Genomic DNA, 144179 nt, shown 5'->3' with positions numbered 1-144179 from the left:
AAGTGTACTATCTCTATTTTGTTCGAACTGCAAATTCTAGCTTTTTTGACCTAGATTAATTTAATTCTTGAATTTGACAGCAATACAACAAAAAACAAAATGACCTGGGATTTAGTAAGCTTAATATATATCTAAGATAGCTGCATAGTTTGATGAAAATCCAAGTTGATTTGAAAAAGTTATTAAAAAAATTAAAGTGTACTATCTCTATTTTGTCCGAATTGCAAATCCTAGCTTTTTTTACCAAGATTACTTTAATTCTTAAATTTTATAACAATACAACAAAAAACTAAATGAAATGGGATTTAGTAAGCTTGATATATATCTAAGATAGCTGCATAGTTTGATGAAAATCAAAGTTGATTTGAAAAAGTTATAAAAAGAATTAAAGTGTACTATCTCTATTTTGTCCGAATTGCAAATCCTAGCTTTTTTAAACCAAGATTACTTTAATTCTTAAATTTTACAGCAAAACAACAAAAAACAAAATGACCTGGGATTTAGTAAGCTTAATATATATCTAAGATAGCTGCATAGTTTGATGAAAATCCAAGTTGATTTGAAAAAGTTATTAAAAAAATTAAAGTGTACTATCTCTATTTTGTCTGAATTGCAAATCCTAGCTTTTTTTACCAAGATTACTTTAATTCTTAAATTTTACAGCAATACAACAAAAAACTAAATGAAATGGGATTCAGTAAGCTTGATATATATCTAAGATAGCTGCATAGTTTGATGAAAATCCAAGTTGATTTGAAAAAGTTATAAAAAAAATTAAAGATGCCTATCTGAATTTTTATATAATAATTTTTATCTTTACATATTGTATATTATACTTGTTATTTTAAGTTTTGTTATAAATGTAAGAAAAAGTAAAGCCCAAAATAATCAATGCAAGATTTAAGTTAATGATGAGTAGAAAATTGTGAGTAATGTTAATGTTCAGACAAGGATATAGCCTTTAATTTGATAGAATGAAATGATTTTGAAAACGATTCAACTAATGATATGATGAGTCGAGTCCATTGAAACAAATTGAATATTTCTTTAATTTGATAACGATAATTTCAATCTTTAAACAATGTTACTTTTCTGGTCTTCACTCGATTCTAACGTAACATTTTTGCAATTACTACTATTATTCAATAGTCCTTTCGAATATTTATCATAATGGTGTTTGTCTCTGATGCTGTTGTATCTGATTTTGATTCAGTAGCCAACACGCCATTTTTTTTAGTTGAAACACTGAATAACTCTTATTGAATTAAACATTCTATTTTGTCAAAATTAAGAGAAAACTTTAAAATAATCAAAATTTCCTCATTACTCTGTCTCTGAAAATCGATGATTTACGTTGTACAGTAACAACCTTGTGTTGACCTGTACACCTTAAAGACACATACTATAGCCTCAATGATTACTGTAATCTTATCAAAATTGTGTTATTGTTTTACGTGAGATTCATGTTGCTCAGTCCTCGGTTTTCTATGTTATGCTTTGTGTCCTGTTCTTTTTGTTTTTCTTTTTAACCATGGCATTGTCAGTTTTCTAATTGTGAGTTTTAATGTCCCTGTTTGTATCTTTCGCTTCTCTTTAACAGTAGAGCCGGTAAATCAGTGGTTGTCGTTTGTTTATGTCTAACATACTTGTTTTTCGTTCATTTTTTACATAAACAAGGCCGTTAGTTTTCTCGTTTGAATTGTTTTACATTGTCTTTTCGGGGCCTTTTATAGCTGATTATGCGGTATGGGCTTTGCTCATTGTTAAAGGCCGTACGGTGACCTATGCTTGTTAATGTCTGTGTCATTTTGGTCTTTTGTGGATAGTCGTCTCATTGGCAATCACACCACATCTTCTTTTTTATACTATCATAATTTCTTGAAAGAGGGATGGTGCTCACAAGGAAGCTATATAATCAAGAGTTCAATTTGGTGAATTTTAGAAACGCCGTTCCGAGTTGGTTGATGGATTTGGAATATCCGTTTCACGTATAATAGCGGATATATTCCTCGTGTCGTTACTACAATCCCGTATACTTTCCCTGAGTGTGACTTACCGAATTAGACCTATTACTGGGTTTTTACTAGCATGAGCTACATGACGGACGCCATATTTTGAGCAGGATAATTTAGCCTTTCAAAGCACCTGTTATCACCGCCTGTTGTAGGTTGTGTTTGTGTTTGATCAATCTTGAGTTTGAATGTCCCTTTGGCATGTATTTCAAAATATAGTCAGGCACTATTGACGTCAACAGACGTTGCCAAAGCCCGATTTTGGTAGGAATAAAGATACTGAATAACAACTGTTTGTCTTTTTGTGCCCAATTTATGGGCATTATGTTTTCTGGTCTGTGCGTCCGTCCGTCTGTCCGTTCATTATTCTGTTCGTTCGTCCGTTCGTCTGTCCCGCTTCAGGTTAACGTTTTTGGTCGGGGTAGTTTTTGATGAAGTTGAAATTCAATAAATTGAAACTTAGTGAACGTGTTCCCTATGATATGATCTTTTTTTAAATTTTAATGCCAAATTAGAGATTTTACCCCATTTGCACGTTCCACTGGACATAGAAAATAATAGTGCAGTTGGGACACATTCTTGTTTAATATTTATAATGATTGCTAACAAATAATAATATAAGTACTATAATACCAACAATCTAATATAGTTACTTCTTATGTTGTTTATCATTTTCATGCGAAATAGAGCTTACATTCGAGTAACATTTTTTCATATTGCATTTATTTAAATGATTTTATTTTTCATTCGCTTTTTCTAATTCTTTTCTTAATAAAAACTTATACTTGATTATTCGAAATATATAAATATTCCTATTCGATCGATAAAACGAGAACGTTTGATTTTTTGTTGACCCGAATCGAAGCAAACCATCCAACATACAATCATTTCTCAATGGCAATCTTAATGTACCGTCCTTTATCTCTGTCAATTTACTTTGGTAAATTGACTGAACAACGGTTTTATTATCATGTTTTCTTTTAATATTGCATGCAAAAGTCTCCATTAGACGTTTATCAAACAATTAATCCGCCTATACATATGTTGTTTTCAAAGACTTTATGTTAATTCAGCAAAATAACAAACATCAAACATGAATACTTTAGGTTTTTCATGTAACAGTCAATCTTTTTTTGACACATGGTAACTTGCAACACAAATGATGTCATATAATCGACTGCTCATATTTGTTTTGTGATGCGGTGGTTTGATATATATTGTATATTAAACTTAGAGCATTTTTCTTCGGTTTTTATCAATTATGACAAGGTTTACTAAGGTAATAAGGACGAATAGATTTTAGCATTTTAAGGGGAGTGTGGACGTATATATTTAAGTTGACATAGATATAAAAAAAAAAAACGCTCACTAAAAAATAAGCATCTTGTCATTTTGTAAGATTTAGGATGGAACAGAACATCTTTATTACTCAGCAGCAATTGGATGAACGTCCAGTGACAAATACATAAAGACATATTCAAAATGTGAACATATTTTCTTTAAAAATAGTCAACATGAAGCAAAGCTGTAATATCAAATCATTGCCGAAAAGGATGTATTTTGGATTGGGTAGAAGTTTATATAATCTTGTAACAGAACACTTACGGATTATTCATAAAGCGATCAGAAGATTAGTTCTCGTGCAAAGATCATGGTACTCTCTAAATACTACGGCTTTTCTACCTCAGGCATAGATTACCTTAGCTGTATTTGGCAATACTTTTAGGAATTTTGGTCCTCAATGCTCTTCAACTTCGTACTTTATTTGGCCTTTTTAACTTTTTTGGATTCGAGCGTCACTGATGAGTCTTTTGTAGACGAAACGCGCGTCTAGCGTATATACAAAATTTAGTCCTTGTATCTATGATGAGTGTATTTACTTTCACTGGGTCGATGCCACTGCTGGTGGAGATTTATTTCCACGAGGGTATCACATGCCCAGTAGTTAGCACTTTTGTGCTGACATGAATTATCAATGATATGGTAATATTTATAAATTTACTGTTCACACAATTTTGAACTTTTGAAATACTAAGGCTTTTCTACCTCAGGCATAGATTAATTTAGCTGTATTTGGCAAAACTTTTAGGAATTTTGGTCCTCAATGCTCTTCAACTTCGTACTTTGGCAAAACTTTTAGGAATTTTGGTCTTCAATGCTCTTCAACTTCGTACTTTATTTGGCCTTTTTAACTTTTTTGGATTCGAGCGTCACTGATGAGTCTTTTGTAGACGAAACGCGCGTCTGACGTATATACAAAATTTAGTCCTTGTATCTATGATGAGTGTATTTATTTCCAATGGGTCGATGCCACTGCTGATGGAGATTTATTTCCACGAGGGTATCACATGCCCAGTAGTTAGCACTTTTGTCCTGACATGAATTATCAATGATATGGTTATATTTATAAATCTACTGTTCACACAGTTTTGAACTTTTGAAATACTAAGGCCTTTTGTAGACGAAACGCGCGTCTGGCGTATATACAAAATTTAGTCCTTGTATCTATGATGAGTTTTTTTACTCCATACAAGTTCGTCTCTGATACAAACGGACATGTTTGCATATGTAAACAAAAATCACAACCTTCCGGTGCCCCTTTTAAGCATATACTTGTCGATTCTTTTGATGTGTTTGAGCTTTTAATATTTTATCATTTGATTAGATATTTTCCGTTTTGAATTTTCCTCGAAGTTCAGTATTTTGAGATTTTACTTTTAATTCCCCATTCAACTACTCCGAGATATCAACAGATGTTTTTGTTTTATAAATGAAATATTTTAAATTATGAATGCCAACATAGTTGTCTACCGAGAAATTGTTTTACGCCTGCGATGTGGCCCTAATCGCTGCTGGTGGGCCCTAATTATGTGTTGATTGGTTTGTTTGCTCTTAATCAGAACAGCAATACCATGACAATTGTGATGATAATATTTTACAAGAAATCTTCATAAATATTTAATGAAGAATATTGTAACTGTTGTTTGTCTTGTTGCAAAAGTCGTGCAAATTCTTCTATTGAAAGTTTTGATGGTATTTTTTTGTGCTGCTTTCGTTTTCCATTTCTTTTCATCTGCCGCATTACAATATAGTTCTTTCATTTTAGTGTAGGGCGATTCATTTATATTGCACATGCTGTTTTTTTTCTGTAGGCTGCTATTCAGTTTTATTAAACAAACTCTTAATTCATTACGCTCGCCAACAAATACAATATAGTCAGGAGGATGTTCGATGCTAATAGTTCGACAGGATTTATATGAAGCATGACCGGTAAAGATATGCTACAGCCATTTTTTTTGGCATCTTGACATCTAAAACCACAATTTATTGAAAATCTACCAATTTCAAATAATACCATAAAGATGTAATTTAGTCATCAGTCTATTGAATAAGAAATCGATATTGATATTTTTGAATATTGCCTTACATATTGGCATAGGGGCTTCACACTTTTTACATTTCTGTAGGTAGGCATAGATTAATGTGGTATGCGTGCCAATGAGACAACTTCCATTCAAGTAACAATTTATCAAAGTAAACCATTATAGGTCTCGGTACGGCTTTTAAAACGGAGCCTTGGCACACATCGAACAGCAAGCTATAAAGGGCCCCAAAAATGATTAGTGTAAAATCATTCAAACGGGAAAACCAACGTTCTAATCTTGATAAAAACAAAACGAGAAACGAGAAACACTTACAAATCACATAAACAGACGACAACCACTGAACATCATATTCCTGACTAGTTGCAAACAATTGCAGCGGGATTAAACGTATAATAAGTAATGAGCAAAACTTGAACAAAACAGACCAATTCAATTAAGAACCACTTTATAAAGGAGTATGATATATGTTTCATTAAAAAAAATCAAACGAACAGAACATAATTTAACTTAAGATCACTGATAAAAGAACAGAAAGAGCAACAATTAGCTGCTTCCCATGTCAGCGTTATACAAACATTTAGTTTAACGACCTAATATACCCTTGGATTATTAATAAAAACATACATATATCTTGGTCGAACATGTATTTTGTATTGTCAATATGTCATTGGTGTGTTAAACCATACGTTAACATGCGACAATAACGAGTGTCAAACCGTACAATAGTTATCAAAGGTACCAGGATTATAATTTAATACGCCAGACGCGCGTTTCGTCTACATAAGACTCACCAGTGACGCTCAGATCAAAACAGTAAAAATGCCAAACAAATACAAAGTTGAAGAGCATAGAGGACCCAAAAATTCCTAAAAGTTGTGCCAAATACGGCTAAGGTAATCTACTCCTGGGCGTAAGAAAATCCTTAGTTTTTCGAAAAATTTAAAGTTTTGTAAACAGAAAATTTATAGAAATGACCATATAATTGATATTCATGTCAACACCGAAGTGCTGACTACTGGAAAGATCCTGATCATAGACATATATATAAACAAAAACAAATATTTAATAGAGCACTATAGACCACGCAGAACAAAATAAGCTCCTTAATAGTCTAACTCTGTCTAGTGTCGGTATTTACTCATACACATGATGTATCGATTGAGAGTAAAGGGTAGGATCTCTTTTGTCAGAAACACTAGATACATTAAACAAAATGTCTCTGGTAATATATCAGTATATCTCAAATAAATCATCCCCTTTTTTATTATATGCACAAACATTATATAACAACATCCTAAATTTAAAAGAAATGATGTGTATATATAATAATCCGTCAATTGTGTTAGTTATTTTTCGTTAATAAACATTGGTTAATGAGTTTTACTTATTGCACATGACAGGTTACATGTAAGTGCTTAAGTTATGTGATTTATTTATAAAGATATAGATATACATATAATTATGAAAAACAAATAATTATTCAAAATAATAATGGTTTTTCGGTAAATTATTTAATGTTGAATGTTTGCGCCCAGTGCCATTTTCGGTCAACGTTAGTTTAAACAAAATTAATTCAGATAATTCATCATAAAACGATATTATACAAAGGAAATAATATTCAGGATTCAGAAACAAGCAATTTGCTGTTACAAAATCGGTCAACGTTGCAACTTTGATCCTAACGAAGCTAATTTTCACTCATCGTTGTAAATAATGGAATTTGATGCGACTGTCATACAAGTGAAAGGTTAAGTGCTATAAAAGTAGGTTCAATCCACCATTTTCAACATTTGAAAATGCCGTACCAAGTCAGGAATATGACAGTTGTCCATTCGTTTGATGTGTTTTGCTATTTGATCAGGAACGTTCTATTTTAGATTTTTCCACCGAGTTCGGTAATTTTCTGATTTTTTTACTATTTTCATATACATTTTGAACAGATATAATAAAAAAAATAAGCTATTGCTGTTTCGATATTTCGAAAAGTAATGAAGGTATTTGAAAATATCACATGAAACTAACACTTTCTTCAGGAGTAGTAAAAGTGCCATTCTATTTTCAAAATCGACAAAAATGCCAATTTATCGTAGTATATAGACAAAGGAAGGAAACAATTGGTATAATAAAAAAAAACAAAAAAAAAACAACATGATTATATTTCTAATAATACTAATGATGAAGTTCTGAATAGCACCATTTTTTTTCACGCAAATTTAAAGGAGGGACGAAAGATACTAAAGGGACAGTCACACTCATAAATCTAAAACAAACTGACAACGCCATGGTTAAAAATGAAAAAGACAAACAGACAAACAATAAGTTAAATTTATATATTACAGGATTATTGATTTCGATAACCTAGGCCTTTATTTCAAATTATTATACCTTACATATTTTACAAACAATTCTATTGGATAACACCTTATCACGTGACATGGAATCATTCAGTTAATGTTCATTTAATTGCAAGAGAGGACGAATAACCTTTAAAATTTACACCAGGGGTGATTAACCCTATTATTCACCGGCAAACAACCTTTTGAATGTCTAGATTTGCACTCGAGTTATCTCCCATGAACATGACGTCACAGACGTAAATGAACAAAATGGCAGCGTTCATGTTACACTGACAGCCCATCGAGTGACGAGGAAACAAGGCTTTAGAAATAAGTGTCAGCGGCCAATGATATCTCTTATACAGTAACGGTCCATTTCAGGGCCATCTATATTTTACAAAAAGATTCTGGCTTTGTTGTACTTTTGACCAATTTAAGAACACTAATGTATTTTCATGAGGTATTTTTAAAGCCAGCTGTTATGTAAAATATATTAGGTGTTCAAAAGGCAATTACACTGTTAGTTCGGTATAATGAAATAATTGTGGATCCTTATAATCGTTGAATATCCAAAATTATCAACCCTTAAAAGATATTTCTGCGCCTTCACTGAAATAACCTTCTCGTGTTGACAATTTTTGATATATACCTTTTCAACGATACAATTGAGAATGGAAATGGGGAATGTGTTAAAGAGACAACAACCCGACCATAGAAAAAAAAAACAACAGCATAATTGTATATTATGTGTTTATTTAGATCAAATTATAATGATTATGTGATTATACAATGTAACGTATGTTATCCGACACAGTGAAAATATTTCAATGTTTTCAATGTTAAATCTGTACTTATTCCACTCTGTTGTTAAAGGCTCAAATGGACGAATAATTTATAACAAGGTATATTGTTATGCCTATACTTTTCTACATTGGCTAGAGGTATAGGGGGAGGGTTGAGATCTCATATACATGTTTAACCCCGCTGCATTTTTGCGCCTGTCCCAAGTCAGGAGCCTCTGGCCTTTGATAGTCTTGTATTATTTTAATGTTAGTTTCTTGTGTAAAATTTGGAGTTTAGTATGGCGTTCATTATCACTGAACTAGTATATGTTTGTTTGAGGGACAGCTGAAGGACGCCTCCGGGTGTGGGAATTTCTTGCTTAATTGAAGAAATATTGTGATCTTCTGCTGTTGTTTTTTCTATAGTCGGGTTGTTGTCTCTTTAACACATTCCCCATATCCATTCTCAATTTTATCACAAGCAATAACATGTCAACTAATATCATGACATCAAATAACATAGAAATGTTTCAAGCCACGTTATACTGAGTCAAATTTTAAAGGTTATAGAATATGTTCATAACTCCCCCCACACACTCTTATCAACAACATCATCTCCGCCATATGCATTCACTACAATATAAACAGTTTATTTGTCCAATCCTATGAGCACTTATATACAGGTATTTCCCCTAATAATTTCCTACGGTAAATTATCTAGATTTCTAACATGTTATCAAGGTTATCAATAATTTATCTAACGTTTCAATATATGTACAAACATACGTGTACAGAGTTTAGGATGCTTGAGGTAAGTCGTTAAACAACTGTAATGTACAATTTATGACTCTTTATATATTTATAGTGTATTCGTGTTATATATTGCTGGATCACTGTATCATATATCAATGTAAGCGTTACAGGACTAAACCAATTATCATAAGATTTCGAAAAAAACTACCTAAAGAAGATTTCCAAGTATTTCAAAAACACCTCCTAAAAACAATTGAAATCGTTGCTATGGTTTCATCACTAGCTGTTGAAATTAAAATTATAGTTAACATTTTTATTCGTGAATTGCTCGAAAAATAATGTTAAATCCTGCCCAGGTCGTCAATTATACATATTTTTAATAGACATCAATAAGGATAACTTTATAGCCTTGTATGTCTCATGATGATTGGACTTTCCCCATTAGATAACGACTGATAAAAACCTTAATTAGGCGAGTCGTGTTTGTTCAAATCTGATAATTTTATAAATACTGATATCCGGTATTTATATATATAAATGACCTTTTTAGATTTGGTCTTTTGTATATTAATCTTGTCGAACGTTTGTGTGCTATTGTTATGCAATATATATTACTGTAGAATATTTGACAAAGTTTATACAAACTGGTAAACAGAAGAACAGAATTAGTACTGGTACATTTGTTTTAGTCTTTTTCTTATTTAACTATAAGGTTAATCGACCTTTTTCTAACATTTAGAAAACACCTAATTTGAAAGCAGTTTAAACTGTTATCTATGTAAATGGAATCTTGAAATGTTTTTGTCTAGTACACGATAAACTAAAACTTTTTAAATTAAAACTTCAGTTTAATATTCATAATACCAAGTAAGGAATATGGCAGGTGTTTTTAAATGGTATATATATTATTTCGGTGCGTTCATTATAAAATTTGCTAAATGTTATACATGTGAACTAAAATTTTGATACTTAGCTATTTGCTTACGACATTTTTTATTAAACCCAAGCGGTACTGGCATTTTTAAATGTGTGTATGACAGTCTCGTCCAATTCTGTCATATTTACAACGATGCGTGAACAAAACAGACATAATAAGTAAAATGTCAAAATATGGGTACAGCAGTCCACTAATAAGTTCTAATATTGATATAACAAAAACACCGCTATGATATTCTAAAATTATCGCACTGATATTAGAACTAATAGCATTTGTTTATTTATGAATATAAGAAAAACACAGAACTTCAAATTTTACACAGACATAAACGTTTGCTTCTGACTAACTTCTGAATGTAAATTTAGACTCAATTGTTGTTTATATTTGAACACTAAGTTTTAAAGTAAGGATTTTCTTAATGTTTCGTTCCCGAAAACATTTTCCGCATGTCTGCATATTTACAGTTGATAATATACAATACATGTATCGCTTAGTGATATAAGAAAAGTTTTTATCGATTCGCTTCTTCCATAGACTGATACCCATACATAGTGTACTGTAACGTTCCATAATTTATGTCACAATGTTAGGTTAAAGTTTATTTTGTTACTACTTGTCTTCTCTGACCGACGTTGGTTATTTCAGGAACCATTGAACAATGTTAACTTGGAAACAATTTCTTTTCCGCTGGCTATTCTAGTTATTTGATCTTGATTCGTCGATTTCTTTTTTATAGAATTATGTTTTTAAATGAGGTCGTGATAATAGCAAATGGTAATGGTTAAATGTATTTAGATATTCACAACTATAAGTTAGAGCTAGACATTATCACAAGATTTCAAGAATCGAATGGAGTGTGATCTGCTGTTTGTCTGTTTGTCTCGAGTGAATTTGGTTTTGCTTATGGAGATATCTTAGTTTCCTCGGTGATTTATATTGTTCCCGTAGTATTCCTTTCCCCCCCAAGAAACGCTTTGAAAGCACAGAGAAAGAAAAAACAACTGCACTCATGCTTTACTATCACTTAAAGGGATACCCAACACTATTGCCCCTAAACAAATTTTGGTTTTTCTTTTCTTGTTTTTCTCTCATTGATAAACTAGGCATAGCTAGACATCTTATAAAACATCCAAACGATTTCAACAATGCATTTAAAAGATTTTGCAACTCGAATATGGCATCTTTTACGTGTCAATATCGGCCAAACTTGGAAGTTTCAGGTGTAACTAAGGCAAATTTTAGTTCATTGATAACTATGCAAATTTTAGTTCACCGATTGGCTTTACTTGTATTTTTTTTTATTCTGGATTTATATGTTTGACTGAACAAAAAATAGGGGTATCTGGGACCACAAACTCGATCTAGTATTTGAAGAAGACATTTGTTTTTAAACGTTTATTCTAATTTATTTTAAAAACCCTCAAAATTTAAAGGGCAATATCAGTATGTTGTTCTTGAAAAAAAAAATTAACCGTCATATTTTTCGTATTTAAGTCTAAAATATGCTTCTACTTTCCAATTGGCTCAATAAATAAAAGAAAAATCCATCCCATAGTACATAATTGGCATACAGTTTTTGATCTATCCCTTAGATATTTGACATGTGGCTGTGTCATGAGGTTTATATATTGTCTTGTATCATGATGATCTTCATATTAACTTCAAATATGATCCCAATGTTAGCTTATTGTATTTTTGTTCAGGAAACAAAACCAGACCCTTCTTCGTCTTTTGGACACTTTACATCTTTGTCATGTGGATGTATTATCATGATGGGGTGTTCCCCCTTACAATTTTGACCCTCCCCGTGATATTCAACTTTGACCTTGGGGACGATAACTGTATTGTGGCAAGAAAAACTTGAGCAGGTCATCCCTGTTGTGTTTTGACCTAGAATTGTGATTTTAGCATGTCCATTCAATTTAATTCAATTGAAAGTTTTATTAAGAGTCAACATTTGGTTAACAGATAAATAATACACAAGCTCTAATCGACCATACAACAATATTCACACACATTTTGAAATATGAACTAATTCCATGCACGGAATACACAAAGGACTTCACTAGTCGCACGATTTCAGTCTGAAACGGTCATTTTGGTCTGATCGTATCTTAATTGACTGGATTTACCGCTAGAGGAAAACGTCAAGATTTGTCAGATCTTTGTCGTTAAGTCTCCATTCGGATCGATAGTCTCATTAGGTAAATTAGTCCGTTAAGGCATGTCAAGATATTTAAGACTGTATCTTCTAGCGAGCTGTTTAGATCCGTTAAGACCGTGTCAGACCAAAACAGACCATGGATACAAACTGACGTCAAGATGTTGTCAGGCCGTGTCCAGTCGTGTTCAGATTTTAATAATTTGGACACAAAACGAGTGAAACTTTCCCATTATTTATCAGGGGTTGCTCCCCTTTCAAGAATAAAATAAAACTGTGAAAGAAGACGATTTTTTTAACTGAAAGTCTACCACGTCCCCTTAATCATGTTATTTAAATAAAACAAATATTCAATTTGAATACTAACTTCTTCCTATTTAATTATTTAACATTGTTTTACAATTATATAAATAAAAAAAGTAGCTCAAAGTCATACTGCTGCACAAATCGCCGCGAATTGACTAAAAAAAACCAACAGATTGTCGAAATAATATTTATTTATTGAATATAAGCACCTGAACCTTTATATTTAATGGTTTACAAGTGATTGCAATACGTTGTATATGCAATTACAGACTGCCGTACGTGGTGAAGAATTTTTACACCCTTATTTAATAATAACGGATGTCGGTCGTGAACACTTGAAAACGTGATCTTAATATATTTAAATTAAATTTAAGATGTAACTATTTTTAAATATTGTAAATGAATGTATTATCATTTATCTTTTCATGTTACCTATATAAATTGCATTTGAGTAAATTTGAGGCAGGGAAAAATATATATATATAACTCTGTCTTTTATCGTTTTCCGTTTATTCCGTTTATTTTTGACAGACTCATGCGTTTGACTTTCCATCTTTATTTTTAATGTGTCTATAATTCGAGAGCCTTTTGTAAAAAAAACTACATACCAGAAGACTTCGTTAAAAAAATAAAGTTTGAATATTATAGCAGAAAAAGGCTTATAAATTCATTTGAAATAGGATAAATGATCAAGAAAATGTTTATACGTCAGACACTGTACTTAAAGTACATTTAAAGACCAGGTTACATATATATATTACATGCATACAGCATAATAAAGGTGGTTTAATTTGAATGACTATCCATTAGGGAAATTTTTCGACGATGATTAATCAAATCTGACAAGTTTAATTAAAAACGGAAAATAATTCTTCGCCCGTAAACGATTTAACGTTACTGTACCCTCTTTATTTTTGTTGCATTAATGTCGCATGTGTGTCGGCAGTGTCAGCGCTTCTAATAGCTAACTTATTTTACACAAAATCGTTGACATGGTAGAAGGAAACTATAGTACAATATAAGCTGAGCTGGAAATTGCAATTGGTGAGTAGAAATGAATATTTTAATACATGTCTATCAGAATAATCATTGATCATGGATCATCACCCAAAAGTTTGAAGGAAAAATGTTAAATTTGTGCATACAGGTATGAATCGACGTTCCAATACTCCACACTCTTGGATAGTAGCCTGTTCAAAGGCAAAGTAAGAATTTGGGCTTGTTAAAAAATTGTTCCTGTGATTGGAACCCCCCCCCCCTTTTCATGTTTTTGGAAGATCAATGACAATGCATGATTTAAAAAGTTACATATAAACTAGTGGGTGATGTACAATAATTATAATTTGTCACATATGTGTTATGAATACCTTCAACATGTTCAAGGCTTGGGTTTGTATATATGCAATAACCTCAATATTGCCCGGGGCAAAAGAGTGTATATTGATATTGTGCCCTGACATGCCTGATTCCAAATGATGAGACGGCATTGCTCCTTAACAACAATTTTTAACACTTTTCATCTTTTGTGGTAAGAAATTTAAGATTTTACCGGGTATGATTCATTATTTTGTTATAAATGATTTATTATGCTCTAAATTTTGTAGAACTTAAATATATGTTATAACAGAAAAAAAGAAATTATGTTGAAATTTTTATTTTTATCTTTTTTATATTATTCACTGTCATGACTGTCATGACTAAATAAAAATTAGATCCCACGCATGCGCGGTATAGTTAAAAAAGTGCCCGACACGTTATCATCAGTATGTTGATGGATTATAAAGAAGAAGAAGAAGAAGAAGAAGAAGAAGAATCTTATAAATACTATTTGCTTTGTCACCATGTCACGTTGGTAGTAATATTCAACAAATTCTATTTTAAAATAAAAAAAGTATTATAAATTGATCACAACAAGTATAGTGCTATAGCCTCTATTAGACAGTAACCCTTCAATGAAGTATACACCTAAGAAAACATTGATGTAGAAAGAGACAACATTTTGTTTTAGAAATAGAACCTCAAAAAAGGGTTTTATTCTTCTTCTCATAAGGGACTTATCAATTAAATTGTATAAGTCATAAATTCATTTCTTTACATCATTAAACTTTGTTGTCAAGCAAATTATGATTGCTAGTTTTTCTTGTAGATAAATACAAGTTTATATATAATAAATACTTTATTCTTAATGATATTTTTTTTGTAGATAAGATATCAAATTGGTTTGAGCATGATTCCCAGCCAGATTATGAAGCGGCATATATCATGTATATCAATGTATATATAGGAAATATATAGTGTCACTAAGTTACTCTCATATGGTACCTCATTTGTACCTGTAGCTATAAATTGTGAAATGGTGGATTCATTCATAATTTTGTGTTACTTATTGGTTTGGAAATAACGTTGATAGAGCTAACAGCATTATGTCATGATGTACAGTTGATGGGATGATCTGATTGGACAAAAAGAAAATTGTGAATTGAACAAATAGCAAACTTACAATTCATAGAAAAAGGTGTAGGAAATACAATGTACTACATTACTTGGTGACAGAGGACCTTTGATATATATATATTTGAAATAATTAATATTAACAATTTGAAATAAAGAGAATTTAAAGTTTTCTAGGAATATTAGTAGTGCATCATATCTTAATTCCAGGATTATCTTGGATAGTTATATCATTAAGAATAGAAAATTGGAATAATGGAAATTTCTAGTTTCAGTGAATATCAATCATTTTCAATACTAAAAGTGCAGCATCATGATCATACATCATCTGATTCACCTTGGATAATTATTCATTTGAAATAAGAATTTGGATATAATAAGAGTTTCTATGCTGCGATTGCTATTGTTGGCTACATGTAACACCAGGGAGTGTTAAACCTCCTTTACTTTCCATGAGGGTCTGTCACGGTCCACATTATTGGTTAGTGTCATATATATGCATGATGATGGAAGTTTTTACCAACCTAGACAAGCTTTACAGCCCTGACATGGTTGTTGGGTAGAGTCAAATGACAGCTTGCTGTATAGTTATAATAGTCTGAATGTATCTACATGTATTTTAATAATCTTCTAAATTACTGTTCATTCTGAAACTGGCATTTTATAATAGTAGTCAAACATATTAAACAATACATGTACTTCAAAGTATCATTTTATTTTGTCTCGCCTTACACAAAAGTCATGAAAGTTGGTTGTATACAAGAAATTTGTATTACAGTCTTGGGGTGATGATGTAAGCTATTTTATAGAGCTTTACATTTTAAAAGCTAAAAGAGATGGATGTTTCTTGTCTTGTATTCAGATGCTAGAAGCTAATTAATATGTTATGATGTTTCAGTTTGCCATTATATGTACATTGCACCTGACCCCATTTTCATGGTTCAATGACTGCATGTAAAATATAGCCCCAGGGGGCTTATTTTTGACCTGGGTGTGGGGAGGGGAAACAAACAATTTTTATTTTGGCCTAAGGAGATATGGTGAGACGAGTATCAACCATTTAAACCATGTAGACCAAGTGATTTACTTGTTAGTCACTATATAATAGGTCACTGCACACCCTTCAACAATGACCAAAAACTAAAACTTTATAATGAGCACCCTATAAAAGGTTCAGCCTGTAATGAGGCATCTGACACAGTTAATGTAAAGTATTCAGACGAGAAACCCAACAGTGATGACAATTTGATTTATTATACCATACCCTCCCCCCCCCCTTTTTAAAGTTAAACGTCTAATCCCTTAGTGTACTGATATGAATAGTATTTTACTGGAAATGTTTCGGAAAATAGATATTGATGCTAACGTAAATATTTTATCCAATAAAAAGACAGGAAATAAGTCGGTGAACCAAAAAGATCAAATCTAATTGAAAATTAAAGTGCCCATGAACTCACTGATCATGCACGAGTGATTCTATTCATAAAAAGTGTCCGTGTAACAACTAAGAAGAGTCTGTGTATCATCGAAAAAGAGTCTGTGTAACACTCGTTAATGTACTGTTTTTCTAAAGCTCTGCAGGGGGTCAAAGTCGTTCAAAGGTCACTGTACGGCCTTTAACAATGAGCAAAATCCATACAGCATTCTAGTACGGCATACGTTTTACCTCAGCGAACTCTCTGTCTTGGTGATGTATCAATCATTTGCTTCAGGTCGATCCATTTCGCATCTCGTCATGAATATGCGTGATATATTTGCCACTGGACATTAAGGGAGCAATCAATTTATCAGTTTCATTTAGTGATGCATGCTAATTATATAAAGTTCTCAAATGATAATTGTCTAAAACTGTTTCCATTTTTGTGTATTTTATTTTTTAGCGTAAATTTTAGAATTTCTTTCCGAATCTTTCTCTTTGCATTTATTTGTTTGTAAACATTTAATAAAGTAGTCCATGTCAGGGGTTAGATTGTATACAGCCAATCTAGGACAAGGGCAGTAGAACAGAAATTCAGGGATGATTCCAGGTGTTTTCAAATGGGTCCCTTGAATATCAAATTGGGAATTTTTATCCCAATTGGGATTTTTTTATGCATACAATCTAATACGAAACAATATCATTTTCCTGTAAAAACGGAAAATGAATATTAAGTTAATTTCACTTGTATACTGATTGAAAAAATTATTGGATTCAGACTAGGGAAGTTGTAATACATGAGAATATCATTGCATATGATGCACTATCATCTTAACTTTGGTAAACGAGGCCTATTACAAAAACATATATACCACAAGTACTAGCTAACAAAAACCTATGGCAAGCGGTTTAGCTGTTTATTCGAATTTCAAATTATCTGATAATATATAAGATATCTTATGTAATATATAAGATATCTCATGTAATATATAAGATATCTCATGTAATATATAAGATATCTCATATAATATATAAGATTTATTTAAGATATCTTAAAGTATATGAAATATCTTACAAATATGTTTTGTATAAGATATCTTATCATATACTTAGACTAAATAACATATGATTTTTACTGTATGATAATAGCATTAAATTAACGTAAATTCCATATTTTTCGAATTGGTGTTTAGCGGGCTGATATGAAAAGTGTATCACATGCTTGATTGTTATCCCATGCCTTTCCGTAATGTTATCACATGGCATTTCGGTGATACTCGGCAAATTCCGGAAAATACACCTCAATGCTACGTTTTCAGTGAAAAACATTAAGAAATAGTGTACAACACAATTATTTAGATACTGAAAAATATACTGTGTAAAATAATAACAAAAAATAAATAAAAAATAAAAAAAACAAACAAACAAATTATTGAATAAATGCATTCTTTATAAGTTTCAAACATAATTTAGAAAGTTACTTTGAAAAGGTTGACTCTTCCAAACAGTGCTCACTATGTATATTGTGATAATACATGCGATATGAAAAATGCCATGTAATAATCTGATATTATATAATTTGGATATCATATTAAGAAAATTATATGAAATATCTTATAATTTATACGATATCTTTAATAATATTTCTTATAATATATAAGATATCATAAATAATATTTGTTATAAGATATCTTATATAGAATAGATATCTTATGTAATATAGAAGATAACTTATATCGATTTTAAAATATATATATCTTACATATACTTTATATAAGATATCTTACAAATATACTTTATATAAGGTATCTTATAAATATACTTTATAAAGATATCTTACAAATTTACTTTATATAAGATATCTTATATAGTTTATAAAATATCTTATATAATTTATAAGATATCTGATAATATCAGATTATTACATGGCATTTTTCATATCGCATGTATTATCAGCCCTAGGTTCAATATCAGCCGCATGGCTCGAGGGCTGATATTGACCGAGGGCTGATAATACATGCGATACGAAAAATGACATGTTATGATCTTTTTATCATATGCTTCAACAGTAGAGAAAAATAACAGATTCATATATTGATCTTTCTACGTGGTTCCCGAAAAGAAGTTGAAAGAGTAAAAAGTTCACGGACGTCGGACCAAAAATTTGATACATTCAATATGAAATCTTTCTATCATATGCCTCAACAGAGAAAAAATCATTTAAATATTGACGAATTGACAAAAAATAATTCAACAATATGCATCATGAACATTGTTTGGAAAAGTCAACTTTTTTAAAGTAACTTTCTAATTTATGTTTCAGAAAAACTTAAAAACTGCATTTATTTAATATTTTTTTTTTAATTTAATTTAATCATTTTACACAATATACTTTCCACTATTCAAATAATTGTTTTGTATACTACTTTGTAATGTTTTTCACTGAAAACGTAGCATTGAGGTGTATTTTCCGGAATTTGCCGAGTATCACCAGAATGCCATGTGATAACGTTACGGAAAGGCATGTGATAACAATCGAAGCATGTGATAAACTTTTCATATCAGCCCGCTAAGCACCAATTCGGAAAATATGGAAAATACTTTAATTTAATGCTATTATCATACGGTAAAAATCATATGTTATTTAGTCTAAGTATATGATAATGAAAATTATATGAGATAACTTATAAACTATAAGATATCTCATAAATTATTTAAGATATCTCGTGAACTATATAAGATATCTTATAAACTTTATGAGATATCTTTCAAACTATATCAAATATCTAATGAACTATTATATAAGATATCTTATACGTTAATGAGATATCTTGAAGTTAGATTTAATAGAAAAATGGCTTGCCATATTAACCAGTGAAAAAATCACCCATTGGGTAATTTTTCAACAGATCATCTTTATTTACCTTGATTTAAATGTATTTCAAATAGAACTGGCCAATTGTTGAGTTCAGAAAAGCAATTACAAAAGTATATATATTTAATTGATAAGATATTTAAAGCAATTGAACCAGTGAACTTTAAAATTATTTGGATCATTTTCATATCTTTTGAAACAGTTCCAAAATGATGACATCGTATTTCAGGGGGGTCTCATTTCACGAATGGTCTATCTTCAACATTATTTTCAAAAACGTTCAAACTTTTGTCTTTTGCTGAAAAAAGAGCAAAATATAAAATAATTTCCTTTACAAAACAAGTTTTAATCAAATTACATAACTTGATCTGCTGGGCAATCTGCTTTTATCATTAAAGTTCCTTCATCAATGTTATATCAAAATTTGAATTTGGTCTTTGTCGAGGTCTGTTTTGACACCCATTTTGACAAAAAGCATATTTTTGATCAACCTGCTGAGCGATCTACTTTTACGAGACCGAATTTCCCATAACATTTTAACATCAATTGAATCCGGCCGCCAAAATTGTTTACCTCATGTTGACATAATTAAATTAAATCGTTGTTAATAAAATGCGATCATAGTCAGCATTCTTATCCGGATTTTACTAGGTTTTGACGACAAACTATGAAAAATTAAAGTTGCCGTAATCGGTGACGGAAACTTTTCCGGAAATACCAATTTTTGATTTATTTTCCTCAATTGGGAATCTATATTTACAAACATTTTTCTGGGGCCGCTGGCCGATTTAAGGGCCGTTAAGCGGCCCTAAACAATATAGTGGAATCATCCCTGCAGAAAACAGTCTCCATTGTATACATACATATGCATTTATGTTGAAGCGTAAAACAACGACATGTAGATGAGCTCGTTTTGGTGAAACAATTACTGTCAAATCTTTATATATATATATCTGGTAAAGTTGTCATAAAAGCAAAAACGGACGAAAAAGTTGGCAACAATTTATAATAAGACTAAACTTATTTTGGCCGTTTCGTTTCTTCTAAAGTGTTAAATTCAACCATGCGACTGGCTTACTTGGAGATTCAGGTGACCTTTTTCGTTTTTAGAAATTTCAATCGAAGTTCGTATATCCCTTCAACGATTTATTCAATTTTTTTTAACGTATAGATAGCGCGAAACTCTCACTACACCATGCATAGACTATTTTTTTTTTCGACCAAATGCGGCTGCTTATTTATACAACCGAACAACCAAACGTCCGCACCCAATTTTAGCAAATATATACTGTCGAACGGGGTAAGTCAAGAGATATGAATATTTCTATACCCAATCAATCATTTGGTTTTGAAAACAATTTTAAAGGTATACATTAATACGACATCAACCCAACGACACATATCAATCAAAACATTTAGAGTCAACACACAGATTTTTGTAATAGAAAGAAACCTATACAGAATAAAAAGCCTAAACCGCAACAAGACTAAATAATACGGGAGCTTTGATTTTTTTTAGACAAAAATGCAAGTGTTCCGTAGAAATATTTCACGTACCATTTTTTTTTTTATTTCGATCGTTGAAAATTATAGCAGGTGTGATATAAATCAGTAGATTTAGGACAAAACTATAATATGGAAATATAATATGAAAATTAAGCCTGCTTTGTATTAGACCGACACACTGAGATGGATTTTTAACGTGTAAGTTCACAAGCTAACAGTTCGAAAGAAAGCAAAACACTCTTTGTTAGACCCGTTTGGGATTAGGACTAAAGTCCTCTCGCTGTCGAGGTGAACTTAATATTCTCACGAGACCAACCAGGAGAGAGGTCGCATAGTCATACCAAAAACTCGAGCATAATAAACAATACAGTTTAACAGAATTATCACCGTTACTAATGCGATTTTAAAGTCATGATCTTATCTAAATTAAATGCCGTTATGTGATGTTGGTATCTACACGTATGAATAGAGATGGCCGACATCAGAGTAGATTGAGAGGACCACCGCTCTCTGCAGATTGAAAACTCTTCCTCAATTATGTTAGTGGTCCCACTGTAGCGAGCTGTTGCAAGGCTAAATTTCTATCCTTATTAAATCTTCTCTCATTATCCAGTGGTATTTCAAGTTTATTTTTAATCTTATTGTCGAACGACTATTTGAAGTTCTTCCTATTATATTTAAAACTTGTGTTCTCGTTATGAACACGAATGAAATATTTGCAACTGGAGGTGACTGAGGCAAACAACAATGAATCACCATCACTAAAATATAAGTATTTGTTCTCACAAAATACTTTGTAATTAATTAGAAGAATGATGACAATTTCTCATCTATTCACGTTTTGATCGAGCCGCTTCAACCTCAAATCTTGCTGCAATTGTTTCACATTTAGGCTACTAGTATTAAATACTATTGTATTCATTGAAGTTTACATGCGTAGTTTTTTTTATTCAAAAGAATAAATTAATATTTATAAATAAATTGGACTGAACAAACAACACTAATTATTTCGCATTTGCATGTAACGCAGTTTAGAAAAATAACAAAAATAGGATTTTGTTTTAGATTAGCACACATGCAACGCATCCCCACTTAGGAGTCCTCCAAAAAGGTAAAATTTACCTGTATTGGAACATGTATGTCTGGTGTATGTATATCACTCGTTCCATCTACAATATACGGAAATGACACGACCGGGTATTGTAAAGCTTTGAGGGACTTTTAATGTCAAATTCATATCCCTGGGCGAAGAAATTACCAAGTTTGGAAAACACCGTGTGTACACTGACGTATAAAACTGTTTATGTCTTTCATGCTGTCTAGTCTCAGAATAAAAGTTTGAGCAGTTTTTTAAGGTAAAAAATAAAGGTTTAATATTATTGCAAAAGTCTGTAAATTATTTAAAATAGGACGTTCCGGAAAACACAAGCCGCTATATTAAATGCTTGTAAATCTCTGTTACATGTGGTGCGCTTCTATTTAAATACCTTTCTGTTAATTAAGAAAGTGTAAAAACAGTTATTGAAATCCGGCTGAAAAAAAGGGAAAACAAATAGTGACTATCTAACTTATTTTTCAAATATCGAATACACAAATAAATCTCTAACCATCCACGCTTACAATTTGGTTTTACTGACAGGTGTCTGCTGGTATTCGATTGGATATCAGTTTTATGTAGGCGTAACAATTCATCCCATTTATCCAATCAGCTGTCTTGTGTGCGATCTCATACGGTTCACATAGTCTAGTTTTTTATAAAGATAGCGATAAAAATTATTCGTGCAGAATATACATACACTATAAAACAAAAATATCCTGTCCAAAAATGACTTACGAGACACCATATTAACCAAATAACTATTTAAAAACTAAGACAGCATACATATAAAATATTATCATTCATAACAATTACTATTTAAAAGGGAAATATTATACTATTAGTATCATGGTCCCAGCATTTTAACAAATTTATCAAAACAGGACGTTGTTGCAATGGTGTGACTGGGACTTTACGGTGCGTCTAAAAATAACCTAGGCCGCCTCGGTGCACTATAAGCTCTCGAAACTGCACTAAGACCACGATTGAACACTATAGCGAACTTTCTATACTAATGAAATGTCCATGTGTGGAAAAAAGATCTTACTATACACTGTACGGACATTTAGACTTATTCACTAGCTGTGATATACAGGAGGAGATTTAGCAAGGATAGCAAGGATACAAAAATTACGATATTAATAACGCTAAAAATTAAAAGGAAAGTGTACGCTATGTCGCTCGGAATCCGACACTGACCTAGCAAATTACGACATAATTAAACCATTAGCAACTTTGTAAAAAAATATATAGAAAAAATGTCTTTTCTTTTCCTTAAACTGGGAATATTATGATAATCAGATAAAGGTAATGTCTGTCAAAAAACGTATTTTACGAAATAATTGAAATCGGATTTAGATTAGATTTGTGATCGTTGGAATTTAAATAATCTATCTCTTTATAATTACCTTTTTTAATCAAACGGAACACATACTATCGGAGATGTGGGATATATTTCAATTTGACAGCAACCAAACGACAAAAAAAATCATAAATGAATCAAGAGCGCATGTTTATTCTTCAACAAGAAACAGGTGTCTACACAAAAGGTCTGACAGCGTGAAAGACCAAAACCACGCTATTATAAGTCATGGTATTCGAAAGCAGGAGATTAGTTATTACGTTAATTATGGATCATTGATTTTGTTACCTGTTGACCCGGTTGATTACTAGCACGTGCCATTGAACTCGACCGTTTTAACTAAAACAGATTTTATTTTAAATCAACGCCATATATATATATACAAAGTACTATATACATATTATATGGATAAGAAAATAAATATTATAAGAATATATTGTTTGAATGAAAATTTTTATACGGTGATACTTTAACACCGTCCCGACAGAGACTGAATGCAGTATATGATCAGGTTTCGGGATCCGGGAATTTTTTTTTCGAATTTCCGAATGTCGGGAATATTTTTTTCCAACTTTAATAGAGTAACTCGCACGAAAAAAAAATAAACATACCAAAAAAGCAAAAGTTTCAACGGTAAACTAGGACATATATCAACAGAAAACGAATTAAAGAAACTGTCATGCATAAAACAAAAATATGCATGACTGTGTTAATTTGCCTCCGCTGCATTTCTGTGGATTGTCTCATTGGCAATCATACCACATCTCCTTAACTTTTTTAGGTTACGTTTAGGATTTTCCGTTACTAATCTTCAAATACAAAAAACATTTTTACCGGTGTTCACAACATTTCAAGGTTAAATTTATGGCATACATTCTGGTGTGTATACAATTAACGTACGTCCTTGCATTTAATTATCAATATATATTTATATAAACTAACATTTATTAAAAAATAAACAACATATATATATATAGACGAATAATTTATTAGTTCCTCAACAAAACAAGAAAAGAAATAAAGAATTAACACAAGATTTAATCTTCTTTTAAATTAATTAATCAAAATATACTTCAAATTCTAATAATAAAATACATATATACATGTATTAATCTAAAATGCATTATCGAGTAGAAGGGGCGCAACTCGTGGTATCAAACCGGTATACTGAACGGATCTAAACAGGGTCTGAAAATTTTGAATGTTCTTTTGTATCCATGGTCTGTTTTGGTCTGACACGGTCTTATCGGGTCTAAACAACCCGCTAGACGATTCAGTCTTTACCGTCTTGAAATGCCTTAACGAACTGATTTACCTGATGAGGCTATCGATCTGAACGGCGACTCAACGATCTTAAATATCTTGACGATTTTTTCTAGCGGTAAATCCAGTCAATCAAGATGTGATCAGACCAAAATGACCGTTTCAGACTGAAATCGTGCTACTAGTGCTTGTAGTAACATAAAGTTTTAAAAAAAGGTATAGTTTCAATCAACGCCAAGTTTACGTACTTAACTACTCCACAGAATATTTTACTAAATTCCATCTACTAATTCTGCTTTCAAATGTTACAAGTAAAACATTCAAAAAGTAACCGTTTTTCGTTTTTGAGATACAATTTTAGATTCAAACGTAGGATACATAGGGGAAATCTAAAATTGGCTGATATTTTACATAATCAAGTTTTCAAATTTGTTGGTTTACAGATTTAAAAAAAAAAGAAAGAATATACGACCCAAAAACGAACAATGAATCAATTGGTGCAAAGAACCATGGCTCTTGGAAATCTGATCTAGAAGATAAAAAATAGAGCGGACCGTGCAAAATATTTGTGTATAATCAAGTAAGTAAAACATAGAATTTGATAGTATTTCTGCACAGATTATAAACATTAGATACAACTGGTGTGAAGTTTCAACCAAATCAGTTTTAAAAATGCTATCAAAATATAAGAGACTAAACTCATTTCAGCTCTCATTCCACCAAATATCAAACTGCAGTTATATGTGTCACATTGTATTTTGCCCCCCCCCCCCCCTTGTCCTGGAACCTCTGGCTTTTTATTGAAAATAAATCATGTCCTAAGATTTTCAGTTGCATAAAATAAAACATGCCAGCGTTTTACAACACACACATAAACATGTCATAAATAAGTAAGTAGTAACTTGCAATTTTACACTCTTAAGTGTATTTCATTCATAACTACGGTTTTACACAAAATATCGATATCGTTTAAACAATTCTGACTTGAAATTATTCAATCTGCTACAAAAGGAAGCATAATTGTCCTTGGTTTATTTATTTTATTATTTGATTATAATTTCATTGTTATTTTTTTTTATGCTTCCTACATTATCATATTACATGTAAAGCATAGGAAAAATTACATAAAAAGTATGTTCAGTTAACGATTTGACATCAAAATCTGACATTGTTTTCTTTTGTATTTTTTTTTATTTCCAAATTTTCCTATTTCGTCTCTTTGAATATTCATATATGGAAAATTTGTAGCTTTGATTTGATTAACATATTAAATGAATAACAATATGTTTATACCTGCTCTTAGCAACAATGTAAACATGCTGAACAAGATCTTTAAGTTCTTGCGTATTGCATATGATTTTAAAACGCTACAATGAAACAGACTGTGTGCAAGTGTTATCTTTTCTTATGTAGTCTGTACCCCCTGAAGGGAAAGCGGTACTATTTATTCTGCAAACATTGTTACTAAATATATCAATATAGGAGCAGACTTTATATGAGTTGTATGAAAATATTTGAACATCGGATAAAAATGTCCTGTTGTGTTGTCACTAGGCAACAACATTGCGGTTGCTAGGTTGCTATTTAGAGCTTTTTAAAATGATAGGTCCAACATTAATAAATATTAAAGTGTTTGGTTACACATTACGGAACCTTTCATTTTAATAGATTCAGAATTTTTTCCTAAGGCAATTGCATTACAGATGAATATTATAGTTCATTTATAAAACCCGTTGATAGGCAACCAAATAATCACATAAACTTCAAATTTCCAACATTTTTTAAAGTCACTAGGCATATACTTGCCATGAATTGAATATGAAGTAATTTGAAGAGGGGGTCAAAAATGCCCCTTATCATACCTTGTCCTTTACAACTTTTTATGATAAAAACCTGGACAAAACATTTATGTATGGTGTTAGTACTTTATAACTCTATATGAAAAATGTTCCAAACTGGTATCATGACCAACATCAAACGGAGCTTGTTTATGTTATCCATGCCTATCGTCATTTTGGTTCTCAATGCTCTTCAACTTCGTACTTTATTTTGACATTTTTACTTTTTTGGATTGGAGCGTCACTGATGAGTCTTTTGTAGAAGAAACGCGCGTCTGGCGTATATACTAAATTTATTCCTGGTATATATGATGAGTTTTACAACCACTGGGTCGATGCCACTGCTGGTGGATATTTACTTCCCCAAGGGTATCATAAGCCCAGTAGTCAGCACTTTTTGTCCTGACATGAATTGTCATTAATATGGTTATATTCATAAATTTACTGTTTACAAATTTTTGAATTTTTGGAAATACTAAGGCTTTTCTACCTCAGGCATAGATTAACTTAGCTGTATTTGGCAAAACTTTTAGGAATTTTGGTTCTCAATGCTCTTCAACTTCGTACTTTATTTGACATTTTTAACTGTTTTTGATTCGAGCGTCACTGATGAGTCTTTTGTAGACGAAACGCGCGTCTGGCGTATATACTAAATTTAGTCCTGGTATCTATGATGAGTTTATTTACACCAAGTTTTGAAATTCTAGAAGTCTTTTAGAATAATTCTCTTTAAAATATCTATGGGTTTCAACATTTATATTGCAAATATACACACTGCAGTTATTCATAGGGAAATAAAAATGTTCCCTTATAGATGTTTTTGTGTTCTGTTAAATTGTTCCTTTTAAAATTGTTAAACGATGATGACTGATGTACCCATATTTTGACTATTATATTTATTGTGTCCGTTTATTTAACGCATCAATGTAAAAATATCGGAAATTGATGAGACTGTCATTACAAAAGTGAGAGGGTTAGCGCTATAGAACCAGGTTTAATCCACCATTTTCTACATTTGAAAATGCCTGTACCAAGTCAGGAATATGACAGTTCTTGTCCATTCGTTTTTGATGCGTTTTGTTATTTGATTTTGCCATGTGATTATGGACTTTCCCAATTGATCTTCCTCTAAGTTCAGTATTTTTGTGATTTTACTTTTTACATCCAATCACCTGCCTTGGGTACAATAGAGTCCAACCTAATGCTGAGAAAATGTAATAGTACTATTTTCCCTATACTGTGGCATGAAGTTTTTAAGAGTTTTTACATCACCATTAATGTAATATTGGATTTATTGTGAAAACTTATGGCTAAAATAAATTATTGATGTCCCCATAACTTAAAGAAGTTTTGATCATTTTATGTCCCCACCCCAACATGCTGGTTTACCTCTTTCCGTACTTCTTTCATATAGGGATAAGTTTACAACCTGTATCCAATCAGATCTTATATTATGTAAAAAAAATGTAAACAGTTCCATTTAAACAGATAAAAATGACAGTTCCATTCAATTTGCATTCAATTTATTCAAAAATTACAGCATGACCACAAAGTCAAGATTTTTCATACTTATCTCCGTTCCATGCTTTAATATATGCCATATTGTTGTTCAAAATTTCAGAACTTGCTATAAAATCCTTTATTCTGTCTTGAGATGACAAAAACAAAGATATCATACACTTAAAACATTAAAAATGCAAAATACTGAGCTGTAAAGTTGTCTTTATTGCCAGTATTAATCTATGAAAAAGCTGAATTATGTCCTTTGGGAGTATTAATTTCCAACAATAGTCCTCTCGAAGCAGTAGAAAATGATAATTACATATGCTTGATGTAATAAAAGAAATAACTACAAAATGAAGCACTATTGAAATATGTGCTGCATGAATTACCAAAAATGTGAACAATTCTTTTCACAGCAGAGTAAAAATTCTATCTAAATAAAGTCTCAATTGGGCCTCTTTTTTCCTATATGGACAATTTTAACACTAAAAATGCTTCTATTAAGACAAAATATTGCCCAACTCCATAAAAAGTCATACATAACCAGACAAATTTCCAATGTCAGTTAAACATATTTGTCGCGACTTAAATTCAGGTTTTTTCAATTGAATTAGTCCATAGTAGTCATTGCAAAAGGTGAAGACAAATACATAATAACTAGAGTTTGGTGCATTTTATACAATATAGTTAATCTTAGAATAAAGTGTTATATCAGTACCCATCAATTTGACTTATTATGACGATTCAGCACTTTTCTCAACTCAGTATTTGTCTCAAAGAAAAAATTCTATTCTTGGTAATAAAAATCAAATGTTCCAGTCAAAAGTTTCAAAATAGTGTAATATAACTGAAGTCTGATTGACTTTGATATCCCTTGCTATCTCAAGTATAGGGAAATAAACTCATCATAGATACCAGGACTAAATTTTGTATATACGCCAGACGCGCATTTCGTCTACAAAAGGCTCATCAGTGGTACTATTTATTTTGCCATTTTATAATAAAAACCTGAAAAAAAACAATTAATTTGTAGGTCAACAACTTTCAAAGTAAACAAAGGCGTGGGGATACATAACTTTGGGGAAAGAAACGATTTTTTAAAATTTTTTCTGTAAAATTCTGTTTGGAGAATCTTCCTCCAATTCAGGAGCATCTCAATTGATGAGCAATTGTCGACTAAAATAAAGGTTAATGTATCAGCACACTTAAAATGTGACATTTAGTATATGATTAGTAGTCTACCATTTAAACTAAATTTTGTGTACCAACATAATCATGATAATGGTAAAAAAAAATCAAATTAAAAATGACGCATTTTGTAGTTTAAACCTTTTTATTATTGAAATTTACAAATATAATAAAATGTAGGATCTGGCAACAAGCTTCACACAGTTTACATCAACCATCTTGTTTGTTATTAGTTCCTGTATCCCTGTGATGAGGGTTGTAACTGGGAATGTAATCAATGGAAATTTAAAACTGAATAGATTTTTTAGTCCTAACTTTCTTAAGAAAAAAATAAATATCTTAGAGTACTTACTGTCTTAAAATATGGAAAATAACCCAAGCCTTCAGTTCAGTGGTACACAATTCAGATTTCCAAAAAATATTGTAGTTGTTATTGAATGACATAATTAAGTTGAATCTTAGATCATTAACTATCAACTTTAATCAGATTTACTTTAGATTTAGAAATGCAGATCTCTTCCATTGGTTCAAATTGAATCCTAAACTAAGGAAACGAACTTACATTAAACAATAATTGATTTCAATATTGTCAACCTTTCTACATGTTCTAGCTGTTCTTTTTTTTTCATTCTTTATATGAAGACTATCGAAAGATTTTCCAGGAATAGGGGGCCAAAAAGGGCCAAAAAAATAAGCATTTTTCTAGTTTCCAGACAATAACTTGTGTTCAAGTGTATGGATATTTCTATAATTGTACTGCAAGGTACCATACCACAACCAGAAAGCTGGGATTGATTTTTGGGGTAATTCTTTTAAAATTTTAGGAATTTTGGGCAAAAAAGGAACAAAAAAAAAACAAGCATTTTTCTAGTTTCAGTACAATAACTTTTGTGTAAGTGTATGGATCTTTATGAAATTGTACTACAAGGTTCCATATCACAAAGGGATAGCTTGGTTTGAGTTGGGGAACGTTTAGGAACTTTTTCATATTGAAGAATTTGCTACAAGACAACTATCTGAACACAAGAAAGACCATACCTTTCTCTTTTTTTGACTATACTGGTATTTATACATGCCTACTATATCATGGTTTTTAGACTGTACTTGACCCACCAATGCATATAAAATTTGAAATAAAATTTAAGAAAAAACAAAATGAATACTCAAGTTGGTGTTTTTGGTAAGAATATTGATTATTTGTCACACCTAATCACACAAATCCTTATCATGAAAGATAGTTTGAGAAAAAATCTACTTTTTAAACAAATTTTTAACCCAAATATAAAAATTTCAATTAACCATGCAGTGCCGCAGACAGGAAAAGAAGTATAGACTCATGAAAAATGAACATTTTTTGAAAACCAAGTTTAATCCACCATTTTCTACATTTGAAAATGCCTGTACCAAGTCAGGAATATGACAGTTCTTGTCCATTCGTTTTTGATGCGTTTTGTTTGATTTTGCCATGTGATTATGATCTTCCTCTAAGTTCAGTATTTTTGTGATTTTACTTTTCACCAAAAGTTCATTTTATAAGTATTCTACCTAAATGTCAACAATTGAGCCTATTTAACCCTAAAGAAAATTTTTACTTTTGTATGTAGCTGTCTCTTCAACTTTGCACTAATTTTCAATACAACTGTGCAATTAGAATTTTCATCACAAGAAGAAGATGTCATTGAAAAATAAATCTTTCTATGTTCTTTTAAATTGAAAATCATGTATGTAATACCATCAAAATCTCAATTTGCCTGAAACTGTTGTGCTTTATATCTATAAATACTTTTTAATAGTGTCTAGTGTAAAAAGGCATAATTATTACATAATATCAGTTTTTTCAGTGTAACTTGAAACCCCATGTTTTTTTTTCTCTTAAAAAGTCCTTAAATCATGATGTTTTATTATTCTTGGCACACAAAAGTCCACATGAGCTACTTCCTTGCAGTGAACATATGAAAAAATTACCCTATGCAGGTTGCAGTCTTGTAATTGACTGCTCCATAGGCTAACATGTAAAACAGCTGATATTTGAAAATTAAAAAATAAAAAATGCTACATATAAAAAAAATTCAAGTTTATATCATGTATGTACTAATGTGAAATTGTGATTTCATCGAAAAGAAGTGGGTCTTGCCACGAAGAAAAAAAAGTTACGTAAACCTGAAGTCAAACCATTTTTTTTCTACTCTCTGTTCGCTATTTTTACTAGGCCGCATCACTTCCAGTAAACATGATATCCTTCCACTTTCCTGGATTGATATCCCCCTAAAGATGCAAGATTTTTGTAAAGTCTATATATATGTTTCAATTCTGTTTTGGGGATATTACGTTTTTCTCGGGAAATCGTGGTACCGGTATTTGCTGATGCCGTGTAAATCTAAATGTATGTTTGCCGACTTTTTGAACTCAATATACTGTCATCAATTTAACAAGTTCGTGCTTGTGTCAATTTGTTTACTCCAGTTATATTTTAGTACCAATGTGTTCCACGATTTTTGCTCTTTGGATTTAATTCACAGTCCAAAATTCTTGCCACAAAGTCATTTTATTAATAAAGATATTAACGGTTTCCTAAGCACAGAAATGTATGTCATGCCGCGATTTGCGTTCTTGGACACAGCGTTTAACTTGTAACCCGATCATTTCATGCCATTTCGAATTCTCCGTAGATGATTTTGTCATCTTTGAGCTGCAGAGTCATTTTAGAATACTCGAAGAAATACGAAAACCGATATGTGAAACAGGAAGCTTTGAAGGAAACGAAATTGTTGACGGTTACCGGAAACGGAAATGAACAAAATCCAGAAATCGTAAATTTTCAAAAATAAAAAAAACCGGGGCGGGACGATTTCAGAGGGGCGGGCGGGGATGAAAATCTATCAACTAATTTTAGTTGGCCTAACCTTTAATTCTATATAAAACATCAATGTATGTATCAAATACAAACAGAATAACAATAATATCATAAATCCAATTACAAATTCGCATTTAATCATCCGTGAATACACGTGTCTTCTTTAAGCTATAGCGAGAGTCGATGATCAGAAGGGTGACCGCACGGGTTTTAAGTGCGGACAAATGGTCACATGTCATGAATATTCATGAACGTACGACGAACTAAATCTAATTGATATTCTCCCTCACTACGTTCGTCCGAATATAAAGTAATTATATTATATGGCCTTAACAAAGAACAAAAGACCTAATGTAGGTGAGCTACTCGCTATAACCCAAAGACAAAGGGAAAATAGTAAATTCACGTTGCTAGATATAGAACATTGGACATTAAAAAGAGATAATTGTGCGTCTTTAACAGGAAATAAGTATATTGTTAGTGTGCCGGGAACATTTAGTGCTAATTTTACCGTGATCGATATTGTGTATATATATATAGTGTATATACATGTGGTGATGGATATTATTGACATTATTGTGATGACGGATTACTGTTGTCTGTAGAAGGAAAATTGTACTCAACGTGGACGGAAAAAGAATACCAGAAGAAGACATAGTATAATTGAGCTGAATTTGTTAAAGTCAACATTACAATTTTACACTGACAGCAGCAATTGCATGCGAGACAGAGAGTACCGTTGGATACACGAATTTAATATGATACTGCTTCTGTTTGAAAACTAAGGAAAATAAACGGCTGGAATAAGTAGTGTAGGTATGTTTTGGACCATATGAGTAGTTGGACCATACGCGTATGGTCATGACTATATGGGTATATACTCATATGGTCGGGGTTATTAACACGTTTACTTTAAATACTTTTAAACTCTTTATAAGGTATGACCCTTATTAATTAAGATCAACTGACTGTGGCATCTATATTTCATGTTTATGCAGCCTTTAAATTATAAAATTTATACACATTTATGTATCCATCATTTTTTCTTTTAATATTATTGAAAAGTTTCTAATGCATATTCACAAAATACCTATATGTAGCAAATAATTATATTGTCCATCTTATGCCTTTTTCAACTTATTTTTATATTTCGTACTGTTATACTAGTGTCCCAGGTTAGCGGGAGGTTAGGATCCCGCTAACATGTTTAACCCTGCCACTTTCAGTATGTATGTGCCTGTCCAAAGTCAGGAGCCTGTAATTCAGTGGTTGTTGTTTGTTTATTTGTTACATATTTTTTTTCGTTCAGTTTTTTGTTAAAAAATAAGGACGTAGGTCTTCTCGTTTGAATTGTTTTACATTTGTCATTTCGGGCCTTTTATAGCTGACTATGCGGTATCGGCTCTGCTCATTGTTAGTGTGACCTATAATTTTAATTTCTGTGTTATTTTGGTCTCTTGTTGAGAGTTTTCTCGTCGGCAATCATACCACGTACAGTCGGACCATACGCGTATGGTTAAAGTAAATGAGTATACGCATATGGTCATGACCATACACTTATGGTCCGGAACAGGAATATCCCCCTTATGTCCGAAATATTGTTATTTTTTTAGAACTTTTCTTCTGATATTTGACTGCTGTTCCCCTTTTTTTTATACCAAAATAGTTCACAGCATCAAATCGAACTATAATTTGATCATGAACTCAATGGATAGCTTAAAACATCCGAAGCACATTAAACAAATTAAACAAATGACTGATACGGACATCGATTTTAAAATAGACCTATGTTTTTTTCAAAAATGTCACGTGGTTTTACTTTGTCATTAAATAAGCAAGTTGTCGACTTAATTAGTTAACAAGTAGAATTTAACATGTCGACATCTTATTATTTTGTCATTACATTATTCTAGCAAGTCGACATTGTAATGCAACTTTTTCATTATCATTCCGACAAGTTGACTCCTCATATTGATTAGATTCCAGCTTGTAACTCACAACTTAACTTATTATTCCGACTTATTTGCAACAAAACAACTTTACAAGGGGTGTACCATATGCGCTTCCATACGAAAGCGTCAACTCCTGAAGTTCCTGGAACCCAAAACTTGTCTTCGTATTAAACCGTGTAATTTTATGATTTTTATCGTCTGCGAATCTGTCAAACGAAAATTTCCCCCATCTGTTATTAAACATAAGAAAAACACTGTCGTCCACAGCCCAGTCATCAAAATCAAAAATTCTACTTAAGTAATCTGCTTGTACATTTTCAGATCGTGGGATCCACTCAAACTCAATCGTAATATTATTAACTATGAAAGTTGTATAAATATTCATAGCAAGTTCATGTAAATCAGGCTTCATGCTGCCAACTGGACAAATATGCACGACATTTTGATTGTCAGTATAAATTTTTACAAGTTTTCCTGCTAACTGTGCAAACATAGAGATTTCAACTCTCTCCATGTGGAGCTCTTAAGTCTTTATTGTTCACTAAACATATAATGAGCAATGTGTAAAACATTACCTTCGACAAAACCTGCTCCAGCATACTTACTGGTGACGAAAAAAATAATACGTTCTGGAATCTTGTGTATAGGACATACTAATAGATTTACAATTACTTTTCCAGAACTCGAGTTCGGTTTTGACTTGGGTGGAAATTTCAAAATATGAGTCCCAAGTATTTCTCTGGCAAACAGACATGCATAATAACATTAACGGTACTAATTTTCCTGCACCAGATGCGCATTTCGACAATACATGTCTCTTCAGTGATGCTCGTGGCCAAAATATATATTTGAAATCCAAAGCTTATATAAAAGATGAAGAGCTATAATCCAAAAGGTCAAAAAAGTATAGCCAAATCCGTGAAAGGAATCAGAGCTTTGCATGAGGGAGATACATTCCTTATTTTATAATAATTTCTAACATTTTGTAACAGCAAAGTTTAATAAAACAAAAAAAAAACGTATTTTCATGCCAGTATCGAAGTACTGGCTACTGGGCTGGTGATACCCTCGGGGACTAACAGTCATTACGTGTCATCAATTTGCAAATATGACCAAAAGCTGGGATCAAAGATATAATTTTCCCAAGAACACATTCCAAATTTCTAGCAGTTGAACGATTATCTGAAAGATTTTTTTTCAATTTTTAACTGTATTTTTTCAATTTTTTTTTAAATTGATACTTGTTTATTCCAAATATTTCCTGTTTACAATTTCCTCAGTTGCCCAGGATACAAACTGTGGATTCCCGTTTACATTTAAACCAACTGTCCGGGAAGCAGGAGGCTGAAAAAGTGCACTGTATTATCAGAAAAAAAATAGTATACATGAAATAATACTTATATTCTTTTATATGACAATTTTCTTTCTGGGAACTTCAATGACACCAGATACCAGATTCCATTAAACACCTAACCAATCTTATTTTTGCACTGGTGACAAAATTAATTTCTCAAAATTTGGTAAAAACCAAGATTTCAATAAAGTATGTAAAACAGATTTGGACATGCGCACACACCTTTTCCTGCTGTCACAAGCCCATCCGTCGTCCAAATACACAATGATCGGGAAACTTTTTGATCTCCAAAAGTTAACTAATGTACGAACAACTTTAGTAAAAATATGTCCAACTGAGGATAGCCCAAAAGGTAAAACTGAGAAAATAAAATATCTTTCTTGTCCATCAATTACCCAGGAAAAACCTAGAAATTTCTGATGTTCTGGATGTATATTAATATGATGATAACCATGACGTAAATCGAACTTTAGCATGAAAAAACCCTTTTTTGCGTATTGCTTGGCCTCTTTAACGCCTTCAAATTATATTTTCAGTTGTTGTACATACTTGTTAACATGTCTCAGATCTAAAACGAATCTCTCTTTCTTCAAATCACTGATGGCTACAGTTAGAGTATTTATTACATAAGGTTTATTTGAAACTTCAGTAATACAACCATTCAGTTTTAATTCTGTAGTAGCTTTCAAAACAAATGAGGAATTATTAAATGCTGATATGTTATTATTCAAATAAACTGATGAAGGTTCTTGAATGAAAGATATAACGTAACCAAATTTTATAGTGCTTAAAACTAATTCAGAAGGGTTTAAACTATCTTCCTAAAACTGGACATGATGTTTTAATCGTTTTTTACAGTCTTTATTCCATCAGTATATTCATTACTATCAAATTCTATATCATACTCAACTTTTTCATGAAGACATGGGTGGAGCACTTGTAATAGTGGCTTGTGCTGACTTGGTACTACTGAAGGTACGTGCTTTGAAGGGACAGAAATGGTCAGTGTGTCGTTTGCATTAAAAGCACAGTCCGTCGTTGTACTGCTGCTTGGAGTTGTTTTGCTGACTGTAGTTGTCATTTCTGGGTCCAGATTCTTTGCTGAAGCCACGAAAAAATTCTCTAGTATTGAAACCTCCCCTGCCACCACCTCTGCTGTAAGGCTTGCTAGCTGTACGTTTACGGCAGTGCATAACTTTGAAGCAGCTTCAACACTGTCAGCAAGCGGATCGTCTAGATATTCGTGGACGGTATCACACCCATGGCGATCAGCGATTTTCAAAATTTTGTTTCGCTGGTTCAAAGTGTCAAGTCTAGTTTTAACAATAGACTATAGGTCAAGCGTTTGGTCAAGTGACTCGCAAATGTTCAATTCTTCTTAATGAAGAAATACGGTCGGTGTTAAAATTGAACTGTATTTTAATCCCTTTCTGTCTAAATTCAAATGACGGAGGCTGGGAAGCAATTGTAGAAGGTTGACCACTGACTAACGTGCGTGTTTTTGCATTGACAGAGCTTACTTGTGTCTTTTTAAACTCAGACAAAATCTCACTTTTCTGTCTCTGTAGAGCCTTATTTAACAAACTTTTAAGTAAGGAAACTGCATTAGCTGTAGTAAGCTGACTTTCGTCCTCTTTAAGAGTTGACTTTCGTTTATTGGCTCCACGGCAGAAATTTCTTCTCCGGACATAATACACGTGTCTTCGTCAGGCTATAGTGAGAGTCGATGGTCAGAAAGGTGACCGCACGGGTTTTAAGTGCGGACAAATGGTCATATATCATGAATATTCATGAACGTACGACGAACTAAATTTTATATAACGGAAACTAAAAATGTTACATAGTTTTCCATTTATAAAGGGGCATAACTCGTGAATGGTAAAAGTGGCGCCACCAAAATTCAAACTTGATCTGTATTTTGTGGTCATAAGCATTATGTATAAGTGTCATAACATTCGGTTCAGACAAATTTAAGTTGAGACAGAAACTAAAGATTTTGCAATTGTTTCTTTTATAAATGGGCATTACTCTGGAAAGGTAACAGTGACGCCAACAAAATTCAAACTAGATATGTGTTTTGTGGAAATAAGCATTGTGTATGAGTTTCATAACATTTGGTTGAGGAAAACTCAAGTTTGAGAACGGTAACCAATTTTGGGATGTTCAGATGTATGTACGGAAGTACGTACATACGGACAAGGGTAAAACTTAATGCTCCCTCCGCTACAGCGGGGACATAAAAATTGTATACTGAGAGATTTTGTTGTACAACTTATAATGTATTTTCAGAGATATAGTCATGTTCTTTAATTCCATTCTTAAAACATGTGGGAAGTTACCCAAAGCTTACAAGACATTTTGTCCATGAACTTGTTCGGCCTTATGTCTTTTACATCTGACTATGTGGTAGGGGTTTCTATCATTGTTGACAATAGTAACATGACCTATATATTCAAAAAAAGAATATGTGATATGATTGCCAATGAGAAAACTTTTCACAAGACACCAAATGACACAGAAATTAACCACTATAGGTCACCGTACGGCCTTCAACAATGAGCACAGCCCATACTGCATAGTCAGCTATAAAAGGCCATCAAATGACAAATGTTAAACATTTCAAACGAAAAAACTAACGGCCTAACATATCATGTTTATTTACAAAAAATGAACGAAAAACAAAAATGTAACACATCAACAAACGACAACCCAAAAATGGGTAAAAACAAGCACTTTTGTAGTTTCCAGACAATAACTTGTATTTCATTGTAAGGATCTCTCCTAAATTGTACTACAAGGCTGCATACTACAAAGGAAAGGCAGGGATTGAGTTTGGGGGTAATTGCTCCAAGGTGGGGGAGGGGGGTTTATAAAGGGGTTTATTATGTTTTATTCCAAAAACTTGAAAAGTTTCAAAAACAAATCTTTAAATGCACAGTTTTGCACAATAGATTTTAAAGAATTTTGACCACATTTATTCTGTGTTAGAAACATCCAAATTCTGACAGTATCAAGCTTAAATATTGTGTCCTAATTTGCCCCAACTGTTCAGGGTTCGACCTCATTATAGTATAGAATTAAGATGGGCAAACAACAGTTCATTATTTTTTGTAGTGGAGATTGGAGTTACATTAGATAAGGGCAAATTATATTTCTTTACAAAGTAAAAATTATACTTAATCATGAATCATCTGTGGTTTGAAAAACAAATTTACATTTCACAAGGATTATTTTTGATCATATTTGTTTACTGACTTCTTTAATTCATTCTTAAATGTTTTCAGTAATGGCTTAACGGTTCATCATGGTCACGGTAAACAACATATTTTTCGCCACTTTATCATTTTTTTCGCCAAGTAACATATATTTTTCGTTTAAAATTTACCTTTTTTTCTACCCCCCCCCCCCCCCCCGCTCCCTTAAATAAGATGATTTTGCCCCATTGTGTCTATGATTATGCTCTCAAACTTATTTTAGAGTTAACATTTTAATGAATAAACACTAAACATTTACTTTAAAATAACAGATTTTTTTTTAAATTAAAAGGGAAAAATATTCATTGTATTTTAAAAAAACTTTTCTAAATGATTTGGCCACTATACTTTTAATAATAAAGAAGATATAAGTCCTGGAATATAACAAAATTAGTGGACATGTTTTGATTATATAATACCAGTATAAATCGTAGGGAAAGTTTCTTAAAAGAAAAATACTGATATTCCCTTTTGTACTAAGAAGTGGTTTTTACAACAAAACAAAAGCTTTTATCACATGAAATTGATCCCTCGTGTCATGTGTAGTCATTACATTGAAGAGCTACTATCATTCGACGGCTTGTTCCCAACCATTTGGATGGATTTCTTCATAACGACAGTTTTCTTTTCTTGATCATCGTAAATAAAAAAGTTGAGACGTAAAACTATGCTTGAAACAAGTGTGTCACTTAAACGACTTTAAACTAGTCTCTCTAATCAATTATCGATATTAAAGTCAAAGAATAATTTAAGTTTTAAATCGGAGATTGTTTTTGCTTTTGAATATTTTTCGTCACAACAACAGCTTTTTTTTCTAAACTATCTTTAAAAGGAGAGGAGACGTCAAAAGTTTGCTTCAAACACGTGCGTCGCAACGTGGTAAATCAATTCCGTATGTGACATTTAGCGGAAGCCATTTAACCATATCATTTTGTCAAACAATTCAATCAACACTTTTATTAATAGTCCTTTGTTGTCGATAGTTATAAAATGCAATCAGCTGATTATTGATTTTCTGTCCAAACCTTAATGAGGTCAAGAGGAATTCCGAGTATTGTCTGATCGGGTAAAGTCAGAGAAACTCGAAAAAAGTAAATAAACAAGATGGAGGAAAATAAATCGTTCTATATATTTCTTTCGCCAAATTCTTTCGCAAATGACGAATTTTTATCGCCACAATTATTATTTTTTCGCAAATTGCGAAAATTGCGACCGCCAGCGGAAACCCTGTTCTAAAGTATGCCAACACTAATGAAATCTATACACAATCCTTGTTAGTATAATTGGCAATTACACCCATCTTTGATGATAAATCGAGGTTGAATCGTCGACAAGGAGTATAGACAGTGTTAACTGCTTTTTGATGTTGTAAGCAGTATTGGGGTCGCCCCGATATTCCGACTACACGTTAGTCCGACACCCCGATTGTCCCGGCCGACACCTCATTGGTCCGACACCCCATTAGTCCGACATTTTAAAATTAGATTATGACATTATATTATATTGAACATTTTGTATTGTTCTCTTTTCTTGAATACTTACTGGTCGATTTTTTTGTTGCCTTTGGTTTAGATACTCTTTGATCTAAGTAGCAAAATTCCTGAATTTGTGTTCACTTTTATTTCAAATACAATAGATCTATATAATAGGACAAAAATAAACAATCAAATAAATACAGACAGAAAGAACTCACAGATTTCGGTTTTGGTTAATCTAACCAATGAATGTATATATTTAATCAACAATATTGAATCAATTCATTAAACAATAAATGAGTTGAAGATGCAGATTATTGTTTGCATCTGCCTGGTGAGGGTTAAACAATTCCGTTCGGATGGCGGGTTAATTGATGTTCACAGTTTCAGTATGCAAGTTATCTTATGTTGTTCCTCATAAAGATAAACATTTACATAATAGTACTATCAAAGTGTCCCTCATTTATCTCTTAAAACTGGTCTAACACTAGGTTCACAAATTAGTCAGTTTCTGTGTATCAGCTTACTACTAATGGTCGGGATTAATTGTATTGTCGGACTATTGGTGTGTCTGACCAATGGGGCGTCAGACTAGTGGGGTGTCGGACCAATGGGGTGTAGGACTAATTGGATGTCGGAACATCGGGGCTGCCCGCAGTCCCCGATCAGTCGTGTTAGATACGACACCCCTCCCCAAATTCCATATCCTCACTGAGGTAACAAAGGAAAAGATTCTTCTGTTGGGGAAATGGTAGCAGTGGGTCAATATTCATTGGCAAATTTATGTGAATCAATGGGTCCATCTAACTTTTATAGACATTCATGAATAAGACGATTTTTTTTTCAAAATCATTTTAAGACAACTCGGACCAGTTTTTAAGACAATTGAATAAAAAAAATGTTTGGACGGTTTTATACTGAAAATTGAAATATACCGTGGAAAAATATTTGTTATTTATTTGGCGATCAAACGGGAGGCCGCGTCTAACATGTCTTACGTCCTCTACGCCCCCTTTTTTTCCTTAGAATCAACCACTGAGAAGCTTTCTTAAACATGTTAAATGGGTCCAATCAGTGTTTCACATTGTTCCGAGGTGTCTTTGAAATTGTATAGACCTTAAATGGGCCCAATCAGTGTTTCAAACTGGTCAGATATTTCAATCTAATCCGAGTTTCTTTAAAACTGGTCCGGGTTTTCCTGGTCCGACTTGTCCCAATCCCGTCATTCAGTGTCTCGTTTTGACAAAGCTTCCTGTTCTCTGAATTCAGACTGCTATCGTCAAACTACAGACAATTATTTTTAACCAAGAAGATGTCATTTCAATGAATTTAAAGGGTAAGTTTTAAATATTTCTGTTATATCTGACTCACGTGAAGAAATGACATAGGCCCTACTCATTTTATCTCATTTTAAAAATATTATTTACATATTGAACACAGGAAGAGGTCGATGAGACATTTCCGGGTTTCCATATCTTGTCTTCTTTGCATTTGGACGAAACTTTCTAAATGATGACTGAGAAGAAATTTTCAATTGAATATTTAACTGAGTATGTTTCTTTTCTACAAAGTTTAAGTATTTATGAAACCAAATTTGAAAGTTAAAAGACAGTAAAACTTGGTGCGTTGCATTTGAACTGTTGAAATGTTTTAGACACCAGGCGGCGCTGATGTTCGTCAATTTTTTTTATGACAAGTATTCTACAATGCTTACAATGTAAAAAGGGTCAGAAATTAGTCCAAATACATGTAAGGCCAAATAAAAAGATATATGGTTCCAGTAACCCTCAGGTATGAATACACCTTATCGCTATTTGTCCGACATTACTGGATATCACACAGGTTCCCGTAAAATCTTGACGTCATAAAACAAAATATCTGACGCCACAATGGAAAAGTGATTGTTGTATGAGTCAAAAGTTCAAGCGGCCGGGTCAGCCAGCCGATAAGGCTAATAGCGATAAGGTGTATGGGTACAGATAATTGTAGAACTGGGCATGCCCTAAAAGACAAAGATCAGAATAATCGGGCATTCACAATTCAGCCAGTTTTATAAGTTCTGAGCACTATTAGAAAAATGCTGCATTCATAGTATTACAAGATTTATTTTAGCAAACACGGCAAAATTATTGAAAGTCAAGTGCACAGTTTTACAACTTCTTGCATGATTATGCATGGCTTTATTTCAAGTGCACAGTTTTACAACTTCTTACATGATTATGCATGGCTTTTATTCAAGTGCACAGTTTTACAACTTCTTGCATGATTATGCATGGCTTTAATTCAAGTGCACAGTTTTACAACTTCTTACAATGTATATGATTATGCATGGCTTTAATTCAAGTGCACAGTTTTACAACTTCTTGCATGATTATGCATGGCTTTAATTCAAGTGCACAGTTTTAAAACTGCTTGCATAATTATTCATGGTTTAAATTCAAGTGCACAGTTTTACAACTTCTTGCATGATTATGCATGGCTTTAATTTAAGTGCATAGTTTTAAAACTTCTTGCATGATTATTCATGGTCACGATTATTCAAGGCTAAATTCAAGTGCACAGTTTTACAACTTCTTGCATGATTGTGCATGGCTTTAATTTAAGTGCATAGTTTTAAAACTTCTTGCATGATTATTCATGGTCACGATTATTCAAGGCTTAAATTCAAGTGCACAGTTTTACAACTTCTTGCATGATTATGCATGGCTTTAATTCAAGTTCACAGTTTTTCAACTTCTTGCATGATTATGCATGGCTTTAATTTAAGTGCACAGTTTTACAACTTCTTGCATGATTATTCATGGTCACAATTATTCAAGGCTAAATTCAAGTGCACAGTTTTACAACTTCTTGCATGATTGTGCATGGCTTTAATTTAAGTGCATAGTTTTACAACTTCTTGCATGATTATTCATGGTCACGATTATTCAAGGCTTAAATCCAAGTGCACAGTTTTACAACTTCTTGAATGATTATGCATGGTTTTAATTCAAGTGCACAGTTTTAAAACTGCTTGCATAATTATTCATGGTTTAAATTCAAGTGCACAGTTTTACAACTTCTTGCATGATTATGCATGTCTTTAATTAAAGTGCATAGTTTTAAAACTTCTTGCATGATTATTCATGGTCACGATTATTCAAGGCTAAATTCAAGTGCACAGTTTTACAACTTCTTGCATGATTGTGCATGGCTTTAATTTAAGTGCATAGTTTTAAAACTTCTTGCATGATTATTCATGGTCACGATTATTCAAGGCTTAAATTCAAGTGCACAGTTTTACAACTTCTTGCATGATTATGCATGGCTTTAATTCAAGTTCACAGTTTTTCAACTTCTTGCATGATTATGCATGGCTTTAATTTAAGTGCACAGTTTTACAACTTCTTGCATGATTATTCATGGTCACAATTATTCAAGGCTAAATTCAAGTGCACAGTTTTACAACTTCTTGCATGATTGTGCATGGCTTTAATTTAAGTGCATAGTTTTACAACTTCTTGCATGATTATTCATGGTCACGATTATTCAAGGCTTAAATCCAAGTGCACAGTTTTACAACTTCTTGCATGATTATGCATGGTTTTAATTTAAGTGCATAGTTTTACAACTGTTTTTTTTTACTTTTAGTGTTTCGTTTTGTTACACCAATATCCATACTAAAAAGACATTGTTTTAAAAACACATATATCTAACACCACCTTCCGAAACTTTCTTCATATGTGTCACATGTCTGCTATTACGTGATTGTAGATGTGACTGTCTGCCATATATAGTATGTTTTTGTTCACTGCTGTAGTATGTATCCCTTTTTGTATTGCTTAAGCATGGTGTCAATTGGGGCATATATAGAAAAATGAAAGATAAAACTTAATCATGTTAATACACTTGTGGTGTCTGAAGCGATTTTCTGTATTTACGCTCACGAGGAACGTACCGAAACATGGGTTAGCCTAGTAATTCTAAGTATATATACATGAACATAGCTTTTTATATGTCAATTGTAGTCTTTGTCCATTGTTGCGTTTGTTTACTTTCTTGTATGTTGCATGTATAATAAAATTTGAAGTGAGTAGGCAATAAAATTGAGAATTGAAATTGGGAATAACAACGAGACAACAACCCAACCATAGAGTTTACAACAGCCGAAGGCCACCAATGGGTCTTCAATGCAGCAATGCAAAAAGGTCAAATTTTATCACGTCTGAAGCTGTCAAACTGAATTTTACCACCCCATAACACAGTTTGTCAATATTTTGAGTTAGAGCTGGAAGAAGTTTTTATAATTTTGATATTATTTGTCTCACTGGTAGTATACTACACTGTAAAAATCTTTTTGAGAAAGAGCAGGTGCGATTTTTTTTATTTGAATTTTTTGTCTAAAAGAAATGCACTACTAAATAACTGTGTTCTCGGGCCATATTAATAACATTTGCCTGGCTTTAAGAGGGCAAAAAATATATATACAGTAAAGCACGGCAAGGATAAATTTTGTATAATACAAATCTTTGCGTACAGCAATTGTTAAGTTTCTGTGCTAAATGGGTCAATAAACATAAAGAAAGCAAAAATGTTTAGATTTTTAGGTGAGATTTTAGAATTTGTGTAATATGTTAGGACTTCTTCGTGTTTCCCCTGCAATACAATGTAAAATTATTTTGACACATACCACCCATTAATTTTTTTCTTAGAAGACATGATAGTTCATAAAAGGTCATTTACCAAATTAAGGCAGATTCTTGATGTTCTTTTTTGTATTGATATCCAAATATAACCATTGCAAATATAAGGTAAAAATCAGAGTCAGTCATTTCCCGCCATATGTTGAAAATCCAATGTCTCGAAAAAGAGCTATCAATATTTATTTTTTTTTGCTTATATTAATACTATTTATTGCTCTTCCAGATTATACTTATCAATTTTAAATTTCACCTAAGTACACCCTAAAGTTAACAAAATCTACATAGTTTGCACTTTATAATTAGCTTCAGAATTTGCGGGTTGCAATTCTGGCACTGCATGGAATCACATGATCAAATGATAAGTGTTTGACACTTATGAATGTAGTTAAATGCAATTATCATATGTGTTAATTTTGATAAGGTGTCAATTAATCGTAATTTTTTCCAGACATGGGATCAATTGAATTTGTGATAACTACCGAAACTCTTCCAGCGGGTAACCGAATAACTAACAATTTACGCAAAATGCGCGAAAGAAAATAGTTCTCGAAAGTTTTCTTATTAGTTTTTTATTCATGTATATACAAATGATAATATTTTAAAGGACAATTCATTTAAACATGATTCGTTTTAAATATGGTAATTGAAATTGTGGTACATGTTCACCATATTTACTAAAAACGTCTTCACCGCTCACGAAAGAAACAACATCATATCCATACACGTTTCAAAATTTGTTCAACCGAGTATTACAGATAGTTGGAAGATTAGATTCGGAATCGACGCGTGTGAAATATTAGTCCAGAAAACAAGGTTTGGTTTTTCGTCTTATTCATTTTCATTTAATATACATTCTTTTTTTAAAATAAAAATGATCATTGAAACTTTAAACAAACGAAGGCGCTATATACGCATTACCGATTAAGTATATTTAAACATGTACTCGGCAAAGATGCCGCACGTGAATGATTTCAGCAACGTAAAGTCGGCTTCATGTAACTGTACCAACAAATGACGAAGGAAATAATAAAATTACCTGTTTCGATTTTGAGTCGGGATTCTAACCCTTGTTGGGAAGTATGTGCAGATTTCCAGATGGATGGCATGCCCAGTTCAACAAACTTTGGTAAAACTGCGCATTCCATAATAATAAACGAACGCATAGTTTAACAATTGTTTGGTGATCTAGGCTTCATTTTTTTATATGCATGTATGATCTGCTCACTTGTACAATTTCCTGTTAAAAAATGAATGCCCAGTTCAACAAACTTAGGTAAAACTGCGCATACTAGAATAATAAACGAATGCACAGTTTAACAATTATTTGATGATCGGGCAACCAAGACTTGTAACCCAAAATGCCCGACGGACTAGTAACAAAAAATTCTTGGCGTTTCTAAAATTGAAAGGGGAAAATCCCCTCATCACTTTTGTATCTTATCCAATCAGATTCAACTACGTCATCCGGGATTCCCAGAATTTGATCTGATTTTGTACAAGTTTTGAAATAGAACAAATAACTCTGGGTGGATCTTGTACTTTCAGTATTGATGTGTCAGTACAGGGGGTGGTATTGTACATTGCTTATGCAACCTGATTTTAGGGAGCTAGGATGAAATTTGAAAAAAATAGGCAGGACAATATACGTATAGTGTCTTGAAATATGAAATTTATTTGTATGAGGCTTAGAAACGGGAAAATGCGAGGTTCTACCGAGGTTCTACCTAGCATTTTTCCGTTTCGTGCCGAATCTATGGTTCACATACATTTACCTGTCTATTTGTTATATTACAGTGTTTTTGTTAAACAACTGATTAACATTGTTATCACAACTAATTCAAATTTTCTGAAGATAAAAACCAATTTAAATAGCCTTGCCAGACGTCATAATTAGGCCAAATAAAAAGTATGTGTGGTTCCAGTTACATCTGAAAACTAGAGGCTCTAAAGAGTCTGTGTCGCTCACATTGGTCTATGTGACTATTAAAAAGTAAAAACACAAAAATACTGAACTCCGAGGAAAATTCACATGATTAAACAAAGGAAGCAGATGGATTCATGACAAAAAATTGTATTTAGGTGATGGTGATGTGTTTGTACATCTTACTTTACTGAACATCCTTGCTACTTACAATTATCTCTATCTATAATGAACTTGGCCCAGTTAGTTTCAGTGGAAATTCTAATGCAACAACGTTTGTAACGTTCATTTTGATTGGATAACGTCACTTTCTTACATGGCATCAATTGACAATTGATGCTATGGGACGTACGCGCAAGCGCAGACGGCATATGACAGATTTTAAATACATGTTTTAAGGTAACACGATACCGAATGACGTTACGCCACGAGTTATCGTTCCTGGCGTTATCGAATAACGTTCATACATACAAGCCAATACATCAGGTTCTGCAATCACACAGTGATTATTTAAAATGATAAAGAAAAAATATTTTGGATAATCATAACTATGTGACATTTTTAACGGGAACTTTTTCTAGATGCAGAGTGCCGAGAGTTTTGATGCAATACGTAACGGTTAACTTTTCGACAAATATTGTTTTATCATTTTCCAGTAATTCTTCTGCTCAATGTTAACCTTAAACAATGTATTAATTTACTTTTAATTCATATCCTGTTTCTTTAATATTTTAGCATCTGCACGATTTATCTATATAATTATGTTCTTATGGAAAATAGACTGGATGTTATCATTTTATTTTACTCGTAGTTTATTTTTGCAATAAAAACTTTTTCATGATGCACGCCGTATCCCCATGTTTTGTTTTTGAAAATAAAATTTTGTCTAATTTAATTGTACAGCTATTAATTCGTGTAAAAATGGTCGTCAAAAACATCGCTCGGGCAAAATGGAAAAAGGAAATTTATCTGGTTGAGAATACGGAAAAGGGGGTAGAGGGTAGGAGGGGTCCTGATCCCGAAATCCCGGACTTAAAAACATGAAATCCCGAGGTCACGAATTTATGAAAATGAAATCCCGCCATCCGAAAGGGTCAATCCCGAAATCCCGAGCTTAAAACACCTGATCCCGGAGTCCCGATAAGGTCCTTCCCCCCTCAATACGGATAGAATAAAGCAAAAAAGCACAATACAAGCAGACTTTGAAACTCATACAGAAGATAGTTTGTTAGTATGGAATGTAGAAAAGTGGTTTAATTGGTAATTTTGCCAAATAACATTTCCTGTGTTCCAAGTGTAAACCGTCTCATTGGTCTGTACAGAGTAAATCCGATATAGTTTCGGAAACATTTTAAAAATAAAGTGCTAGCGTCGTAATATCATAGACAGACAGCAACATCACAATGAGTCCTGAGAAAGTAACCGTAGGCTGAGAAATACATGGGAACTTGATTCGGCAAAAATAAAAATAAAAATAAAAATCAGGTCCCGTTAGAGTCTGATTAAAGCCAGTCTCAAGTATCTACTTGCATCAATAAATATTTTTGTGTGATTTGAGTTGGAAATGATGTACATGTACAAGTTCGGAGACAAAATGACTATAGATAATTAACATAATTGCCTTTTTAGGTCATGAGGGACATATTGCGCACATGATTTACCCTCATTTTGCAGTGTCAGTCCAAATTTTCTCAACCATCTTCCCTGATCGCCTCTATTACCAAACCTATCTAGTATTTTATTAATGTTAACATGTTCTCGTCCTGAACATGCATGACATATTTGCCACTGGACGTTTAGCAACCAACAATCAATCCTACAATTTACACCCGTCACTTGAAACTTCAGTTGTTAAAATTGAAATCATTGCCTCTAATTTTTTCAAAGAAATCGACAAAGTTTACGAACATTTACGCAAAAAGAAATATCTACGTTTCCGCTTGCTAATTATGGAAGTGGGGTAACATGAAACTTTATTTTTAAAAGTACAAGTACAAATAAAAAAAAAAATACATTGTATATGGAACATGTCATTTGTACACAGAATGATAAATAGAGACATGGGATTTGTAATTTATGAGATAGCAACATCTGGACATTTCACGACATCAAAACCAAAGACATCAAGCAAATTGTGACTAATGGTAATTGGGCGAGTATCATGTTATTTCTAATTTGTAGTTTTAGTAAACGTTGGTCCCCTAAATTGGAAAGTATAACTATCACAGTAACATTTCAGGCTCTTAGTACATTTTTGTTTAAGTCCTAAAACTTTTGTTCTTCTGGAGAAAATTCAAACCATAATGAAATATAAAGGAGGTGCGGTAAAATTAATCTCAACTTTCCACCAAAGACAAAATGAAGGAAATGTTGGCTTGCTTACATTGCTACTTCATTTTAAATCTCCAAATTACCATTCATTATATGAACTGCATATTCACAAATATGTTTTGTCACCAAAATCTTAATAGAGCACGTATCATCATATTGTTTCACCCGTATCCGTTCTACCGTCAATCCCGCACTTGGCGTATATAGGGTTTATACGGCTTATTATTTAGGACTACAGTCTTTTTGCTTCAGGTTTAAATTATGTACCTGGTGTTACTTCTCATATTAAAAGTGCGCATATCGTCTGGATTTTCTTTATTTTTTGTTCATGACAGGTTGCTGGATTAGGCGTTTTGATAAAATATAAAAGGCACGCAGACTCCGGGTTACATCTCCTACATGTGGAATTTCAAGCTGAAACTTTTATATTTCGCATTTGCAGTATGTTTTACTTATAAAGAATGCATATATGATCTCAAGATTTGTTCGTAAATAATTTTCCACAAATGACACTGTGAAATTTTGGATACAGTTTGCAAGGTTTGTCTGACTGTTTTCAAAATTGTATTGTATCGTCCCGAACATGCATGAACTATTTGCCACTGAACGTTAAACAACCATCAAAAACCGATCAATTATAAAACTGTTAACTGAATCAAATTTTTAAAGTACTCTGCATGGATAAAGCAGTGACACCACCATTGTCTTAAATAATGGAGTTAAATACTCAGTTATTCAAATGAAATTTTTTATGTTATTTTCACATGAACTTTACAAAAAGATGAAGATATTTTTTATGATTTTAATTCAATTTTTGAATAATCTTATTTAAAAAATTTACGTGAATTTAACGTGTATCCCGATTTATGCTTGATTCACGTGGAACCAACCAGTTCAAGCAAGTTTCAAGTATATATGCTCGTTGTGAAAATCAGACGAGATTAATGTTAATTTATGTGAGTGAAATTTCCAGGTTCAGAACGAAATAAATTATATCTGCAGAATTGCATATTGTATTACAAGGAAATTTACGAAACCCGACAGCGGAAATGAAAATAAAATAAACACCATTCAGATCCCGACACATATTTTGTTTTCAATATCTCTGAGTAGTAATACCGTAACGTTACATTCTGCATTCAATAACGTCACACGTTTTCGGTCCAATTCTAAGGGTATCAATCAACTTTGAAGCCATTTATCTCAAAAACAAGGATGGTGACATATGAGTTTCTATACGTGTATGGATTCAGTATGCAATTCTGGATATTATGTTAGTTTTTTGTTTTTCTCCGTATATAAGAACATAGCCATCCATTTGAAAATTTAAAAAGGTAAGCCGAAAAAAAGGCATTTCCCATATATACCTAGGTAAACTTGTCGCCAAAATTGATGTTTTCCTATGAAAATACCAAGAAAACAAAAATGGTGACCCCCATTTTTTATTACATATTCCGATGTAACTCGATTCAAAGAACACGTGTGCCAAAAAGTTTGGAAATCGGGAGATATGCCATTCGGTATCGTGTTACCTTAACGTTGTTTTCTGTCAGTTTCATTAGAATGGAGATAACAAAAACGCGTCGCCAGTAAACTTAATTTGCGACCATCAAATCCCCAATTGATGCCGTCGGAGCTTAAAATACAATACAGTTATCTCCTAAATGTAAGTAATAATAATTTACAAATTTTATAAACATTGACTATAAAGGACCATAACTCCTTAGGCGGTCAATTGACCATTTCGGTCATCTTGACTTATTTGTAAATCTTAGTTTGCTGAACATTATTGCTGTTTACAGTTTATTTCTATCTATAATACATTTTAAGATAATAACCAAAAACAGTAAAATTTCCTTAAAATTACCAATTCAGGGGCAGGAACCCAACAACTGGTTGTCCGATTTATCTGAAAATTTCAGGGCAGCTAGATCTTGACTTAATAAACAATTTAACCCCATGTCAGATTTGCTCTAAATACTTTTTTTGAGTTATAAGCCAAAAACTGCATTTCACCCCTTTGTTCTATTTTTAGCCATGGCGGCCATCTTGGTTGGATGGCCGGGTCATCGGACACATTTAATAAACTAGATACCCCAAAGATGATTGTGGATAAGTTTGGATTCAGAGGAGAAGATTTTTGTAAAAGATTACCACTAATTACGCACCTGAATTAGATATCACATGCCTGTCTTGTGTACAAGTACACACCACTAATTACGCTCCTGCAATCAAGAAATTTAGATTAGATAAGTACACAATGTTTTTATAAAATCTGAATTACGAGGGAACTGTATGACCTTCACTGTATTGTCAGTGAATTACGAGGGAACTGTATGACCTTCATTGTATTGTCAGTGAATTACGAGGGAACTGTTTGACCTTCACAGTATTGTCAGTGAATTACGAGGGAACTGTATGACCTTCACTGTATTGTAATTACGAGGGAACTGTATGACCTTCATTGTATTGTCAGCGAATTACGAGGGAACTGTATGACCTTCATTGTATTGTCAGTGAATTACGAGGGAACTGTATGACCTTCATTGTATTGTCAGCGAATTACGAGGGAACTGTATGACCTTCACTGTATTGTCAGCGAATTACGAGGGAACTGTATGACCTTCATTGTATTGTCAGCGAATTACGAGGGAACTGTATGACCTTCACTGTATTGTCAGCGAATTTTATTGGCATTCTATTCTTGAAATTACATTTAATAATATTAGACCCAGGATTTTTTTTACAGGTTTACATCTGTTTATAAATAAACTCATCAAAGATACCAGGATTGAAATTTTGTATTTGTGCCAGACGCGCGTTTCGTCTACAAAGGACTCATCAATGACACTCGAATAAAAAAAAAGTTAAAAAGGCCAAATAAAGTACGAAGATTAAGACCATTGAGGACCAAAAATTCCTAAAAGTTTTGCCAAATACAGCTAAGGTAATCTTTTACTGAGGTAGAAAAGCCTTAGTATTTCAAAGTTTTGTATACAGTTATAATTATGACCATATCAATGATAATTTACATGTTTAACATTTTATATAAATCTTTATTTGCAGATTCTGATCAGGCTTATTGACTGGTGGCAGATGGGGTAAAAATGTATGTAATATAAAGTGGCATTAAGGCCATGAAGACAGACTGTTAGTGTACAATAACATGCTGAAGTTGCAATAAGAGTTTGACGAAGATCCACGTGTAATCCCTTATTGACAGTTGCAGAACTCTGGCCAACAGATTTCACATTGGGTATTTAACATGTTTAATCATTTAATCATAAAGATAATTTACGTAAACAAGTTTCTTAAAAAAAACAACGTAAAGGCAAAGTGTACACAATTAACTACTCCACAGAATTTATGACCCGGATGTAATGGAGGGGGCATTAAGTTTTACCCTTGTCTGTCCGTACGTCCCAAAGTTGGATTCCGTCCTCTTACTTTAGTTTGCCTCAACCAAATGTTATGAAATTTATACACAATGATTATTACCACAAAACATAAATAAAGTTTGGAATTTGGTGGCGTCATTTTAACCGTTCTAAAGTTATGTCCCTTTACAAATGGAAAAATTGTTGAATTTTTCGTTTCCGTTCTTTAACAAGTTAGCCTCAACCAAATGATATGAAACTTATACACCATGCTTATTACCACAAAATACAGATCAAGTTTGAATTTTGGTGGTGTTGCTTAAACCGTTATAGAGTTGTGCCCCTTTACCATGTTTAGAAATGGAAAAATTGCTAAATTTTTCGTTTCTATTCTCTAACAAGTTAGCCTCAACCAAATGTTATGAAACTTATACACCATGCTTATTACCACAAAATACAGATCAAGTTTAACTTTTGGTGGTGTTTCTTTAACCGTTTTGAGTTGTGCCCCTTTACCATGTTTAGAAATGGAAAAATTGCTGAATTTTTCGTTTCCGTTCTCTAACAAGTTAGCCTCAACCAAATGTTATGAAACTTATACACCATGCTTATTACCACAAAATACAGATCAAGTATGAATTTTAGGGGTGTCAATATTACTGTTCCACACTTATGCCCCTTTATAACGTTACATTATATGCAAGCAGGGGCATCATCTGTGTCCCATGGACACATTCCCCATTTATTTATTTAATTAAATGATTGCACCAAAGGCAGATTCCATAAAGAAAAGAAAATTTCCGTCAAAAGGAACAAATTAAGAAAAATTATACTAACTGTTATCTGAAGGATAATATGTGAACGTTTTATTGAATAGTAATGTTAAATAAAGCAAGAAAACCAATTATTGGATATGATTATTTCCATTAAAAGTAGAAATGATCGAAACAAGTTGAAAAATGTGAAATGTTTGGCGGAAATTACTTCCCATTTTTTGACACAAGGTTTATGTTTTACAATGCTTTAAGTTGACACTGGTATCATGGTTTTTATTAGTGTAGTCTGATTATTCAAACATCCCTGTGACCAAATCTTTTGCTTTTCTTTTGTTAAAAACATCTGTGATATATATTTTTTTCAATTTCAAATACCTTGCTTATTAGATCTTCGTCTGTCAATAAATGTTATGATAGCAACATGTTCATAAAATCTTGCCACATCATTGTAGGTGCTTATATAAGCTTGTTAAAACTGTATTTCATAATGTACATTAAACATACACATTTTAGATCTTTCAATTTACTTTATTTAATCAATAGTTTTATCAATTCTGTTGCTAACATAATTTCTGTCAAACTTGTCATCTTATGTTAGCAACATTTGGATGTGCTACAGATTAGAGTTATCTGTCCTGGGTTGAAATCTTGTTAAATGTCAGGCAGCGTTATTTTGCAGGAGTTCTTAATATGACTTTCAACTAGGATAAGATCTTCACTGTTAGTTAAAAATCTCAAATATATATTGTCCGTCAAATTTATTTATGTTAGCACAATCTTATGTTAGCAACAAGTCTGTCAATATTTATACCCCGCTTTGAAAAAAGGGGGGTATACTGTTTTACCTCTGTCTGTCCTTCCGTCAGTCCATCAGTCCTTCCGTCCCATGAATATTTTTCGTCACATTTTTCTCAGGAACTACTCTACCAGGATTTCTGAAATTAAGTTTCAGGCTTGATATAAGTCAGCTATACTGTGTGATGCGTCTTCAGATTCATCACTTGACAACTTCCTGTTTACCGAACACTTGTATTATTTTACACATGATAACCAAGTTGAAAATTTTTGTCACATTTTTCTCAGGAACTACACTACAAGGATTTCTGAAATTTGGTTTCAGGGTTTATATAAGTCTGCAATACTGTGTGATGCGTTTTCAGATTCATCACTCAACAACTTCATGTTTACCGAACACTTGTATGATTTTACATATGATAGCCAAGTTGAAAATTTTCGTCACATTTTTCTCAGGAATTACTATACAAGGATTTCTGAAATTTGGTTTCATGATTTATACAAGTCAGCTATACCGTGTAATGCGTTTTCAGATTCATCTCTCAACAACTTCCTGTTTTCCGAAACACTTGCATATTTTTACACTATTAAAATTATCCACTTGCGGCGGGGGTATCCTCAGTGAGCAGTAGCTCACAGTTTCACTTGTTTATGTTAGCAACACTATTTAGTCCGTCAAATCTTATGTTAGCAACAATAATGTCTGTCAAATCTTATGTTAGCCACAAAAAAGTCCGTCAAATATTATGTTAGCAACAAAAAAGTCTGTCAAATATTATGTTAGCAACAAAAAAGTCTGTCAAATGTTATGCTAGCAACAAAAAAGTCTGTCAAATATTATGTTAGCAACAAAAAAGTCTGTCAAATGTTATGTTAGCAACAAAAAAGTCTGTCAAATATTATGTTAGCAACAATAAAGTCTGTCAATTCTTATGTTAGCAACAATTTTTTTTGTAGTAACAAAAGAAAATATTTACTAAACATTTAACCATTATTTGTTCCACATGCATAACTGAAAAATTGCGTATTATTTTGAATATGTTTTTTACTGTAATGAGGTCAAATTTAGAACCCCCTTTAACAAACTTTAACAAAACAGAACCAATCAAACTTTCATTAACTTTCATGACTATGCTGATGATTTATCAAAAAAAAATCTTATTTTATGTTTTTTTATTTCTTGTAGTTAATGCCCCTTAAAAATAGTTCTCTTCAAATTACAACTCTTGTGTACAAACATGATAAAATGTTGTGTTTTTCTTTTACAGGATATAATGGCAAGTTGGGATGAGGTAAGATTTTCTTCTTTAAAGTCAATGGTCATGTGGCCTATGTTGTCTATAAATTGTACATAAAGATACAGGAGTGTAGTATTCTCAGAGTCAGTCAGAGGGAGAACAGGAGAAATCAAAATGACTACAGTGAACAGAATTTCAATATACAAAATTCCAGGAGACAAAAAAAAAGAAACGTAAGATATTGTAGGACATTCACAACTCTTGTAAGTCAAAGAGAATCTGACAACGCCATGGAAAAAAATGAAAAACAATCAAAATTCAACAGTCTACATTAGTCATTTCAGGGCCTTTTATAGCTGACTATGCCATATGGGCTTTGATCATTGTTGAAGGCTGTACGGTGACCTATAGTTGTTATTTTCTGTGTCATTTGGACTATTTTATGTTTCATTGGCAATCATACCACATCTTCTTTTTATATTCAAAACATTACATAGATAACTAAAGACCGAGCAACACAAACCTCAACAAAAACTTAGGCTGATCTCAAAACTGATGCATTATACAATTGTCTACAGACTTTTCTACATAAAAACTCTGAAATTATAGACAACAATTTCACTCCTTCTTGGTAATCACTGTATTTGGTATAAACTGTTGAAACTGTAAAAATTTAACTTGGGAGATAGCAGTGGTCACTCGAACCAAAATTTACTTGTAAATCTATTTTTTATTTTGACAAAATGGTCCGTGTGGAAAATAAGAAACAAAATTAAATATGATGGGATAAAAATGTCCTCTACATATATTTTAAATCTTTGGAAATCATACATGGTAACACATCTGAAATCTGTACCCTGTTACTTATCAATTAATACATTAGACAAAGAGAAAATAAACACATTAATTAATTTCATACTATAAGTACATACCTTGCAGGAGATAGCAGTCATGTTGTCTGTTTTTTTTATATCTCTTTAATTTATATTGATTACGGTAATCCATGGTTTAAAGATGCACTCGATTATGTTAAAATATTATGTGAATCTGGTTTATAGGTGCACTCTTTTATGTTTTTATAATGTTATATTATTTACCACTAGTCATCTAGTAGTACATTCTATAAAGATATTCCTTTTTCACTCATTGTCATATAAAAGAATATAAGTATTATTACATGTATACTATTTTTTTCGGATAATATAGTGCACATTTTTCAACCTCCTGCTTCCCGGACAGTTGGCTTAAATGTAAACGGGAATCCACAGTTTGCATCCTGGGCAACTGAGGAAATTGTAAACAGGAAATATTTGGAATAAACAAGTATCAATTTAAAAAAAAAAAAAAAAAAAAAAAACTTGTTAAATTCAATTATTACATTTATAATACATTTGTATGTTCTAGAGGAAAATGTAAAAGCTTTGTTTTGCTTACAGAAACTTCTTACAGCTGCAATGGAGGGGAATATAAAAGAGGTAGAATTATGTATAAAGAACAGAGCTAACTTGGAATGTAGAGATAAGTATGTAAGTAAAGTAAAATGTTTAACACATTTACAGATATTTATTATATATTACACATAATGTGGATCAGTTAAACATTGCCCTTGTTAGTGTTAAATGATTCAGTGTACATTCTATTTATTGTAAATACTCTTGTCTTCAAAATATTAAGAAACATAGTATTATGATATATTGTGATTAACTTTATTACACTGATGAATACCACTCCAGTTTGTATGTCAAAGAGTTTGCTGTCTGGTACTTCCTTACTGTATACAACTGAAATATTGTGATTTACTTTATTACACTGATGAATACCACTCCAGTTTGTATGTCTAAGGGTTGCTGTCTGATACTTCCTTACTGTATACAACTGAAATATTATGATTTACTTTATTACACTGATAAATACCACTCCAGTTTGTATACAAAAAAAATTACTTTGGTTCCAAAAAAATCTTGCATGACCATGACTTGAGACATGACGCCTGATCATACAACTTTCATTGACCACTCCTGTTCTAAACATGCCATGTGACACCTGATTCTACAACATTCATTAACCACTCTTGTACTGAACATGACATATGACACCTGATTATACAACATACATTTACCACTCCTCAACTGAACATGACATGTGACACCTGGTTATACAACATACATTTACTTTTCCTGTACTGAACATGACATGTGGCACCTGATCATACAACACTCATTTACCACTCCTGTACTGAACATGACATGTGACACCTGATCATACAACTTTCATTTACCTCTCCTGTACTGAAAATGACATGTAACACCAGACCATACCACATACATTTACCTCTTCTGTACTGAACATGACATGTGTCAACTGATCATACAACATTCATTTACCACTCCAGTACTTAACATGACATGTGACACCTGATCATACATCATTCATTTACCACTCCTATACTGAACATGACATGTGACACCTGATCATACAACATTCATTTACCACTCCTATACTGAACATGACATGTGACACCTGATCATACAATATACATTTCCCACTCCTGTACTCAACATGACATGTAACAGCTGATTATACAACATTCATTAACCACTCTTCTACTGAACATGACATGTGACAGCAGTTCATACAACATTCATTTACCACTCCTGTATTAAACATGACATGTGACACCTGATTATACAACATTCATTAACCACTCCTGTCCTGAACATAACAAGTGACACCTGATCATACAACCTGCATTTACCACTCCTGTACTGAACATGACATGTGACACCTGATTATACACCATGTATTTACCACTCCTGTACTGAACATGACATGTAACACCTGATCATACAACCAGCATTTACCAATCCTGTACTGAACATGACATGTGACACCTGATCATACAACATTCATTAACCACTCCTGTACTGAACATGGAATGTAACACCTGATTATACAACATTCATTTACCACTCCAGTACTAAACATGACATGTGACACCTGATCATACAACATGCATAACCACTCTTGTACTGAACATGACATGTGACACCTGATCATACATCATTCATTTACAACTCCTGTACTGAACATGACATGTGACACCTGATCATACATACAACGTTCATTTACCACTCTTGTACTAAACATGACATGTGACCCCTGATTATGCAACATACATTTACCAATCCTGTACTGAACATGACATGTGACACCTGGTTATATAACATACATTTACCACTCCTGTACAGAACATGACATGTTACTGCAGATCATACAACATTCATTTACCACTCCTGTATTAAACATGACATGTGACACCTGATTATACAACATTCATTTACCACTCTTGTACTGAACATGACATGTGACACCTGGTTATACAACATTCATTTACCACTCCTGTACTGAACATGACATGTGACACCTGGTTATACAACATACATTTACCACTCCTGTACTGAACATGCCATGTGACACTGGATCATACAACATTCATTTTCCACTCTTGTACTGAACATGACATGTGACACCTGATTATACAACAAACATTTACCACTCCAGTACTAAACATGACATGTGACACCTGATTATACAACATACATTTCCCACTCCTGTACTCAACATGACATGTGACACCTGGTTATACAACATACATTTACCACTCCTGTACTGAACATGCCTTGTGACACTGGATCATACAACATTCATTTTCCACTCTTGTACTGAACATGACATGTGACACCTGATTATACAACATTCATTTACCACTCCTGTACTGAACATGCCATGTGACACTGGATCATACAACATTCATTTTCCACTCTTGTACTGAACATGACATGTGACACCTGATTATACAACATTCATTTACCACTCTTGTACTGAACATGACATGTGACACCTGATTATACAACATTCATTTACCACTCTTCTACTGAACATGACATGTGACACCTGATCATACAACATACATTTACCACTTCTGTACTGAACATGACATGTGACACCTGATTATACAACATTCATTTTCCACTCTTGTACTGAACATGACATGTGACACCTGATTATACAACATTCATTTACCACTCCTGTACTGAACATGACATGTGACACCTGATTATACAACATTCATTTACCACTCTTGTACTGAACATGACATGTGACACCTGATTATACAACATTCATTTACCACTCCTGTACTGAACATGACATGTGACACCTGGTTATACAACAAACATTTACCACTTCTGTACTGAACATGACATGTGACACCTGGTTATACAACAAACATTTACCACTCCTTTACTGAACATGACATGTGACACCTGATCATACAACATACATTTACCACTTCTGTACTGAACATGACATGTGACACCTGATTATACAACATTCATTTTCCACTCTTGTACTGAACATGACATGTGACACCTGATTATACAACATTCATTTACCACTCCTGTACTGAACATGACATGCGACACCTGATTATACAACATTCATTTACCACTCTTCTACTGAACATGACATGTGACACCTGATTATACAACATTCATTTACCACTCTTGTTCTGAACATGACATGTGACACCTGATCATACAACTTTCATTTACCACTCTTGTACTGAACATGACATGTGACACCTGATCATACAACATTCATTTACCACTCCTGTACTGAACATGACATGTGACACCTACATAATGTCACTCTTAAACTCAACACCAACATGTGACATAGCAATGACACTCTTATTCTCAACACCAACATGTGACATAGCAATGACACTCTTATACTCAACACCAACATGTGACATAACAATGACACTCTTATACTCAACACCAACATGTGACCTAGCAATGACACTCTTATACTCAACACCAACATGTGACATAGCAATGACATTCTTATACTCAACACCAACATGTGACACAGCAATGACCCTCTTATACTCAACACCAACATGTGACATAGCAATGACACTCTTATACTCAACACCAACATGTGACATATCAATGACACTCTTATACTCAACACCAACATGTGACATAGCAATGACACTCTTATACTCAACACAAAGATGTGACATATCAATGACACTCTTATACTCAACACCAACATGTGACATAGCAATGACACTCTTATACTCAACACCAACATGTGACGTAGCAATGACACTCTTATACTCAACACCAACATGTGACGTAGCAATGACACTCTTATACTCAACACCAACATGTGACGTAGCAATGACACTCTTATACTCAACACCAACATGTGACATAGCAATGACACTCTTATACTCAACACCAACATGTGACATAGCAATGACACTCTTATACTCAACACCAACATGTGACATAGCAATGACATTCTTATACTCAACACCAACATGTGACACAGCAATGACCCTCTTATACTCAACACCAACATGTGACATAGCAATGACACTCTTATACTCAACACCAACATGTGACATATCAATGACACTCTTATACTCAACACCAACATGTGACATAGCAATGACACTCTTATACTCAACACAAAGATGTGACATATCAATGACACTCTTATACTCAACACCAACATGTGACATAGCAATGACACTCTTATACTCAACACCAACATGTGACGTAGCAATGACACTCTTATACTCAACACCAACATGTGACATAACAATGACACTCTTATACTCAACACCAACATGTGACATAGCAATGACATTATTACACTCATCACAAACAAGTTACAGATCACACTTATAGGCAATGCAAACTTGAAAAAAATAAACATGACTTATTGCAGTTCTTTACTTATACTCACCACAAACATATACCATTGCTATATTACCCTTATACTGACCACAAACATACACCATTGCTATATTACCCTTATACTGACCACAAACATACACCATTGCTATATTACCCTTATACTCACCACAAACATACACCATTGCTATATTACCCTTATACTCACCACAAACATTCACCATTGCTATATTACCCTTATACTCACCACAAACATACACCATTGCTATATTACCCTTATACTCACCACAAACATACACCATTGCTATATTACCCTTATACTCACCACAAACATACACCATTGCTATATTACCCTTATACTCACCACAAACATACACCATTGGTATATTAGCCTTATACTCACCACAAACATACACCATTGCTATATTACCCTTATACTCACCACAAACATACACCATTGCTATATTACCCTTATACTCACCACAAACAAACACCATTGCTATATTACCCTTATACTCACCACAAACATACACCATTGCTATATTACCCTTATACTCACCACAAACATACACCATTGCTATATTACCCTTATACTCACCACAAACCTGCAAACATACATCATTGCTATATTACCCTTATACACAACAACTCATATGATATGAAGCAGCTGGTAGACACCCAACATTTTACACGGAAATACCACTAAATATTTCCTAAGCTTTGATCATTATTTGAAAAGACACACAATACTGTTAATCAGACAGGTTTAATGGACAACAAATATTTGTTAGAATTATATAAAGTGGGGTCTCATTTTATTCGTAACACAGAACTGAATCAGATAGTAAAGGTTTTATTTTGTTTCTTGACAAAAAATTATTTTGTAAGCATCTGATTTTAATGAGAAGTTAAAGAGAACGAGTTGTTTTAACTTCTTTAGTCAGATTATGTTAATTCTACAGATCTAATGTAAAACATCTTTTAAAAATAACAAATACTTGACAGAATTATATAAAGTGGGGTCTTATTTTTCTCGTCTCTTCGTACTGAATCAGAAAATACATGAAATATAACTCGTTTTGATGTTTCTTGAAAAAAGTTTTTTTTTTAACTTTTGATCATTCTTCTGGACAACAAATATTTGTTAGAATTATATAAAGTGGGGTCTCATCTTAATTGTCTTGTCCAGCTGAGTCCATTGATATAAATATTGTTTATGTTTCTAGAAAAACGTTTATTTTTAACCTGACAGTTCTGATGGAAGCTCTGACATCTCACAATAAAACATGTTGTTTATTTGTTGTTTATGTAGAATATAAATACAAGTGTGACTGGTCATTTTATTCAGTTTTGACCACTGATTCATGTGATATATATTTTGTTTATATTTATTACACAACATTGTCCAGTTTATGACACAAGTTTTGATGTCTGTTATATGTTGATATTACAGAGTGGATGGACACCATTACTGTGGGCGGCTGAGAGAGGACACCTGGAGGTGGTGACTTTCCTAGTCACTCACGGAAGTCAGTTAGACGTTACATCCCCGGTAATGATAGATATAATCAACTTACTCTGACCAAACATCACTTTATACAGAATCTACACAAAATCATGTTGTTAATCAGACAAGTTTAATGGACAACACATATTTGTGAGAATTATATAAAGTGGGGTCTCATTTTATTCGTAACACAGAACTGAATCAGATAGTAAAGGTTTTGTTTTGTTTCTTGACAAAAAATTATTTTGTTAACATCTGATTTTAATGAGAAGTTGATGAGAAAAAGTTGTGTTAACATCTTTAGTTGGATAATGTTAATTCTACAAATTTAATGTAAAACATCTTTTAAAAATAACAAATACTTGACAGAATTATATAAAGTGGGGTCTTATTTTTCTCGTCTCTTCATACTGAATCAGAAAATATAACTCGTTTTAATGTTTCTTGAAAAAAGTTTTTTTTTCAACTTTGATCATTCTACTGAATCAACATAAAATCATGTTGTTTATCATACATGTTAAATGGACAACAAATACTTGTGAGACTTGTATGAAGTGACGGTTGCTATTATTTGACTTATTACACTTATACAATTAAGACTTTACTATTTTGTTACATGTTTTGTTTCACTGAATCAGAAAATATACATTGAATTTATATAATTTATATATCTTAATCTACCATTTAATACTTTATACACTAATATAATTGGATATTTTCTTACCCGACGTTATATTTCTTACATTTGGTAAATTGTTTGACTCCTCTCTTGATTTATTATCACACACCACTAACATGTTTATATTATTCTATTGTTATAGTTGGGACAAACAGCTTTACATTATGCTGCTCTGTTTGGACGGATTGATGTAACAAAATGGTTAACAGATCAAGGATGCAGTCCTTGGGTGAAGACAAAAAAGGTAACATTCAGTTTTATTCTTATTAGATTGATAGATATTGTATTCTCTAAAAACTAAATACAAGTCAACAGAAAAAGTACAATATAAATATAAATACAAATACAATAGTTGAGAATAAACAGCTGCAGATAAAATATAATAAAGTACAACTTTTAAGTTTATGATGAAATACCTGTATAATAAACAGGTTAAACTAAATATGAAGAAATCAGTTTGTGCTTAACTTTTACATGGAGGGAAAAACCTTTTTATTAATACACTTAATGAATGAACACAGTTTTCTTAAGGAGGCTTGCAGGTACAAGATTTTCAGAAAAAAAGTTAAACAATAATTTTTCATTACAAATTGTATTTATTACCTTAATTAGTTATTACTTTATCATTATGGTACAAGAGTCTTTCCCAAAAAGCAATTGGTGTTGGCCTCAGGTGACTTTTAAAATGTAGATATCATTTGAAAAGCTCCAAATTATCTCCCTTTTGAGCCATTTTTGGCATTAAATTTTTTTTCAAAAAAGCTGTACATAAACTAAATAACTGTAAAATTTAAGCGATTTCTGTAATTTAGTTCTTTTTTTTATTTTGATATTATAACTATTTCCCTTATTAGGTCAACAGAAAAAAGGACATTAACAAAAATGTATGCTTCTTTCGAAGGCAGATTGTGAGCGGAAATGAACGGTGACCCCATTTAAAAAAAAAAATTAAACAAATGATTCAGACCCGCGAGCCCCCTTAAAACTGATTGTTTTTTGTCGAGCTTGCGACTTTAATCTCAGAAAGCTCGACATAGGGATAGTGATCAAGCAGTGGCGGCGGCGTTGGCTAACTTCTTAAAAGCTTTATATTTTAGAAGGTGGTAGACCTGGATGCTTCGTATTTTGTATATGGATGCCTCATTTTACGAAGTTTCCGCCAGTCACATTTCCAATGTCCTTGACCTCATTTTCATGGTTCAGTGACTACTTGAAAAAAACTTTTTTTTGTAATGTTAAATTCTCTTTTATAAGTAATAGTATAACTATATTTGGTATGTGCGTACCTTGCAAGGTCCTCATGTCCGTCAGACAGTTTTCACTTGACCTTGACCTCATTTCATGGATCAGTGAACATTCAACAAGGTTAAGATTTGGTGGTCAAGTCCATATCTCAGATACTATTGGAAGGACTTTAAGGTGTACAGTCCTTGGATGGTGTAAACTTCCCACTAACACCATACACCATTACACCATACACCATACACTATTACACCATACACCTTATACCATTACACCATACACGTTACACCTTTGCACCATACACGTTACACATTACACCATACACCATTCCCCATTCTATCTACACGATCCGAAATTACCCATAATGCAATTAAATTTCAACGACCACAAAATTATTTATTTGTTTTAAAAAACGAATTTTGATCACAATATTGCAAATTAATACATAAAATTAAGACTTCCGTGATCATGGTCATGTAAACAATACAGATCAAATACATGTATTTGTAAATAAAGTACGCATAAAACTTTGCTTGTATAAATTAAGCCGTGATCTGCCTTCCTGTAGAGGCTGTGTCTGCGCGTACACGTGTGGCCGAATTGGCCTCCGTTAATAAATAACGATATAGGTTTCACTGCTTTTATTATTAAGTTCTGGTCGGTTTTAAAATGTAGCGTAAATTTAAAAAACTTGGTTTTCAGATCAAGTCGACAAACAATGCAGAAAACGAATAGAACTAAGATCATATAAAATATTCATATATAATCATGAAAGCGATATTGGTGTACAGTTTACCGGTCAGGGCGAACTCTAAAAATCGAGTATACTCGGTTTTGCGAGTTTACGATCCCGTCGTGCAATAACTATTCATGCTTATGGCCAGCGTAATATAAATGATTATTATTTTTCTGCACCAATCAACAATACATTCATACATATCCTTTTTTATTCAATTAATTGAATTATCCACAAAAATTATAGCTTTCACATCTCATCTTCACTAAAAACTAAAACGAACGAACCTAAAAATATTCCGGTAAATTTTTGCAATTACTTTTTTTTTTTCCCTCCCTTAAAATGTCGAGATTGAAAACGCATTTTTTGTTCCTTTAAAGTACGATATGATGTATTATTTTAAAATGAAACTTGAATTTTTTTCCTCAAATTTGTGAAAAAAAAATCTCATTTTTTTTAAAGTAATAATCCTTATACGTTCAACATTCAAAGTTTTCGTTTGGTGTTAATAAAATGTATGTATCACTCAGTAAGGACATTGGTCCGCAGAAATTCAAGGTTGGTCAGGTTTGAGTGTTAACGATTCTCGGACCAACATATTTTTGGTCATGCCAAGTAATCCTTGATCACAACTCTGTTGGACCTCCTACGGCATCCATTAGTTATTAAAAAGATTAGATAAAAGAACATATAAACCTATCAAATGTAGTGACTACCGTTTTTGAAATAAAAATAGTGCCAGTGGACCACTCAAACCTCCTTTTTTGGCGCTTACAATTTTCAACCCTCGAATTAAGCTTTCCAAACTAACTAAAATTAAAAACTTGCTTTCTAACCGATCTTTTCGTGTACAGGACAGGCACCACTCGTTATTTTATAAGAAAAGCCTGCTATGGTCTAATACACATGCATGTTGTCTACTTGGGAGTTTCCGCACAAACACTTGACTCAGAATAAACATCAAATACGGCAGTGGAACTACCATTCATTTTTTTGGGCAAAGGTTACCGGGTTTATACGGAGTTCAAAATATACATGAAATATCATAACTCCGAGATTTCGATCTGTTTCATGCCAAGAAATTCTTGCTCAAAACTCTAGTGGTTCTCCTACGGCACCCATTAGAATATGATTTCATTCAACAAAATAATTTGTCCTGCATGTACGTATCGCTTTAAACACGGACATATACATGTACCAAATGGTGAATATGAAACAATCCATGTTTGACAAAGGTGTTGGGTTTTTTTTGGGTTTTTTTTTCGTCAGAGAAGTTAAAATAAAATTCACCGGTAAATGGAGTTACACTGAATCATGGAAGTAATATTGTGAATCTTCTCAATTGAAGAATGATGGATTGAACCTGGCTTCATGGCAAGCCAAACCTCTCTCTCTCTTTTATAGACAATGTTAAAAATACCGCTATTATATGACAATAAAATTTGTCTTTATGGCGAATAATACACTATAAAAATCTTGAAATTATCTGCTTTTATTTGTATAAATGAAAAAAGAAAGTTGCGATATGATTTCCAATGCGACAATTCTCCACAAGAGACCAAAATGACACAGACATTTAACAACTATAGGTCACCGTACGGCCTTTAACAATGAGCAAAGTCCATAGTATGTTTCTTTTTATCATAATTGCAATATGATATTTTATAAGTTATCATTAGACTTCAAAATGTTGAATGAGTTGACACCGTATACTGCTAATTGTATTTTTTTATAAAACTCTGTGATGTGTACAATGGTGTAGTTTTGAGGGTATTCAACAGATTACACTCGTGTCACAGCATGTCCATGTATATCCTATAGGTGGTCATTCATGTTCAATAAACGAATGTAGGACAGAAAGTCACAGGACAAAAAGTCACAATTTAGTTTAGTTAAACAAATTTAATTTGTTCAAGTACAAATTGGATAAGACACAAAAATAAATAAAGGAATATTAAGAGAACTGAAACAAAAAAAATAAAATACAAAATTAATTCAACAAACGAAAAAAGGGAAGCATTTAACTTAGATGATGATTTGTGTGCGATCATGGTTTGCTATCTAGACAATTAGAATTCGATTTTTAGAATATATTTCTTTGAACAAGAAAAAAATCATTCTAAAGATAGTGTTGTGTTTTTTCTTGAACTATTATATATAAAGCAACTTTGTAATTAAAATTTATTCAATTTAAATCAATACAAAATGTCAATTATTATATATTTTGTCTCAGTCTCCATAATCACTAAAATGCACTATCCTTAATGTATTTAATAACATGGAACAATTCAGAAACATTGTTGAACATGTATTATTCTATTTTATTTAAACGTTGTTCTCATACCATTATAGTCATAAGCAATAAGGATATCCTAATCAATGTTGTTGATTGTGTAATTCACGGCTGAGTAGGTGTGTAATCGATGACACGTGCATGCCCGCATTACGTTATGAAAATTAAAAATATCTCTCTAAGTTCGGTTTTAAATATCTAAAAAATTACCTCAGGGACTCGGTCGGCAGATTTTTTATGTTAAACTTTTTAATTTTTTTTTTTTTTTATATTTCTTGTCTGGACACTGGACACATTTTCATAGTAAATACTGTCCATGGACAATATCTACTTATTTAAATGTGTCCTGGACACAATTTCCTATGAAAATATGTCCTTAAGTATGAAAAAGAGTCCATGAACAAAAACATTATTCACTACCATAATATTGTCCAGGGGGGACATTTTTTCAGATCGAGGACATTGTGTCCACCAGGGCATCTTTTGATGGGATTTAAGTATTACATGATATCCATTGCCTTGTTATTACTGGACACATTTTAACTTTTAATTGCAAACTTTAATTAATTGTTATTTTGACATAGAGTTGTCTCATTGGCACTCATACCATCCTTATCTTAACATTTATATCTCTTAATATAATTATATACATGCATAATTCAAACTCAAATAAGTAACAGATGCTGTACAGTATTATTTTCCTTAAAGGACACAATTTAATAACATTTACTACAACAGTTTGTTCTGTAGATGGACCATATTTCATAACTGTCGCTGTAAAATGCTGTCCACTTAGGAGACAATATTTCATGGCAATGGACATTATTTATTTTCAATTGCCTTCTTCTCTGACATAACAAATATAGTAAAGTTCTTCGGACTTAATTTTACACTTCCTTCAATCAATTAAAAATACTGCTTGTAAATATATTGTACTGTAGCACATATTAGAACAGGGATGATTCTAGGTGTTTTCAAATGGGTCCCTTGAACATCAAATTGGGAATTTTTATCCCAATTGGGAATCTTTTATGCATAAAATCTAAGACGAAATCATATCATGTTCCTGTAAAAACGGAAAATGTATATTAAGTTTAACCTCTACACGGATTTAAGAAGTTGTAACATTTTGAATAATTATGGATGGGCTACTGATTATGATATATATGATTCTGATCTCATAGATATGATATGATCACCAGATTACTTGAAAGTTATTGGATTGAGACCAGGGAAGTTGTATTACATGAATATCATTGCACATGATGCACTATTCCAAATAATTATGACGTCTTATTTTTTTTTCTTTGACGCCTTACTTCAAAGTAACCTAGGCGTATTACATATACATAAACATATATACGAGCTAACATAAATCTATGGCAAGCCGTTTTACTATTTAATCAAATGTCGAGATATTTCATGTAATATATAAGATATTTCATTTAATATATAAGATATCTTCTATAGTTTCATTTACATAAGATTTATATAGTTTTATATATTATATGAGATATCTAATAAATATCTTTTATAATTAACAAGATATCTTTTATCATTTACAAAATATCTTATATAGTTGATAAGACATCTCATATAGTTTCTAAGATATCTTATATAGTTTGTGGGATATCTTATAAAGAAAATTATATAAGATATCTTATAAAGAAAATTATATAAGATATCTTATAAAGAAAATTATATAAGATATCTTATAAAGAAAATTATATAAGATATCTTATAAACTATATATTTTATAATATATCTTATATACTTGATAAGATATATCCTAAAGTTATTAAGATATCTTATGAATATATTTCAGATTAAATATCTTATATAGTTTATAAGATATATTTATGATATCTTATCAAGTTGATAAGATAGTTTATAAGATATCTTGTATAGTTTATAAGATACCTTTTAAGATATCTTCAAGATATCTTATATAGTTCATGGGATATCTTATAAAGAAAATTATATAAGATGTCTTATAAACTATATATGTTATAAGATATCTCATATACTTTTAAAGATATCTCCTAAAGATATTAAGATATCTTATGAATATATTTTAGATTAAATATCTTATATAGTTTATAAGATATATTTAATATATATTATCAAGTTTATAAGATAGTTTATAAGATATCTTATATAGTTTATAAGATAGCTTTTAAGATATCTTCAAGATATCTTATATAGTTTATGGGATATCTTATAAAGAAAATTATATAAGATATCTTATAAACTATATATTTTATAAGATATCTCATATACTTTTAAAGATATCTCCTAAAGTTATTAAGATCTCTTATGAATATCTTTCATATAAGATAACTTATAAACAATACATATAGTTTATAAAATATCTTATATAGTTAATAAGATATCTCATATAGTTTATAAGATATATTATATAAGATATAGTTATATAAATTATTAGATACAGTATCTCTTATATTTTATGAAATTATTTTAAAAATTGTAAATTTCATAAACTTTATAAGATATCTTATATAATCTGTAAGATATTTCATATAATATCTTATTAACTATACAAGATATCTTATAAAGTGTATAAGATATCTTGAAAATTAAATTAAATAGCAAAACGGCTTGCCATATAAACCAATGAAAAAAAGAATCATCCATTTGGTATTTTTTCATCAGGTCATCTATTTATAAGTTTACCTTGATTAAAATGGATTTCAAATTGAATTGGTCCATTGTCGTATTCAGAAAGACAATTACAAAAGTTTATATACTTAATAGATAAGATATTTAAAGCAATTGACCAGTGAACTTTAAAATTATTTGGAAAAATTGTAGATTTCATAAATAAATAAAAGAATATTTCAAATTAACTTAAAACCATTTATGCATGCGCCGGAAAGTAATTCTCAAAAAGTTGATGGTATTCTAAAGAAGAAGAAAGGATTATTTTCATAACTTTTGAAACAATTTTTGACATTTTTACTCTTTGAGTATGTTTGTTTTGTTCATGCATCGTTGACAATGTAATGGAATTTGATGCGACTGTCATACAAGTGAGAGGTTTAGCTAGCTATAAAACCAGGTTCAATCCACCATTTTCTACATTAGAAAATGCCTGTACCAAGTCATGAATATGACAGTTGTTATCCATTCGTTTGATGTGTTTGGACTTTTGATTTTGCCTTTTGATTTTTGATTTTCCTTTTTGAATTTTCCTCGGAGTTCAGTATTTTTGTGTTTTTACTTTTTTCCATGTTAAATGGTGACATATCGTATTTCATGAATGGTCTAGATAATCATCAACATTATTTTTCAAAAATGCTCAAACTTTTGTCTTTTGATGAAATAGAGCAAAATATAAAATAATTTATTTTCATCAAATCATATAACCTTGCAGCTCCTCTGGGCGACCTGCTTTTACAAGATCGGCGCCCATTAAAATGGATTCGTCAATATTATATCAAAATTTGAATTTGCACTTAGCCGAGGTCTGCTTTCACACCAATTTTGAAAAAAACATGTTTTTGATCAACCTGCTAGGCGATCTACTTTTACGAGCTGCTAAAATTGTTTACCACATGTTGACATAATCATAGATATCTATGACATAATCAAATCTTCCACTAAAGTCAAAATATAGGACACGTCATAAAAAACTATACTTTGTCTATATTTTTCAACCTATAACGAATAAAGTCCTAAACTTTTCCGAAAATACCGATTTGTATTTTATTTTCAAGAATTGGGAATTTATATTCACAAATATTTTTTTGGGGCCGCTCGCCGATTTTAGGGCCGCCAAGCGGCCCTAAACTATATAGTGGAATCATCCCTGTAGAACCTCACTTAAATCATGAATGGTCATGCTTTACGAATTTCTTTCACATTTACATGTATGACCCATTCTGTTTGGCTATATACAATGATATAGGTAGTGTTATACCTTGACATTTCCGGGTATTACAAATCAACATGTATATTAACGGCTCATTTTTTATAATGGCGTTAAATACCTATCTCTGATATAACAACATTTTTATAACATTCACATTTCTGAATGTTCTGTATATCAATTTCATATTTTATTGACCGAATGAGAATATGTTTATATGCAAGGAAGCATATTGAGTATCAAATTAATATAGGTGGTTTTTATTTATCTTGGTATTAAATTAAAGAAATTTGAAAATACTATTGCGTGTCAGGTATAAAGTAGACTTGTTGACTGTTAGCGGAGAAATAATATGCCCTGTACTAAAGAATATGAATGAATGAGACAATGACAAGTCTTGCAAAGGAACAAGATATAAAGCACATCGATTTCCCAGCCGGGTGCGTCTAAACACTCGGCTGCTAAGGAGTCCACTCTGTCTTAAACAGTTCACAAACGTTGTTTTTTTTGCACTAAATACTAATAAGGAGCACGCTTCAGCTAAACTTTTTTTCTTTCGGTTTCATTCTATCTACATAGGCAAAGTTGACTTTAGATATTTTACCAAATGATATGAAACATTTAAATATGTCACAAGTATTACTCAATGATATAAAAAAGAAGATGTGGTATGATTGCCAATGAGAAAACTGTCCACAAGAGACCAAAATGACACAGACATTAACAATTGTATGTCACCGTACGGCCTTCAACAATGAGAAAATCCCATACCGCATAGTCAGCTACAAAAGGCCCCGATATGACAATGTAAAACAATTCAAACGAGAAAACTCACGGCCTTATTTGTATAAAAAAAATGAACAAAAAACAAATATATAACACATAAACAAACGACACCCACTGAATTACAGGCTCCTGACTTGGGACAGCCACATCCATAAATAATGTGGTAGGGTTAAACATGTTAGCGGGATCCCAACCCTCCCATATTTTTTTTAAAATAATATTCGTCCTAAATATGCATGAAATGTTTGCCACTGGACGTTAGGCAATCAACAATCAATTGATCAAATTTTGCACTAACATAGGAATTCAACAAGTTAGTTAACTTTCTGAATTCGTTTTTGTGCAGAAATAAATTCCATAGAATATATTAAGTATGTAAATATATGCAAAGGGTATCTTGTGGTCTTGTGGTATAGTTTATATTAGATCAATCATTTGGCTGTTGTCTGCTCTTTGGTTGTTTTGTTGTCTCTTTTACACATTCCCCGTTTTCATTCTCAATTTTATCGTATGTTTATTTTTATACGACCGCAAAATTTGAAAAATTTTTCGTCGTATATTGCTATCACGTTGGCGTCGTCGTCGTCGTCGTCGTCGTCCGAATACTTTTAGTTTTCGCACTCTAACTTTAGTAAAAGTGAATAGAAATCTATGAAATTTTAACACAAGGTTTATGACCACAAAAGGAAGGTTGGGATTGATTTTGGGAGTTTTAGTCCCAACATTTTAGGAATTAGGGGCCTAAAAGGGCCCAAATAAGCATTTTCTTGGTTTTCGCACTATAACTTTAGTTTAAGTAAATAGAAATCTATGAAATTTTGACATAAGGTTTATGACCACAAAAGAAAGGTTGGGATTGATTTTGGGAGTTTTGGTTCCAACAGTTTAAGAATTAGGGGCCAAAAAAGGGCCCAAATAAGCATTATTCTTGGTTTTCGCACAATAACTTTAGTTTAAGTAAATAGAAATCAATGAAATTTAAACACAATGTTTATGACCACAAAAGGAAGGTTGGTATTGATTTTGGGAGTTTAGGTCCCAACAGTTTAGGAATTAGGGGCCAGAAAGGGACCCAAATAAGCATTTTTTTTGGTTTTCACACCATAACTTTAGTTTTAGTAAATAGAAATCTATGAAATTTTTACATAAGGTTTATGACCACAAAAGAAAGGTTGGGATTGATTTTGGGAGTTTTGGTTCCAATAGTTTAGGAATTAGGGGCCAAAAAAGGGCCCAAATAAGCATTATTCTTGGTTTTCGCACAATAACTTTAGTTTAAGTAAATAGAAATCTATGAAATTTAAACACAAGGTTTATGACCATAAAAGGAAGGTTGGTATTGATTTTGGGAGTTTTGGTCCCAACAGTTTAGGAATAAAGGGCCCAAAGGGTCCAGATTTAAACTTTGTTTGATTTTATCAAAAATTGAATAATTGGGGTTCTTTGATATGCCGAATCTAACTGTGTATGTAGATTCTTAATTTTTGGTCCCGTTTTCAAATTGGTCTACATTAAGGTCCAAAGGGTTCAAAATTAAACTTAGTTTGATTTTAACAAAAATTGAATCCTTGGGGTTCTTTGATATGCTGAATCTAAAAATGTACTTAGATTTTTTATTATTGGCCCAGTTTTCAAGTTGGTCCAAATCGGGGTCCAAAATTAAACTTTGTTTGATTTCATCAAAAATTGAATAATTGGGGTTCTTTGATATGCCAAATCTAACTGTGTATGTAGATTCTTAATTTTTGGTCCCGTTTTCAAATTGGTTTACATTAACGTCCAAAGGGTCCCAAATTAAACTAAGTTTGATTTTAACAAAAATTAAATTCTTGGGCTTATTTGATATGCTTTATCTAAATATGTACTTTGATTTTTGATTATGGGCCCAGTTTTCAAGTTGGTCCAAATCAGGATTCCATATCAAGTATTGTGCAATAGCAAGAAATTTTCAATTGCACAGTATTGCACAATAGCAAGAAATATCTAATTGCACAATATTGTGCAATAGCAATTAATTTTCAATTGGAGTTATCTTTCTTTGTATAGAATAGTAGTTGATAATATATGTTGGAAATTTACCAGACATGACTATGATGTCATTTTCTATTTTTATTTGCCAATAACTTTATGTAAATAACTTCATTGGAAATTTGCCAATATAAAATGTTGCTGATGAAGCTTTTTTTCCTTATCTTATCTAAAATGTTTTTAGATAATGTATGTTGGACATTTGCCAGACATAACTATGATGTCATTTTCTATTTTTATTTGCCAATAACTTTATGTAAATAACTTCATTGGAAATTTGCCAATATAAAATGTTGCTGATGAAGTTTTTTTTATTGTTTTATACAATAAACAATGTATATTCACTTTTACTACCAACCAATCTTTACCATTCAGTGATAACAAGCGCTTTATTTTACATTTTAATATCTTATGATGTATTTAAAAGAGTAGTTATTGTTGCAAACTCCATTAGAAATTTGAATTGATATCAGTTTTGGAAAAAGGGAAACAGGGATGTGAAAAAAAAGGGGGGGGGTTTAAATTTTTCTCATTTCAGATTTCATAAATAAAAAGAAAATTTCTTCAAACATTTTTTTAAGAGGATTAATATTCAACAGCATAGTGAATTGCTCAAAGGCAAAAAAAAAACTTTTAAGTTCATTAGACCACATTCATTCTGTGTCAGAAACCTATGCTGTGTCAACTATTTAATTTTAGATTTAAAAAGTTTGAAGAAATCTTTAATTGATTTGTAAAATCTTGACATTTGTTTTGTGTAAAAAAAAACAACATATAATGTCAAAAATGTTATCACAATCCAAATTCAGAGCTGTATCACGCTTGAATGTTTTGTCCATACTTGCCCCAACTGTTCAGGGTTCGACCTCTGCGGTCGTATAAAGCTGCGCCCTGCGGAGCACCTGGTTATTGTATGTGCCAGAAAATGTATTAGCCAAGTTTAAATGAAAATAAAGAGAATTAGAATATTGTTGAATAGAAAATACATATCCGTGTGGAATTCGCCTCAGGTTGTTTTTCCAAGTTTGATATCCAACTTCTTTACCCGACAACCTTGTATATTGTATATGTTTGATGGACTATCATCATGCTCATGTGACCATCAGGTACTGAGATAAATATGTTAGTGTTTAAACTCTGTCAAAGCCAAAACGATTAAATATATATATCTAATTTAAATTCATTCATGCATGCAGTAAAACGTTTCTTGAATGAGTGAAATTATATAAAACAATTTTTCAAACTTGTATCTTTAATGCGTTTAGCCTACATGTGAAAATAAACCGGGAAAGGAGTTGTGATAGACAAATGGACAACTATATACATGATATACAAACATATGTATTGATATTTTCTTTAGTAATGAACTGTAGAAAATACCCGATTCATTTATCCTCATTACACATAATCTGTGTTGAAATGCGTTGAAAGCATGGGAGTTTGTATTTCTTGCTCCTATATTATGTATTTCTTAAATATTTTCTTCGCCTAAAATGTGATCGATGTTTATATTGTTCTTATTAGTCCGGAATTTTATAGTACGAATCACACCTCTTTAACACAAGTGAAAAAGAAAGGGGGAACCTTGACTGAATGACACAGTACAAAACTCCCAGTATATTTTATTTTATCATGGCCATTATAATGCTTAATCTTCATGTATATATTGTTTACTACAAACATGAAATCGACAATAAAATTATACCACCAGCTATTTAATTGTACCATGTTGGTACTACTTCTACTACTTTGCGTTACACGAAGTTCCTCAAAACAAGGACTTGGTATAGAAAGTCCCTGCTCAAAATAAGGCAATTTTGACATTTCAAAGAACTCTGGTGTTTTTCGTTTTATTTTGTCTGGCATTGTCGGTATGTTTTCGTCTTATAAGTTTGAAATCCCCATTGCACGTTATATGTTGCCTCCCTTATTGTGCAGCAGCAAATATTCCAGAAGTATGTTATAAATACTTAAGATCTTGTGTCATGACTAAATAATTGAATCCTTTTTGTCAGACAGGATAATATGCTCATCTCGGGTCCTTTAATAGCTAACTTACTTTGGTCTCTTGCATGTGGAGAGTGGTCTCATTAGCAATCATATACTACACATATAATATATATATATATATAGTACCACATCTCCTTTTAATGGGCGCACTACGTTTGCACACATTTGGGAATTAAAATGTTTTACATTTCCACTCAGCTTTTGATTACATTTGCACGCATTTATTTAACAGGTTTATTTCAATAATAATAATAATAATTTTATTTGCAAAATACACCCATATGGGTCAAGCAAACACAAATACAACATTTAATACAGACAGTGAAGAATTACAAATATAAACATAAAAAAAAACATAGTTATAAATGGTAATTAATGTAACCTTTGATGGACATGGACCTCATTTTCGCAATTCTAAAGATTGCTTTATAAAGTCACCAATTTCTGTCAAAAGCTCAGATTTAGGATTTAAAAGTTGTTTTAGCTTTAAAAGTGGTTGATAATTTGTAAAATCAGAATTTATATTATTAATCTTTAAAAATAAGCAATCTATTAAAGTTGAGTTTAGTTTGCAATATAGAAAAAAATGGTATTTATCATCAATTTTATTACAAAGTTTACATAACCTTTGATCTCTGGGTACATTTTTATATCTTCCCATTTCAACCTCTAGGTTATGGTCACTAACCCTTAATTTTGAAATTATTTGTCTGGTTTTAAAATTTGATTCTTTTAATAAATAATTTTCAATTTTTATCTCAGTCAATCTAGATTGCCAGCATGTTCTCTTTTTATCCAAAAAAGTGTCTCGCAACAAAATTTCAGTGATTTGATACCTCAAGCTGACTTGCATAATAAAATTATATCAATGCATTAACCAAAACTGACCATATTTACATTTTATTATGTAAATCTATATATATAGCTGCACAGTACATAGTAAATCAGCAATATTTTGATATCAGAATGCACTGCATTATACAAATGAGTCGACAGTAACATTGCAACACAATGTCAACACAAATTTATTCCAATCATTTAGATTGCCAGCATATCCTCTTTTTATTTAAAATAGTGTCTTGCAACAAAATTTCAGTGATTTGATACCTCAAGCTGACTCATATAATAAAATTATTTTAACGTGTCAACATAATTTCAGTGATTTGATACCTCAAGCTGACTCATATAATAAAATTATTTTAACGTGTCAACATAATTTCAGTGATTTGATACCTCAAGCTGACTCATATAATAAAATTATTTTAACGTGTCAACATAATTTCAGTGATTTGATACCTCAAGCTGACTCATATAATAAAATTATTTTAACACGTCAACAAAATTTCAGTGATTTGATACCTCAAGCTGACTCATATAATAAAATTATTTTAACTCGTCAACAAAATTTTAGTGATTTTATACCTCAACAATGCTCAAGCTGACTCATATAATAAAATTATTTTAATGCGTCAACAAAATTTCAGTGATTTGATACCTCAAGTTGACTTATATGATAAAATTATTTTAACGTGTCAACAAAATTTCAGTGATTTGATACCTGAACAATCATGACAATGCTGAAGCTGACTCATATAATAAAATTATTTTTACACGTCAACAAAATTTCAGTGATTTGATACCTCAAGCTGACTCATATAATAAAATTATTTTAAGGCGTCAACAAAATTTCAGTGATTTGATACCTCAACAATGCTGAAGCTGACTCATATAATTAAATTAGTTTAACACGTAAACAAAATTTCAGTGATTTGATACCTCAAGCTGACTTATATGATAAAATTATTTTAACGCGTCAACAAAATTTCAGTGATTTGATACCTCAACAATGCTGAAGCTGACTCATATAATTAAATTAGTTTAACACGTAAACAAAATTTCAGTGATTTGATACCTCAAGCTGACTCATGTGATAAAATTATTTTAACGCGTCAACAAAATTTCAGTGATTTGATACCTCAACAATGCTGAAGCTGACTCATATAATAAAATTCGTTTAACACGTAAACAAAATTTCAGTGATTTGATACCTCAAGCTGACTCATATAGTAAAATTATTTTAAGGAGTCAACAAAATTTCAGTAATTTGATACCTCAAGCTGACTCAAATAATAAAATTATATTTTAAAACTGACCATATTCGCTCTTTATTATGCAGTCTTCAAGCTGAACTGCTAAATCTACAGGCCCGCAGCTCAATTTTTGAAAATTTTTAGTTAGATTCTGTTGGCCTGTAGGTCTAATTTTTACAGGCCCGAGAGCAATTTTACCAGCCTGGGCTGCCTGGGCTGCCACTCGTCGTGAAGACTGCATAAATTATGTAAATCAATATATACAAAATGATATAGCAGCATAGTAAATCAGCAATATTTTGATGTCAGAATGGATTGCCATTATATAAATTTTGTTGATTGTTGGCATGTCTTTTTTTATTTAAAATATTGTCTCGAAACAAAATTTCAGTGATTTGAAACCTCAGGCTGACCATGCTGACTCATAATAAAATTATTTAAACATGTCAACCAAAACTAACCATATAAGCACTTAATCATGTCTATTATGTAAATCTATATAGCAGCATAGCAAATCAGCAATATTTTGATTCTTTTCTGTTTTCGTAATATAAAACGGTCACTGAAGTCAGTATCTGTATCTGTATTTCAAACTTCTGAACATGGATGGGTATGACGTTAATTCATTTTGGCTATTGTTTGATTGGTGGATCTGCGCATAAATAAGTCATACTTGCTGAGGTGTGCTCATTTAAACCCAGTGGTTCAGGATATTTTGTAAGATTCACCATATCACTAATCCTGGCTGAACTGGCTGCTTGAACTGTTTATGCATATAACAATCACTTTTCCATGGTGGCGTCATATATTTTGTTTTATGACATCAAAATTTTACGGGAAATTCTACATGTCTATTAATGGCAGACAAATAGCGATAAGGTTTATAAAACTAACCCAGTAGTACATCCCTCAACAAAGTGACTGACATGAGAGATACTTTCATGACTTTATAATGAGAAGTTCTCTTCTTGGAAAAGTATACTGTTACATGTAGTATATTATGTCGGTTGGTTGATTTTGTTGGTAGCTAAATTTCAAGTGGCAAATATTTCATTCCTGTTCACATAAGTATTTTTTCGAACGTTCACGGTATCATTTATAATTTATAATGATAAATCTAACACAATTGACGAGATTGTTCATAGTTATACAACACCTTATGTGCAATACATGTAACACTGTACAGTGTACAATTTCCTTTGAACATTTTCTGGAAAACAGAATCGTGAATCCAAGGCAAACAAACGTGAATTACGAAGGAATATTTATGAAGAGCCTGTCAAAAATGGGGAACGAAACAACGTTAAAAATGATGTTGATAACCCATGATATAAAAATAATGTTCCTATGCGCGGATAACCTCTGTATACGGCTTCTACTTAAAAAAAATCATTTATTTTAATTTATGATAGCTGCAAGTGATAACAACTGTCCAATCTTTATAGCCATTGTTCTCTATAAATAAGAATATGAAAAAATAAAATAATTACTTTAATAAACACATTAAAAATAAATTTTTTCGTATTCTTATCTATAATATATATTTAGACTACCGGGTATAGTAATTTGCTACTCTGGAAAAATATTAATTAAGATTATTATTATTGTTTATGTTTACAATCCGAAAAAATAAAATAAAAAGAACTTCGATTTCCACCAATGAAATGTCGTACACCATTCATTCACACCATTCCCGATTGCACGTTACACGATCACACCATTCCTCATACACCATTACACCATTCCCCTTACACCATACACCATAGCACCATACACCTTACACCATTGCACCATACACCTTACACCATTACACCATACACGTTTTTTTGGGAAGTTTACACCATCCAAGGGCTGTACATGTCCAACTGGCAGGTGTCATCTGACATCGACCTCATTTTCATGGTTCAGTGGTTATAGTTAAGTGTTTGTGTTTTGGTCTGTTTTTCTTATACTGTATGCAATAGGTCTACTGTATTTAGTGTATGGAATGATTGTAAAGTATACATGTCTAGCTGGCAGGTGTCAACTGACCTTGACCACATTTTCATGGTTGAATGGTCAAATATAAAAAAGAAGATGTGGTATGATTGCCAATGAAACAACTGTCCACAAGAGACCAAAATGATACAGACATTAACCGTACGGCCTTCAACAATGAGCAAAGCCCATACTGTATAGTCAGCTATGAAAGGCCCAAATAAGACAATGTAAAACAATTCAAACGAGAAAACAAACTGCCTTGTTTATATAAAAAAATGAACCATAAGTTAAGTTTTTGAGTTTTGGTCTTTTCTTCTAATACTACACAATGTATATACAATAGGTCAACTATATTTGGTGTATGGAAATATTTTATGATCAATATGTCAGTCGCATAGGTTTTATTTGACCTTGACCTCATTTTCAGGGTTCATTGCTCAGTGATAAGTTTTTGGGTTATGGTCTGTTTTTCTTAAACTATAAGCAATAGGTCAACTATATTTGTTGTATGGAAGAACACACCCTATACCAATCGTAAACTACTGACACAACTACCATCTCATCATACTCCAACAACACACCCTACATCAATCAAATACTACTGACACAACTACCATCTCATCATACTCCACCAACACACCCTACATCAATCATATACTACTGACACAACTACCATCTCATCATAATCTACCAACACACCCTATATCAATCATAAACTACTGACACAACTACCATCAAATCATACTCTACCAACACACACTACATCAATCATACACTACTGACACAACTACCATCTAATCACATTCCACCAACACACTCTACATCATTCATATACTACTGACACAACTACCATCTCATCATACTCCACAAACACACCCAACACCAATCCTACACTACTGACACAACTACCATCTAATCCCATTCCACCAACACACTCTACATCATTCATATACTACTGACACAACTACCATCTTATCATACTCCACAAACCCACCTAACACCAATCCTACACTACTGACACAACTACCATCTAATCACATTCCACCAACACACCCTACATCAATCATACACTACTGACACAACTACCATCTAATCACATTCCACCAACACACTCTACATCATTCATATACTACTGACACACCTACCATCTTATCATACTCCACAAACCCACCTAACACCAATCCTACACTACTGATACAACTACCATCTCATCATACTCTGCCAACACACTCTACTTCAATCATATACTACTGACATAACTACCATCTCATCATACTCCACCAACACACCCTACACCAATCCTACACTACTGACAACTACCATCTTATCATACTCCACAAACCCACCTAACATCAATTCTTCATTACTGACACGACTATCATCTCATCATACATCACCAACACACCTAACACCAATCCTACATTACTAACACAACTACCATCTCATCATACTCTGCCAACACACCTAACACCAATCCTACACTACTGACACAACTACCATCTCATCATACTCTGCCAACACACCTAACACCAATCCTACACAACTGACACAACTACCATCTCATCATACTGCAGCAACACACCTTACACCAATCCTACACTACTGACACAACTACAATCTCATCATACTGCACCAACACACCTAACACCAATCCTACACTACTGACACAACTACCATCTCATCATACTCCAACACACATACCCCCAATCATACACTACTGATACAACTACCATCTCATCATACTCCACCAACAAACCTTACACCAATCCTACACTACTGACACAACTACCATCTCATCATACTCCACCAACACACCTAACACCAATCCTACACTACTGACACAACTACCATCTAATAATACTCCACCAACACACCTAACACCAATCCTACACTACTGACACAACTAACATCTCATCATACTCCACCAACACACCTAACACAATCCTACACTACTGACACAACTACCATCTAATAATACTCCGACAACACACCTAATACCAATCATACACTACTGACACAACTACCATCTCATCATACTCCACCAACACACATACCACCCATCATACACTACTGACACAACTTCCATCTCATCACACTCCATCAACACACCTAACACCAATCCTACACTACTGACACAACTACCATCTCATCATACTCTGTCAACACACCTAACACCAATCCTACACTACTGACACAACTACCATCTCATCATACTCTGCCAACACACTTAACACCAATCCTACACTACTCACACAACTACCATCTCATCATACTCTACCAACACACCTAACACCAATCCTACACTACTGACACAAAAACCATCTCATCATACTCTACCAACACACCTACCACCAATCATACACTACTGACACAACTACCATCTCATCATACTCCACCAACACACATACCACCCATCATACACTACTGACACAACTTCCATCTCATCACACTCCATCAACACACCTAACACCAATCCTACACTACTGACACAACTACCATCTCATCATACTCTGTCAACACACCTAACACCAATCCTACACTACTGACACAACTACCATCTCATCATACTCTGCCAACACACTTAACACCAATACTACACTATTCACACAACTTCCATCTCATCATACTCTACCAACACACCTACTACCAATCATACACTACTGACACAACTACCATCTCATCATACTCCACCAACAAACCTTACACCAATCATACACTACTGACACAACTATAATCTCATCATACTCTGCCAACACACTTAACACCAATCCTACACTACTGACACAACTACCATCACATCATACTCCTCCAACACACCTAACACCAATCCTACACTACAGACACAACTACCATCTCATCATACTCCACCAACACACCTAACACCAATCCTACACTACTGACACAACAACCATCTCATCATACTCTGCCAACACACTTAACACCAATCCTACACTACTGACACAACTACCATCTCATCATACTCTACCAACACACCTAACACCAATCCTACACTACTGACACAACAACCATCTCATCATACTCTACCAACACACCTACCACCAATCATACACTACTGACACAACTACAATCTCATTTACTCCACCAACACATCTACCACCAATTATACACTAGTGATACAACTACCATCTCATCATACTCCACCAACAAACCTTACACCAATCATACACTACTGACACAACTACCATCTCATCATACTCTGCCAACACACCTAACACCAATCATATACTACTGACACAACTACCATCTCATCATACTCCACCAACACACCTACCACCAATCATACACTACTGACACAACAACCATCTCATCATACTCCACCAACAAACCTAACACCAATCCTACATTACTGACACAACTACCATCTCATCATACTCCACCAACACACCTAACACCAATCATGTACTACTGACACAACTACCATCCCATCATACTCCACCAACACACCCTACATCAATCATATACTACTGACACAACAACCATCTCATCATACTGTACCAGCACACCCTTCAGCAATCCAATTACACATCCTACACCACCAGCACATCAACCATCCAATCAAACCTTACCATCATAACTACCATCTAATCACATTCAACCAAAATACGTTACACCAATTATACACTACTAACAAAGCTATGATCTAATCCTACTCCAGCAACACATCATACACTACCAACACAACTACAATCTTATCATACTTTACCAACACACTTGATACCAAGCATTCACTAATTAATCTATTAGCCAATATAAAAAGTATAAAACAACAGTGTTACCCACATATTTCAGCCTTTTATAATGCAGGTGTCATTTTGCTTGTAAATAGAGCACAAACAAGAAAAATGATACTCCATAGCAACATATATTACAGTTTTCTTCATGTGTCATTAATATTATGATATTGAAAAGAGCACAAACAAGAAAAGTGACACTCCGCAGTAACATATGTTAGCCTTTTACTTGTGTGTCTTAGTGGTTGTCAATGAAGCACTTTATAGAATAATAATACTCTCATTATCCATGTGAATTGAACATATACCACGAATAATGACACTCCACAGTAACATATGTCAGCCTTTTACTCATTTGTGATATTAGTTGTCAATAAAGCACATAATTGAATAATAATATTATTATTTATGTGAATCGAACACAAAGCACGAAAAATGACACTCTGCAGTAACATGTGTCAGCCTTTTACTCATGTGTCATAGTGGTTGTCATAAAGCAAGTACTATATTAATAATACTCTCATTGTCAATGTGAATAGAACAAAAATCACGATATGTAAGCTTTTTACTCATGTGTCATAGTTGTTGTCAATAAAGCACGTACTAGAATAATAATATGGACTGTCATCATCCATGTGAATCAAACAAAAATCACGAATAATGACTCACCACAGTAACATATGTCAGCATTTTACTCATGTGTCATAGTTGTTGTAAATAAAGCACTTACTAGAATAATAATATGGACTCTCATCATCCATGTGAATCGAACAAAAATCACGAAAAATTACACTCCAGAGTAACGTATGTCAGCCTTTTACTCATGTGTCATAGTTGTTGTAAATAAAGCACTTACTAGAATAATGATATGGACTCTCATCATCCATGTGAATCGAACAAAAATCACGAAAAATTACACTCCAGAGTAACGTATGTCAGCCTTTTACTCATGTGTCATAGTTGTTGTAAATAAAGCACTTACTAGAATAATGATATGGACTCGCATCATCCATGTGAATCGAACAAAAATCACGAAAAATTACACTCCAGAGTAACGTATGTCAGCCTTTTACTCATGTGTCATAGTTGTTGTAAATAAAGTATGTACTATAATAATATTACTCTGAATTGAACACAAAATACGAATAATAACACAGTAACACATGTCAGCCTTTTACTCATGTGCTATTAAACTCGTGAATATAGAGCAAGCAAGAATAACAGACATATGGTTTGAGCACATATGTTTTAGGAGTCGCACATAAACATGATTATCTCTGAAATAATCAGAGATATGTATGAATAAAGAAACAATCCCAGCTGTATTTTTCAGAATGTATTTTAATATAACAGTTGTACCAGTAATATGAGATATTTCATATGTTCCAAATATGTAGAGTTAGTAAAATCCCTAACACTCTGTTGTTACTTATTACAAGTTAATGACACATACAAAATTAACTGTAGTTTCCAGACAGATTTTGAATTATCATAAAGATAGCTTTATTTCTTGTAGTTTGTTTGGTTTTAATTAAATATTTTACATACTGCAATCATTTCTTTAACCATGTTAACAGTAAAATATCAAACATTATTCATTGATCTCTTTATAATGTTACTTCATATTTGTTGTTGGTTTAGGTTCACTGGTTTTTAGGTCAAGTATAAATAAGACTATTCTGCATTGTATAGATAAAATTGATGCAACAGTTATCTATTATTTATTGCATTATACATGTTATATAGGTAACATTAGTGCAATAATTTACCTATTATTTATCGTTTTGAATTATATTCTAGGTAACATTAATGCAACAATTACCTATTATTTATCGTTTTACATTGTACATGTTGTATAGGTAAAATTTATGCAACAGTTACCTATTACTTAATGTTTTACAGTTTTTTGAAATAAAAGATATATATGTGTATAATAAATGAAAGATTATTTGATTGTATTTCAGGGTAGGACTCCTTATGATCTGGTAACAATATCAACGTATCAATGTTCTGAAAAGAAGAAGAAAGAAGTGATGGGCTTCCTTAAGGTAAATAGTATTGTCTTACTTTAAAAGATATTTACAGATTATGAGAGACAAAACAGACTTGGTACAAAGAAATTACAATTAAACAGTTGCCTGTAGTTTTCAATGTCATTGTAGTAATTTTTGTCAGTTAACAATGTAAGTTGACAATTCCAAGCTTGTTGCCTAATATACATGTTGGCATATGTGGAAGACAAATGTTTATAATCTGTGTTCTCATCTGTTGGATGCCATAGGGCCAAGTGAGCTATGGGCCAGGTGAGCTTTTCCCATCACTTGGCGTCCGGCGTCCGGCGTCGTCCAACGTCGTTAACTTTTACAAAAATCTTCTCCTCTGAAATTAATTGGCTAAATTTCACCAAACTTGGCCACAATCATCATTGGGGTATCTAGTTTAAAAATTGTGTCCGGTGACCCGCCAAACCAACCAAGATGGCCGCCATGGCTAAAAATAGAACATAGGGGCAAAATGCAGTTTTTGGCTTATAACTCAAAAACCAAAGCATTTAGAGCAATCTGACGTCAGTAAAATTGTTTATCAGGTTAAGATCTATCTGCCCTGAAATTTTCAGATGAATCGGACAACCCGTTGTTGGGTTGCGGCCCCTAAATTGCTAAATTTAAGGAAATTTTACTGTTTTTGGTTGTTATCTTGAACATTATTATAGATAGAGATAAACTGTAAACAGCAATAATGTTTAGCAGAGTAAGATTTACAAATACGTCAACATGACCGAAATGATCAGTTGACCCCTTTAGGAGTTATTGCCCTTTATAGTATATATTTAACCATTTTTCGTAAATCTTAGTAATCTTTTACAAAAATCTTCTCCTCTGAAATGAATGGGCTAAATTTCACCAAACTTGGCCACAATCATCATTGGGGTATATAGTTTAAAAATAGTGTCCAGTGACCCGCAAAACCAACCAAGATGGCCGTCATGGCTAAAAATAGAACATAGGGGCAAAATGCAGTTTTTGGCTTATAACTCAAAAACCAAAGCATTTAGAGCAATCTGACGTCGGTAAAATTGTTTATCAGGTTAAGATATATCTGCCCTGAAATTTTCAGATGAATCGGACAACCCGTTGTTGGGTTGCGGCCACTAAATTGGTAAATTTAAGGAAATTTTACTGTTTTTGGTTGTTATCTTGAATATTATTATAGATAGAGATAAACTGTAAACAGCAATAATGTTCAGCAGAAAAAGATTTACAAATAAGTCAACATGACCGAAATGATCAGTTGACCGCTTTAGGAGTTATTGCCCTTTATAGTATATATTTAACCATTTTTCGTAAATCTTAGTAATCTTTTACAAAAATCTTCTCCTCTGAAATGAATGGGCTAAATTTCACCAAACTTGGCCATAATCATCATTGGGGTATCTAGTTTAAAAATAGTGTCCAGTGACCCGCCAAACCAACCAAGATGGCCGTCATGGCTAAAAATAGAACATAGGGGCAAAATGCAGTTTTTGGCTTATAACTCAAAAACCAAAGCATTTAGAGCAATCTGACGTCGGTAAAATTGTTTATCAGGTTAAGATATATCTGCCCTGAAATTTTCAGATGAATCGGACAACCCGTTGTTGGGTTGCGGCCACTAAATTGGTAAATTTAAGGAAATTTTACTGTTTTTGGTTGTTATCTTGAATATTATTATAGATAGAGATAAACTGTAAACAGCAATAATGTTCAGCAGAAAAAGATTTACAAATAAGTCAACATGACCGAAATGATCAGTTGACCCCTTTAGGAGTTATTGCCCTTTATAGTATATTTTTAACCATTTTTCGTAAATCTTAGTAATCTTTTACAAAAATCTTCTCCTCTGAAATGAATGGGCTAAATTTCACCAAACTTGGCCACAATCATCATTGGGGTATTTAGTTTAAAAATAGTGTCCAGTGACCCACCAAACCAACCAAGATGGCCGTCATGGCTAAAAATAGAACATAGGGGCAAAATGCAGTTTTTGGCTTATAACTCAAAAACCAAAGCATTTAGAGCAAATCTGACGTCGGTAAAATTGTTTATTAGGTTAAGATCTATCTGCCCTGAAATTTTCAGATGAATCAGACAACCCGTTGTTGGGTTGCGGCCCCTAAATTGGTAAATTTAAGGAAATTTTACTGTTTTTGGTTGTTATCTTATATATATATCTTTATTCTCATAAAGCCAATGCATTACATCGGTACAGAGATAACAAATACAACAATAAATATTTACAATATGTACAAGCGATGTATGTATGTATTATTATAGATAGAGATAAACTGTAAACAGCAATAATGTTCAGCAGAGTAAGATTTACAAATAAGTCAACATGACCGAAATGATCAGTTGACCCCTTTAGGAGTTATTGCCCTTTATAGTATATATTTAATCATTTTTCGTAAATCTTAGTAATCTTTTACAAAAATCTTCTCCTCTGAAATGAATGGGCTAAATTTCACCAAACTTGGCCACAATCATCATTGGGGTATTTAGTTTAAAAATAGTGTCCAGTGACCCACCAAACCAACCAAGATGGCCGTCATGGCTAAAAATAGAACATAGGGGCAAAATGCAGTTTTTGGCTTATAACTCAAAAACCAAAGAATTTAGAGCAAATCTGACGTCGTGAAATTGTTTATCAGGTTAAGATCTGTCTGCCCTGAAATTTTCAGATGAATCGGACAACCCGTTGTTGGGTTGCGTCCCCTAAATTGGTCAATTTAAGGAAATTTTACTATTTTTGGTTGTTATCTTGAATATTATTATAGATAAAGATAAACTGTAAACAGCAATAATGTTCAGCAGAGTAAGATTTACAAATAAGTCAACATGACCGAAATGATCAGTTGACCCCTTTAGGAGTTATTGCCCTTTATAGTATATTTTTAACCATTTTTCGTAAATCTTAGTAATCTTTTACAAAAATCTTCTCCTCTGAAATGAATGGGCTAAATTTCACCAAACTTGGCCACAATCATCATTGGGGTATCTAGTTTAAAAATAGTGTCCAGTGACCCGCCAAACCAACCAAGATGGCCGTCATGGCTAAAAATAGAACATAGGGGCAAAATGCAGTTTTTGGCTTATAACTCAAAAACCAAAGCATTTAGAGCAATCTGACGTCGGTAAAATTGTTTATCAGGTTAAGATATATCTGCCCTGAAATTTTCAGATGAATCGGACAACCCGTTGTTGGGTTGCGGCCACTAAATTGGTAAATTTAAGGAAATTTTACTGTTTTTGGTTGTTATCTTGAATATTATTATAGATAGAGATAAACTGTAAACAGCAATAATGTTCAGCAGAAAAAGATTTACAAATAAGTCAACATGACCGAAATGATCAGTTGACCCCTTTAGGAGTTATTGCCCTTTATAGTATATTTTTAACCATTTTTCGTAAATCTTAGTAATCTTTTACAAAAATCTTCTCCTCTGAAATGAATGGGCTAAATTTCACCAAACTTGGCCACAATCATCATTGGGGTATTTAGTTTAAAAATAGTGTCCAGTGACCCACCAAACCAACCAAGATGGCCGTCATGGCTAAAAATAGAACATAGGGGCAAAATGCAGTTTTTGGCTTATAACTCAAAAACCAAAGCATTTAGAGCAAATCTGACGTCGGTAAAATTGTTTATTAGGTTAAGATCTATCTGCCCTGAAATTTTCAGATGAATCAGACAACCCGTTGTTGGGTTGCGGCCCCTAAATTGGTAAATTTAAGGAAATTTTACTGTTTTTGGTTGTTATCTTGAATATTATTATAGATAGAGATAAACTGTAAACAGCAATAATGTTCAGCAGAGTAAGATTTACAAATAAGTCAACATGACCGAAATGATCAGTTGACCCCTTTAGGAGTTATTGCCCTTTATAGTATATATTTAATCATTTTTCGTAAATCTTAGTAATCTTTTACAAAAATCTTCTCCTCTGAAATGAATGGGCTAAATTTCACCAAACTTGGCCACAATCATCATTGGGGTATTTAGTTTAAAAATAGTGTCCAGTGACCCACCAAACCAACCAAGATGGCCGTCATGGCTAAAAATAGAACATAGGGGCAAAATGCAGTTTTTGGCTTATAACTCAAAAACCAAAGAATTTAGAGCAAATCTGACGTCGTGAAATTGTTTATCAGGTTAAGATCTGTCTGCCCTGAAATTTTCATATGAATCGGACAACCCGTTGTTGGGTTGCGTCCCCTAAATTGGTCAATTTAAGGAAATTTTACTATTTTTGGTTGTTATCTTGAATATTATTATAGATAGAGATAAACTGTAAACAGCAATAATGTTCAGCAGAGTAAGATTTACAAATAAGTCAACATGACCGAAATGATCAGTTGACCCCTTTAGGAGTTATTGCCCTTTATAGTATATATTTAACCATTTTTCGTAAATCTTAGTAATCTTTTACAAAAATCTTCTCCTCTGAAATGAATGGGCTAAATTTCACCAAACTTGGCCACAATCATCATTGGGGTATTTAGTTTAAAAATAGTGTCCAGTGACCCACCAAACCAACCAAGATGGCCGTCATGGCTAAAAATAGAACATAGGGGCAAAATGCAGTTTTTGGCTTATAACTCAAAAACCAAAGAATTTAGAGCAAATCTGACGTCGGTAAATTTGTTTATCAGGTTAAGATCTATCTGCCCTGAAATTTTCAGATGAATCGGACAACCCGTTGTTGGGTTGCGTCCCCTAAATTGGTCAATTTAAGGAAATTTTAGTATTTTTGGTTGTTATCTTGAATATTATTATAGATAGAGATAAACTGTAAACAGCAATAATGTTCAGCAGAGTAAGATTTACAAATAAGTCAACATGACCAAAATGGTCAGTTGACCCCTTTAGGAGTTATTGCCCTTTATAGTAAATTTTTAACCATTTTTCGTAAATTTTAGTATTCTTTTACAAAAATCTTCTCCTCTGAGACTACTTGGCCAAACTTAACCAAACTTGGCCACAATCATTATTGGGGTATGTAGTTTAAAAATTGTGTCCGGTGACCCGCAAAACCAACCAAGATGGCCACCATGGCTGAAAATAAAACATAGGGGTGAAATGCAGTTTTTGGCTTATAACTCTAATAGGTCAAGATCTATCTGCCCTGAAATTTTCAAATAAATCAGACAACCCGTTGTTGGGTTGCTGCCCATAAATTGATAATTTTAAGGAAATTTCACTGTTTTTGGTTTTTATCTTGAAAATTATTATAGATAGAGATAAACTGTAAACAGCAATAATGTTCAGCAGAGTAAGATTTAAAATAAGTCAACATGACCGAAATGATCAGTTGACCCCTTTAGGAGTAATTGCCCTTTATAGTATATTTTTAACCATTTTTCGTAAATCTTAGTAATCTTTTACAAAAATCTTCTCCTCTGAAACTACTGGGCCAAATTAATCCAAACTTAGCCACAATCATCTTTGTGGTATGTAGTTAAGAAAAATGTGTGGCGTGACCCTGCCAACCAACCAAGATGGCAACCATGGCTAAAAATAGAACATAGGGGTAAAATGTAGATTTTGGCTTATAACTTTTAAACCAAAGCATTTAAAGCAAATCTGACATGGGGGTGAAATGATCTATTAGGTCAAGATCTATCTGCCCTGAAATTTTCAGACAAATCGAACAACCCGTTGTTGGGTTGCAGCCCCAGAATTAGTAAATTTAAGGACATTTTGCAGTTTTTGCTTATTTTTTTAAATATTATTATAGATATAGATAAACTGTAAACAGCAATAATGTTCAGCAAAGTAAGATTTACAAATAGATCAACATGACCAAAATTGTCAGTCAATCCATTAAGGAGTTATTGCCCTTTATAGTCAATTTTTAACCATTTTTTCTAACATTTTAGTATTCTTTTAAAAAATCTTCTCCTCTGAAACTACTGGGCCAAATTTAACCAAACTTAGCCACAATCATCATTTGGGTATCTTGTTTTAAAAATGTGTGGCATGACCCTGCCAAACCAAGATGGCCGCCATGGCTTAAAATAGAACATAGGGGTAAAATGTAGATTTTGGCTTATTACTCTAAAACCAAAGCATTTAGAGCAAATCTGACATGGGGTAAAATAATCTATTAGGTCAAGATCTATCTGCCCTGAAATTTTCAGACAAAACAGACAACCTGTTGTTGGGTTGCTGCCCCAGAATTAGTAATTTTAAGGACATTTTGCAGTTTTTGGTTATTATCTTGAATATTATAATAGCTAGAGATAAACTGTAAACAGCATTAATGTTCAGCAAAGTAAGATTTACAAATAAGTCAACATGACCAAAATTTCAGTTTACCCCTTAAGGAGTTATTGCCCTTTATAGTCATTTTTGTCGAGCCTGCAACTTTTGTTGCAGAAAGCTCGACATAGGGATAGTGATCCGGCGGCGGCGGCGGCGTCGGCTACGGCGGCGGTGTTAGCTCACTTCTTAAAAGCTATATATTTTAGAAGGTGGAAGACATGGATGCTTCATATTTTGTTTATAGATGCCTCATGTTACGAATTTTCCGTCAGTCACATGTCCATTGTCCTTGACCTCATTTTCATGGTTCAGATTTTTTGTAATGTTAAATTCTCTCTTACTGTTAGTAATAGGATAACTATATTTTGTATGTGCGTACCTTGCAAGGTCCTCATGCCCATCAGACAGTTTTCACTTGACCTCGACCTCATTTCATGGATCAGTGAACAAGGTTAAGTTTTGGTGGTCAAGTCCATATCTCAGATACTATAAGCAATAGGTCTAGTATATTCTGTGTATGGAAGGACTGTAAGGTGTACATGTACAACTGGCAGGTGTCATCTGACCTTGACCTCATTTTCATGGTTCAGTGGTTGTAGTTAAGTTTTTGTGTTTTGGTATGTTTTTCTCATATTTTATGCAATAGGTTTACTATATTTGTTGTATGGAATGATTGTAAGGTGTACATGTCTAGCGGGCAGATGTCACCTGACCTTGACCTCCTTTTCATGGTTCAGTGGTCAAAGTTAAGTTTTTGAGTTTTGGTCTTTTTATTTAATTCATGTACTATATGTCATAGGTGAACTTTTGGTCTTTTTATCTAATGCTATATGCCATAGGTCAACTATATTTGATGTATGGAAATATTTTATGATCTATATGTCAGTCGTGCAGGTTTTATTTGACCTTGACCTGGTTTTCATGGTTTATTGCTCAGTGTTAAGTTTTTGTGTTTTGGTCTATTTTCTTAAACTATAAGCAATAGGTCAACTATATTTGTTGTATGGAAGCATTGTTAGCTGTATATGTCTGCCTGGCATATGGTTCAACTGACCCTGACCTCAATTTCATGGTTCATATTAAGTTTATGTGACAGTAGTAATAAAGCTTTATATTTAGGAGTATCAACATAATATCAATGATTAGTAAAGAAGGCGAGACATTTCAGTGTGTGCACTCTTGTTTAACAATTTTCATAAATATTTGTAAATTTTTAGAATACATTTTCCACTGTAATTACGGGGCAAAGTTCATTATAGATAGAGATAATTGTAGCAAGAAGAATGTCCAGTAAAGTTAGATCTACAAACACATCATGATCACCAAAACACAATTTTGTCATGAATTTATCTGTGTCCATTGTGTAATATGCACATAGACCAAGGTGAGCGACACTGGCTCTTGAGAGCCTCTAGTTTTATAAGCAAGTCAAAATTTTGACGGGACATATTATGGGTATACAAATGTCCAGTGTCCATCCGTCTGTCCGGCGTAAACATGTCGCACCATAACTTGAGAACACCTTATTTAAATTTCATGAAACTTAATATAGTTGTTTCTTATGATGGTCAAATGAAAATAAGATTTAAACTTTATGAGTTACGGCACTTTGTAACTAAAACAGTGGTATGATTCTTTTTCACATGTCGCACCATATCTCAAAAACGATTCTTAATTATTGCTTAAAACTTTACACACCTCTTTGTTATATTAATCTAAAGATCTGTATACTTTTTGGAGTTATTGAGTATTTTGTAAAAAGGATCTGTTTTAAATAGACAATTTTCATATTACTGACTCTTGACTCCGGATATATGTTCCATTTTTGTCTCGCCTGTGACGAAAGTCGTAGAGTGAGACATGGGTATTACTATCCTGTGGCGGCGTAAACTATTTGTATAAAACTTTATATTTCAGAAGGTAGAAGACTTGGATGCTTCATACTTTGTATGCAGATACCTTATGTTAGGAAGTTTCCGTCTGTTATATGTCCATTGTCCTTGACCTCATTTTCATGGTTCAGCGACTGCTTGAAAAAAAATTGGATTTTTTGTTATGTGAATTTCTCACTTATGAGTAAAAGGATAACTATATTTGGTATATGGGTTCCTTACAACGTCTACATGTCCGTCAGATAGGGTTCACCTGACCTCTACCTCATTTCATGGATCACTGTGATCAAGGTTAAAGTTATGTGATTAGGTCCATTTCTCGGATACTATAAGCAGTAGGTCAGCTATGTATGGTGTATAGAATGATTGTAAGGGGTACACATCAGTCTGGCAGGTTTCATCTGACCTTGACCTCATTTTCACGGTTCATTGGTCAATGTTAAGTTTTTGTGTTTGGTCTGTTTTTATAATACTATAAGCAATAGGTCAACAATATTTGGTGTATGGATTAATGATTGTAAGGTGTACATGTCTGACTGGCAGGTGTCATTTGTCCTTGACCTCATTTTCATGGTTCATTGGTCAATGTTAAATTTTAGTGTTTTGGTCTGTTTTTCTAATACTATAAGCAATAGGTCAACTATGTTTGGTGTATGGAATAATTGTAAGGTGTATATGTCTGTCTGGCAGGGTTCATCTGACCTTGACCTCATTTTCATGGTTCGTTGGTCAGTGTTTAGTTTTCCATGTTTAAGTCTGCTGCTTAGATACTATAAGCAATAAGGTCAACTTTATTTGGTGCATGGAATGATTGTAAGGTGTACATGTCTGTTTGACTTGGTTTATATAACTTTGACCTCATTTTCATGGATCATTAATAATTTTAAGTTTATGTGATACTTGTAGTGAAACTTTATCTTTAGGACTATCAACATAAAACCAATCATGGTTAGTAAAGCAGGCGAGACATTTCAGCGGGTGCACTCTTGTCAGAATTATTCCATTTTACTTTTCTAAAAAACATATATACTTATATTGGGTGAATGCCCCCAGACTAGTCAAGTTAGTCGGGGTCAAGAGACCCTTTGTCTATAATTTTGAAAACCATTATAAAGAGAAAATCTGACAAGAGCTAAAATGTTCAGGATGTTGAGCTCTGCCAATTGTCTATACTTGTCAAAACCGTCAGATGACTTCTTGTAGGATTTATTGCCCTCAAATGACAAATTTTACCATTTTTTTTATTTTTGCCTACTATCATGAAAACTTTAATAGATACAACGGTGAAGATGATGAACAAGGCAAGTTTTACAGATAGGTCAACATGGTCAAAATTGTCTATAGACTCCTTATAAGAGTTATTGCCCTTCGCTGACCAATCTTTCCGTTTTTATGCCCCACCTACGATAGTAGAGGGGCATTATGTTTTCTGGTCTGTGGCTCCGTTCGTCTGTTCGTCTGTGCGTCCGTTCGTCTGTGCGTCCGTTCAGGTTAAAGTTTTTGGTCAAGGTAGTTTTTGATGAAGCTGAAGTCCACTCAACTTGAAACTTAGTACACTTGTTGCTTATGATATGATCTTTCTAATTTTAAAGCCAAATAAGACTTTTGACCCCAATTTCACGGTCCATTGAACATAGAAAATGAAAGGGGGAGTTTCAGGTTGAAGTTTTTTGGTCAAGGTAGTTTTTGATGAAGCTGAAGTCCAATCAACTTGAAACTTAGTACACTTGTTGCTTATGATATGATCTTTCTTTTTTAAGGCCAAATTAGACTTTGACCCCAATTTCAAGGTAAACTGAACATAGAAAATGAATGGGGGAGTTTCAGGTTAAGGTTTTTTGTCAACGTAGTTTTTGATGAAGCTGTTGTCCAAATAACTTGACACTTAGTACATATGTTCCCTATAGTATAATCTTTCTAATTTTAATGCCAAATTAGATTATTACCCAATTTTTACAGTTCATGGAACATAATGATATTGCAAGTGGGGCATCCGTGTACTTTGGACACATTCTTGATTGCCTTCTATCTTAAAACTATATTAGACAGATAGAAAATTAGCTAGACAAAAACAATCAGCAAAACAAAATCTACAACGAAGACAATATGGAGGAAATGATCAGACGACTCCTTTTTGGAGTTTTTGCCCTTAAAAGACGATTTTCACCTTTTTTTTTGCGTTTTGTCATAAATGATATCTTTGCTTGCCATGTGCATGCTCAAGCCCAGTTCAAATTTTAGCTTTGATTGAGTTTTTTTAGGGTATTGTGACAGTGTGATCCCTTTAACATTTGCCCCTAATAATAACTATTAATTACCAAAATCTTGAATATTTGATCGTATAATAAAAAAATACTGTTTGTTTGGGTTTTTTTTTATGTTATGGGTTATAGTTAAGTAAATACATGAAGAAAAATGTATAAAAACATGTGCTTCCCTTAATTTTGCCTCAAACTCTGTCTACATTTACAATACAATTTCCTGTCTTCTTGTACTTTACACATGTACACAGAGATAAATTGAAAACAGATGGGGCACATAACATTTATATCACTAGCTCATATTTCTAATTGCTCAACTTTTGCTCAACTTTTGCTCAACTTTTGCTCAACTACATGAAAAGTTAAATCAAAGATTAATTGCTCAACTTTTCTTCAACTACAAAAAAAAATCAAAGTCTGAATGCTCAACTTTTGCTCAACTATATGAAAACCAAAGATCAATTGCTCAACTTAATGGCCAGGTTCAGTTGAGGGCCAGTTGAGCAACATCTATCAAACATACATTGCTTGGCAAGGTTTGAGTTGAGCTATAAAATTGAGAATGGAAATGGAGAATGTGTCAAAGAGACAGCAACCCAACCATAGAGCAGACAACAGCAGAAGGTCACCAACAGGTCTTCAATGCAACGAGAAATTCTCGCACCCGGAGGCGTCCTTCAGCTGGCCCCTAAACAAATATATACTAGTTCAGTGATAATGAACACCATACTAAACCCCAAATTGCACACAAGAAACTAAAAGTTAAAATAATACAAGACTAACAAAGGCCAGAGGCTCCTGACTTGGGACAGGCGCAAAAATGCGGCAGGGTTAAACATGTTTGTGAGATCTCAACTTTCCTCCTATACCTCTAGCCAATGCAGAAAGGTAAACGCATAACAATACTCATTAAAATTCAGTTCAAGAGAAGTTCGAGTCTGATGTCAGAAGATGTAACCAAAGAAAGCTGCTCAACACCTAGCCCTTAACTATTTTGCTTAAAACAGCTAGCCCTCAAATGTCCTCCACATAGCCCTCAACTGGCCCTCAACTTTTTTTTTCTGTAGGGGTATTAAACTATTTGACAAGTTTTCACATGGGACATGATAGTCTATAGCATATTTTTCTTTTGTAGACTGTCATGTCAAAGACATCCCCAGAAGTAACTCCTGACACCCATTTACAGGAACCTGCAGCACCAGTAGTTGAAGGTAATCATCCAATGTTAATTATTCAGATACCGGCTAAAGTGATTTATAATTACTTGTTTCTAATATACGGATATTTGTTGTCCCAAGTACATCCATACTTTTCTGAGAGTATTGCCACAGTGGGATATAGCTGATCTGCCTAAGACAAGTAAATGGATGTTTTATGTTCTGCCTACAATAGTAGAGGGTCATGATGTTTTCTGGTTTGTGCGTCTGTCCCAGTATCAAGTTAACGTTTTGAAATAAACATGTAGTTTGTGATCACATCAACTTGAAACTTAGTTAATATATATGTTAGACTCAGATCGACGTCCGGCCTCTAATCGACGTCCGTTCCTCAAATCGACGTCCGTTTCTCAAATCGACGTCCAAATCTGACGTCACATTCTCAAATCGACGTCCAATATTTTTATACTCTAATCGAACGTAATGTATTGCCCAAAACGACGTCCGATTGATGTTGATTGTGGTCGTCTTTAATCCATGTTCAATATCAATAAATGATAAATTAATCGGCTTGATTTACACTTATACATATACATGTTTTTCAGGCGCGGATCCAGAGGGGGGTTCCGGGGGATAGAACCCCGCTCCCCCTTTTTTTTTGGCCGATCAATGCATTTGAATGGGAGCATATAGCTGGAACCCCCCCTTGACTCTGGGTTGGGAAACCCCCCCCCCCCTTTTTAAAATGGCTGGATCCGCCCCTGTTTTTGTAGGGTTCTTATGACAACTATATTTTCAAACATTATACATACTATTCATATACATTTCTTCAACCAGAAAACATGCATATAAATGTTTATCTTGATAAAAAGTTAATCTATTGATCCACATAATAGTATGTCATTCCTATTCATAATAATAAATTACATGCATGTAAATGTATGGCAATAAGTAAGCAACCAAACAACAAACGAAATCTAGGAGCTATAATTCAGTCTTCAACAATAGACAAAATAAAGAAGCACGTTACCAAATGTTTTGAGAATATTATAATTCGGACTCTATGTTTTTTTTCCAACAAATTTCTTGAGTTTTACACCTGAGTGAAACGTAAACGCAAGAAATTGGCATTATGTTTTATGTTGTGCTGTTACACCACTGTTTTAGGTTAAATGTGGTGCTCACTCACATGTTTAACCCCGACATATTCTGTATGGACCTGCAGTGCATTGGTTTTCGATGGTTTATGTCTGTCATATTTGTTTTTCATTATTTCTGAACAGATATATCATGTTAAGAGGGGTATTTTTTTCGCAAATACCCCTCCTTAACATGATATATCTGTTTAATTACACCGAATGTTAACGCATTGATGATCGTGACGTTACAAGCGTCCAGTCGGATTGAGTATTTTTTGGCAAATACCACGGGAGTGAGGGTAAAACTGGCAATATATCCTTTTCCATATACCCCGGCGCCGTTAAAAAATGAGCGATATTTATAGGATAAAAGTAAATTGGTGAAAAATACACTGGCTATCAACCAATCAAAATCCAGCATTCTTAGATAAGGTGTAATTATTTTATAAAGAAGACCGTTAATTTTCTTATTTTAATTGTTTACATTATTTCTGTCGTGGCCTTTTCTAGCCTTTGTGGTATGGGTTTTTATCATGGTTGAAATCCGTATAAGTTATAATTCCTCACATCCATTTTATTTGAACTCTGTGTATAGTTGTCTCTCTGAAAATCATACCAATCTCTAAAATTTAAAAATTAATATCACAACATAATATGTTTAAAGGTTTAAATGTTTCAGCTACTATCGGTTCACTTCAGTTTTGTATTCTGTGTCAAAAACAGACGTTGATTAGAGAAGCTCAAAATCGGACGTCGATTAGAGAATGCCAAAAAATGGACGTCGATTAGATAGGCATAAAATTGGCCGTCGATTTGGAAGGATATTTTATTGTGACGTCAGATTTGGACGTCGATTTGAGGAACGGACGTCGATTAGAGACCGGACGTCGATCTGAGTCTTACATATATAACTCAAGCAATTGAATATTTGATTAAAATTGAGAATGGAAACGGGGAATGCTTCAAAGAGACTTCAACCAGATCAAAAAGCATTAAACAGCCCAAGACCACCCATTCGTCTCGAACACAGCGAGAAAATCCCACACCCACAGGCTGCTTCAACTGACCCCTAAACTTTAATGTATACAAGTTCAGTGGAAATCGATGTCTCACTAAAATAAACTATCAGTATTCACAAAGTGTGGAATAATAAAATAAATTAAGTAAAAAGGCAGGATATCACACAATTATGTATTGAAGGGTTTCTTTGCAAGTACAAACTGATGGTTGCCACTAGTGGATCAATAATTGTTCTCATGGACGTTTGGTCAGATTTGTGCTCTATCTGCAATTTTATGTTTAATTTTTTTAATGGATTTGTGTTTGTCTTTATGTTAATTCTAATGCAAATAAGGGGAAGTTGAATTGCTGAAAACCAGCCATCGGCTTAACTGGATTATACAGAATAAGTAGTTTTTTGGCATATTAATACATTGACACATAGACGGAGAGACACATTGATCAGTTGACCTATTAAAAAATCGACATATTAATCAATTGACATATAAAAACATTGACAGATCAACATCTCAAAATTGAGGAATCAAAAGAGTATCAAATTCAAACATTGACACATAGACATATGGACACATTGACACATAAACATATGGAAACATTGACACATAGACATATGGACACATTGACACATAGACATATGGACACATTTACACATAGACATATGGACACATTGACCAGTTGACAAATTAACAAATTGACATATTAATACACTGACAGTTCTAAAGCTTTTTACACATAGACATATGGACACATTGACCAGTTGACAAATTAACAAATTGACATATTAATACACTGACAGTTCTAAAGCTTTTTACACATAGACATATGGACACATTGACCAGTTGACAAATTAACAAATTGACATATTAATACTCTGACAGTTCTAAAGCTTTTTACACATCAACACCTTGAGAGATCAACACTTAAACAGACTCATATACATCGACACATTGACATATTCACTCGTAGACAGATCAACAAAATAACAGACTCATATATACATCGACACATTGACATATTCACACGTAGACAGATCAACACAATGACAGACTCATATATACATCGACACATTGCTATATTGACACGTTGATCAACACATTGACATATCAACAAACTGACAGATCAACACAAAACAGACTCATCTTTTGACACATTTGCATATTAATACACTGACAAGTCAACACATAAACAGATTCATACATCAACACATTGCCATATCGATACACTGACAGATTAGAAAAAAAAAACAGACTCATACTTCGACTCATTGACATATTGAAACACTGACAAATCAACACATTAACGGACTGATACATCAACATTTGATATATCAACACATTGACAGATCAACACATTAAAATATGCATTTATCAACACATTGACATATTGACACACTGACATTTCAACACATAAACAGAATCGCACATCGACACATAGACATATTGACAAACTGACAGAACAACACATTAAAACAGGCTACTACGTCAACATTGGACATATTGACACACTGACAGATTTAACACATTAACACATTAATATATCAACACATTGACATATTGATACACTGACATATCAACATATTAACAGACTCATACATCAGCACATAGATATATTGACACACTGACTGATTTAGCACATTAACAGATTCATATCAACACATTGACATATCGATACATTTACAGATCAACATATAAACAGATTTCTGCATCAACACATTGACATATTGACACACTTACAGATCAACATATCACTTGACTCAAACGTCAACACAATGACATATTAAAACACTGACAGATCAACACTTTAACACACATACATCATCACGATGATAGATCAAAACATAAACAGACACATTGACATATTCACATACTGACAGATCATTATATTACCAGACTCAAACTTGAACAAATTGACATATCGACACACTGACATATCAACACTTTAACACACATATATATCATCACGCTGATAGATCAACACATTGACAGGCTCATACATCAACACATTGACATATTGACACACTTTCATATCAATATATAACAAGACTCAAACATCAACACATTGACATACTGACACACTTACATATCAACATATAATCAGACTCATACATCAACACATTGACATCTTGACACACTTACATATCAACATATAACCAGACTCATATATCAACACATTGACATATTGACACACTTACATATCAACATATAACCAGACTCAAACATCAACACATTGACATCTTGACACACTTACATATCAACATATAACCAGACTCATACATCAACACATTGACATATTGACATACTGACATTTCAACATATAACCAGATTCATACATCAACACATTGACATATTGACACACTTACATATCAACATATAACCAGACTCAAACATCAACACATTGACATATTGACACACTTTCATATCAGCATATTACTAGATTCATACATCAACACATTGACATATTGACACACTTACATATCAACATATAACCAGACTCAAACATCAACACATTGACATATTGACACACTTTCATATCAGCATATTACTAGATTCATACATCAACACATTGACATATTGACACACTTACATATCAACATATAACCAGATTCATACATCAACACATTGACATATTGACACACTTACATATCAACATATAACCATACTCATACATCAACACATTGACATACTTACATATCAACACATTGACATATTGACACACTTACATATCAACATATAACCAGGCTCAGACATCAACACATTGACATATTGACACAATTACATATCAACATATAACCAGGCTCAGACATCAACACATTGACATATTGACACACTTACATATCAACATATAACCAGGCTCAAACATATTGACATACTAATATATCAACATATAACCAGACTCAAACATCAACACATTGACATATTGACATACTGACATATCAACATATAACCAGACTCATACATCAACACATTGACATATTGACACACTTACATATCAACATATAACCAGGCTCAAACATATTGACATACTAACATATCAACATATCACCAGACTCATACATCAACACATTGACATATTGACACACTTACATATCAACATATAACCAGACTCAAACATCAACACATTGACATCTTGACACACTTACATATCAACATATAACCAGACTCATACATCAACACATTGACATATTGACATACTGACATTTCAACATATAACCAGATTCATACATCAACACATTGACATATTGACACACTTACATATCAACATATAACCAGACTCAAACATCAACACATTGACATATTGACACACTTTCATATCAGCATATTACTAGATTCATACATCAACACATTGACATATTGACACACTTACATATCAACATATAACCAGACTCAAACATCAACACATTGACATATTGACACACTTTCATATCAGCATATTACTAGATTCATACATCAACACATTGACATATTGACACACTTACATATCAACATATAACCAGATTCATACATCAACACATTGACATATTGACACACTTACATATCAACATATAACCATACTCATACATCAACACATTGACATACTTACATATCAACACATTGACATATTGACACACTTACATATCAACATATAACCAGGCTCAGACATCAACACATTGACATATTGACACAATTACATATCAACATATAACCAGGCTCAGACATCAACACATTGACATATTGACACACTTACATATCAACATATAACCAGGCTCAAACATATTGACATACTAATATATCAACATATAACCAGACTCAAACATCAACACATTGACATATTGACATACTGACATATCAACATATAACCAGACTCATACATCAACACATTGACATATTGACACACTTACATATCAACATATAACCAGGCTCAAACATATTGACATACTAACATATCAACATATCACCAGACTCATACATCAACACATTGACATATTGACACACTTACATATCAACATATAACCAGACTCAAACATCAACACATCGACATATTGACACACTGACATTTCAACATATAACCAGATTCATACATCAACACATTGACATATTGACACACTTACATATCAACATATAACCAGACTCAAACAAACACATTGACATATTGACACACTTACATATCAACATATAACCAGACTCAAACATCAACACACCGACATATTGACACACTGACATTTCAACATATAACCAGATTCATACATCAACACATTGACATATTGACACACTTACATATCAACATATAACCAGATTCATACATCAACACATTGACATATTGACACACTTACATATCAACATATAACCAGACTCAAACAAACACATTGACATATTGACACACTTACATATCAACATATAACCAGACTCATACATCAACACATTGACACACTTACATATCAACACATTGACATATTGACACACTTACATATCAACATATAACCAGACTCATACATCAACACATTGACATATTGACATACTAACATATCAACATATAACCAGATTCATACATCAACACATTGACATATTGACACACTGACATATCAACATATAACCAGATTCATACATCAACACATTGACATATTGACACACTTACATATCAACATATAACCAGACTCAAACATAAACACATTGACATATTAAAACACTGACATATCAACATATAACCAGACACATACATCAACACATTGACATATTGACACACTAACATATCAACATATTAACAGACTCAAACATAAACACATTGACATATTGACACACTTACATATCAACATATAACCAGGCTCAAACATATTGACATACTAACATATCAACATATAACCAGGCTCAAACATATTGACATACTAACATATCAACATATAAACAGACTTAAACATCAACACATCGACATATTGACACACTTACATATCAACATATAACCAGATTCATACATCAACACATTGACATATTGACACACTAACATATCAACATATCACCAGACTCATACATCAACACATTGACATATTGACACACTTACATATCAACATATAACCAGACTCAAACATCAACACATCGACATATTGACGCACTGACATTTCAACATATAACCAGATTCATACATCAACGCATTGACATATTGACACACTGAGAGATCAACATATAACTAGACTCAAACATATTGACATACTAAAATATCAACATATAAACAGATTCATACATCAACACATTGACATATTGACACACTAACATATCAACATATAAACAGACTCAAACATCAACACATCGACATATTGACACACTTACATATCAACATATAACCAGACTCATACATCAACACATTGACATATTGACACACTTACATATCAACATATAACCAGACTCAAACATCAACACATCGACATATTGACACACTGACATATCAACATATTAACAGACCCAAACATAAACACATTGACATATTGACACACTGACAGATCAACACTTTAGCACACATACATCATTACGCTAATAGATCAACACGTTGACACACTGACATATCAACATATAACCAGACTTAAACATGAACACATTGACACACTAACATATCAACATATAACCAGACTTAAACATAAACACATTGACACTAACATATCATCATATTACCAGACTTAAACATGAACACATTGACACACTAACATATCAACACATTGACATATTGACACACTGACATATCAACATATTACCAGACTTAAACATGAACACATTGACACACTAACATATCAACACATTGACATATTGACACACTGACATATCAACATATTACCAGACTTAAACATGAACACATTGACACACTAACATATCAACACATTGACAGACTCAAACATCAACACATTGACATATTGACACACTGACATATCAACATCTTACCAGACTAAAACATAAATACATTGGCAGATGAACACATTAACAGACTCATACATTGACACATTGACAGATCTACACATTAACAGACTGAAACATTTGCATATCGACAAATTTACACACTGACAAATCAACACATTAACATATTAAAATATTCACACGTCGACATATTGACACATTGACAGGATCATACATCAATACATAGACATATAGACACTCTTGACATATTGAACCACAAACATATTGAACAACGCATACATTAACACATTAACATATTGACACACTGACAAATCAACACATTAACAGTCTCTAACATCCACAAGTTGACATTACGACACATTAACAGACTCAAACAGCAACACATTGGCATATTGACACACTGACAGATGAACACTATAACAGATTAATAAATCTACACATGACATATCAACACATCAACATATCAACACATTAACATACTAAAACATCTACATATTAATACATCGACATACTGACAAATCAACCCATTAACAGATTCAAACATCAACGCATTAACACACTTATATATCACTACATTAACACTCATACATCGACACATAAACATATTGACACTGATATATTAACTAAAATTTCAGTCTCATACACTACATACACCTTGACACCTTGGCTAACTAACAGATCAAAAAATTAATAGACTCGTACATCAACGTGTAGACATATCAACACACTTATAAATTAACGCATAAACAGATAAATTCATCTAAACAGAGATATCGACAAACTGACATTTTAACACATCATCATGCAGACTCATTCATCGACACATAGACATATTGACACACTGAAATTTCAACACATTAAAATATTCATATATCAACACATTAACATATTAAAACACTAACAATTTAACACATTAACAGCCTTCTACATCATTACACCAATAATTCAATACATAAACAGGCTAATACATCAACACATATACATAAAGACATTCTGACATATTTAACACATTGCCATATCGAAAAGATGACATATCAACATTTTAACCAACAAATGAGGAGAAATTATATATGAGTTTGTGTATGGATACATTTTTTTTTCACAACATAAACACATCAAAACTTTCCAATTTTTTTATTTTTTTTAGATTCCATCGGAAAAGGGCAACAGTCTGCCATGTTAAGTCGTTTATTAGGGAAGGGCAGCTATGAATCATTTGATATGAGATGCATGGTAACCGGTCAATTTTCTGTTGGGAAAACGACTCTTGTGAAGCTGTTAGCTGGGGATGTCCTACCAGAAGGGCGACATCCAACTGATGGGATTTCCCTGGTAGAAGGTCGCTGTGGCCTCGACATTCAGTCAAAAGAGTGGATTCTTGTTGATCCAGGTGAGAAAGAGCACAAGTAGAATATCTGACCACATTAAAAATAAACTCTATTGCATGGACTGCGCTTTCAGCAGACATGTTATAGCACTGATTTAAATAGTTTCACATTGTAGCCATTTTTTGTGCCTTCTATTCACGCACCATATAAATTCAATATCAAATCTGATTTGTGTATGAAAATCTTAACATTTTACTAATCTTATTAGAAAGATGTTAAGGTTTTATATTTTGAAATTGAATTTAAATGTTAAAATTATTCAATGAATTAACATTATTTTCCATATTCAATAATGTCATCAATCAATCAGTTAAAATATGACTCTCTTTAAAATGTCTTAATAGCATTATGTTAATGTTACACCTGATAAGATTTCATTCTTATCTTAATTACTGATTTTTCTTACATTCTTCACTTCGTTTTGACAGCCTGCAGCTGAGTTTAATTTGATTTGCCTGATGTATTAAATATAATTTCAGACTCTTATAATGCCCTGGATGTTGTGTACAGTAAGGTTTTAATGACCTCTCTGGAAGAAGAGGAGGAGAGTGAACTAACCAAAAAGTTCATCAAAGCTTCAGATACAAGCCCAACTGGTTATGCCAAAGCTACACTTTCCTCTTTGCCCTCAGAACAGTCTGCAACAGCACAATCTCTACCATCTACGAAATCCTCCAATATGCCTCACACGATAAAACAGATGGAAAATAAAATGAGAACAAGAATGACTAAAGAAGAAATAAGAAAGAAAATGGAAAAGGTCCTCAAAAGTGGGAAGTATAAAATGAAAGTTGGACGTCTTGTCTTCTGGGATTTTGGTGGACAATATGTTTATCTAACAACACATCAGACCTTTATGACGTTCCGGGCATTGTTTCTTGTAGTATTTGATGGGAGCAAAGATTTGCATGAACAGGTCCCTGATGTGATGTGTTTTCCAGGGCAGCACATGACGCCAACTCCAGCAGGTAATGTGCATGTTATTTACACTTAGATAATGAAAACAGGATACATTTCTATAACAGCAAGGGATATTCAAAAAACAATTAAATTTGTCTTAATATTTAAGCCTAAATCTAAATGTTTACCAACTATTTTTGTACGTCGGAAAGTGCTTTAGATTTTTGAATGAGTAAATTCTTACAAAAAAGGAGCTGATGATTTGATCATAAGCATGAACAGAGTGTTGCATTTATTGACAGACAATATTATATTTTTGCGGTCATATATTGGTATGAAGTTGGCTTCGTTGTCGTCGTCCGAAGACAAATTGGTTTTTGCATAATAACTTAAGTTTAAGAAATGGTTTTCTAGTTTCCAGACAATAACTTGTGTCCAAGTGTATGGATCTCTCTGAAATTGTACTGCAAGGTATTATACCACAAAGGGAAGGCTAGGATTGAGTTTGGGGTGATGAATCATAAGGGGTTCAAAAAATTTAGGGGGTATTTTTTTTTCTGTTTTTTTTTTCTTTAATTTTTTTTCTTTTAAGTTGTTTATTTCTGATATATATATATTTTTTATTTGCTTTTATAGATATATATATATATAATAAAAACTATAACACAAATTCCCATACGTTTCGGCCATTACGGCCTTCTTCATTGGAATACATTACAATATTGAAACAACAATTACATCGCTTGGATACATTTTTGCAGTCATATATTGGTATGAAGTTGGCTTCGTTGTTGTCGTCCGAAGACAAATTGGTTTTTGCATAATAACTTAAGTTTCAGAAATGGTTTTCTAGTTTCCAGACAATAACTTGTGTCCAAGTGTATGGATGACGACAACGAAGCCAACTTCATACCAATATATGACTGCAAAAATATATCCAAGCGATGTAATTGTTGTTTAAATGTTGTAATTTATTCCAATGAAGAAGGCCGTAATGGCCGAAACGTATGGGAATTTGTGTTATAGTTTTTATTATACTATCATTCAGAGACTTTACATATATATATATATATATATATATATATATCTCTATAAAAGCAAATAATAATGATATGGCAGGAGATACATACCAAACAGGATATGTGAATTATTATATTAAGTATTGCGCTATAGCAAGAAATCTTCAATTGCACAGTATTGCACAATAGCAAGAAATCTTCAATTGCACAGTCTTGTAGATGTGATCTGACCTTAACCTCATTTTCATTTCATTGAGTTTTAGTATTTTTTCTAATACCATATGTAATAGGTCAACTATATTTGGTGTATGGTAATATTTTATGATGTACATGTCAGTCTCCATGTATCATCTGACCTTGACCTTATTTTCATGGATCATTGATCAATGTTAAGTTTTCATGGTTAATAAAATTGAGAATGGAAATGGGGAATGTGTCAAAGAGACAACAACCCGACCAAATAAAAAACAACAGCAGAAGGTCACCAACAGGTCTTCAATGTAGCGAGAAATTCCCGCACACCGGAGGCGTCCTTCAGCTGGCCCCTAAACAAATATATACTAGTTCAGTGATAATGAACGCCATACTAATTTCCTAAGTTTGTTTCTTAGATACTATAAGCAATAATTCGACTATATTTAATGCATAGATTGATTGTACGGTGTACATGTCTGCCTGGCATGGTTCGTCTGACCTTGACCTCCTTTTCATGGTTCATTGGTCAATGTAAAGTTTTCTAGGTCATATCTATAAATTAACTGTTTACAAAACTTTTGAATTTTTAAAATACTAAGGCTTTTCTACCTCAGGAATAGATTACCTTGGGTGTATTTGGCAAAACTTTCAGGAATTTTGGTCCTCAATGCTCTTCAACCTCGTACTTTATTTGGCTTTTTTAAGTTTTTTGGATTCGAGCGTCACTGATGAGTCCTTTGTAGACAGACCGGTCAACTACGTTTAGTGAATTGAATGATTGTAAGGAGTACATGTATTTCTGTTTAGTTTATCTGACCTTGACCTCATTTTCTTGGATCATGCTAAGTTTTTTGTGATAGTTGTAGTAAAACTTTATATTTAGGACTATCAACATAATATAAATGGTTAGTAAAGAAGGCGAGAAATTTCAGTGTGTGCACTATTGTTGTTATTCCTTAATTCTATTTTTGTTAAAACTTTGTATTAAATAGCAGCAAAAACAAATGTTATCCTTACTTGTGTCAAAACATGTTTATTTGTTGTAAAAGTATGTTAAGCAATGTATTGTCAAATTCACAATTAATGGCCTAGTCATTAAGCAATGTTAAAAACTGTTTTCCTATAGAAAGTCAGATTGTTTTATAATGAGTAAACCAAAAAACATATTTAATGTTAGAATGTTTACATACTGATTTCTCAAATTATCTACCCAAAGACTAAAAATTGTAGTTTTGATGAAATTTTTCTTCATACACCATCCAGATTTATTTCCTTATATTTTATGCCTAAAAAAGTGTAAGGAGGGGAATGGAATTACTTGTTAAATTTGGTCATGAATTTGTATTCCATCTGCTTCCTTTGTTTAATATTCACATAGACCAAGGTGAGAGACACAGGCTCTTTAGAGCCTCTAGTTTATACTTTTTTTATGACAGATTTTGATTTTATTTTGTAGTATTCTTGCAATATTGGGTCAATTCCATCCTGACCTATTGTAAGGTTGTATATGCAGGCATACCAAAAATCTTGTTTGTTGCCACTCACAAGGACAAAGTACCAATGGTGAGTGATCTTATGTTAGAAATATAGTAGTAAGTCATTGCCATTTGAAACACTTGAATAATGTGTAAAAACTGCTTGCATAATGATAATATGCCCATATGTCTTAACTTGACCAAACTTCGTATAAAGCTACACTTTCGAAAGAACAAGATCTGAGCCTAATTGATTTGTGGGTAATAGACTTAAGATCAGATTACAGGGCCTATAACTAGAGTAGAATATATGAAGAAACATTTATAGATAAGAAAATGATATTGGTTAGCATTTGTATTAATATTCATTTGATATATCTCATTATCATGGAGATTCTTTGCCGTGTCACTCTCGGTCATGGTCTATTGACTTTAAACAATTGTTCAGTTTAAATGTTAAAGTTTGTATTTTCTTTGCCTTGTTACTCTCGGGCATGGTCTATTGACTATAACAATTGCTCAGTTTAAATGTTAAAGTTTGTATTTTCTTTTTAAGTCAGTTTTATTTCAACAAATATGTTGACAATATGAAAGTTTAGAATTTAGTGGTACTGCACCATATGCACATCTTAACAATAAATGTCTCTTCAGTGATGTTAGAGGCCAAAATATTTGAAATTCCAAAACCTAATACAAATGTTGATGAGTTTGTGAAATAAAAGATTGTGACAGGGAATGCATGAGGACGATTCATGATTTGTTTTAAAATAAGTTCAATTTTTATCAACAAAAATGGAAATTAAACAATATCCTTATGTTCATTCAAATACCCTCTTGACCTGTTTTAGATTTATTGCCAACTTATTAATTGTGACTTATTTTGTTTACTTGTGTTTCTTTACTAGGTAGGTAAAGTGAATTACCAAACAAAAATATCAATAGCAAGTTTTTCTTTCAAAATACCCTTTTCATTTTATTTCCCTTGGAAGGTAAGATTTAACAACTGATATCAGTTTCAGTCTGTTATCTTTGAAAGTATGAAATCTAGGTTAAAAGTGTAAAATTGACCTTTGAGAGAAGATGTATGTCACTTGAAAATTTGAGATAAATCTAATTGTAGAACGTGTTATTAATGATGGTGATATCAACTTAACAGTCCTGTTGGATTTTAAGAAAGCTTTTGATGTAGTAGATCATGATTTTCTCTGAAAAAAATTTGAAATTTATGGATTTGATAATACTGCTGTTTCTTTTTTAAAATCATATTTGAATGAAAGAACTCAACAAGTACAAATTGGTAATGCTCATTCTGAAAAACTTTATATCAAGTATGGTGTCCCCCAAGGCTCCATATTAGGCCCCCTTCTATTTATATTATACATAAACGACCTTCTTTTTTATATGAAAAATTCTTTCACTGTTATGTGCCTATGATTCAACTTTACATCTGTCTGGTAATTGTTATCAAACTCTACAGTCAAAGGTACAACAAGATTTACATGGTGTTGAGGAATGGTGCAATGATCATGATGATAACAATATGTTCATCAATAAAAATAAAACAAAATATATGATTATTGGAACGAAGCAAAGAGCAATGCCACATTACAATGAGAGTTGTTTAACTATTAACAATCAAGTGATACAATCTTCCACATGCAAAGGTATTTTAGGAATTCAAATTGACCCTTCCCTCACATGGACAAACGAAATTGATGTGATCTGCTCAAAAATATCATCTAGACTATATCTACTATTAAAGATTAAAAAAAATTTAAATCCAGGCTGCAGAAAATTATTCTATATTGGTTTTATCTTGCCACTAATTGATTATTGTTGTTAAGTGTGGAGTAGTTGTAGCAGTGAGGATATTAAAATTACAAAAGAGAGCTGCTAGATTAATACTAGAAACCGACCCTTTCGCTCCGTCTTGCCCTTATTCAAACACTTAAACTGGTTGACAGTTGAACAGAGAATAAAATATCACAAGTTTGTGATGACAGTTAAGTGCATTAAAAATTATGCCCCATCATATCTAACTGACAAGTTTCATTATGTTTCAGACAGAAATACATACCCCTTGAGAAATGCTGTTCAAGGAAACATCATACTCCCTAAACCAAAAACAGAATTGTTCAATTTTTGTTTATCTATTCTAGACCGTTCATGTGGAATACTTTGCCAATATTGTGAAGAAATATTACAAATGTTAATTCTTTCAAATACAACATTTATAACAGATCATTTATTGAAATCAACCTAGCTGTATAAATAATATTAAAAACTGATTATGTCATCATGTTTATTTTTTCATCACATTTTATCAAGTTGTATTGAACATTATTATCATACTTGACTTTTTATACTAATGTATGCAATGTATATGTTTGCATTTTGTTTGATTTTCGACGATGAGGGCCTCAGGGAAGATTAGCTAAATGTGTAACTCTCTTAAAATAAAGTATTGTTGTTGTTGTTGTTATTCCACCATTGAAGATGCATTTAAATCACCAGGTGTGAGATACAGTATCTTTACAGTGTATTATTCTGTCAACTTTTTATGTTTAATAGGAGAATATTGAGACCAGACGTGAACAGCTTAACAGAGGAATTGAGGAGTTGTTTGAAGACCACGAGGGAAAACATCATCTGGTCCTTAGACCTCTAATATTTGTCAATGCTAAAGATCAAGCCGACCCAGAAATAGCAGTTCTGAAGAAAACAATAACAGAACTTACATTCGACCACCCATGCTGGGGTGAACGAATGCCCAATGCTTGTGTTCCACTAGAGCTAGAGATTGCTGAATTAGTGGCAGAAGGAAAACAAATAATGTCATTGGCTGAAGTTAAAGAATTAAATGCTATCAGCGAGGTGTCTGTCCTGTCCCCTGAGCAGTTGACTGATTTCCTACATTTTCATCATTCTCTGGGGAAGATTGTTTATTTCGATACCCCCCAGCTGAGAGATAATGTAATGATCAACCCTCTTCTTATGGTGGAAGTTATGAGATCTTTTATCACAGGTGTGTATGTATTTTCATTGTGTAGTGAATATATATATTGCAGGTAAAAATTTTCCAATATCCAAAAAGTGTTTACCTACCTTTTATTAGAGCGTGACAGACTGTTTATAATATCCTATACTAATATTTATGTTGGTATGTGAGAACTTTTATGTCATATGATTAGTAAAAGATTAATCTTTTTTTATCCACAGTGTTAAAAATTGTGAAATGCATGCAATTTTTTAACAGATTTCTGAATGAAAATGTTGTTTTTTAATTGGTGATGTACGGCAGCAGGCAACCGAGGAGTTTACTTAAATACTTAGATCAAATTTGAATTGTGTGGCGTCACTTTTATTATACTAGAGTTATGTCCCTTTAATTTATTAATGGGAAAATTGCTGAATATTTTGTTTCCATTTTCTTACTTAAGTTTGCCTCAACCAGGGACTTTCTATACTAACGGGACTCGTCTTTATTGATTTTAACTGATTACTCAGCCTCCTGTTCAAAGCTACCACCCAACAATAAACTTAGTTCTGATATACAATGCTAGTATATATTTGCGTACTTCACAGTACATTGTAATTGTATAATTATTATTAGTTGTATATATAAAATCTTATCTATAGCGATTTAAGATGACAAAAAATATAAGATTTTGAAAGAATGATGAAATATTTAACTGAGACGTATCGTTTTGAAGAACACCCCAGTTGTGTAAAATGGTTACTATATCACACAAGATGGCAGCAGGCCTCTACATTAACATTTTTTCTAACTTGTCCCTTCGGACAAGTGGCAAGAAAATCAGCTTGTCCGAACTCTTAACTCACTTGCCCGAATTCATAATTGAAAATCTAACATATTGATGATTTATGCAATAATAACACTTGGGCTTTGATTGTACCTAATAAAAGGAGCATTTTGTAATGTTATATGAATACCACATCAAAATACATTTCATTATTTCAGAATGAAAGTTTTTTTGCAAGACTGTGTTCTCTGACTCAATGTCACTATCATTTGTCAATCATTAAATCATCATTTCTTCCCAAACCACTACGTTCCCCTATGGACCTATTCATTCTTTAGTAGTGGTATGGGTTAAACCAAGGATGTAAATACACCTGGCCACCTTGAACATGTATATGAGTAAACCTTTTTAATTTATTGATGATGTCAAAACAAGCTTTTACAATTTATTTTGATTTGTATATGCATTGATATATGATCATAAAGTACATACACATTTCACTAAAACAATCTGCCTTTTTAGATTTTTTTTTTTTTTTATCTTAAATTTTTATATCATAGATCTTATCAAATAAAACCTCTTTTAATGTATTGTTATGCATAAAAGCAAAATTAAATGAAACATACTTTAGTTTAATATTTTAAAGTTGAGGTACAACTCCATATGGAGGTGCTCCTAATTCAAGGAAGCTTATACGAAGAATATACATTAACATTGGTTTCTTTCCCCTTACTTATATCCCCCTGGTCAATGGCTGCCAGCATGTTCAAAGACTCCAAATCAGAGACATATTATACAAGTTTTATATGTCTCTAGTTCAATCAATGAATAATTATTTCATTTAGTATAATCAATAAAACAATCATTCATATTTTTGGGAATGTATAAGTCTTGAATTTGATCAATTTTTATCTGACCTTGATTTTTCACTTGTCCCATCGGACAAGTAGTATGGTGAATCTACTTGCCCGACACCTGTGTCCACTTGTCCCGGACAATCGGACAAACGTTAATGTCGAGTCCTGGGCAGCCACTGAAAATTCAACGAACAAATTCCTCAAAGTTTAAAGATCAATATTTAAAAGACAAGAAATCTGTATATATAGTTTATTTGTAGTCATGTAAAATACTTTGTAAATGTGAAATGATTTACTATAAAGTCACGTGACATCAGCTACAGCCGAGATCAGTCTGATAATGTGTATAGATATCGTTATAAGTGACTAGTCCCGTTAGTATAGAAAGTCCCTGCCTCAACCAAACTTTATGAATTCTATACATAATGCTTATTACCACTAAACAAAAATCAAGTTTGAATTTTGGTGCCTTCCCTTTTACCATTCTAGAGTTATGCTTCTTAGAAATGGAAGCATGCAGAATTTTTCGTTTCTGTTCTCTTTCTTAAGTTTACTTCATCAAAATTTTATGAAACTTAAATATAATATATTTTTTTTCAATTTAAACTGAAACTGATATTTATTTAGTATTAAGGTATCGGTATAACTATAGAACTACATGGTTTCAAAATATAAGATATATTTGAACAATGCTAAAAAACTTTGAGAATGCAAGTAGTTCTATCTGGTTATGAGTTGATTTCCAACACAATTATGTTTTAAGAAAACAATGTGTAGTTTTTATATATTTAAACTGAAACTCTTATACTAGGCTTTTTATAGAAGGTGAATGTAGACATGCTTAGTGTGACATTCAGTTTCACTAAACTAACATACATTATTGTTTAGGGACCAGCTGATGCACCCCTAGGGTTACAAGATTTTTTCGATGTGTTGGTGGCCTTTGACTGCTTTCTGCATTTTGGTCAGGTAGTTGTCTCTTAAGCGCATTCCATGTTTGTATTTTCAATTTTGTTGCAGGATCAATGCATTTTGACCACAAATGAAACACAATTGCAAAATGGTATAAGTGCCCATATTGATGCCTAGTGTTAAAAATTATTCATTGGTTCCCATTTTTGAAATATTTGTCAAAAGATACAACAAGTTTTATACACAGATTTAAATGAAACTTGTATTTTAATGGAAGATATCCTGGATTAATCAATTGTCTGAAAGTCTGCAGACATTTATTCTTCATAATCATGAAATATCAACTATTAATACTTAGTTCTCCCATCATGTTGTATCTGTGTCACTTTCTATTTATATTAGGGAACAAATTTCATCCAGAAATGTCTGACCTCACCAATAGAGCAGAAATTCCTGCTAAATTAAACCAATAGTTCCAAACGGTGAAGTTGAAAGTAATTTTTACGGACACCATCACGAGTTGGTTGACTGTTATGAAATATTCGTTTCACAGATGATAACGGATTATGTCGTATCTATGGCAACGTCAGTTTATGAGTATGAATGTCCCTCTGTTATATTTCGCCCCTATTTTATAATATCATATTTGTCTGTTTGTCTTTTTCTTTTTTAGCCATGGCAATGTCAGTTTATGAGTTTAAATGTCCCTCTGGTGTATTTCGTCCCTATTTTATAATATCATATTTGTCTGTTTGTCTTTTTCTTTTTTAGCCATGGCAATGTCAGTTTATGAGTTTAAATGTCCCTCTGGTGTATTTCGTCCCTATTTTATAATATCATATTTGTCTGTTTGTCTTTTCTTTTTTAGTCATGGCGATGTCAGTTTATGAGTGTGAATATCCCTCTGGTATATCTCGCCCCTATTTTATAAATATCATATTTCATGTATTTGTCAAGGAAAAAAAACCACATTCAGTGTGTTTAACATAGTTGTCTTCTTTATATATACGATCACAGCTTGGGAACTTACCTCCAAATTAATAAATTACCCACCGAAAAGGATCACAGCTTGGGAACTTACCTCAAAACTAATAAAACATGTAGAAACCATGCAAACATTTGAAAACTCACAGTTTTCCCACAGCACATGCAAGCCTTGTTTCAGATTATTTTCTTCCAAATGGTAAACAATTCACTGCAATCTGTATACCCTATGTACATATCTTTATGTGGAATATTTCGATTTATTTTATACAGACTATGATTTTCAAATCCTGATATAAAAGACATTCAATTTAAATATTAGAATAAATTGTTTTTTCCAGTGATGATCTAAGTGAGCGATACAAATTGTTTGATCATGTAGCTTTTATAGACCGGTATTACCTCATAATATAAACTATATATTAAGTCTGATAACATCTTCTTTATTTCATATTTATAGATGTTGCATTTTGGCCCAAAGAAAATAAAACAAGGAAAACCTTCAAAAAGATGTCTGAAAATGGAATGATACAAAAAGTAGACCTCTACCAGATTTGGGAACAAGAAGAATTCCGTCAGATTTTACCATTTAAAGAGTACATATTTGATATGCTGATACATCTAGATATCGTATCCGAACAACGGAGATATGATACAAAAACAGGAAGTCGTCTACCAATAGATAACTTCTTTGTACCCTGTATGCTTACACAAAGAAATAATACAGATTACTTGACAAAAGAATGTACACCAGAGAGGACTGTAAGTTTGGCCTTTGTTTTCAAAGGAACCATCATACCTCCAGCCTTACCAAACCGTCTCATATGTGCATGTCTGAGTATGTGGACATTAAAAGAATACCAAGGACGAAAACTTATGTTTTCTGGGTTTGTTGGGTTATCATTTGATAAAGAGCATGATATTGTTGTCTGTGTAGAAGGCAACAAGATCTTACTGTACCTAGTCCACAAGCGCTCCAAGGGCCTGATAATACCTGAAATAGCCACCAGTGTCCGGGATTGTTTGTTTGTTACTTTGGAGAGAATATCTGAATTTTATCAGTCAACTATCCACTGTAAAGTCGACAACAAGTTACCATTCCACACTGAGTATTCCTGCTCAAAATTAAACTGTTTTACTCCAGAAGAAAATATGGTTGTAGATACAGAGGAATGTCTTTGCGAACATGGTGAAAACATTAAGCACAACTGGAGAGTTTGGAATCAGAAACTGGTATGTACTTTACTCTAATTATATTCATATTGAATAATTTCTTATGATGCATAAAAGACAGATATTTATGGACATTATATAGTTGGTTTGTTTCTTTATATAGAAATAAGTAAAAGAACAAATAAAAAAAGAACTCCAAGGAAAATTCGGAATGGAAAGTCCCTTATCAAATAGCAAAATGTAAAGCTCAAACATAAAAGAAAAATAATACATGTACAAGGACAATTTTATTCATCAGTATGATAACAATTATTTTTTTCAACTCTAGCTTTTCTAAATCGATACAAATGCATAAACTGTCTACAGTGTATCTACAGTGATCACTGGCCTAGGCGTTTTACTATTTTTTGGGGAAAGACGGCTTTAAGCCATCAATCCCCCTATGGGGTTGACCAGAGTGACATCTCCTCACATCATTCATTTTGTTTTTATAGTGTGGAAAACCCCCCAACAAATCTTACTGAGATTGATGATATGGAGACACACAAATGAATAGATTGACTTTTAATAAACACTTTTTTACACATTTCCCTTCTGTTTCTCGTGAAATAGTCATATTTTGTGCTCTCCTTTACACTATTTACGTTTCTTTTAAAATTCGTAAAAATCGGTATGACGAGATATTCTTAATATATCCAACCTACATTATATTATAGTGACGTCATTGTTGGAATGCCACACTACGCAGAAGCAAGGATATCCTTCACTGGTTATTTAAATCATTCTCAGAATCGTGTACTAATTCAAAATTGGTATTTGTTAAATATAAACATAACATGCAATTTAATTAGTAGGTCAACAACTTTCAAAGTAAACAAAGTCTGTGGGGATATATGAGATTGGGGAGAGAAACTATTTTTTTCTGTAAAATTCTGTTCTGAGAATCTTCCTCCAATGCAGGAGCACCTCAATTGATGAGTAATTATCCACTAAAATAAGAGTTAATGTATCTGAACACTTAAAATGTGACATTTGGTATATGATTAGTAGTCTTCCATTAAAACTAAATTTGTGTACCAACATAAACATTGTAATGGTAAAAAAAAATTGAAATTAAAAATGTTGCATTCTGTATTTAAACCTTTTTATTCATGAAAATTAAATATATTTCAAAATGAAGGATCTGGAAACAAGCTTCTCACAGTTTACATCAATTATATTGTTTGTTATTAGTACCTGTATCCCTATGATGAGAGTTGTAACTGGGAACTTAAATATTGTACATTTAAAACTGAATAGATTTTTCAGTCCTAACTTTCTTGAGAAAAAAATCTTAGAGTACTGTCACAAAAAATGGAAAATGGCCCTAGCCTGCAGTTCAGTGGTACACAATTAAGATTTCAAAAAATTGTAATTGTTGTTAAATGACAGAATTCAGTTGAATTTTAGATAATTAACTTTCAACTTTTCGAATGTTTAGATTTAGAAGATGCAGATCTCTTCCATTGGTCCAAATTGAATCCTAAACTAAGGAAAGGAAAGGAAATTACATTAAACAACAATTGATTTTAATATTGTCAACCTGTTCTTTGTTTTCATTCTTTATATAAAAACTATCAAAAAATACCCCTCCCCCCCAATTTTTTTTTTAAAATACAGAAACAAGGGCCGTCTTTCTCCTCATGGCTATTCAGCTCTTTGATTGTTAGCCTAGGGTTGCCAGTTTTTTATGGTTCTCCTCATGTTCTCCAGCTCCATCCACCTATAAAAACTGATCGCTAAAATAAATCAAAGTGTGCTTCCAATTAATTTTGTGATAAAAAGAAACACTCAATCCTCTGAAGAAACACTCAACCCCTCAATCCTCTGAAGAAACACTCAACCCCTCAATCCTTTGCAGCATATGATGTACAATTATTTTAATGTGAGATGCTACTGCGGTAGAAACACTCAACCCCTCAATCTTTTGAAGAAACACTCAATCCTTTGCAGAAACACTAAACCCCTCAATCCTTTGCAGCATATGTTGTACAAAAAAAACCACTCAACCCATCAATCCTTTGAAGAAACACTCAACCCCTAAATCTTTTATAGAATCATTCAACCCCTCAATCCTTTGAAGAAACACTCAAAAAGCCCTAAATCCTTTGAAGAAACACTCAAAAAGCCCTCAATCTTTTGAAGAAACACTCAACCCCTCAATCCTTTGAAGAAACACTCAACCCCTAACTCCTTTGAAGAAACACTCAACCCCTCAATCCTTTGAAGAAACACTCAACCCCTCAATCCTCTGAAGAAACACTCAACCCCTCAATCCTCTGAAGAAACACTCAACCCCTCAATCCTTTGAAGAAACACTCAACCCCTCAATCCTCTGAAGAAACACTCAACCCCTCAATCCTCTGAAGAAACACTCAACCCCTCAATCCTTTGAAGAAACACTCAACCCCTCAATCCTCTGAAGAAACACTCAACCCCTCAATCCTCTGAAGAAACACTCAACCCCTCAATCCTCTGAAGAAACACTCAACCCCTCAATCCTTTGAAGAAACACTCAACCCCTCAATTATTTGAAGAAACATTCAACCCCTCAATCCTTTGCATCATATGATGTACAAAAGAAACACTCAACCCCTCAATCCTCTGAAGAAACACTCAACCCCTCAATCCTCTGAAGAAACACTCAACCCCTCAATCCTTTGAAGAAACACTCAACCCCTCAATCCTCTGAAGAAACACTCAACCCCTCAATCCTTTGAAGAAACACTCAACCCCTCAATCCTCTGAAGAAACACTCAACCCCTCAATCCTCTGAAGAAACACTCAACCCCTCAATCCTTTGAAGAAACACTCAACCCCTCAATCCTCTGAAGAAACACTCAACCCCTCAATCCTCTGAAGAAACACTCAACCCCTCAATCCTGTGTAGCATATGATATATACAATTATTTTATAGTGGGATGCTACTGCGGTTAAAACTAGTGCATAAGTTATGCCAAACTTTTGTGTTGAAAGTAGTTCTTTCAACTTAAACAGTTTGTTTTACGCTAAATACATATTTCATGTTAGATCTGTGTGAAAAGGAAATACATGAATGAATAACCATATGTTAAACAATGTCTAAAACCAAATGATCAAATGAGTTTTTAAACCAACGGTATTCAATTATATAATAGACATGATTAATGACACTCTTAAATTTATATTCCATCTGTTATTTGTTCATAACTTTTTCGAGTATAATTAACAGCAATGCCAGTGTAGCAATTATTTGATAAAACCCCTAATCAATGTGCTGTAATTCACAGACACAGTGTAATGAATAGTATACATTAGGCCCAGACATATTGAGCAGAATGATGTTTAAATCTCGAAAATTCATTTACAACTTACAAACTGAAGTAAAAAACACAAAACTGAGAGAATCTTTCGAACTACAAAAAGAGACCAGTTGCTATACATGATGATGTTCTTTTCTTATGCCTGCTTCAACCACCATGCAAATTTACACTTACTCAAAATGTCATAATAGGTAGGACAACACGATCAGTGTATTAAAAGGTCGCACAACAAACCATACAATCCCTCCAAAAAAGTCAGATAAAGGTATTTGTGGTAGCCTCATTGGTGTAACTTTGTAATTCCAAATATTATGATTAATATGAAAACAAGACGATGTTGTATGATTGCCAATGAGAAAGCTCTCCACCAGAGATCAATTGACAAAGTCGCAATGCTAGGTCGTGATATGGCTTTCACTAATCAGAAAAAAACATACCATATATTCAACTATAAAGGGCCCTGAAAAGACAGATGTAAATCATTTCTAGTCTAACATTATAATAACATATAACTTAGAAGCAGATTTCTTGGTTTTCTTGGTATTTTAGCCGGATAACGTTAGATACGAATACTTGTAGAATAATAAAAAGATTTTTTTTTTCCTTATAGGAACAAATGCAGTGTGATCCTAGTTGTCCAGGTAAATGTATCGACTATTCCTTTTTCTGTTAAAAGATCTCAAAAATATCATAATTCCTTCTCAAGTAAAATATGTTTCTTAGAAGTATGACGTAAATCCCAAAATAATCCTGGTATTTATGATGAGTTTATATGCATGATATATATAAGAGTAGGCTAGCATATAAACCTTTACTGTTTTTGTCATGATTTCACTACTCCATGTTGGTTCAAAGTTGGTTGGCTTGCTTACCAATATTGTTAGGATGTTTACTAAAAAGTAAAATCACAAAAATGCTAAACTCCAAGGAAAATTCAAAATGGAGAGTCTCTTATCAAATGGCAAAATCAAATGATAAAACCCATCAAACGAATGGACAACAACTGTCATATTCCTGACTTAGTACAGACGTTTTCAAATGTAGAAAATGGTGGATTAAATCTGGTTTTATAGTGCAAAAAAGCATCTTTATGTTATTGTATATAACTTGATATGATAAGACAAGGCATATTTATTAATAAGGGAGTTAACTCATGTACAGTTTGGATGTGATTTTTTTTTTAAATTTTGATTCTATTTTCACTTTTATAAACTCATCATAGATACCAGGATTAAATTTTGTTTTTACGCCAGACGCGCGTTTCCTCTACAAAAGACTCATCAGTGACGCTCGAACCTATAAAAGTTTATCAGGCCAAATAGAGTTCGACGTTGAAGAGCATTGTTGTAGAAATTGGTGTTTTATAAGCGTATAATTTGAAACATTGAACTGCATGTATGTCTTAAGATAAACGTAACTGAAAATTGCTTAGTTATAGAGTGTTTAGATTTTATGGGTAGATATAAAAAATGGTTTGCAATGTTGTCAACATCAATACTTTAGTAGGTATAAAGGTAACACATAAGTCGTATTATAGAAGCTGTTTGACAAACACAAGTAATAATATTTACATAATTCTAACATGCCTTACTCGAGTCGTGTTTTAAAAAAAAGGGCCCAAATAAGCATTTTCCTGGTTTTCGCACTATAAAAGAGGGACAAAAGATACCAAAGGGACAGTCAAACTCATAAATCTAAAACAAACTGACAACGCCAGTTTAAGTAAATAAAATGCTAAGAAATTTTGACACAAGGTTTATGACCACAAAAGGAAGGTGAGGATTGATTTTGGAAGTTTTGGTTCCAATTGTTTGGGAATTAGGGGCCAATAAAGGACTTAAAAAAGCATTATTCTTGGTTTTTGTCGAGCCTGCAACTTTTGTTGCAGAAAGCTCGACATAGGGATAGTGATCCGGCGGCGGTGGCGTTAGCTAACTTCTTAAAAGCTTTATATTTTAGAAGGTGGAAGACCTGGATGCTTCATACTTTTTATATAGATGCCTCATGTTACGAAGTTTCCGTCAGTCACATGTCCAATGTCCTTGACCTCATTTTGATGGTTCAGTGACCACTTGAAAAAAAAGTTCAGATTTTTTGTAATGTTGAATTCTCTCTTATTATAAGTAATAGGATAACTATATTTGATATGTGCGTACCTTGCAAGGTCCTCAGTTTTCACTTGACCTCAACCTCATTTCATGGATCAGTGAACAAGGTTAAGTTTTGGTGGTCAAGTCCATATCTCATATACTATAAGCAATAGGGCTAGTATATTCGGTGTATGGAAGGACTGTAAGGTGTACATGTCCAACTGGCAGGTGTCATCTGACCTTGACCTCATTTTCATGTTTCAGTGGTTATAGTTACATTTTTGTGTTTTGGTCTGTTTTTTTCATACAATATGTAATAGGTCTACTATATTTGTTGTATGGAATGATTGTAAGGTGTACATGTATAGCGGGCAAATGTCATGTGACCTTGACCTCATTTTCATGGTTCAGTGGTTATAGTTAAATTTTTGTGTTTTGGTCTGTTTTTTTCATGCTATAAGCAATAGGTCAACTATATTTGGTGTATGGAAATATTTTATGCTCTTTATGTCAGTAGCGCAGGTTTCTTTTGACCGTGACCTCATTTTCACGGTTCATTGCACAGTGTTAAGTTTTTGTGATTTGGTCTTTTCTTCTTAAACTATAAGTAATAGGTCAACTATATATGTTGTATAGAAGCATTGTTAGCTGTACATGTCTGCCTGGTATTGTTCATCTGACCTTGACATCATTTTCATGGTTCATTGGTCTTTGTTTAGTTATCTTGGTTAATGTTAAGTTTATGAGACAGTTGTAATAAAGCTTTATACTTAGGACTATCAACATAATATAAATGATTAGTATAGAAGGCGAGACATTTCAGCGTGTGCACTCTTGTTGCACAATAACTTTAGTATAAGTAAATAGAAACCAATGAAATTTAAACATAAGGTATAACACGAAAGGAAGGTTGGGATTGATTTTGGGAGTTGAGATCCCACCAGTTTAGGAATTATGGGCCAAAAAGGGCCCAAATAAGCATTCTTTGTCCAGAATAGTAGTTGAATCAACTTAAATCATTGTTTTATACAATATACAATGTATATTCACTTTTACTACCAACTGATAAATTAAAACAATCTTTACCATTCAGTGATAACAATTAATTTTTTACATTTTAATATTTTATGATGTATTTAAATGAGTAGTTATTGTAGTAATTTGAATTGAGATCAGTTTTGGAATAAGGGAAAGGGGGATGTGAAAAAAAATTGGGGGGGGGGGAGGGTCAATTTTTCTCATTTCAGATGTCATAAATAAAAAGAAAATTTCTTCAAACATTTTTTGAGAGGATTAATATTCAACAGCATAGTGCATTGCTCAAAGGTAAAAAAACAAAGTTTAAGTTTATTACTCCACATTCATTCTGTGTCAGAAACCTATGCTGTGTCAACTATTTAATCACAATCTAAATTTAGAGCTGAATCCAGCGTGAATGTTGTGTCCATACTTGCCCCAACCGTTCAGGGTTCAACCTCTGCGGTCGTATAAAGCTGCGCCCTGCGGAGCATCTGGTTTATATTTTTTATACGACTGCAAGAAAAGAAAATGGGATCGTAAAATGCTATCATGTCCTCATCGGCGTCATTGTCTGTGTCGTCGTCCATTTTGTTTCTCAATAACTTTAGTTTAAGTGTATAGATCTCTTTGAAATTCAAGCAAAAGGTTTAATACCCCAACAGGAAAGTTGAGATGGTATTTGGGGGTGATGGTCTCAACCGTTTAGGAATTAGGGTTAAAAATTGTGCCCAAACAATAATTTTTCTAGTTTCAGAACAATAACTTGTGTATAAGTATTTTGATTGCTCTGAAATTGTACCTCAAGGTTCCATACCACAAGTTAAAGATTGGGATTCATGGAAGGGGTAATCTGTTCTGGAATTTAGGGTCAAAAGGGTCTAAAACAATTATTTTTCTATTTTTCAGACAATAATGCTTGTTTTAGTACACTGATGTCTCTTTTTGAAAACAACTGGGTCAATTTGAATCAAACCTGGCCATACTCATCAGTATAATTACTACCTATATTTGTAGCCAATATTGACTAAAAGTGTTCTAGTAATGTATCGTCACATTTACATAATTATTACTATCTATTCACAATGTTTACGTTTTATACAACTTGTAGGTTTGAGTGAATATTCTTTAGATCAAATTCCAAGTAACCCCGAGTTGCTTCGTCTTTCTGGTAATTGTGAGGAAGACTTGATACATGAATTAGCACTTCGTCTTGGAATGGAAGAGATAGATTGGAGAAATATTTGCAAGAATTACACAGGAAATACAGAGATGGTCAAGTTTTTGACACTTATTCACTTGAAAGAGAATTATTCAATATGTTTTGGAGATCTAGACAAAAGTTTGCAAGAAATGAAAATAACAACACACACATTATGCATGGTAAGCTAAATTATGGTCACTTCAAAGTATATTAGCCCTGATTTTGACAACATCAAATCCAAGTTTTAGAGCTGCTTACATCAAAGTTATGTACTTAAATTTCACAATTAGATTGCTGGAATGTTTACATAAACTACAGAAGTGTCAATAATTGATATTTAATATCGTGTTACATAACTATTAATGATATTTCATTAAATATGCTTCGGGTTTATTTCCCAAGCTTTGCCGACACAGCAGGAGAAATGACCAAGATGTATATAGATATAAACATGTGCTATTTGTTTTCTAAATTATTGGATAACTTTTTTAGCTCACCTGGCCCGAAGGGCCGAGTGAGCTAATGCCATCACTTTGCGTCCGTCGTCGTCTGTCGTCGTAAACTATTTCAAGAATCTTCTTTTCTGAAACTACTAGGCCAAATACTTCCAAACTTTAACTGAATGTTCCTTAGGGTATCTAGTTTATAAATTGCATCCGAAGTTTTGATCTATCAACAAACATGGTCGCCATTGCTAAAAATAGAACATAGGGGTCAAATGCAGTTTTTGGCTTATATCTCAAAAACGAAAGCATTTAGAGCAAATTTGACATGGGGGTAAAAATGTTCATTAGGTCTAGATCTATCAGCCCTGAAATTTTCAGATGAATCAAACAACCCATTGTTGGGTTGCTGCCACTTAATTGGTAATTTTAAGGAAATTTTGCAGTTTTTGGTCATTATCTTGAATATTATTATAGATAAAGATAAACTGTAAACAGCAAAAATGATCAGCAAAATAAGATCTACAAATAAGTTAATATGACCAAAATTGTCAATTGACCCCTTTAGGAGTTAGTGCCCTTTATAGTCAATTTTTAACCATTTTTCAATAATCTTCATTAACTTTTACAAAAATCTTCTCCTCTGAAACTACTAGGCCAAATACTTCCAAACTTTAATTGAATGTTCCTTAGGGTATCTAGTTTATAAATTGTAACCGAAGTTTTGATCTATCAACAAACATGGTCGCCATTGCTAAAAATAGAATATAGGGGTCAAATGCAGTTTTTGGCTTATATCTCAAAAACGAAAGCATTTAGAGCAAATCTGACATGGGCTTTAAATGTTCATTAGGTGGAGATCTATCAGCCCTGAAATTTTCAGATGAACCAAACAACCCATTGTTGGGTTGCTGCCACTTAATTGGTAATTTTAAGGAAATTTTGCAGTTTTTGGTCATTATCTTGAATATTATTATAGATAAAGATAAACTGTGAACAGCAAAAATGATCAGCAAAGTAAGATCTACAAATAAGTTAATATAACCAAAATTGTCAATTGACCCCTTAAGGGGTTATTGTCCTTTAATGACAATTTTTCACAATTTGTTCATCATATTTGCTAACTTTAAAAAAATTTCTCCTCTAAAACTACTCAACCAAATTCAACCAAACTTCAACTGAATGATCAGTAGGGTGTATAAAATAAAGTTTGTGTTTTATTTTCTATTTCGTCAAAAAACATGGCCGTCATGGCTAAAAATAGAACATAGGATAAAATGCAGTTTTTGGCTTATATCTCAAAAACTCCAGCATTTAGAGCAAATAAGACAAGAAGTTAAAGTATTTATTTGGTCAAGGTCTACCTGTCCTGAAATTTTCAGCCGAATTGGGTAACTGTTTTTTCAGGTATAATGCCCCTGAATTGATGATTTTAAAGAAATTTTGCAGTTTTTGGTTATTACCTTGAATATTATTATAGATACAGATAAACTGTTTATAGCAAAAATGTTAAGCAAAGTAAGATCTACAAATAAGTCAATTTGACCAAAATTGTCAATTGACCCCTTAAGGAGTAATTGCCCTTTAAAGTTATTTTTTTTACAATTTGTTCATCATGATGACTTACTTTAAAAAATCTTCTCCTTTGAAATTGCTGTATCAATTTCAGCCAAACTTAGGCTAAATGAGTTTCAGAGTATCTAGTATAAATTTTATATTTTATTTCCCTGTATGTCAAGAAACATAGCTCCTATGGCTAAAATAGAACAGGAGAAAATTATTTATTTTTTTTGCTTTTGAAGAAAATAGGACGATTCAAAGAACATTTAAATAAATTGAAAAGCCAAAATAATCATTGATGAGATATTTAACCAAAACAATTAAGGTGAGCGATTCAGGCTCTTGAGAGCCTCTTGTTTTTTAAATAAACGGTCATTCTTGACGCCATTTATCAAATTATGTAAACATAACAAAGTACAACAAATGCCTCCATATTATTCGAAAATGGTCCTAAAATAATGGCGATATTATACACATGTTTTTACATCTGTATGACAAAACAATGCTGATGATACGTATTCGTGAATTGAATTTGGGCAATCATTAAAGATACACCGGAAGAAGAATATCAAATAGTAAGAATGTGATTTAACAACTTCTAAGTTTGCAGATCTCATCATAAATGCTTATACAGTTTATACGACTTCATTTTCAGGTCAGGAGAAGAAAACAAGTGAAATCTAGTGAGTAAACTGTATCTTAAGATATTCAAGTACTAGTATTTTTGTTTTACTGTACTGTCAACAGAAATGATGCTTAACAGTGACTTTATTAACCCGTGGTCAAACGTAGTGTGGGCTTTGCTATAGTGCTGTGTCCCTCTATTCATTCTGCTTATTAACTAATGTCTTATAGTAACATCAGTTTAAAATCATAGAAACTGCATATGTTATTAAGTAATGCACATATTCTCATAGAAATTAAGTTGACAGAAGAAGCATAAGCATGAATTGTGTTGGTTAACTGTTGTGTTTAGGAAAAACACAAACAGGACCTTATATTGAAAGTGATGTCAATTTATGGGCAGTTTATTCTTATAATCACTTGGTCATTATTTTTTACTCTTACTTAAGACCAATGATTTGGCTAGTGATCATGTATGCCCCTTTGATTTCTTGTCATTCACTGAGATAACACATGGTAGTGTCCACTTGTAGTCTGTTTGTGAAGAAAGTAAATTTTCAGAGGCTGTTTACAAGGGAAGTAAGATGACTAAAAAGGACCTAGAAAAATCCTTGAAAGGTCCGTTTTGCTTGAGGGAACTTTATTTCAGTAATAATTTCCAAACATATCAACAAATACTTGTAATAGAAAAAACGTTTGATTTGAATCATGCCAGCTGAAAAAACTAACTGCGCTAATAATAATTGTTCATTCTCTGATAAGCATTTTACAACCAGCACTTTCAGAAAGAGGGGCTACAGATACCAGAGGGACTTTCAAACTCATCGGTCGAAAATAAACTGACAATGTCGGGGCTAAAAAAGACAAGGACAAACAGAAACACAATAGTATACAAAACAAAACACAGAAAACTAAAGACTATAAGCAACATGAACACCACTTACCATTGTGTGTGATCTAAGGTGTGCCAGAAGGGTACGCAGAACCTGCTCCTCACGAGGCACCCATCATGTTGTTCATGTCATCTAAAACCAGTCCTAGATAATATAATGATTGTTTAAAACATCATTTGCAGGAAAAGATTTTTTCTGGATTTCTGGCAGTGTAACGGCCTGATTGAATAGTGATTAATGTATAATTTGCAAAAAGTTTGAATACGAATACAAGAAAAACATATGTTTAGAATCGAGTCAGTAAACATGGTAAATACCATTTGACACTAAAAGTTGATCGAGATTCAGGAAATCTTGTTGTTTTAATAAAGCAAGGACAAGGTGTTTAAACAGTTCCTTTTAGACTAATGTCCATGAATCCATGTAAAATTATTCACTTACATATATTATTTAAATATAAATTTTCTTATAGGAATTCCAGACGATATATTAGATTGTATCCCTACAGATGAAATTTTAGACAAGCTAGCACCACAGATTGGAAAAATGGTTTTTCAACTTGGAACAGAACTCGGATTGTCCATAGCAGATTTAGAAAATATCGACAAATGTAGTCCCAATTTGACAGCCCAAAATAAGGAAGTGTTATTTACTTGGAGAAAAGACAGATCAGTAAAACCTACAATACGGGTCATTACACAAGCTTTAGTTAATATAAGAAAAGGTGTACGTTGTTTAGAGGAGGTTGTAAAGAACATAGATGCAAAAACATTAAGAGCTGTGGAAATTGTTACAGGTAATAATATGCTGCGACAGAAAACATGCATGGAAGCTTTTCAGTAGCTTTTTATTTACAGAATAGGTAGCATTCGTAAATGAATATTAATCTGAAATTTGATTATTCCGTCATGTTTAGTCTCCCAGTCAATTTTTAGTCATACCAACTGCCGTTCATTCAGTTTTATTAAAATTGCTTGCAGTAAACTCAGTAGCTTTTCAGAAAATTAAGTATACAGATGGCATCTTGAATCAACTAGGAATCTCTTTAAAACTATTTGTATATCTTTGCCTCTAGTTGTTAAAGTTGTTTTGTTGGTTTTTTTTGGGGGGGATGATTTAATTTCTTTGGAAAGTAATAATAGTATTGATATACTACTCTTGTGAAGTAATGCACTCAATTTTTTTTTCATTTGTTATGACCTGCGTTTTTTTTGTTAAGGGTTGGTTTATGTCAATTCAATTCATATATATGTGTCAGAAAATGTTTGGATATTTTAAGTTCTATATTTAGAACCAATCTTGAAAACTAACCTTTCTTTATCCTGTGACAGTTGTGTAAATGGAACATATAAAATCCAAATATAAAAGGCACTTTAAGCTTAACTCGTCAGATTGATACTAAAAAGACCGTTTCTATGTATGCAGGCATTTGTTTTTTTTAGCATTTCAGTGTTTCTGTCGTTCCATTGTTTTCCTCATATAGTTGATGTGTTTCCCTCAGTTTTGGTTTGTGACCTTGATTTGTTTTCACTTAATCGATTTATGACTATTGAACAGCGGTTTACTACTGTTGCCTTTATGAGACAAAGCAAACAAACAAATAACAGAAACACTCAAGCATAAAGTACTGATCAGCTAGTTAAAAAACATTAACAACTAATTAAAGAAAAATGTACTCGAGACAAAATATCAATCAATACACATCAAATTTAGTTGGATAACGGCATAAACACTGTAGGAAAACTTGACATAACATATCTATTTTACTGTGAATATCACTTTATATATCTATGTACATTTTCGGGAGTTTGCTTCTTATACAGGAATATCATATCTGTGGGCTAAAGTTGAATGTTCTTCCAAAGAATTAGATACTGTCTTGAGAGTTTGAGCTGTGCTCAACTTTCAAATTCCATATTTTGTATGCGTGTAATTTCAAAACTTCAACTAAAGTTCAGACTTTTCATTTGCTTGACAATACCAATTTTGAAAAGAAATCAGTAAATGCAGTATGCTAACTGAATACAAAATATAATCATTTTGATATTTTAAGTCAACTTACATGCTACAGTACTTGCAACCTTAGGCGTTACTATTTCAGCGATCAATCAGCGGTCATCGATCAGTCACCGATCAGTCAAGTTCGCGTCAAACTCACGTCAGCAATCCGTCAGACTTATAGTAAAAGTAATTGACTGATCGGACGGATAGTACCGATCGACCTTGATGACGGATTGAACTTTAATACGTCACATGATGAACTAATACAAATTACGGAATCTTAGTTTCGTTAAATTTTTATTAAAATGGCGACTCGTGAAAATCGAACGTTCAATGATACATTTTGTTTATTAATTATTTAGCAAAGTTATATGAATTGAAATGAAAAGAAATGTACAGATAAAACCTAATTTAAAATACCATCATTAAATAATGGTCTTTTTCGTTTTATTTAGGTTATATATTTTCAAACCCGGCGAGTGTCTACATCGCGAAATGAAAGGATCAGTTATTGAAAAATGTAGTCTATTTTTTTCAATATTTTAAATTTTTGTATCCTTATCATCATAAAATTAAAATCATAATCATGGACTTTCTATATTCTCGTCACAATCGAAGCCTTTAAAATAACAAATTACAAAAATAACTACTCCTTAACAATAAAAAGTACAAAAATCCAATGGTGGTAAACATAAATACATTCCTTAAAAAGAAAGAAATAATTTTAAGCAGATTTATTCTTGAATAATTCAAATTTTCTACAAAAATCATATGAAAATCACTTATAACAACTGATTGCAATTGAAATTACAAAATTTTCCAATATGAGAAGAAATATTTGCATTTTGGCAACGTGTACAAAAAAATAATATCTTTTTCCTTAAAGTAAACATAATTTATGAAGAACAACCAATCCTGATGAACAAAAAGTACTCAAATCATATGACGGTTAATAAATTGTATCAAAATAAATCAATTACTGCATTCTTATTCCACAAAAATAAAAGTTTAAGTATTTTAATTCTCATTATATCTCAATTCTGATTAGAAGACTTGTCTCAAGATGGTAAAAAAAACTGATTTCAAATAAAATAGTATCATTTTTGATAAAAAGAAGAATAGTTTTGGTTATTTTAAACAATGCGAATAAAATTTTAGTATGATTTTTCTGATATTCTTTTAATTTTATGTAAAAAACTATTCTAAACTATAAAAAGTACAAAAATTTAATGGCGGTCAATAATTTTCAGTAAAATGAAGAAATATTTGCATTTTAGGCAACGCGTACAAAAATTTAGTATCTTTTTCCTTAAAGTAAGCATATTTTATGAAGAACAGCCAATCTTGATGTACAATAAGTACTCAAATCATATGACGGTTAATAATTTGTATCAAAATAAATCAATAACTGCATTCTTATTCCACAAAAATAAAAGTTTAAGTATTTTAATTCTCATTATATCTCAATTCTGATTAGAAGACTTGTCTCAAGATGGTAAAAATAACTGATTTCAAATAAAATAGTATCATTTTTGATAAAAAGAAGAATAGTTTTGGTTATTTTAAACAATGCGAACAAAATTTTAGTATGATTTTTCTGATATTCTTTTAATTTTATGAAAAAAAACTATTCTAAACTATAAAAAGTACAAAAATTTAATGGCGGTCAATAATTTTCAGTAAAATGAAGAAATATTTGCATTTTAGGCAACGCGTACAAAAATTTAGTATCTTTTTCCTTAAAGTAAGCAGATTTTATGAAGAACAGCCAATCTTGATGTACAAAAAGTACTCAAATCATATGACGGTTAATAAATTGTATCAAAATAAATCAATTACTGCATTCTTATTCCACAAAAATAAAAGTTTAAGTATTTTAATTCTCATTATATCTCAATTCTGATTAGAAGACTTGTCTCAAGATGGTAAAAATAACTGATTTCAAATAAAATAGTATCATTTTTGATAAAAAGAAGAATAGTTTTGGTTATTTTAAACAATGCGAACAAAATTTTAGTATGATTTTTCTGATATTCTTTTAATTTTATGAAAAAAAAAACTATTCTAAACTATAAAAAGTACAAAAATTTAATGGCGGTCAATAATTTTCAGTAAAATGAAGAAATATTTGCATTTTAGGCAACGCGTACAAAAATTTAGTATCTTTTTCCTTAAAGTAAGCATATTTTATGAAGAACAGCCAATCTTGATGTACAATAAGTACTCAAATCATATGACGGTTAATAATTTGTATCAAAATAAATCAATAACTGCATTCTTATTCCACAAAAATAAAAGTTTAAGTATTTTGATTCTCATTATATCTCAATTCTGATTAGAAGACTTGTCTCAAGATGGTAAAAAAAACTGATTTCAAATAAAATAGTATCATTTTTGATAAAAAGAAGAATAGTTTTGGTTATTTTAAACAATGCGAACAAAATTTTAGTATGATTTTTCTGATATTCTTTTAATTTTATGAAAAAAAACTATTCTAAACTATAAAAAGTACAAAAATTTAATGGCGGTCAATAATTTTCAGTAAAATGAAGAAATATTTGCATTTTAGGCAACGCGTACAAAAATTTAGTATCTTTTTCCTTAAAGTAAGCATATTTTATGAAGAACAGCCAATCTTGATGTACAATAAGTACTCAAATCATATGACGGTTAATAATTTGTATCAAAATAAATCAATAACTGCATTCTTATTCCACAAAAATAAAAGTTTAAGTATTTTAATTCTCATTATATCTCAATTCTGATTAGAAGACTTGTCTCAAGATGGTAAAAATAACTGATTTCAAATAAAATAGTATCATTTTTGATAAAAAGAAGAATAGTTTTGGTTATTTTAAACAATGCGAACAAAATTTTAGTATGATTTTTCTGATATTCTTTTAATTTTATGAAAAAAAAAACTATTCTAAACTATAAAAAGTACAAAAATTTAATGGCGGTCAATAATTTTCAGTAAAATGAAGAAATATTTGCATTTTAGGCAACGCGTACAAAAATTTAGTATCTTTTTCCTTAAAGTAAACATATTTTATGAAGAACAGCCAATCTTGATGTACAATAAGTACTCAAATCATATGACGGTTAATAATTTGTATCAAAATAAATCAATAACTGCATTCTTATTCCACAAAAATAAAAGTTTAAGTATTTTGATTCTCATTATATCTCAATTCTGATTAGAAGACTTGTCTCAAGATGGTAAAAATAACTGATTTCAAATAAAATAGTATCATTTTTGATAAAAAGAAGAATAGTTTTGGTTATTTTAAACAATGCGAACAAAATTTTAGTATGATTTTTCTGATATTCTTTTAATTTTATGAAAAAAAACTATTCTAAACTATAAAAAGTACAAAAATTTAATGGCGGTCAATAATTTTCAGTAAAATGAAGAAATATTTGCATTTTAGGCAACGCGTACAAAAATTTAGTATCTTTTTCCTTAAAGTAAGCAGATTTTATGAAGAACAGCCAATCTTGATGTACAAAAAGTACTCAAATCATATGACGGTTAATAAATTGTATCAAAATAAATCAATTACTGCATTCTTATTCCACAAAAATAAAAGTTTAAGTATTTTAATTCTCATTATATCTCAATTCTGATTAGAAGACTTGTCTCAAGATGGTAAAAATAACTGATTTCAAATAAAATAGTATCATTTTTGATAAAAAGAAGAATAGTTTTGGTTATTTTAAACAATGCGAACAAAATTTTAGTATGATTTTTCTGATATTCTTTTAATTTTATGAAAAAAAAAACTATTCTAAACTATAAAAAGTACAAAAATTTAATGGCGGTCAATAATTTTCAGTAAAATGAAGAAATATTTGCATTTTAGGCAACGCGTACAAAAATTTAGTATCTTTTTCCTTAAAGTAAGCATATTTTATGAAGAACAGCCAATCTTGATGTACAATAAGTACTCAAATCATATGACGGTTAATAATTTGTATCAAAATAAATCAATAACTGCATTCTTATTCCACAAAAATAAAAGTTTAAGTATTTTAATTCTCATTATATCTCAATTCTGATTAGAAGACTTGTCTCAAGATGGTAAAAATAACTGATTTAAAAAGAAGAACAATTTTGGTAATTCTAAACAATGCGAAAAAAATTTTAATATTATTTTTTGACATTCTTTTAATTTCACGAAAAAACAACCTATTCGAAACTATAGAAAGTTCAAAAATCGAATGGCGGTCAATAATAACCATTTTCGTAGGAATAAGTTTATGTTAACAGAGTCATATAATACAATTATGTATTATATGTCTCTGATGTTAACAATTTTTAATACAAAACTATTAATCAACACAAACAATTTAACGCTCTAAGCATATACTATTTTCACTTTTTTATTGCAACCGATTTTATTACAAATTAACGTGTAAATTATGGTGTCTTCGTAGAGGTCCGCGTTCATCGTTTGTAAACACTGTCGAGTTCGGTTTACATAAGAATTTTAAATATATACGTATCCGTCCGATCCGTGCATAAATTTAATTTACTGATCGATCGGTGACAGTTGTCGGGGTAACTCTCACAAAGGTTATTTGACTTATCTGACGGATCCTATGGGTCACCGATCACCGATCACTCATCGATCAGTCAAACATCCGTCACCGATCAGTCAAGTTCACGTCAAACAGTAACGCCTAAGGTTGCAAGTACTGTAAATGAAATTTTGTATTACTACAATTACAGATAAAATCAGAGATAATGCAGACAGAATCATACAGGACATACAAATCAGTCAAATTTTAGATCATATGATGACACATCTGGTGATATCAGCAGACGACAGACGTGAAATTGAACATTATCCTCGACAAGATGACCAGAACAAAGCATTGCTGGATATTGTGACCGAAAGGAGAGAACCTGCTTACAGTGTGTTTGTTGATGGATTACGTAATTATGGATACGAAGATATTGCTAATGATTTGAAATGTGATTTCAGTCCAAGTCCAGTATCTGCTGAAACTAAAGGTATGTCTGAAGGGTTTATTATAAACACAAACAAAGAAGGATTTTTACTGAAATCATTTTTAAATGTTGTTATATATTCATTCAAAATAGATATAATTTATTTGATTATAAAGACTATCTACCAGATGAACTGCGTCGTATTTAATTTATCATAAGTATACTACTTTTCTTGAATACCAAGTAGGTCACTGGTATATATGATGAGTCTTTCAGGACGAATTTCAGTTTGTGTGAAGTAACTATGATCTTAGACATTGTGACATTGAGTAATTATGATCTCAGACATTGAGATCAAGATTCGTTTCTACAGTTATAATGAAGTCACAATTCATTAAGTACCTGTTAGGAATCAGGCAAATATGACCTCAGATGAATTTCACTTCTTAGATCCAACTGTAGAAAAGAATAGTGAACATGTATAATGCATAGGCATTAGTTTTGGTCAACTATAAAAAAAAATCAAAGTGAGAGAAAATAGAATAACAAACAAATTGGTAATAAACAATAAATTGTGAATGTGTATGTTTACCAGCTCTCTTTAAAATGTCAAACGCTTATCATATGTGTTTGATAAATTCAGAGCATACATCATCAATTTGTATGGAGAAATGTAAGATCTATCAAAACTACATTCTATGTGGGCATTCAACTTATTCTTGAGACATTAGATTTAAGAAAAGGGTGAAGAAAACCGAAACAGTAGAAGGGCTACACACCTGAAAAGTACTAAAAAATGGCCAATCCATCTTATACCAACTTTGCCCGAATGAGTTGAAACCTCAGTTTTTGTATAATTTTGAAATTTAAGAACGGTTTGTTATAAATCATGTGAGTAGCAAAGTACTGAATACTGAGCTATTGATACTCTAGGGGACGTATAATCCACCAACAGAGGTATCGAACAAGTGATGTAAAAAAATGAAAACACGTTATAAATTCTTGTGGTCCAAATCACTTTTCTGGATTTAACCTCGTCTTTAGTCATAAAAGGTCAATAGCACTTATCTTAAGAAAAAAATCTTTTTTGTATTTTGTAGGCTTATCAGTTTGGAATTTTCCATTATATAAAGTTCGTCTACAAAAGAACTACCTAAAGGTCATCACTGATATACTTCACGAGAACATAGTAGATCATCTAATAACAAGAGAGGTATTGTCAGTTGATGATGGGAAGACGATAGATTCTGGTAAAAACCCACAGGAAAAGAACAGGAATTTAATGGACATGCTGTTGCGTAAAAATGAACAGGGATTTAATGAATTTCTCAAAGCCCTAAAGAAAGACTCTATTTATGCAGATCTAGCAGATCAAATAGAAAAGACAGAAGTTACTAGCACAGATATGGCAACTCTTCATCAATGCTTGACATAAAATAAATGCAATTTCTTTCAGAACAAAAACTTTACACAACAAGGAGCTATTGTCAATTCAATGTTCAATGATTTGGTCACTTAAACCATCAATGTAAATGAATAACAATATATTATTGATAACAATCTTTTATATTAAACATATGTCACGTTTGAGTGTCATGAATGGAAAGGAAGAAGATCAAATATGTACCCCTTTTCCGAGTATTCATTCCTAAACACAAATCCCCTACGAGTGTTCGTTCCATAACAGATATGATAATTATGAAGCAGTCATGACATATTCTATATTCATATAAAATAATTTTAATGTATCTTAATATAAATCTTGGGAACCAGTATTTGGAAAGTTCATATGCACTACTGTTTTTTCAAAGGTCAACAACATTATAGTGGAAGATATTAGTAAGCAAAATTGAGAGAATTGTGCAAATGATGATACATGTACAAGCATGAAAATTAGCACGAAGCATCATTATTATACACTTTTTAAGAAAAAAACTGCTGGCCATGAAATAAAAAAAAGATGGCCAAGGACGTTTTTCAGAAATGAATTTTTTCCAGTTCGAAAATACTTATTTTTCTTTAAACTGCCTTAAATGAAAAAAATATATCAGGTTTGATGGCTCTGTTCTTTGCATGTGACGTATTCAATAGATATGAATATTTAACCGTCAGGGTTTGCGCATGCGCGAAAATGTAACAAAAATCAGACATAAACATTTGAATTAGTTACTATTTCCTTTGGGCTTTTTGATTTTTAATGATATTATGACAATGTATGAATTGGTTAAATAAACATTTTTAAGCTAATAAAACTATTGTGTTTATCAATTTTGCGCACACGCAAACTATTTATAGATAAACATAGTGACCAGGGCACAATGATGTAAATCGTATTTCATCTAACAGACGAGGATTTAAATTTCATAATTGTATCTTTATCATCATTTAATTCCTCTTAAAATCTATGCTCTTCTATTCAAGTAAGTGTAACTTCTATGAAGCCACTGTTTGGAAACACGCCCATTCAGTTGAATTGATCAAGACTTCGATAGATAAAGTGTAAAAAGAGGTTAACTCTCGAAATCCCGGTTTGATTGACACGTTCTAATAATTTTACAGTTCACTACTACAACGTTTTTCTCGCCATTTTAGAACTGGAAGTCACTTTTTCGTCAGTTATGTATTGTTTTATCGTACTTAAGAAACTAATTTAGGTTTGAATAAAACTTAATTTAGAATGTACCTATAACACAGCTTTCAAATGATTTACGAAATGTAGCTCATTGGATATGACGCCATTTGTAAAATGAGCGGTGGCCATCTTGAAAATCTTGAATATATCCACTTTTATGGCTGTGCGTCATTTTTTAAACAATTATATGCCTCAATCTTCCAAGAATTTAAACCTATACTAAAATTATGTATTTCCTTTCACTTACTATTTGGTCCTTCTCAGAATTTAGTTTAGCCGCTATCCATGTGAATTTGTATTGTTAAAGTTCCCAAGATGTATCTCTTTGAGATGCAACATAGTATCATATCTAACAACCAGTAGGTAAACCAAACATCTATCACTAGTAGAAGAAGGACGAAAGATACCAAAGGGACAGTCAAACTCATAAATCTAAAACAAACTGACAACGCCATGGCTAAAAAACTAGTAGATGTCACAAAAGAGGCGTGGTTTGTTAAACAGCTGTATTTACAAAGTGTAACGTAAAGGAAATGTCATAACTTGATACAATATGCTATATGTACTATTTTGATAAATTTTAAAGAACCTACATAGCTGTTATTAGCTTATTATCAATTTCATTTCAGTCATAATTGTGTATGTTAATCTCTTAAAGCTGTTAAATGATACCTTAATAGTAAATTTAGGTCTAAATTGTAAGTCTAATGAATAATAAAGTATGTACATATGAAATAACTAATTCAGTGACCGAATCTTGTCCTAAGGATGTTTTTGTATTTTTGACATTAACTTGTTGTATATTGTGTTTATCAAACAGCTACTTTTATATGTACATTTGTAAATAAAAATGCCTATTCATCAATATAGTTTTGAACAAAAATGCAATGATATGCTCTTATTATGTAAATATAGTTGTTGCTATCATAACTTGGATTTTCACAACAAATGTTTTTGACATAACGCATCTGTTCTGTCAAATGAACTAATCTTTCATCCATCAGACAAAAGGATTTTAAATTCAAACATATCAGTGATAATTGTTTGGTTATATTAACATGATTAAATTTTCAAATAGTTGAGAACATATCAAATGTCAAAGAACATTTGAAAACCTACTACTAAGCAATTATTTGGCCTCGTTCAAGTCAAGCTATCTGCACCATATGTTGTTTGGTGGTGTTTTAGCGCAGTGCTATACAACTTCCAGCTTGCCTTATTTAACATTTTTTTTCAATCGTCACTGATGAGTCTTTTGCTAAAGTTCTTCAGAAGTACCAAGACCTTGTTGATACATATTCAACTGCACAAATAATACATGATGGTCTTGAAGTATAAATGTTAGTCATTGACGTTGTTTATCATCCTAATTACGTGTTGTATTGTTCCATTTTTTGTCTTCGTAAATTACTTTTACTGTTTAGCCCTTTTTTGTAATACCCTTTTTGGGACCTTTTGGTATGGCTCAGTACTTAAACATTCCACCATTGTGTTATTTTGCTATGGTCATTTTTGTATTCTTGTATATTTTTGTCTATGCGCTTTGGTCTATATGCCATTTTATTTTCTTTGTTGACGTATTTGTCTTTTTTTTTTATAGTGATTAAGATTATAACACAATGTTGACTGCTGTACCCCTATTTTTTACATTTAAATATTTTATCTATCATGTCTGTTTGTTTTGTTCACACATTGTTGTCAATATAATGGAATTTTATGCGACTGTCATACAAGTGAGAGGTTAAGCTAGCTATAAAACCAGGTTTGCTTTACCATTTTCTACATAAGGAAATGCCTGAACCAAGTCAGGAATATGACTTCCCATTCGTTTGATGTGTTTGAAATTTTGTTTTTGCCATTTGATAGGGGAATTTTTCGTTTTGAATTTTCCTTGTATTTCTGATATTTAACTTTTTTGTAAACGAAAAATACAATGACGCTCAAAATGATAAGCCTGGAATCTTTTATGATTTTTTTTTTTGTTGTACGTCTGTTTAATTTGAAGGAGTCGAGTGTTTCAATACACATTGTCAGTTTTACAAAATTTAACCCCCTTTTCCTTTCATCGCAATATCAAAAATTGTATATAAAAATAAGGAGATTTGATATGATTGTCAATGAAACAACTATCCACCAAAGTTCAAATAAAGTGGAGGTAAGCAATTATAGGCAACTGTACGGGCTTCAACAATGAGAAAAACCCATACCGTAAAGTCGGTTATAAAAGGCTCCAACATGACAAATATATAACAGTTCAATTCAGAGAACGAACGGCATAATTTATAACAAAACAAATATGACAGACGTGAACCAACGACAACCACTGAACTACAGGATCCTGCCTTGGGACAGGAACATACATAATGTGACGGGGTTAAAATTATTTGTGAGCCCTCAACCCTCCCCTAACCTGGGACATTGTTCCATAGTTATTTCATTTACTTCCACTTATTCATTTATTCCATTATTAACTATTCCTATTGATTTTATGTGAACATGTTTATATATTCTATAATATTTAAAAGTGATTAGATTTTGTTAGAAATTATTTTGTAACAATAATAATAGTCCGATTGCATGCCTGATAATTTTCTCCTTGTAATCAATCACTCCAAACGTGTATACAAAATCCTAAGCCAGATTTGTCATAAATTTGTCAACTTTTTTCAATGTTTATACATTTTGCCTTCACATTGTTTGTATTAGCACAACTGTTTTATTTTAGACACCTAGTGACTTTGTAATTTACCAATTTATTATGTTATGATACCATTGTGTTTGTTGTTGATGTGATTACTGTAGCTCTATTTGTGTTTTAGTTGTATCTTCTACTTGTATATATGTATAAAAAAAAATCTACTACGTATACACTTAAAGGTAAAAACAAAATTACATACATGTTCTTGTTCTTATTCATTGTGCAATAAAATCAAAGCAGCATCAACACGGTGAGTCTGACATTCCAACCATTCACAAAATCTGAACAGAGGTGAAAGATACCAAAGGCATCAAACTCATAAGCTGACAACTATGGCAAAAAATTATGCGACCAAGAAACAAACAACACTTTACAAAATGCAACATAAAAAACTAGACTGAGCAGCACAAAGCCCACTTAAAACCGGTAGCTGGAAGATCTTTTTCAAACAATGGAAGGAATATACTTTGGCTACCCGAAGTTTATCAGTACAAACATGCATTCAAAGATGAAGACCTGATGAAAATAAAGGTTCCTTTGCGGCAACAAAATATCATTGTATTTTTTACAAGTCCCTGATCAAACAATTGCCCAGATAGCAGATGTTTTAAATCATCGAACAAAACATAAGCAAACGTACAAAATGCTTTCCAGATTATTTCAGCAATTTTGAGATTTGAAAAGGGGCATAACTTTAAAACGGTGAAAGTGACACCACCAAAATTCAAACTTGATCTGTGTTTTGTGGTAATAAAAATTGTGGATAAGTTTCGTAACATTTGGTCAAAGCAAACTACAGTTAGAGAACGGAAACGAAAAATTCAGCAATTTTTCCTTTTGAAAAGGTACATAGCTCTCGAACAATAAAAGTGATGCCACTTAAATTCAAACTCTATCTGTGTTTTGTGGTAATAGGCATTGTGTATAAGTTTCATAACATTTGTTTGAGGCAAACTAAAGTAAGAGAACGGAAACGAAAACTTCAGCATTTTTTCCATTTGTAAAGGGGCATAACTGTAGAACGGTAAAAGTGACGCCACCAAAATTCAATCTCGATCTGTGTTTTGTGGTTATAAGCATTGTGTATAAGTGTCATAACATTTGGTAGAGGCAAACTGAATTTGAACAGCGGAAACCAATTTTAGGACGTACGTACGGACGGACGTACAGTAGGACCAGGGTAAAACTTAATGACCCCTCCGCAACGACTGGGGCATACAAAAGTGAGTTGTCCCGCATTCATTGAAATTTGGGTTATTGAGTGACAGAATATCATCTTTATATCTTAAAGTGAAATTTAAGAACTGTTTTATCTTTAAGATGGTTCTGTATAGATCTGCTTCATATGAGTACAAGTTTGCTAGTAGTGGTGCACATTTAGTACCCATTGGAATACCAACGGTATGCTAAACTATCAATTCACCAAAAATTCAATAAATATGATGTCGATAAAAAACTCATGCATTTTAATATTATCTTCGGTATTTTTGTTGTGGGAATCAGTGTGGTTCTTTAAATTATGAATGTGAATAGTAGTGTAAAGCATAGAAAATAAGATTAAAGGTTTTGATTTTAATTTAAAATTTTCAAGTCGTTGCCTTTTATAGCTTGTTATTCATTATGGACTTTTCTCATTGTTGAAGTATGAACGGTGACCTGTTGTTGCTACTTCTTCATCATTTGGACTTTGCTGGAAAATTGTCTCATCGGCAATCATACTATATCTTATTTTTATACTGACATCTGACAACTATTTTGGGACTTGCTAATGCTGCGGTACCACAGGCATGCCCAAGAGCCCTCCAGTCCTCAGAGCAATTTCAGACAAAGACGGAATGATAACGTCTCCTGATATGCATCTCATATCATGGCACTTGAATCACTTGTACTAGGCGATCACAGTAATGGAAAAACAGTATTGTAGACAATCGTTTTTTTTTATATAGATTAGACCGTTGGTTTTCCCGTTTGAATGGTTTTACACTAGTAATTTTGGGGCCCTTTATAGCTTGTTGTTCGGTGTGAGCCAAGGCTCCGTGTTGAAGGCCGTACTTTAACCTATAATGGTTTACTTTTTAAATTGTTATTTGTATGGAGAGTTGTCTCATTGGCACTCACACCACATCTTCCTATATCTATATAATTATATAGCAATTACATTTAGTGATAAACTATCTCCTTCATTATGATTTGATATCTGGAGCTATGAATTCTTTAATACATATACAATTGGGATTAAAGCGTCTATGAAAGGCAGAGAACATTAATATATGTTAGAATGGTCGTAAAACAAGAGGATATAGAAACAAGGCTTCATATTTCTGTTTAGGTTGGTAGCTATAGCTAAACTGTAACGATACATCAAATAGAAAATAGTTTCACATAGGAGTTGAACAGTACAACATAAGTACAAACTATAGACATCAGATTGATACAAAGCAGAAAACATCTTACAAAAACACAGACT

General features: G+C 32.4%; 2 protein-coding genes across 2 annotated transcripts; both read left to right on the top strand.

The window, feature by feature from the left end:
- The first annotated feature begins 36257 nt into the window (after positions 1-36257).
- LOC139495375 (uncharacterized) lies at positions 36258-86017 on the top strand. The gene is made up of 6 exons (XM_071283682.1): positions 36258-36308; positions 55213-55236; positions 56619-56708; positions 62407-62505; positions 63282-63383; positions 85910-86017. The coding sequence occupies exons 1-6, from the start codon at positions 36258-36260 to the stop codon at positions 86015-86017; spliced, it is 474 nt and encodes a 157-aa protein (XP_071139783.1).
- Positions 86018-96966: 10949 nt separating this feature from the next.
- Positions 96967-139398, top strand: LOC139493891 (uncharacterized). The gene is made up of 12 exons (XM_071282056.1): positions 96967-97610; positions 106736-106978; positions 107456-107944; positions 110547-110653; positions 113137-113590; positions 117543-118315; positions 122207-122237; positions 125815-126086; positions 128566-128593; positions 129900-130223; positions 136161-136445; positions 137483-139398. The coding sequence occupies exons 1-12, from the start codon at positions 97541-97543 to the stop codon at positions 137815-137817; spliced, it is 3411 nt and encodes a 1136-aa protein (XP_071138157.1). The 5' UTR covers positions 96967-97540; the 3' UTR covers positions 137818-139398.
- The last annotated feature ends 4781 nt before the right edge of the window (positions 139399-144179 follow it).

This window comes from Mytilus edulis, chromosome 11, assembly GCF_963676685.1.
Source record: "Mytilus edulis chromosome 11, xbMytEdul2.2, whole genome shotgun sequence".
NCBI lineage: Eukaryota > Metazoa > Mollusca > Bivalvia > Mytilida > Mytilidae > Mytilus > Mytilus edulis.
The sequence above is the reverse complement of the archived record's forward strand: the minus strand, read 5'-3'. Positions and strand labels throughout refer to the sequence as shown.

What these genes read in the sequence shown, in the direction of transcription:
- LOC139495375 (XM_071283682.1), top strand. Translation starts at nt 36,258, where the DNA reads ATGGGTGGAGCACTTGTAATAGTGGCTTGTGCTGACTTGGTACTACTG. An exon ending in CTGACTTGGTACTACTGAAG is followed by an intron (nt 36,309 to 55,212) that starts GTACGTGCTTTG and finishes TTTCTTTTACAG; the next exon opens with GATATAATGGCAAGTTGGGA. An exon ending in CTTGGGTGAAGACAAAAAAG is followed by an intron (nt 63,384 to 85,909) that starts GTAACATTCAGT and finishes ATTGTATTTCAG; the next exon opens with GGTAGGACTCCTTATGATCT.
- LOC139493891 (XM_071282056.1), top strand. Translation starts at nt 97,541, where the DNA reads ATGTCAAAGACATCCCCAGAAGTAACTCCTGACACCCATTTACAGGAA. An exon ending in TGCAGCACCAGTAGTTGAAG is followed by an intron (nt 97,611 to 106,735) that starts GTAATCATCCAA and finishes TATTTTTTTTAG; the next exon opens with ATTCCATCGGAAAAGGGCAA. An exon ending in TATGAGATCTTTTATCACAG is followed by an intron (nt 113,591 to 117,542) that starts GTGTGTATGTAT and finishes TCATATTTATAG; the next exon opens with ATGTTGCATTTTGGCCCAAA.